Genomic DNA, 138,610 nt, shown 5'->3' with positions numbered 1-138,610 from the left:
GAAAATAACTAAATATATGAATGACTAAAATACCCTTATTCTTATATCAAAATATATCATGTTATGAATTCACCAAAAAAAAAAAATCATGTTATGAATTAAATTAAATATCATAATAGAAAAATCATATTAGTGTTAATATCATTAAATAATTTAAAATCAAATTATTTGATAAAAATTTATTACCATGTGATTATATTGTAAAAACCAAATAATTTAGTAAAAAAATTCTTTTTAAAGGTGAAAATTAAAAAAAAGGATAGTTTTTTTAAAATCAAACATAATAAAATGATATAAATAAATTACGTATTATTTAAGATTATTAATAAATAGTGAAAATTTAATATAAAAGTTGAAAGAGATGTATATATTAATTTGTGCGAATTTCTTGCATTGTTCTTTGAATGTGAAAGAATGTTCATGTGTAGCTTTTGATTTTGGCCACAATATAATGAGATAATTTTGTTGAATTATGAAGTAGTCATAAGTAAAATTAAAAAGAAAAACTTGCATTAAATTTGAGAATGACATATGGGAATATGAGTTTTCTTCTCATTTTCTCTCCATATGTGGAGAGAAAAGTTGGAGAGAAAATAAAGTGGATCCCACATCCCATTTTCTCTCTTACTTTTTCTTCTTCTCACTTTTCTCCTCTCATCTAAACAGAGGAAAACCAATTTCTTTTCCTATTTTCTTCCTTCATTTTCTTTCCTCCCCATTTTGTCTCCATCCAAATATGACGTAAGTCAACGGAACAGGACGTTTAGTTGAGAAAAGAAAGTAAGGTCAATATAGAATTTGGAACATAAAACGGGCCAGACACAGCAGTCATGCAGTAAATTTAGGAAATATGTCTTACATGACATATATGCACCATGTGCTTAACAGCAAGCGCATTGTCAGTTTCTTGGTCATGAACCTTCAACATTTCCTCTATATTGAGACGATTTTTTTTAAATTAAAAAAAATCAAAATATAACCTTAAGCTTAGATGAAAAAAAAGGTGCTGAGATGTGTATACTTGTTCATTTTTTGCCATTCAGGTGACACAGAATTGAATTCATTCCAGCTTTGTGTGTTTTGAGATAGAGTATCCACTCAACATTCATAGCAATTGCAGACGAAACACTCGAAGCGCTGCCACACTCACAAATACTACCTCTGCTCCTATTTATAAAACCTCGTTTATATTCTACAAACGAGGTTTTATTAATAGAACCGAAGATAGTAATTAAGTTTGCAAATTGCAGATATGTAGGCATTTCGTTACAGGTATATATGGTTATAGTCTTGTACGTACATAGATTCAAAAACATGGAGCTGCTTGGATCAATGAGATCCATCGAATCCATGTAATATCAACTGTAAAAACAAGATGGAGCAGATAGAATGGGAGGACGACAGATGCACATGCAATGAAATAAAGCGGCGGGGTTAACAATTTAAGAGGTTGGAAATGGTGAGAGGAGTGAAACACTGGAGCCAAGGACTGTTTATTTGAGGCCAGGACGGGTCCTGGCTCCACCCTGTGTTCATGGGTAATTTCAGCTCCGGCAGGCTCAGCTTAGGCACCGCCGCCAGCTCCACGGTTTCTTCCGTTTTCTCCGTCTTGGTGGCCATGGACGACGAGGAGGACTCGCACAGCGACGCCCTCTGCTCCAACACTTTCAAGGATGTTGCCTTTCGGTATATCTTGCACAAAACTACGGCGTCCTGGTGTATAAGGGATCAAAGTGTAAATTATGAGTCGTCACGATATATTGCTCATTTGAGTGGAATGAAAGTGAATAATGAAGAAGAAGCAGTACAAGCGGGTGCGTACCTTGTTGGGGAAGTTGAGAGTGTCAGGGAGGCGGTACTCATTCATGACCCAGTCGGTCTTGCAGCCGCGGGGAGCCCTTCCCTGGTAGAAGACGAGGGTCTTGCGGAGGCCGATGAGGCGCTTCGGATGGGAGTGGCTGAGGATCTTGCGGTCGGAGCCGGTGGCCTTCCAGAAGCCCTTCTGGGTGGTGCGGTTGGGGCGTCCGCCGCCTCCCTGCTTCTTGTCTCTGGGCACGAAGAAATACCACTCTCTCTCGCCGACCTTGGCCATGGCGGGGAGATCCCAGGGATCATGGAGGTAGATGTTGAGGAAGTGGATGATGTCGAGGCAGAGCTGGTTGCCGGTGATCATATTCTTGAGATAGAAATCGAGGAGTTCTTCTTCGGTGGGGTGAAACCGGAAGCCCGGCAACTGCATATTATCGCCCATATTAATATATATTCTGGTGCGTGTATGGAAGGCAGAGGTAAATAGTAAGAGAGGGAAGGAAGAGAGAATGGGTTGGATGGGAGATGGCATGCGCAAGAGTATTTATAAGGGCATAACGCGAAGGCGCTGAGTGGTGGGTCCTCTCTCCAGTCCCGTACTTGAAAAGCTTGACCTCGTCTCCCCTCTCCTGGCCACCCTTCTCCTTCGATCTGCATTTAAAAAACAGACAATTATACTCCATAATTTACCTCACCTGATGTGTCTGTGCATGCATGATTGGTTAAATTTTATGCTTGCAAGTTGCAATATATATACTTTTAATTCAATGCAATTTATTTTCCGTACACTCCTATTTAAGAGGCCACAAGTCACTCAAACACAACGGCGGAGTACATGTATGTATGTGCGCACAGAGCAGCACATTCCATAGTGATCTTAAAATGAGCATGTAGTGCTCATCTTAATACTCGGACCATCGACATTAATTTTGGATCGTTCAGATTCAACTCAATTTTTTTATGTTTCAAATAATTTTTAATTTTTATAGATATAAAATTTTAAAATAAACATGATCTTACTTCTTAAAAAAGTAAATTTCTTATTTGAAAAAATTACAGATTAAAAGCTCTTAAATCTAAAGTGTCAAATCAAATTTTGAATGATTCTTCTTATTTCATTATAGTAACGAGCACGCAATATTCATCGTTGCAATGGCTTTTGAATAAGGACATGTAGGTACGTAGGTAGCAATAAACAATGTATATTTAAATTTGCTTATTTCTTTATTATTATTATTATTTTTTAAAAAGGAAAACCTTCTAGGAAAGGGAAGGGAGCGAGGTGAGGGAAAAAACCTCAGAGAGGAGAGGAAAACCCTTCTGGGGGGTGGGATCCACACGGCATTGGCATATCGCTTTACGAATTACGACTTTTACTCGCCAATTAATTCCCTCTTCCTCGATTCTGTTCTTTTTACTGGACAAAGAGATCAAAATTCATTCGTCTAAATTACTTTTTCGTTGCTAACCTATATATATAATAGGATTTTATAATTAGATCCAGATGAGTAATAAAACCAGATTTGAGGAAGGAAGAAGTGTATCAAGAGGCGAAGAGCCGCACATGTACAGTATTTAATTTGTAAGTGACGGATGCGGAAAACGAAGCTAGTCTCGGCCTTTTTCATTCGACTTTGCTTCTCTTGCAATCCGGACCCTTCATTCACCCTACAAGTTTGAGCCAAATTTGTGTTTATTTGCCACAAATCTTCTTTTTCCTTTCCTCCACTATTACACGCTTTTTAATTGGTTTTTTTACTCCCAATATATATATATATATATATGTAAGCATATTTAACGAGGACGTACTAATGCAAAATCCACTACTACCTTGGCAGTATAATATCCAACCCTCTAGAATTTCCTTGTTAACATTATTGATCTAGAGTTCTTGACCTGGTCGCGTCCTTTTTCGCAGATTCTTTTCCAGGAGAAAAAGTGCCACAAGCAACAAACTTGGTATGCAAAAAGAGTCAAAGAAGAAGAAGGTTCAATTATTATACATGGGCAAAGCGTCAAGGTTTCACACAATTGTTGGTAGTTTTTCGGTTCATAGACTTCATTCCATTTTGTCGGAGATGTGTGTGAGACAAGGAAAAAGCGGTTATTACTTATTAATGGGAATGGAATATCAGCACAAATTCCCATCTGACACGTGTTCGATTAGTATTAGTAACCAATTACCGCGGTTCTTCAATTCCTCCAGCCAAAACAAAATACTATTGTGGTTCTTGAATTAATCTATCAATATCGACACACTAAATTCAGAGGAAGCCAGCCTAGTCATGAGTGATGTTTATATCTAGATATCTCTCTCTTTCTCCCCCCACATCTCATGAATTTTTTTTAAAATTCATTTTCATCATATTTTTCTCTCCTCAAATTTTCAATTCTTTAGTTTACTTTTTCTTAAGTCACATGTTGTTTCCCAGGCTGGGTAGGCATCCGACTTAATGACCAAAATAGATGAAACAGACATATATATATATATATAATTAAATGAAGGAGGAGATTACATATAGAAATAATAATCACTTGAACATGGAACGAAATGCAAAGGGCAGTCACATGGCATTGGTAATGAGGCGGGCAGTATGGTCAAAGCGGCCGTAAGGGCGTAGCGGTCAAGTGAGTGACCACTGACCAAGAGGAGCAAACAATAACACAATTTGCTTTGTCCATGAATAGGATGGTGAATTCAAAAGCAACCACGACGCGTTTTCCGCATTATTATCTTCATGTTCATTTGACGGCCAAAGTGTTGAAATGTGTATATATATATATAACAGGAAGAGAATAATAATATTCCTCCGGTCCTTGATATAAGACCTAATTGTTGAGTTAGTTTTGGTTTTAAATATAAGACCCATTTCTCATATTTATCAATTTTCTCTAAATTATTCCTATAGATACTCCCTCAACCACAATCAAATAGAAGAGGAAGATAAGGTATTAAAAAAGATGATTATGGTATTTTAGGAAAAACATGACACATTTCTTATAATTAACTAACTTACCTAACTTCCTTAATCTAATCAAATTAATTAAATGGGTCTTATATTAGGGATCGGAAGAGTAATAATAATAGAATTAGTGGGGCATGGTGGGGACAATGGAGCGTTTGACTTGGAAGTCGTCATGCAAAGACCTGCGAACAAGTTTCTCCTCAACCTTATCGAAGTCTTCCCATCTGCTACTTCCTCGAATGTCCTCTCCTCCTCTTCTTTTTCTTTTTCTTTTTCCAATTCATCAATCATCTAGATGTGCCCAAATATAATGTTATTTTCACCACACTCACGACATTAATCAAAGAGGTTGCCTCCAACCAATGTTTAGAAACAGAAATCACGTATGTGTGTCTCTATGCATAAATATATCTCATACGTATGCAAGAAAATGCGATGCTTATGATAATGCTGATTCATCATAATATGACTTAAATTGTCACTTAAACTATGCAGGATTTTATCATAAATTTTTAGATGACAATAATTCAATGAATTTTTAAAACACAAAAATCTTATTTGGTAATTTGTTTTTAGTTGATTGTTTTAAAAAAACAAAGCAGTAACATGTTTTTAAAAATAAAAAAACCAAAACAACTTTTAAATGTTTTCTTATTTTTGTTTTTGTGTTTATTTTTTGTTTTGAAAAGTTTTGAGAAATTTTTTTATCTTTTAACCTACTATCCACCACTTATTAGTAGTAACGACAACATATTATTTTTTATAGATTTTTTTAAAACATAATTTTTTTAAAAATTATTATCCAAACAAACTCTTTTGTTTTCTTATTTTCAAAGCTTGCTAAAAAACAATTTTATAAGATTATTTTAAGAACAAGAAAAAAAAAAAAATAAACAGGCCCAAAATCTCCCGAGGCAAGGCATGCCGTGCTTTTCTTTCCCTCCACTCGCGTGGGCCATCACAAATTGGCAATAGGTGGTTGTCTGAACCAACCCAACGCGACATTTTGTACTATTTAAGGAGCCGTACGAACCTTGAAAAAGTAATATCAAGACAAATTTTGAGTGGGAGAATTACAACGAAGTGCCTAAAAAATTACAAAATAAATTTTAAAAGTTGTCCTTTTTTATTTTAAAATTTTTATTCAAATTTATTATTACATATTATTTAGGTTGTTATTAAGATTTTTTAATAATTATTTTTCTTTCTTAGACCTAATTGTAATTCTCCCTTTTGAATTTGGAAAAACACTGCAGTCACAGAAGAAGTAGGAAAAAAATGAACAGCCTTGTTCCCTGGCATGACGTGGCATGTGTGCTTGACCACAACCCTATTATGCTTGAATGATTTTTCCATTGATGAGAATTTTGCCTTAAAAGATGAACAGAACAACAAATAGAGATACGCGCAGGTTCAAAACATTGCACGAATTTATTGAAATATTTATATTTTGCTCATTAACTAAACCCTAATTATATTCGAGCTGGCTTTATACGGCACCTAGTGCTTGGATGCGTGAGCTGCAAACCGAGAGGCCACGGTTTATGAATGCCGTTGTCGAAAGAATCTTGGGAACGATATGGGCGCCGAGAATTGTTTAGTGGGCCGGGCCAGCAAAAGGCTCCGATAATTAGTGGGCATTCCTCTCCGCCTTTTCGTTGGGTCCAAAAGTAATTCATAAGATTTGAATTGATGACTTTATTTAATGACCGTTACTTCCTCTCCACTTAACTACTGAATATTGGCGGCAAGATTATCATTTTTGACAATGGGCGAAGCAGATAGCCCCAGTCATGGTTACGGCGCCGTTTTCACTTACATTCTTCTTCTTTTTCCAACGTATTTCACTTAAATTCGCTATTCCCTTTTCTTTCTTTTTTTTTTAACTTATAGATTCACTATTCTTCGGACGAGTTTCAAATGCATTTATCTGATAGGAGCATAGACGGGCGTGATCTAAATCCAAGGCTGGAGTAATTTGAATACAGAAACAAGTGTACAGGGCACATGGTTTCATGGGTTTTAGGACGCACACAGTGCCTAAAACGAAAGCTAATTGGTTTTTGGGTTGAGGCCGTCTTTGCCCTTTTTGTTCTAATGGGCCCAACTGTGGTCTCAATCCGCATTCCGGACTACAACATGAACCCGCCTCCCTATTCTATACACTGCATTACTGCCTTTGACCTTTGCTTGCTTGTGACTAGTGAGGTGGTGAAACAAGAGATCAAACCCAATGTTTATACTACAATATGAACATCACAATATATTATTGTTATCAAGTAAAATTGGAAAAGAATAAGAATGTGGGTGAGAATGGCGAAGAAGAAGAAGAAGAAACGGGATCAGGACCAAGAGCCGTCGTCGCAGGGAGAACAGGCCTGTTTGGCGATGTCGGTGATCTGAACACCGGAGTCGTAGACGAGGCCAGCCTTCCAGTCCTGAGGCAGCACCTTGGGCGCCCATATCCATTTCCCGTCGTACCCTGACGTCACCACTATCCGCAGCTGCAATGCACCCGCCGGCACCCGATCCGTCGCCCATATGGCCCCATTCTTCCTGCTCATGAAGTTCCAGTTCGAAGACCCCACCTGTTTCAACATTCAACCCTTTTAGTTCACACATTTCTTTACTCATTTCAAGCCTTCTGCTCAGGCATTTCCACATTTCTTATTTACCTGAGCCACATCCACCCCCACTATCTCCGTCTGACCTCCCTGATACAGAAATTTAATTGCCAAGTAGTTCGGTTTCTTGCTCGATTCTTCCACCCGTACTCCCAGGTTCCGGTTTTTGTACACGCATGGTACTCTGCTCCACACACCATAAATTAGTTTGACTATAATGAAATTCCCATAAGTCACTGCTACAAGTACCCATTCAAACTTTGAAATCCCATTAGATAATCTGATATTATAAAACTAGTTTTTTATGGCTTCGCATCCGCTGCCTTAGATATGTCTGATATTATACGACTTCAGACCGTTACTGCTATTAATGTAGATGATCATCGTGCCATCCTGGTGGGCCCGGGGAAAAGGGGACTGAATTAAGAAAAGATGAACTCCATCTAGACTTAAATACCAAGTGAAGATGAATTGATGAAAAAGCTCACCTCTTGTATTCAACGTCGGCAATTCCGTGCTTCAAAATTTGTTGGCTCATACCCTTATTAGCCATGGCCACGAAGGCTCTGCTGCTGAGCACGAAATCAGTTTGATTGTTGTTGTTGAGATCGGTGACGACCACGGTAGTCCCTTCTTTGGTGCACAAACTCGGGTTCTTGCATCTTATCTGCAGAAATGTTATGAATTCAGGAGGACGGTATGCAGATGACTACAAAAGAAAATCGATAGAGGAACATAAGTTGAAGGACGCACCTGAAAGCAGGCACCACAAGCGGCGCCATCTTTGTAGACAGAAGGCACCGCCGCTGCCAGGCGTCCACCGCTCAATCCCACGGCCAAGGAGCCATACCCGCACGCCCCAGCTGCATACAAAGATTACCTCTCAGATATATGATAATTTCATTATGAAATCGGACAGGGAGAAGGGGTCCCATTAATTACAGGAAAGAGCAGAGGATTTAGAGAAGTAGGCGGCCTTGGATTGGACGACGCAGCGATCGCAAGCGGTGGCAGAGGAAACAAGAAGGGAGAGGAAGACAAGGAAGAAAGCCATATTGCGGTGAGTTCTGAGGTGTGACGAAGGGAAGGAGGAGGAGGCAATGAATAAATAGAGGGTAGAAAGGAGGAGTGTGGAGGAGGAGAACAGATAAGCATAGTTTCAAAGTGAAAGAGTAAAAAGGGCTTTTATAAAGTGAGATATTAATTAATAAAATAAAGAAGAAGACAAGTATGATTTCAACGCTGTGGCTACGTGGGAGTGCTCAGACAAGAAAGAATGAAAGGGACACGCTTTCTGGGGAACGCGGCTTCCTCGGCTCACCGGCCCTGCTTAGCAGCAGTATTACAGTGGGAAGAGTTTTTCGCATGCCTTTTTCTGATTCTGTGGTAGCATCGGTGGCAACAGGTGGCATTTGTCTTTTGCACTTTCGGAAATTTCCCCTTTCTTTACCCAGAGTAAAAGTACGGTGTTTTACTACAGGAGGATTAAGATATATTGAAAGTGAATGGCTGCTTTTATTCTAAAAAATTGAAGTGGATCGGCTTGGTGCTCTGTGATCATGTTATTTTGTTTTATAATTTTATGTTTTGTTGGGGTGGGGGGGGGGATTTGTTTTATACCAGGACCAATGACTGAGTTGCAGTTTGACAGGAGCTGGCATAAATAATGGTGATAAGGATAGGAAGCGGAAAAGAAGGGAAAGGGAGGGTGAGTTGGCTTGGGTGGCAAGCGGGGTGATTCGTTAACACTATTGGCTGCCCAAAGACAAAAAGGAAAGAAGCTTTTAAGATTGGTGGACAAGCAACGATGATTGCTTCTGAACTAGCAGTGATGAGGCTTGAGCCAAGTCTGTTTGCACTCATGTCCCACTCACGCTTCCCCATTAAGGAAATCAACCAAACCCCCCCACCTAATCCCATCTCTCCCCTGTTTCTGAGTTCCCAGTGCCTATATTTTCAACACTTTGATTGATTAGAAAGGCTTTTGGCAACGTTGTCCAAACTTTAAAAAGACAACTTGATAACTACCATCCTGTGCCTCGGCCCAGAGCGCCAAAGCCCGTTGCATCCAGCTGTCTAAAACTAAGCATGGCTGAATAATAGCGTCCCCCACAACGACTTTTATTCAGTGGGATTATTCTTACGAATTAAGCCAGTCCATGATTCTGTAATTGCGATATGCTGCCAGAAAAAAAGTACTTCAATCTTGATCCCTTTACATTAGGATACCTGCTTGGCTGTTTCTTGGATGCGGTATATATGCGCATAATAATATTTAAAAATAGCATTGTCCATTCTGCTGGCTAATGATCTTGTTTAACATATGAGGTCGGTTTTTAAACTCATTATTGCTTTGGACGGTATTGTAATGAGATCAAAATTCATATGAGTGAGGAATAAAATCACGTACGTAGCATTGTACACATGTATCAAATATTAAACGATGAATATATATGCCAGCGGAGTCTCCTCCACAGTCCACACCTTACCTCAGAACATAACATAAAAAGCATATAAATATGACGCTATTTTGGCGCTGCAAGTCTCAAGCATTGACTTTGATACAACTCATTACGTGACCAATGAAGAAGGAAAAGAAAGATTAAATGGAGAAAAGCGTAATTGAAGGTACACAGCATGTATTGGCTTGTCACTGCCAGCTGTTGTATTAGAAGAGAAAAAGGAGAGACGCGCTGCGGATTCAAACCTTTTAATTAAGCACAAATGACCAGTTGTATTATCTTCGTTTGTTCAGCCATATACTCTTTGCTTTCCTTCATCTTCAACACAAACACAACTCCTCTGTATTTTTGCAGGGTTATGTTCTGCATCCCCACAATTAGACATTCAAATCCCATATATAATGGGCTGCATTTCGAGTCTAATTAGTCCCACCAACAACAAGCAGACAATCGAGTCTAATTAGGAAATACTCTACTTCTTTTATTCATCAGACCCATATCACACGCTCGTGGGAATGCGACATTTGCCTGGTCATGACTTGGCCAATCTGTTTGATGTGTTGCATTATTGCATCTAATTTCCTGCTCGCTCAATCTATGTTCTCCTTGTCATTCCTCTAATAATGATTGGTACACTGAATCGTTCGTTAGATGTGAAATCAACTTACATATTAGTTAAGACTATTTACAAGCTGAGTTCTTTTGATTGTGCAACATGGGAAAAGCCAGGATCTCTTCTCATGCTGGCAACTGTAATCTATGTGTTGTTTGAATATTATGAACCGCATGACTTGCTTTATTCTCTCTGTATAAAATGGGTTACTATTCGTTATGGAAACCTTGTTCCTGAGATATTCACGGGTATTTCCTTCTTCAAGGAGCCACCAAAGTTCTTGTAATTCTTGTATATGCATTTAATAATGTAATTCTGCTGACTACTTATTACAAGCATAATATCACTTATTTCTTTACTCCTCCATTTCAATCCTTAAAGCATTATCTAGATATATATAAATATATATATATGAAATACATACTAGACATTTTATGAATTATTATCTGGAGTACACATATAACGTTGTTTTACTGAAATACTCCTAATAACCAACGATTGAAATTATATTAAGATGGTCGGTGGTAATTAATGAAGGATAAATTTAGGACAAAAACAATATTTTTAGGATATCAATACACATAAATAATTTTTGTGTGGGTCTGACCCAATTAAGAATATTTCTAAGAGGCTATAACACACGTGCATAACACTTTCCTTTTTTCCTCCTTGATTCCTCTTTTCTTGCGTCTTCCGACCTCTCCGCGTCTCCTCTCTCTCCACCTGCAACTTTAGCTTGTCAGACATTAAAAAAAGAAAAATGTCTTGGCTTCAAAATATGGGTTCATGATCATGATAATTTCCAAACATTTATAGATGGCACAATCATCTAGATCATGAGGCGAAGAAGGATGCCTGGACTTTGGTGGATGAATTGGCCCCTTATGAATTGTCACCACATAAATGGGCTAAAGTAGCTGAAGTTTTATCAGGAAGGGATGCTTTTTTATGAAGTTTGTTCTTTTAATTTTTGTGAGGTTTGCTTTAGTTATATGTATAAAATATTAGCAGCAAACACCTATAGCCCTATACACATAAGAATTTGGCAGAAGAACAGAGTTGAGGGGAGTTCATGTTGGACAAAAGGGGGTAGGGTTCATTGTCACTCACCCAAACAAGAAATTACAGTGATCAGATTTGGAGGAAGAAGGCGATGGAGATGAGAAGCATGAGGAGGATGAAATATAAGTAGATGGTCTGAGTTTAACAAGCTAAATAATAGAGAAGAAAGAGGAGGGTCAGGGGCGGGAGACGACGGAGGGATTAGGGATATTGATATCATGACAAGTAATCCTATATGGCGCATCTTCTGCTGAGGGCTATATCAGCAAGAAGTTAAAAGTCAAAATATGAAAAGTAAACCCCCCCCCCCCTCTTAATACAAGTACACAACGGAAGGATAAGAAGGTTTGTTTTAAACCTTTAAATACGAGAAGAATGATATGTACCTAACCTGAGGGGAGTTACGTATATTTTAGCTTTTTATGGTGATATTATATTTTAGCTTTTGCAATACAGTAAATTAGAGGGGTATTTTGATAAATATTACATTTCTTTTATATATATAATGAGAAATATTTTAATACAACCCGTTCGCATTATAAGAGATAGAAAAAATTAATTAAATTAATTATTTATAACAAATATATATTGACTTATCCAAATTATCATATTTAATCATGTGTATTATAATTATTTTTAGGCGGGAACCATTTACTATCAATATGGACATTTTGGATAAAAAATTATAAATTTTTGAGACTATGCAAATTAAAGTTTTGTATTTAAGACTAAATTCAACTCCCAAATAACTTTTATATTAAGAAGTAGATATGGTATATTTCAATGTACAAGAAATTTTTTCTCAAAATGTTTGTAGGAGTACATTAAAATTAATACTTACCTTACTTTCTTCACTAAGGCGGTACTTTCTTCATTAAGACGGCCCATTCCCTGCATTTCAAAAAGGGCAAACTTGGAAAAATTTAAAATTATAACAATCTAAATGCATGCATGTATGTTAGATAACATAGGTCTTAAAGGATCGGAGGAATATTTTTTTCCACATGGAAATATCTTAGTTTGTCCCGAAGTTGCGATGTGGCTGGCGACACGGCTCCACCCAACAATTGGGCAAGGGACGTGACTTTGGAAATTGAGGTTCAGCCCACCTTGGCGTGTCCGTTGATTTTGAGCTCTCTTCTCAGTCTCACCATCCGAACATGGATTTGGAAGCACCTCAAAGTCCACCTAAAGCCTGCCCCCTTCATCTGTGAGCCTACAACTCTAGATCAGGCAAGTCAGTCCATTTCCAAATGACGATAAACCAAACCTCGTTGGGAAGAATCAATCCAAAGGGCATGATTCTCATTTCTTTTTAAATTTTTTGTATCCATTATGAATAGCTCTGAAAGGCTTCTCTTTTGAGAAGTTCATTCATTTCAAAACCGTTCACTTCAGGTTTTAACCTTTTTTATAAACCTAATATTTTAGCATATTTGGCTTTCTTGTGTATCCTTCGACGCTGCCACATCACTTGTCTGTAAGCGTTTTTTGTCCTTTTGGAGACTGCATGGCTGTACACAACTAATTCAAACAAATAAGTTACTTTCAGGAGTACGGACGAGAGCACCTGTTAGAGTTGCTTGGGTAAACGGCCCAAAAAGTTAATGAATGGTTACCCGGATTAAAACATCTTAGCCTTGTGACGGATTAGTCCCAAGAAAAAAGCCGCCTTCTTGCAAGCTTGTCCTCAATCATACACGAACGTTGTCCACCAGAAAACCCAACATAGTGAAGTGAATAATTTAACAATTCACATGGCCGTGCCCCATATCAGCATTGCACAGAGTAAGCAAAAGCATATGAGTGTGTCTGCTTTTACGTACATATGCATATCCGTATATATACTGACACTTTTTTGTTATACGTATATATACCTGCGAGGGCAGGGTATTCAGACATTGCAACTTGCGGCTAGTGAAGCCATCCATTTCTTGAAAGTCCTCTGGATCCAGTTACCTCCAAAAACGATGATGAGCGTCAAGCAGAGGATCATTCAGATGGCAAGGAAGTGGCAGAAAAGGTCTGCCAGCGGGAGAATTTCTTATCCAAGTGGAAGGGACTCATCCGATCATGATGGGAATGGCTGGGCAGCAAATAAGGGGCACTTCGTAGTATACAGTACGGATCGGAAGCGATTTGTGGTTCCCATAGAATATCTGAGGAGGAAGGTGGTGAAGGAACTGCTGAGATTGTCGGAGGAAGAGTTTGGACTGGCAAGGAATGGACCCATTACGCTGCCAATCGATGGCACCATGTTGGAGTACGTCATGTCGTTAGTGGGAGAACGTGTGCCTGAAGACGTAGAGAAGGCTTTGATCTCTTTCTCTACCATGTCTACGTGCCACGCCCTCCCCTGCTCTCCTCATCATCCTCTTCTCCTCACACGACAACCTATCATCTACGGCTTTTGACGATCTGCTCTAATTTCTTTAAATCAAGTATTCAGAATCATCTTCAATATCGAGTTAACCGTTGTGTCATCTGCTTTTAGGACCCGTTTGGTACGAGAGAAATAGAGGGGAAAATATTTTAACAAGCTGGATTTAAAAAATTAAAAAAGTGAGGTTTAAATCCTTTAATTTATTTTTATTACTCTTTTATGTTACTTATTCTCTTTATTATTAAAATTTTAAATCCCTACTTCTTTAATTTTTTAAATAGGGTTTCTTAAAAAATTTTCTCCTTCTCTTTCTTCTATTTTTCTCATACCAAACAGTATCTTAGGGTACTGTAAATCACCAGAAACACAAGAATTAGGCCTTGCATGTTCCAATCCCATGTCAAACAAACGAGGATCTTATTTCTACACTACAGTTCTATATGTCTTTTGAAATCCTGTCTGAGGGCATGTAGCTTTTTATTCACGCGTGAATCCTGCATTGCCAAGAGATTCAGTGGTGCACTGTCTTCTGCTCCCTACTTTATTAAAGAAACAATCAATCCTTAGCTTGGCCCTCCTGAGTTGCAACGCCCCTTTTGATTTTGAGATGAGAAAGACGGGTGAAAAGGATTTGATGTTTCATTTAGCGCTACTGATCAATGGTCAATGATCATGGGGTGCACATTATTGTTGGCAACCACCACTCCACTAGAGTTCCCACCACGTACACCATTATATTTCAACCGCCATGAAATAAATCATTGAGGAGAGATAGGAAATTGGACGCCGTGCTTCAGAAGTTGTTTGTTATGAGTTGTGCAATACACGAGGATGTGAACAAATGTGAATCTAAAGTTTTGTTGCTGGCTCTCGTGTAGTAGTGGGAGGCAAAGCATTTCCAGTCACACTGATGAACTTATATCCATGTCACCTACCATCACTTTGGACAGTGTTATTGGTTGCTGACTCGATCAGGGACAACGTAATTTTATTTTAATTGAAGGGTCAGGTGCTAATGGCTTAAAATTACGATTACAAGCACAATCAAACGCCGAACTCCTCATTTATAGATTAATGGAGCTTTAATTTTATATAATTAAATCACAAGGCCATTGGCAAAAGTAATGCCTTTTACACATCCACCCCAAACACGACGGCACAGAACTGAAGTCCTTTCCCCCGGACCGAGCTTGAGTATTGCGTTAGGCACTTCATGGAACACATCCATGATGAAAACAAATAAAATAATATCCATTTTTACTAGAATATTGATCAATATGTTGATAGCATAAATTTATTGGTTCGTATCTTTCTTGATGGCGTGATGATCACATGCACAAGATCCAGATGGAATATTAAAATCAGACTTAAAAGCAAGCTGATTGCATTTAATTTGGACTTTTTTAATTTACTGACGTCATCAAGACCAGGTTGGTCAAATGTATGAAACTTCCTTTTGGAAAAGAAAATATTTTTAATGTTCAAAAGTACGGGATATTGTAGAAGGAGTGTGATTTTTTTCAAAAAGATCTCTCTCTCTCTCTCTCTCTCTCTCTCATTGAGATGATTTTTTTTTATGTATTGTGTTGTACGTGGATAATTTTTTTTTTTTTTGAATAGGTATGTGGCTAATTAATGGTGAGAGGAAAACATGCAACTGAAAAGAGAGCTAGTATATATGCAGCTGCTGGCGATGAAAGGCGGAGGGTCATGAGGGGGAGTGACCTGAATTATATTTAGTTGTTGGAATTTGGATATTTTAATGCCCGTATTGGAAATCGGTGCGCACCCAATTCCTAGCACACGTCACCTCCACTTCCCAGCATTTTCCCTCGTTCGTCTCCTGTCATCTCAATCATTACTTGAAATTTGAAAAGTAGTGTTCCCCTGCCTCCTCCTTTCCTTTCTTTCTTGATTTCTCTGATCAAATGGAACAGGCGTCATCAACTTAATTGGCTCCTTAGCTTATTAGAATTTTAATCTATATATATGTGGTCGTTCGTTTTACACACACACACATATTCACGCTCTTGAGCCAAATGAATTACATACCAGTTATTTCATTCATGAAGCTTGTGCCAGTAATTCTATTCTTCTCAACTCATAACGTACTCTATCTATGGATCTACATGTTAATTAATTAATCCAACAACTCATAGTGGAACCTTTGCGTAAGTTACGTTGTCGGTCGTGTCTGGTCTGGAAAAAGAGAGATCAGATATATCCCCATAAAGTGCACCACTTATAGAAATGAAAATGTCATTCACTACTTCTCTAAGAAAGGGACGGCTCTGATGTCCAATTTGGGGCTTTGAGGCAGTGGCCACAATGCAGCTTCCACTAATTCCACCCCCATGACTGTGAATCCCATTCTTTGTGTATTTGTTCCAATTTTATATAACATACGTTTAAAATTTTACGACTAGCTAGCTTTTATTATTTTCCAAGGGAGTACATCGAGAAGGAAGAAAAATCGCTTATGATGCAGTCGGGTGGGCTGTCAAACTTGGAGGGCTGTGACAGACTCGGAAATTAAAGTTCGGTAAATTACAGTGAAACAAAATGAGAAGGAAAAAAACAAGAATTTTTAGTATGGAAAATCACAACAAATTAAGCCAAGACCTCAGAAGTCATTCCAACAAACAGAGATCATAAATGCAAGCGACAAAAGACAAAAGAACGTTAAGTGATTCATTGATTATATTAGACTTTTTTGCCTGGGCGTTGCACAGCAGATCACATTATTTATAACAAGTTGTGTTGTTATTTTAATAAATTGCACATTTAAAATTGTTACATCACTGTATGTTTACACAATAAGAACGTACAACAACAATAAACAAGGTATGGACCGTGTGGCAGAAGTCTAAAGGAAAGGAGGGCGAAGAATTTTAATGTGGGGGGAAATTGTGAAGCAAGTTCCCAATTCTCACCACAAGTTCATATGCTCCCTGCCCACTCTAGAGTTGGTAATATAAATTGGACATGCAGGTTAAACCTGTCATCCCACAAAAAATAACAGGTTAGTATTGACTAAAAGTCAACCCGCTAATAAACAAAATTTTTCAACCCGTCTCGCCTAATCTACAACCCATTGTGGGTTGGCCCATCAATTCGTGGGCTAACCCCACATTTTTTTTTATATTTTTAAATTTTATTAATCATTATATATTATTATATTTTATATTCTATCTAACAAATTAAAAAAAATACTTATATTATTTATTTATTTGGTATTTTTAATTAAGTATTTGAAGGAAAGATAAAAATTTTATCATATTTTTTCATATTGTATAAGAAAAAACATTTAAAAAATAAAAGAAGAAATTAATAGTTGGCAGGCCAACCTAACATCCCACTATGATGGGTTAGGATTGACTAAATGCCAACCTGCTGTTACGCGGAACCTTACTTTAACTTGTCACGGGCCAACTCGCAATCTGTGAGTTGACTCTTATTACTACCCCTACCTACCCATGTCTTTAATTTCCTTTTTTCAGACTTTCCTCCTTTCTTTTATCCTCATGCGACACATGCTTCCTCCTGCTTTATATCAAAGAACACTCCTATCTTTTTCTTTTTAAAAACATGCTAACATACTTATTTTTTAAGAAAAGACGGCCTTTATCTATTTCTCAAGATTAAACCCGCATACATGGTCATTAAAAAAATGAGCGGCATTATTGTTTATAATTTATAAACAGTCTGTCTATTACAAATTTTATTCGGCAATATTAAAATATTGAGAGAGGAGAAAGTGGCATGAAGGAAATGAAATACAGTATGAAGTGGTGAGGTAACAAACAATAAAATAAATTATTGAAGGAGCTGGCCATAACAAACTGGGAAACCGGTTTCGGTGCTCATTTTTTATGAGTATCTTAAACTCATCAAATCTGAACTATTTATATTTGATTTGAACGGTTCACATTTAAAAATTTTAATTGATTAGTTTAAATAGAAAAAACTATTTTTTTTAAATGATAGTTAACAGATTATTTTTATTTTAAATTTCATCCATATTAAAATAATCATTTTGAAAAAATAAAAAAAAATCAAATTCTGACTATTCAAATGAGATATAAATAATTCAAATCTGATAAGTTTAAAGGATTCATTACATTAATGGGAATGAAATTGGTTTCCAACAAACTAGCTGTGGGTACGACTTATATATATTCGTCAGCAGGTGACATCAAACCAATGATGTCATGACTCGCGTAGATGGCTATCGGATGGGTATATAGGAATGGGGGGAAGGGCTTGACTCCCTGCACAACTCACTTGTTAAACTTTGGCCGTTAGCTAGTTCCGGGCACACATATCGTATATCCAATCTATAATCAACCCAAACTAAATGAACATGGAAAAAGAGGCTCAACAGCACCCATTGCCGGAAAATGCTGTGTTGCGTCACTCCGATGCTAGCTTCAAACCCCCTCTCTCCATCCCCATTGACGTCGGCATCTCCCCTGATGATGATCACCACCACCAAACTCTCATCAAAGATCCATGGCTCCCCCTTACCCAGTCAACACGCGGTAATTCCTTCTTTGCTGCTTTTCACATCCTCAATTCCAACCTTGCCTTCCAAGCCCTCGTGCTTCCCTTTGCCTTCGCCACTCTTGGCTGGTACGTTCCTCTCATTCTTCATGCACTACCGGAATCGCTAGCTTTTTCCTCAGTCATATATATATTTATGCATGCACATACAGCTTTGTGATATTTTTTTGTTAAGATGCATCTCATGGCGTAAAGGCCCCCAGAATTCTTGGTATATGCATATATATACTTTTGGCAACTAGCTTTATTAATAATGAACTGGATCTCGATAGCTACCGTCACGACCTTCCCAGTTCATGTACATTGTACAGACCCAAGGTTGACCCGACGGTCGACATATTTAAGTATAACGAGAGAGTTATGCAGGGCATGGGGTAGCGTATGCCTGTCGGTGGCATTTCTTTGGCAGCTGTACACCATATTCCTCCTTCTTCTGCTCCACGAATCCGTCCCCGGGGTTCGCCACAGCAGATTCCTTTTCCTCGCCATGGCCGCCTTTGGTAGTTCATTTTTTGGCCACGAAATTACTTACCTTATTGGTTGAAGGGGAGAAATATGGTTGTTGGAATAAATTTAAGGGGATATTCTTCTTTGACGTGCAGGTCAAAGGGTAGGCAAGGCGGTAGCATTATTCCCGGTGATGTATCTATCGGGAGGAAGCTGCGTGATGCTTATCATCACGGGAGGTAGAACCATGCAGCTACTTCTCAACACCACTTGTCCCAAAGACGAGTGCCACGCGCACCCGTTGAGCGGGGTCCTCTGGTTCTTGGCGTTCACAATCATAGCCATCGCCATCGCACAATTAACGCCCAGTCTGAACTCCGTTGCCGGCGTATCTCTCGTCGGGGCCATCAGCGCCGTCACCTACTGTACCTTGTTCTGGGTTCTCTCCCTCTCCAAAGGCAGGCCCACCTCCGTTTCATACGCTTCCTCCCTCTCCCGCCCTGGACATGATCACTCCGCTGTTTCTAACATCTCTGAGATTATCAACTCCATTGGCATCATTGTCCTGTCATTCAGAGGCCATAATGTTATGCTTGAGATTCAGGCGAGTGCTCTTTCTTTCTTTGTTTTTTTTTGGCTTCAGAGAGAATCCTCTCTTTAATTAAGGTTCGTTGATTGACGTATTTCTTACGTGTTTTGAATTGCAGGGGACGCTGCCTTCAAGTCCAGAGAAACCATCCAAGGAATTAATGCGCAAAGGAGTGATGGTGTCATATGCAGTGATAGCCATGTGTGTGTTTCCGCTGGCAATTGCAGGATGCTGGGCATATGGAAACCAGGCAAGCAAGCGAAACCTTGTTGAGTTCCACTATGTTAACTCAGTGGTATCCTCTGTAGGGTAAAATAAAGGAGAGGCTTTTAATTGAATTTGCAGATAAGGGAGGGAGGAATGGCGAGCGCGTTCGCAGAATTCCATGGGCATCAAGTGACGAAGTTCACGATGAGGTTCCTGTACGTGCTGATAACAATACATTGCTTGAGCAGCTTCCAAGTCTATGCCATGCCTGCATTCGACAACCTGGAGCAGAGATACATAAACGCAAAGAACAAGAGATGCCCAAGATTAGTAAGGAGCTGCTTGAGATTAATGTTGGGAGCATTGACTTTGTTCATAGCAGTGACGTTTCCGTTCTTGCCAAAGCTGGGTGCTCTGCTGGGAGGGATGACTCTAGTGCCCGTGACGTATGCGTACCCATGCCTCATGTGGGTGGCCATCAGGAAGCCTCCGAAAGGGGGTTATGTGTGGTGCTTTAATCTGCTTCTCGCTTGCTTGGGATTGCTTCTCTCTCTTCTTCTGGTGGCTTCGTCTATTTGGACTCTTGCCCGCTTCGGCTTACACGCTAATTTCCTCCACCCATGACCCATTCGTTCACAGCACGCTTGTTTATAAAATTCCATTAAACATGAGTACCGCCGGAAACTGGAAATCGATCCAAGCTAACCCCACTTTTTCACCGTGTCATGTTTAGCCCCCGCTCGGTAAATAAATTAAAACCTCGAGCGCAAAATCCATCTTTTCCAACTTCTATTTCCATTTGTAAAATGTACATTTTCATTTTATAAATGGACTCACATAAACAGGCTTATATATGGAAAGGAAAAAAAATAAATTCTGGTACGTTTGATCAATATCCCATGGATGTCGAGAGGGGTTTTCGTATTATCTCTAATCCTTTTGTAATTTGTCTTTACTAATTAATGGAGCATAAAGTTCTTGCTGAAGTACAAAACCCCATTTTGTAATTACATGGAAACAAGTGAATGCTCATGTAAGACTAGGATTCTCTTCACTGCCCTTTTCATCCTCTCTCCGTCTACTACTCTTTTTCCCCCTTCATAACTATTGGATCAAAATTTTAATGGTTCAGATTTAATATTTTATAAAAATGATGTTATTAAAAAAATAAATAAATAAATTTAAATTGTTAAACTTTGGTATAAACAGTTTATAACTGCAATAAAAAAATTGAAAAAAAATTCTCTATAATTACAGCATACAGTTATGAACTGATCAGATCAAATTTTAGCAGTTTAAATTTATATATCTATTTTTAATAATAATATTTATTTTTATAAAATGTTATAAAATATTAAATCTAAATCCGTGGAGTTTTGATCCGATAATTGTTAAGGAAAAAAGAGGATAGTGGTGGAGAAGAGGATGAGAAGGAAAGTAGAAAGAATCCAAGTTATTTAAGTAACCGGTAAAGTTGAAACTGCAACTTTTAAGCGGTGATGATTATAGCTTCGTCCTAAATTCTGTACAACAATCGAAGGCGCCGTTAATCAAGTAGGTGGGGGGGGGGGTTAACTGAATAGTTTGTTTTTGGCCCACACGTTGATTAGCCAGTAAGTAACGTCTACGTTAGCACTCTAGAAGTTATGGCGCAGATAGAATTTGCTTAAAGGTATAGATATATAATTGCGCTGCTTTAATGATTATTTTAAACATATTGAATATCCGAGTTACTTATTTCATAATATATATGCCCAGTAAAAACCCATCATGAATTGTGGTGAATAAGTTGTGTAGATATGAATCTGATAATTTAACGCAAATTTTTACTTTTTTTTTATAAGCTAAAAGTTTATATGAGTTGGGTTCCGGAGACTCACTAAGACTAAAATATGCTTCCAAGCTCACAAAGTCTTTATAGAGGTACTTACAGATCACTCACTAACAAAGTCCTCACATCAGTAGCGGAATTTAAACTCACGACCTTGCAGGTTATAAGTCCTCCTTACCAACTAGACTAACTCTTATTGGTTTTACGCAAATTTTTACTAGCCCATTGTCCATATGGTATGGAATAGAAATGTCTGTTTAATTGCAAATGAATAATTATTACACTAAACTTCCGTTTGGTATGAAGCATTGAAAATGTGGTATTAGAATTGAGATTGCAATTGAAAAAAATCATTAAAACAATATTTAGTATGAATAATTGCCTATTATACGGGATTAGGCAAATCCATAAAGGTGGGATTGGGAAATATCACTTCTCTCCATGGTATTCTCTAATCGCACGTACATGGGTTTAGTTAATCCCATATAACAAACAATCTCTTATACTAAATACTCTTTTAATAGATTTTCTCAATTGCAATCTCAATCCTAATCCCTCATTTTTAATACTTTCTATCAAGTGTAACCTAAAGGCATAAATAATTTTTTTTAATTCCTTGTGCAATGCAGGGGAATGTTGTTTTAGTAATCAGAGCAGAGAAATAAATAAGAAACTTCTTTTAAAAGTTATCACCACCAAACCAGGGAGAGCCAGAATACAGGAGGGCATGAGGCGGAGGCAATCTAAAAGGAACAAATGGGGAACTAATCGAAGGATTTATGCCGAGACTGGAAAGAGGAGACAATCTGACAATTTAATTTTGACCAGGTCGTCGTGCGCTCTGATTCTACTGAAGCGATGACATTGGTAAGTGACTTTCCAAATCATCGATGGAAGGAATAATATGATGGCTGATGATCATCTACCTAAGCGCCCTAGGACTGCAGATTATGGCGTCTGATCCTGGAGAGTGGAGGCTACTTGCCTGTTTCCTTTCCTGTTTGGTTTTCTTTTCTTTTCCCATGCATCCCCAAAAAGAAAAAAGAAAAGAAAATTGTCACCCAGTTATACTGAAATATGGGCAGCAATTTATTTTAGTTTATAAATTGTTGTACCCATGCCGATTGAAAATCAAGGCCATGTGTTTTGTTTTATTTCAAAATTTGCTGTTCTTAATATGGAAGGGAGGAATAAGGTAGGAGGCTGTGGGGGTGTGTGCAGGGAGCACGAGGGGAATTGGTTGGGAGGTCTTCTGAGGAAAGTAGGAAGATGCGGCGTGGAGGATGCTGAGATGGGGGGCTTGTTATTAGGTCTCGGGTATCTGCAGAAATTCAGAGGAAGGAAGCTGGAGGAAATTAGTGGGAACTGGGGAAGGCGGCAGCAGGCTCGTCGTGGGAAAGGGGAATAAGGCGCTGAGTGATGGTTGGGAGATGAGCGTCAAACACGTTTACCATTTTCAGGGAAGGAAATGCGGTGCCTCATCGTTTACCAATTACCTAAGATGAGTCCAAGTCAGTCCTATGGCTCATAGTACTTGGAAACTGGAAAGTCAGCCTGCTGATCTGGCCGTTTCGCCTCATGGGGATCGGCTGGGCGGGTCTCGGCCTCGTCCAATTTTTTCTTTTTTTTAATGAAACTGTATTCATCACAAAAGCAGTACAAATCAACAGTAGTAGGCCTAATTTTCATGGCCTCGTCCATTTAAGTTTTGATCAGCTTGCGCTTTGCCCCCCTTTTTTTTCTTCTTTAGCAAAAAAAAAAAAAAAAAGAAGAAGAAGAAAGAAAACAAAGAAAAAATAATAATAATATTAAAGCATTGTGTTTTAATTTCTTTCTTTTTTTTGCCAACTTTGAAATTTTTCATTCGAGCATATAACATAAATTGACACTTGTTATACTTTCATATTTGTGCATATTAAGAAGGAAAAATTAATTTGAAGGTCCTATAGTTTTCTCCAATTTTGAATCAGGTCTTTAGAATTTTTTTTTCTTTTTATTGGCTCCTTTAACTTTTTATACCTGTGTTCCTTAATCCTCACCTTTAGATTTGATTAACACCGTTAAAAATTTCCACTAGCCAAACATGTTTGACGAAGCTCTGCCCTTTCCTTCACCATCATCCTTACAATCCCCATCCAACCTCTCCACAAAAACCTTTCCTTCCTCGGTTGCAAAGTTAGGGACCCTCTCTGACTTTTTTTTTCTGGCTAAAATATAATGATAGATGGAGTTTAGAAGACTTTAGGGGATGTTAATTTTACTTGCTTTTGTTTTTCAATGCTGGTTAATTGCTTTTATTTTTCTCTCGTGTAAAAATCTTTTGATACTCTATCCTCTCTACAAAAAAGATTCATGCAAGCCTTCCCACTTATTAGATATAGCCAAAGAACTAGACCAAAGCTGTTTGCAATGATGATCACTCACTCTCTCTCTCTCTCTTCGAGTGTGTGTGTATAATCTTAGTAAGGTCAAGGGAACTGTACCCTATCAAATTCGTGGCTTGCTAATTAGAACTATTCACTTGCTAGTTACTCACTCATCACTCTTAGGCTAGAACTATTGGTGTTCTATTGAAGTTTTGAAGGCCTCTGTTTTTTGCGTTTGAAACAGAGCCAAATATAGTCTTTTACTCAACAAAAGTGCTAATCACTCCAAATACTCAAAGGACAATTATAATTATGCCCAAAGACTGGTCGTGGTCGGTTCAGCACCGTCTTCCACTTCTTCTACCCCATCCCTAATGACTTCTTTGCCTGCAAAGTCATTGAGGAGCGCCATCTCACCGATTCCCTCATCGCGACTGCCTCCAAAATGAACCCAAGCGCATGGCTCTCTTCCCCATACCCTCATATTCTTCAGATTTTTGACGTCTTCAACAAAGGAGATTTCCTCTATTGTTCTCTAGCTTTGCGAGCTCCTAGATCTCCTTGACCACATTATCGGTTGTCCCTTGCTAGAGATTGGGGTCGTGTCCACCATGAAGCAGCTCCTCGAAGCAACTGTGCATTATCATTTACAAGTCAGGAGTATGGTGTGGAACGAGATGATGTTGAGCATTGAGAGAGGGGGAGAGAAAAAGCATTCGGTCAGACTTAACGCTTAACGGGCTCATGAAAACGGTGTTACTCAGTATTTAACCACAAGGACTGACATACATGACGGAGGAAATAAAAGTGTGTTTAGGGACTTAATTCAAAAACAAGTTAAATTATGTGGACCTTTAAATTAATTTTCCCTATTAAGAATAACACTTGGCTGATGCGCTAGATCCGTAACATTCCGGCTTCCGCCAGACAGCGCTTCCCCCAAATCGCGAATCCATTTTGCTCCTTCGATACATAAGAACTACGACAAATTAAAATCCCATAAACCGTTTTTAAAATTGCCCATCGTATTTGCAATGTCCTATTTGATATTTATTCTTTTAATTAAAATAATTATATTTCGTGAATAATACTAGTAATTATATTTGACCAAAATATGCTCACATTATCTCTATTTCATTTTAATTACATTGGCGTACAAATTTATTTTTTATTGGAAATTTATTCACGTTTATTTAGTAATCTCATGTATCTCCAATCAGTATATTTTCTGATTGATTCAAATTGCTTTTAAATTTCAGATTCCTACAAAATCCAATTGTATCTATCAGTCTATAATCATCTATTTGAAAGTAAGCTACTTTTGTAAAGCGTATAATTGTTATCTTACTTCAGGACTGATTGTTAAGTCTATAAAATTATCAATCTAATGCATAAAAAATTATAAATATACTAATATTTTGATCCTTAATATAAGACTTATTTTGTAATATAATTTATATTATAAAATGAATCTTACATTTAGAATCAGAAAGATTATTTATATAATTCAATTCCCACAATATAGGTTTAGATTTAGACATGTTAAGTTACAGAACGTTCACATATCACAATGAATTTGTTGGATCTATTAGTTCTTGGCCTAAACAGGCAATTTAACTATCAATTTTTTTGCAGGTTATTATGTAATTCCCAGATTTAAATGTCGCACGGGATTGTATGATATTTGAAAAAGTCATTACTTATCTGGTGGCACATGTCGAACAAAAAGATTGATAATAACTAGATCCGTCACGTGTCATGGCGTTAAATAGCCAAATCATTACGAAAAAAGCGCATTTTTTCTTTCAAATGATGAGATGACTTTGGGAGTGTTTGGATAAGACAAAACCATAGTTTGAAGAATAGCTTCTGGAGAATAGATTTTGGAAAGAATAGATTTTGAAAGAATAGCTTTTCTGAAAAAGTGATTATGATAAAGTAAGAGTGTTTGGATAATTCTTGTCAGAAGTGATTTTTGATATGTAAAAATTATTAAAAAGGATATAAGTTTAAATAATAATTACATGTAAGATATATTTCATAATATATATTTATTTAAAGTAATAAATTTGTTAATAATATATATTTTGACAACATAATAAATAAGACATAAATAATATAAATAATAAAAAATTAATGTGTATATATATTAATAATATAATTAAATATGTTTTTAGGAAAATGATTTATTTTGCCAAAAAAAAATTATTATTTTTTAAAGATGAAATCCCATAATTTTTTTTCATAAAATTAAATAACCACAAAAAAAATTTCATATTAATTGTCTTAATAATAGAGGTTGCAACGAAATATATTTATCTAAATAGTTTTTTTTTTAACAACACATTATAAAAAGTAACACTATTTTTTATTTACATGATTGACTAATTCTCACGATTAAAAAAAACACCATGTATAATTAAGTAAAGAGTACGATTTTTTTATTGCAAACTTGAAAGACGTTTTAGGCCAAAGAATTGTGGTTCCATCCCTTCCAGCATCGCTGGAACCACCGTGAACCTCGTCAGAATCGCACCTACCACCCTCTTCATTTGCAAGTACGCCATCTCCTTCCCTAGACAAATCCTTGGTCCCGCCTGAAACACTGGATAGCTAAACGGATCTCTCGCCACGTACCTCCACTTGTCTGAATCTTCACCACTTCCCTCTCACTCTAACCATCTCTCCGGCTTATACTCAGCCCACTCGCTCCCCCACAGCTTCTCCATCCTTCCCATGAAGGACCGGCGAGCAAAGGATCGAAGAGCGAAGGACCGAAGCTCCGTTTTCTTCAGAGCGAAACTGAGAGTGAAGGAATAATACCTGATGCCTGCTCTTGTACCTGGGCCCACCTCCAGCTATCAATAATATGAAGGAAGAAGCTAGCTCCGGATAGCTTTTTTTCAAACCAAGGTTTTCGGGGCCAAAACCATGGTTTCCCCCAAAACCATGGTTTCAAATTAAAATGGGGTGTTTGGCTGATTTTTCTCCAAACCATGGTTTGGAGACCCAAACCATGGTTTGGAGAGAAAGCCAAACACCCCCTTTTATCTGTTTATCATGTGAATCGCATCAAATGACCATTTTTAAGAACACATAAGCATGAGTTATTTGGGCCGACGTCGAGCACCAGTTCTCAAATGCATCCACATGCACGACCAATCCAGACAAGCCCCGACTTTCTTAACGCTCCTCGCTTGCCAATAAATAATGGCCTGGGTCGGGCCCAAAAATCTCCCATCGGAATTTTGATTATTCAGGTAACTTTATGATTTTTCCGGCAGTATTGTACAATAATCATATCCCACCAAGTCTAACTAGTCAAGATCACAGAAAATTTTTCCCTCAAGTTTCTCATTTAAAACAGTTTTTCCTTTAAGAAATGCCATAAATTCGTGCGTAAGCATATCAAAAGAATAATATCCAAGGAGACATCAAGCAGTGACCCAAAGGTGTATTTACCATGTAATGAAACAACAAACTTACATGCTAAAATAGATTAGTGAAGCATGCAGTGGATGCGACGGTGGATAACAAAAACAAGGAGGAATTGAAATGCACACGGAAGTGTGTTGGAATGGGAAGATGAGAAGAGGAAAAGAGTAAAATATTGAGATCAGTTATAGAGACAAGAATGGGTCAAGTTAGAAGGTTTTCCAAGCTTGCTGCCATGAAGAGTGACAGAGCATCGGATTCTTCGATAGAATTTAGAGCGAACCAATGATCCCAGGATGTGAGCCCTTGATCTCACCACAAACGTGAGGTTCAGCGGCAACGCCACATTCTGCTTCTGCTGTCTGGCGTTCCCAAGAGCTGACACTCCTCCATACAGCGGCACTTGGTGCCCCGACACCACCACCACCATCTTCTTCTCCTTCTTCCTCTTCACATAGAACTTCTTCATCTGTTTTCACATACATCTCAACATTTTATACATCCACATGCTATCACAATTCAAACTGAAATAGATCGTTTTGGACACCATATCCTCATTCTTGCCCTGTATTGTGGACACGAGTACCGCTTAGTCGCGACTCCTGTCTCTGTCACCAATTACACCCTTGTAACCAATTATCTAGCCATAACAATTCTGCGTCTAAAGATCTACAACACTCAATCCCAAATCCCGACACATATAATGTGTGATTATTTTATATAAGCTTTGCATAATATCAAGTATGCAAAAACTAATAGTGTTAGGAACACTGACGGGGAAGATCCTGTCATGTGAGGATGGAATCGGGTTGACGGGAATTGAGTACCGCCGAAGTGTGGTCATAAATAATTTAATGCGTGAAAAGAATATATGAATAAAGAAGACACGGATGAATGGAAATGGGCATTGGCGGAATAAATGTAGTGGGGCACACTTGTCGAGGGGAACTGAGAAAATTGATGAAGGAGAGCAGAGATGGAAGCAAGACCAGCAGCTTTTATAACAAAAACACCCAATCAAATTCAACTGATTCTGTATCACTGTAGTCCCCGAGATTGGTATTGACCCCCACCCCATCGAGCCCCACTGGCCCGAGCACCCAGCGTGCCATACCACCACCCTTCCCGTCCCCTTTTCCCTTCTTTTTTTGGGTTCTCGGAAAGGTCAAAGACCTTTACCCGTTGTAATTTTCACTCTGCGCATAGCTATGATCATCAAAGGGAGGGAAGATTGGGATGGGATATGAGGGATTACTTACTGCTACGTGTTTCGTTGTCTCTAACATCAAAAGCTACTTATTATTATTATTTTTTTGGCATACAAAAAGCTGCTTAGTTTTACCTGCCGGAAGCTAGGCTGAGTTGATAGTAGTGAAGCTCAAGAGGAGTCGAAGTGACGTGGACGCCGAAGAATGTGGCTGGATTTCTGTACACGATCCTCACCGTTGAGTTCAACGACAGCATATCTGTTGGTACCCCGGTGTCATCATTCCCCGCTTGGATATTCAAGTTCTCGAACACTATGTTCTGCCCTCCCCCGCATTCCGTTCCATTTGACAAATAAAATAAGGACAATAACTACGTCAGGACCCGGTATCAAACAATCCAATCAAGACATGTTCAAAACCTAACCCCCCGGACCAACTGCAGAATCAACACAATGGAATTAAGAATTTGATCTGACCTTAACTAAAACTTTAGGGCCATAACTCTTGCTGGCTCCCCAGAGTATGAGAGAGAAGACCGTGAAAAGCAGCACGAAGAGCAAGAAGAAGCATAGGTACAAGCGGATGTTGTGGCCGGAGCCTTGATCGGCGTCGCCGACGTCATCGTCGTGGTCGTCGTCCTCGTGGTGCTGGGACTGGTGAAGTTTCTTCCAGGAGGAGAGGTTTCTGGGGTTTTTGAGGGAGACGGAGAAGCGAGAGGTGGAGGACTCGCGAGAGTGATGAATGGGGGAGGAATGGTAATAATGGTGGGGGGAACCCAGAGGACTGGAGCCGTAAGACATTTTCTCCACATCGTGGTTCGACGGACTCTGAACGTAGTAGAGCGGTCTCCGAGGGGATCGAGCCGGCCACGACTGGTCCACGCTGGTCACCTCCGAGTCTGACTTGGTATGCATTCCGGCTTCTCCTGCCATGGAAGACGGTGTCAATATTCGGGAAACAAATTCAGTTTACCGTTTTTGTTTTTTGAAAACAAAAAGGGCAAGAAAGAGAAAGGCGCTTTGATGACATTAAGGTTTACTGTGGAGGAAGATATGAAAAGGGGAGAAAAATTTTGGGAAGGAAGAGAGGCAGGAATAATACCCAGAGTCGAGAGAGATGAAGTGGCAGGGAGAGGTATGCTGTCTCTGCCCTCTACTGTAACCCACACGCAGACTTTGTACACGGGAATATCTGTTTTTCAAAAGCCTACACGCCTCGGCCTTTTTGGTCGTTTTCATTTCCAATATTTTATTACAATAAATAAACCGGCCTAGCCTCTCTATAACATAATATATTTATTGCATGGTTTATACTTATAGGTAACTGACCTAGCTTAAAAGCTTCATACGAACATAAAATTTATGACAAATTATTATTACTTGTCAAATTTGTGTAATGCACAAAGCTCGTCTAACTTCATATAATTATAATTGTCATGCAATTTTGTTTTGTTCGGCAAAAAAGAAATGTGATTTTGTTTGAAGAAGGTAAAATTTACGTGTATCTATTATTTATATGAAAACCAGTTTTTCAGCCTTGTAAAAAGGAATAGCATAATTAATTAGGGAAGAGGGAGTGAGAAAAATTGGAAAACGCGTGTGGGAGGGGCACAACTGAAATGCCAGTTAGGAAATGACTGGGATTGAATGGTGAGCTTTCGCTCCGTGCGGGCATCCAATGGGGGAGGCGCCGTTGGGATTACTTTATAATAACACAACAACGCCCACTGGTCAAAGCCCTCCAATGCACTTTTACACCTATTTAGCTTTTTTTGAAAAAAAAAAAACAGAAATTTGTTTGGGGCTCCGCAGTGGCTGCCTTTCTACAATAACCAATCAATTAACTGAAATGAATGAATGGGCGTTAGCAGCACAAAACAATTCAACGTTTTTGTGACACGGGAGAACGTTGCTTGGCTCACAAAGCTCAAGGGGCGGGCAAAAATGTTCAAATGAGTTTGGTTTGAACACAAACTTATGTGGGCCCAATTCTGAGAGCAGTCTGCAGTCTGCACCACGTCGTTGCTTTTACTTTTTCAACAACACTCCAATCTCTGATCTAATCTCATATTGAATGTACATACATGATTGAATTCAATCGCATACGCTTTTCTAATGCCGTCCTCTCCTCGTCCTTTGCCTTCTCTCTCAATTTCCTCCCCCCACACAAACAAGGAAAACATCCTGCCCCTGCCCCTGCCCCTGCCCCCATCCCATTCCCAACTACAACTCAACCCGCCTAATCTCCGCCCCCAACCACCTTTCCCCGTAATTCCATTGCCATTAATTAAATCAGACTACTCTCATCTCAATTGTGAGGCCCAAGTGTCAGGGCGGGCTGGTGTTTTGGGCCTCCTCAAATTCCCGTACGAGCTGAGGATCCACATTCTCTTGGGGCTCCCACGTGGGCTGCTCCATGTCCGCCCATTTCACCAGAAACTCTGCCTTCCCCTCCTCCCCCTCTCTTCTCCCCATCACTCTCTCCGCCACCGCATACTCCAGTCCCGCTTCGTAGTCTCCAGCCACATCCTCTGCTACATACTTCGCCTTCACCCACTCGTTCTCCCCTCCGTCTTTCCATTTCACCAAATACTCCGTGTTCTCCCCCTTCCCTCTCTTCTCCGCTATCCCCTCCACCTCCGCGTACTCGTATATTGCCCCCTCCAGATATCTTATCACGCTCTCCAGCCCTATCCTCCTCCCGAACTGCATCGGGTTCCCTTCGGTGTTGCGTTCAGAACTTCCTTCGCCAGCTCCAGCGGCGTCCGTCCCCTGTCGTCCTCCGCCTCAACGTCCGCCCCCAGATCCACCAGAAGCTTCACCACGCCCGGCCTCACGTATCCGGCCGCCATGTGGAGCGCCGTCAGTCCCCCCGAATTATCTCGATGGTCCAGATTTGCCCCCGCTTCGGCCAGGGCCCTCACGCACGGCTCCGACCCCAGACCCGACACGAACAGGAGCGCGGTTCGCCCGTCACTGTCGACCGCGTCGACGTCCCTGCCGTCGTCGGCGTCAATGAGCTGCTTGAGAGCTGCTTCGTCGGCTTTCCTGGCCGCAGTCCACCACCGGGTCTCGTACTCGGCCACCACGTCTTTGGCGATAAAATCGGAGGGGACCCAGGAGGGCTCATGACCATCTTTCCATTCGATCAGATACTCCATGCCAGTACCGCCTTCAAGGGCTCTGCTTCCGATAATACCTTTAACTTCTCCGTAGGATTCATCCTCCTTGTCGACGGGAGCGGGCGTGTCCTGGAAAATTTGCTTTTCTTGATTTTGAATGGCGCGGAAGGTGAATAAGGCGGCTTCAGTCGGTTGAAGGCGAAGAGATCGTGCGGGAAAAGTGAAAAGAGGTGAAGAATGTTTGTGTTTGGAAGTAAATCTGAAGTGGGAAACAGGTTTACTCAGAAGCAGAGCTTCCATTTGTGAGTTTGGTGGTTTTGGTTGAGGATGGCCGATTAAATGACGGGGACGGAAGGGTGATGGTGTTTGTTTGGAGATAAGGAATCACATCCACTTCGTGGTTGGAAGACGGACTGGATTTGGATAAAAGGACAAAAGACAAGAAATTTTATCATTGTTAGGGCTATATTTGAATTAGCGATTAAAAGAAATAATTTATTTTTAATCTGATTTTTTTAAAAAAATTAAATTAAGTAAAATTTGGATTAGGTAATGTGATATGTGTTTAAATTGATTTTTATAAAAGTTGGTTTGTAAAATAAAAAAATTGTTTAGATTATGATTAAATAAGTAAATTTAGTTTATATAATAATCAAAATAAGTATAAATTTTATTAAATAATAAAAAATTATTAAAAATATAAATAGACAAAATATAAGAAAAAAGTTATGTTTAATGAATAAAATATATTTAGATTAGAAATTATGGTAATCTGAAAAATCAAATGGTATTACATAATAGATGATATATTCTACATAATTTATGTAAAGATAAAATATTATAAAAAATATTTAAAATTATTTTTACTTAAAATAATATTAAAAATAAATAACTAAAAACTGGTTAAAAACACAAAGAATATATAGAAAAAAATATAACAACAACATAAACATAAAGATAAAAATATCTTTTAATTTTAAAACTATTTTTATATAAGTTCTAAGTAAGTTTTAGGTGTTTTTATAGTCGTACTTAAAAAAACAGTTTTATCTATAAGTTAAATTAGTCAAAAACTATGACAATTTTCAAATTTACAAACCAACTTATTGTACTTATAAATTACTTTTTTCCCCACAAAACGTCTTACCAAACAGGCTGACTAATGACGGCTAGCGCTAGCCACAGGTCCACAACTATTGGGCTACGAATCTCAATGGCCGTGCCAAATGTTCACTCCAAACATTTGTGGTGGTTATGAATTTTCCTCGCAACTGGTTTCTTGCATAGCCTCCCATGTTGCAATCACTAAATTTTGCTAAAATATGCGAAGCCTTTTAAAGCATACAATTAATCTTCTCTTGCATTTGCCATCAAGTGTGATGGAGAAAGCATGCGATGAATGTGCATGCCTCACTCTTTTGTTTTGTTTTTTTTTTTTTGGGGGGGGGGGTCTGGTTAACATGACAATTAGGCCATTTACGATTATTCTTTTAAGGACAAGAGGCCTACTCCTTGTGCAGGAATCCATCATGATGATTGCTGTAAAGAGGCCCAAAACAATTGGAGTTGAAAAGGGGAGGCTGGCATTTAAGCCCAGAGGAGGAAGGGGGAATCAAGACGCGTGGTGATTAGGATTTAGGAAGGGGGCAGGGGGATCAATTTGGGTTCCGCGTTGGAAGGAATTCGGTGCCATTATATTATTCCTCAGCCGCTGTATGTTTTGACCTTTCTTTTCTTGTAATTGAATAATGAAATCCAGTGGTGTTCCGAGCATGTTGGCCACCTGTCTTAATTGATTTATGTTCTAAAACAGAACAGGTGGGGCCATTATCATTCACATGGAACGGAACAGGGAACAGGTCCGACTTCTCCTCACTCCTCACCGCTATTCAACACACAGCTCATCCATGACTTTAATAGTCAACTCCGCTCATTTTTAATTCCGTGGTGTCTGCAGTTAACTCAGGGCATCTCCCCACACTAATGACGATGACCATGACTATGAGCAGCATTACTTCATAACTCAATTCAATGGTTTAAATGCAGATTTCTGGATCTTTCATATATGGCGTTATCATGACGCTGAACAGCTCCAAAATAAAAATGTTAATTAAAACATGACATAAAAAATCGAAAACTCAATCACAAAAATTACTTCCATGTGAAAAAGGCCCAACCTGTCATTTTATCCCAACACAATGTGGCCACAGCCGAAGCACCAAAAACAAAAAAAAACAAAACAAAAACAAAAACCAAGAAGAAGAATGTCTCGGAACTGAGTATAAAACGAACCAATGTGGTTGAAGTTTGCGCGTATAGGAAGCCAAGCTTTTGCGGATGATGAAATGGAATTAGGTGAGGCGTAATAAAGTAATGGAAAAAGGCCGGCAGCACATCACATGAGCATATCGTGTGCTGCGGCGTCTTCCACACGAAAAATTGGTATATTGTCGCCTGCTCAGTTCCAGCCCATACATATGTTGCATCTCATCTCAAATCAGTGTGAAACCCTGTCTCACGCGCTTCTCTCACCCTATATTCTCCTCCTCAATCATCAAGCCTCATCATTATCAACTCTAAAAACAAACATGAATACTCTATTTTAATTCTCAATTATGCCTTAGCTCTCCAAACGCATCCTCCCATCCAATCCCATTTCCCTTCTACACCCAACGCGTTCTCGCTCCCTTAACCTCTTTCACTTGTATCCTATTCCCACCACCTCCCCCTTATATACTCCCAGCTCCTCTGCCTCTGCCTGCCTTCATCATTCACTCCTCTCTCTCCCTCTCTCCCTCTCTTTGCCTTCCTCTTCATTCTATCGCCATGCTCCGTTTTTGCTTCCTCTTGCTGCTGCTGCCGCTGGTTACTGCCGAGGACCCTTACCGATTCTTCACCTGGAACATCACTTACGGCGACATCTATCCCCTTGGTTTTAAACAACAGGTTCTTCTTCTTCTTCCTCCTCCTCCTTACCATTCTATGTCTCCCTCATTTTGACTTACTCCTCAGCTCACGTCCATCTCATTCGTTCCGCATGCAGGGCATCCTCATCAATGGTCAATTTCCTGGACCCGAAATCTACTCTGTCACCAATGACAATCTCATCATTAATGTCTTCAATAACTTGCCCGAACCCTTCCTCCTATCCTGGTCATTTCTCTCTCTTTCTCTTTTAATCTTCTTACCCTGGGGGAAAAAACATGATTACAATGTGCTGCCATGCTGCTTCATATAGGTTGACTTCCCTTCCATTGACTGTGTCAATTGAGCTATGTAAATGGACTTTCTTTTTTTTTTTTTAACCGAATGGCGTGATAATTGGGGTATACATACAATAATAAAGCAACCTGGCTTTAACACCCATTTTTGCATCTCCTTTCTTATAAAACTAGTCTTTCTTGATTGTCAATCCATTCCACCATGAGTGTGATCTAACAAATGCCTCGTTCCGAATTCGCGTAAAAAATACGAGTGTCAAACTGATCTCAGGGTGGGTGATCAATGAGACATTTCCATTCTTTTGATAAATTATAAGCCATACTCTAGAGACACGCCTTTATAATGCTAGCCTGCATTTTTGTTTCTTGTTTTAAAAAAATTTCGGCCGAATCTGCCTTGGAGTGAGGATTGCCAGCTTTCTTTTCCTTCTTGTTGGCATGCCAGTCCGACGTTATTGAATTCGATCACAACAGAAAGGATGGGTTTAACTTTTGTGGCTGAAACAGAAAAAGGGACAAAACATGAATGGATTTAATAAAAGTCGCTTTCACACCGTCACCAGCGAAATAAGGCTACCCAACAAAACCGAACCACCTCACATGCTAACCTCATCATCAATTACTATATCATTTGCTCATGACTTTAATGTTGAACAGGAATGGTATTCAGCAAAGGAGAAACTCTTATCAAGATGGCGTCTATGGAACCACATGCTCCATCCCTCCTGGAAAGAATTTCACCTACACGCTGCAAGTCAAAGATCAGATTGGAAGCTTCTTCTATTTCCCTTCTCTTGACGTCCATAAAGCTGCCGGTGGCTTTGGTGCTATCAAAGTCCTTAGCAGACCAAGGATTCCCGTCCCATTCCCAGACCCAGCCGGTGATTTCTCTCTTCTCGTTGGAGATTGGTACGCCATCCCTCATCAGGTATCTTTCTTTTCTTTCTTCCATTTCTTCCGCCCTCTGGCACCTGTTCATTCTTTGGACTACGTACTAATATCCTGCGACATATGATTTCAGAGATTGAAGGCCGTTTTAGATGGTGGCCACAGGCTTCCTTTCCCTCAAGCTTTACTAATTAACGGGCGTGCAAACGGCTCTAGTTTCACTGTGGAGCCAGGTAGGCCTTTTATTTCCATCTCCCCTGGCCTTCCATTCTCGGGGTACAAACAGACATTTGACAAGTGAACGGCATTATATCTATAATAAACAGGGAAAACATACAGGCTCAGAATATCAAATGTGGGACTTCAAAACACTATCAACTTCAGGATTCAAGGCCACGACTTGAAATTGGTGGAAGTTGAAGGAACTCACACTGTACAGACCACCTATTCTTCATTGGATGTTCATGTGGGTCAATCCTATTCTGTGCTCATCACAGCTGATCAGGCACCAAAAGACTACTACATTGTAGTGTCCACTCGTTTCACCAGCAGGGAACTCACTAGCACTGCCATTCTTCATTATAGCAACTCTCAGCAACCAGTCTCCGGCCCTATTCCTGCTGGACCAACCACCCAGATCGATTGGTCTCTTCAACAAGCTCGTTCAATAAGGTAAGCGCCACTCTCCTTTACATCTCACTGATCAATTTTGCTCTGCCAATGGCATTGATTAACCCATTTCTTCGTATTATTATTGCAGGACTAACCTTAGCGCGAGTGGGCCGAGGCCAAATCCTCAGGGTTCTTACCACTATGGTCTGGTAAATGTAAGCAGAACAATCATACTGGAGAGCTCAGCAGCTCAAGTTCAGGGCAAGCAGAGATATGCAGTGAATAGTGTATCGTTCATTCCAGCTGACACCCCCTTGAAGCTAGCTGATCACTTCAAGATTGATGGCGTTTTCAAGGTTGGAAGCATCCCAGATGGCCCTTCGGGTAAACCAATGTATCTTGATACTTCGGTCATGGGAGCCGATTTTCGAGCCTTCGTGGAGATCGTATTCCAGAATCATGAGAACATTGTCCAAAGTTGGCACATTGACGGATACTCATTCTGGGTCGTAGGGTAAGAAGTTCCCGCATCATATCAAAGTGAGCTTGTCTCAAATCTCATGTTCACAATGAATGTTCTAACAATACATTCTAATGCAGTATGGATGGTGGTGTGTGGACTCCTGCTAGTCGTAACGAGTACAACCTCAGAGATGCAGTTTCGAGGTGCACCACACAGGTAGGTTTTGTTGCTTTGCTGTGTGGCAGAGAGTTGCAGATCCCATTTGCTCGTTAGCAGAAATTCAAGTTGTTTTTGTTGAATTCTGTGTGACAGGTATATCCCAAGTCATGGACTGCAATTTACATGGCACTGGATAACGTGGGAATGTGGAATGTGAGAAGTGAATTTTGGGCAAGACAGTACCTTGGCCAACAATTCTATATGCGAGTGTATTCACCAGTGGAATCGTCCAGGGATGAATATCCTATTCCAAAGAATGCTCTTCTCTGTGGCAGGGCTGCCGGCAGAACTACAGGATGATGATGAAATTGCTCAAGAACACACACACAGTCAATTGATCCATTCTTTGAAAAGCACAATAATGGTTTATTTCAAGACAGGAATACCATTACACCATGATAATAAATTATTCATAATTATTCATTTTTTTATTATATCATGTATTATTGCCCTTCATTGATACAAATTATTCACACTGTTTCAATCTCTGTCTGTAATCGTGATCTATTTTACTCATTGCCAAAAGTTGGGTTTGAGGCTTGTGATTGTAAGCTTGTTTTAGACTCAGTCATGACGTTTGCTTGGAACAACAGTTCAAGAACAAGAATCAATTTTTGAGAAGTGAACTGGTGTTTGAATACAAATTTAATGGACCAAATCCAATGCCAAACATAAACCTTTATACATCAAACTGTTTGTCAAGAGATTATAGCTTCTCATTGGCATTACAAGTGTTTTCCCCAAAGTACAATTCAACACCACATTATATATATGTGCGTGTATAAAAGAAAATCATCCTTTACTTCAAATTTTGTCATACATTTTTAAGGAAAATTACATTCAACATAGGAAAGTTTGAAATTTATATGAATTTTTTTAAAATGATAATTATTTCTGAAAAATAAACTTAGTACAATCTTTATTAGATCTATTGGAATAAAACCCTTGTCAATTGTGATAACTGATAAATAACCTTACATTTTGAGATGGAGGCCTAAGCTTTGCATTGCATTGTCCTGGACTTCCGGTCGAATTTCCGGTTCATGCTCCGGGAACCAAATAAAAAATAAAAAAATAAACAGAGGAAAAAAATGAAGGAAAGAAAGAGAATATACCGAAAGAAAACGAGAGAACAGAAAAAGGAGGAGGACGAGGGCGAGGACACTGACCTCCGGGAATATTATGCCCCAAATTTGCATAGAGAGGAAAGCATGGCAGACTGGTCTCACCTTCCCAGGGAACTCCTCCAATTGATAGCTGAACGCCTTCGGTTTACGTTCTACCTTCTCCGTTTTCGCTCCGTTTGCTCCTCCTGGCGATCCTCCGTTTCCCTCCTGCCTCACCCTTTACCCGCTAAATTCCCTGTTTTCTCCAATGTTGGCACTTCCGGTCATGGCACTTTCTGCCTTTCCAAGCGTACTCTTTTCCTCGTTTATCCACCTCCCTCCCTCTCCTTGTCCAATTCCGATCCTCATCCTTGGTTGATCAAAATCGAAGATGTTCGTGGTCAATTGGGTCTTCACGACCCTCTCTCCAGGTATCCTATCAAACCCCTTCCTAGGGATTTTCCCAGGGTGATGGATGTGCATGACCTTCCAGTCGTCGAATTGGGTCAAGAATATGTTCTCAACGATTTCAGCCCTCTTAATTCATTAGAAGATGCTGGTAGCTTGTATTTAGAAAAGGTCGTATTTATGTGGTTGAATTCCAAAAGCCAAGAATTTGCTTTACTTACCATTCATGTTTCGGGTAAGCTGGCTTTGTTTAAATCTGGTGATAAGGAGTGGACTATAATCCCCGACATGCCCACACCCTACGATGATGTGTGTGTCTTTCAAGGCCAGCTTTATGCTGTTGATGGTGCCGGAAGGACGGTAGTGGTTGGATTGGATTCAAGTGTTCGCTTGGTTGCTGAACCTGTGTTTGGCGGTGACAAGAAATTCTTGGTCGAATCCGATGGTCAACTATTGTTGGTTGATAAATACTTATCCTTCGACTATCAAAGCCTGGAAGCCTATGATGGATTTGACGATGATGTTTGTTTTGGGTGCGAGCAAGCAGTTAAATTCAAGGTTTTTAGGCTGAATGAAGAAGGCAAGGAATGGGTTGAGTTGAAAAGTTTGGGGGATCGAGTTGTGTTTCTCGGTGATGATTGCGCCTTTTCTTCATCGGCATCAGATTTATTCATCAGCGAAGGGAACCGCATAATTTTCAGAGATGATTATTTCAACGATACTGCCAAGGAAAATGGTCTGGGCGTTTTTGAATTAGATGACGATCGAATTTCTCCTATATCTGATTACCCAGGATATTGCAAGTTGTTCTGGCCGGCTCCAGATTGGCTCAGATTGCGGAGACTTAGAGTGAGTGTTAAATTTTTTTCCCTGATGTTTTCCTGCAAAATTATGCAATAAATTTTCTAACCTGGATGCTTTATTTGGTCTCTGCCATTCTGCAGATCTCAAAATCCTTAAGTACTTGTCATATATTACAGCTGCTTAGTTTGAGCATCTCTGACCTTTGGTTCATGTAGCTTCCACAAAACATTTAATAGTATGCATACTTATGGATAACATGTTGATCGGTTCCGTGATTGAATTATGGGAAGTAAATTGATTGCTTCCCCCCATTGTTGACGTTACACAATGAGGTATCTTGGAGTAGTTCATTGATTAGAAAAGCCGCAGGACCAAAATTTGAAATATGATGGGCTTGGTTAGCTTGGCATAATCACATCGGAAAAGGACAATGACGTAGTAAAAGATTGTGTAATTGATTGGAAGCACATTGCTTTCTTTCAAGTGATAGAGAGTTTATTATTAAGATTCAAGAAATTACTTTGTTTTGCCTACCACATATGTTAGCAGATATTTCAGTTGATTTTATGGTACTTTGGTCCCACAATAGCTGAACTTGTTGGTTGGTTATTCTTGGTCAACTTGAATGCCATGAAGGTCCTTGAGAAGCGTTTGAATATGGATTTGGGTTTTGCATCTTGTTCATATTCGGATCATAGAGAGAGTGGAATCGTAAATGTCCCTTAAATTGAAAATTAAGCACGCCTTCTTTTAGCAACTGTGGATAGCAGTTAGCTTCTTGTAGTCCATACGCAAATCATGATTTCTTCCATTATGCGATAATAGTGACGCTGGAAATACTGGTTAAATATTGCAAATGGTGGCCCCTATATGCCTCGCGCACAGTGTCAATTTTTTGTAGTTTACTTCTATTACAATATAAAAATGTTGTCCAATAATTCCTTTGCTAGTAGCCTGGTATGTAGTTGTAGTGAAAATAGGCGTATGCTATAGATTGCTGAGTGATCCGCTGGGTAGATAATCGTGGTTGCCAGTCTCAGATTATAATGCTGTTATAGCATGTGCAACAAATGCAGGATCAGTTGGAAGAACTGGCCCTGTAAAGATCCTGCTCCTGGAAATCTAAGCGCAGGCATGGATGCTCAGTGGAAGCTGAATGAAGAGCTAACATGCTAGGTGGAGGTCAAAAGAGAGCCAGCATACTTCAACATCTCTTTTCATCGACTAAGACAGAAGAAAACTTCGATTGTGTCACTACCTGAGAAAGTTTTAGAAAAGGAGTAGTATGATCGGGTCCAGAATGCCGTCTTCACTGATCCAGATGATCAGAGTTGCTGGTTTTATTATCTCTGGCTTACTTATCAGTTATCAAATGTGTATTGGTCAAAAAGACTATTTTCCCCCTACTTTGCTGTTTTGTTGATTCATCACTGAATGTGCTGAATGTAATTTCAAGAAACTGAAACTCCAATGTACATAGAGAAGCTTCTTTAGCCAAGACTGTTATCTTGGCGTATCGCTCATGATTGTTTGTCATTTTCAAGCTCTTTCTTGACAATTTCGCTGTTGGATGAACACTAAATAGTGTTACATGGTAGTAATATTATAAATTATAAGGCTAAATAGACGCATATAAATCGATAATGATTACAGTTAAATTTCATGTTTTTCAATTTACTCCATGCATATGTTTAAGCTGGCGTCAAGTTAATTTAGTTTAGCAAAAGCAATATTCTACTTGTATCGGGAAAACAAAGGTCTAATAAACAAATTTTTATTCTGCAAAACAAGAACAAGTATTTGAAAGAACCAAAATAGCTTTGAAGGTTTTTACGCTTAGTATGAAGAACAAAAAGGTGATTTTTAGTACTTAGGGTATAATTAGGATATATTAAATATTTCAGATTTTACTTTTGATGCTATAATGACGATTTTATTGGCTAACACAATTTACCACTTGATCATAACTAATAAATCTATCTTTATATGTGATATAGCAATTTAAATTTTTGCCTCGTAAAAATAATTTTAATAAATTTCATTGTTTTGGTGCTGGAAAAAAAAAGTATGCGTAGTTTTAGGGGTTGGGTCTTCCAGTTTGGAAACGCCGACGTACAGTTACATACATCGTTACCATGTCGTATCGTGTCTTGCCCCTTCAATTTTTAGACTTATAAAATGTGATTGACAAGAAAAGCAAGTACTGCAAATGAAGATGGGTTTGCCATATAATTTATGGAAAAAAAAGGTTTAATTTTGTCTGAAAACTATTCGCTTAAGAGTTATAAGTATCTAAAAAAATTTTTAGGGGTAATATTATCTTAAAAGTATTAAAAATATAACAATGTGGCTCTTATAGTTTAAAACGTTAATTTTCACTGTTAACACATTTCCATTCCATACATATCACCTCACCATCAAATCACATTCTCTCTCTTCCTTGCCTTGCTACAGGAGGTCTCTTTTTCTGCTATTCTGCTTGTCATTGCCCGTTCCCTTACTCCTTCCTTTCTTTCTCTCGGAACTTTCTAATCATAAAACTCCACACTTTAAAAACTCACCAATCTTGACTATATAAAAGGGGTAGGTTATGTTTTGGCCATTTCCACAGGTCTGGGGCTTGCAAGCTTGGGGGTTCGGATTCACATAAAGAGAGTGGTTTTAAACTATTGATTAGAACAGAGAAAATGAGGATGAAGAAGGGGGTGGCTGGGTTCATTTAAGAAGATTTGGAAATATTCAGAGAGCATGAAGGAGGAGGACGGTGATGGTGGAATTGTTATGAGAAAAAAAATTATTGACTCAGTTGATGAGATGATGTGTACGAAGACTATGTGTAGACATAAATCAAATTTAACAGTCAAAATTAACATTTTAAATGATAGGGACCATATTATTTTGTTTTTAACACTTCCGAAACAACATTCTTCTTAAAAAAAATTTCAGATCCCCATAATTCCTAAGCCAGAGGACAAAATTGAATATTATCCCTTTATAAATTGTTCTGTTTGATACTTATTATTTTCTTTTCCAATTATTGTCTACGGCTGTATGCATGTGGAAATCAAAAGGATGCTACATTAAATGGATCATTTACTAATAAAAGTTATTTCTTAAATGTGAATTTTTAGTCACGTAACCTTGTTTTTTCCTCAAGGTGAAAACGCTAGAAACCATAGAAAAAAAACCGGACCGGACCGGCCGGTTCAACCGGTGAACCGGCCTGATGTCCGGTCTGGGTTAAGGCAATGTCCGGTCTGGGTTAAGGCAAGAACCGGCCAGGGTTTGAACCGGTGGTAAACCAGTGGTAAACCGGTTGAGCCAGTAAGAACCGATGTTAAACCGGGTAAACCGCCGGTTTAGGGGGTTTATCCGGTTCACTGATTTGCCCCCTCCAGAGCCCAAAAACGACGACGTTTTATTAAAAAAAAATTACAAACCAAACCAAAACTGGCTCGCCCTCGCAGCCTCGCTCGACCCCGCACCCCTGTCTCCTTCTTCCTCATTCGATCTCCAATCTCCATCTCGTCCTCGGTCGCCCTCGCAGCCACCGTGTGCTCACTGAATCTCCCAGCTCGCTGAAGCTTGCACTCTTGACTGCCCTCACTCTTGGTGTGGTTGTCAACCATTGTCCACTGCCTCGCCTGAAGCTACTTGGTGCCTTGTCGTCGCCTCGCCTGAAGCTCCTCGCCTTGCCCGCACCTCACCTGAACCTCCCTGCCCTGTCGTCACCAATCTAAGTTGTTAGTGAGTGGCTGAGTGCTCGCCGATCTCAGTTCTCCCAAGTCCAGACTCCCAATTTTCGTTTGAACTCTCAGTCTCTGCTCTTGGCCACTCTCAGCAAACTCGCCTTTTTTCGTTTGAACTTGGAAGTGACGGTGATAATCTCTACCATCTATTATTTTTCTCGTTTGATTTTGCCATTTTGGAATCTAAATTCTGCTTCTACTTGAGGATATTTTGTGAAAATTAATTGTATTTTGAAATCCCAATGGATTCCATGGATTTGTATCTACTTGAGGATATTCTATGTTTGGTTTGCACGAAGGAATAATTTCATTAATTTGGTACTCTGGAATAATTTGATACTCTAATTTAGAATTACTTGTTTGGTTTCAAAATTGTGAACTGCGTTTGGTTTAAAATTGTGGTCATTGTATATAGTTATATACTGAAGTAGTGAAGTTTGAATATGTTTTCGGTTTTAAAACTATGGACGGTTCCCCACTTTGTTCAATATGAAATCTGAAACTGAATAACTTGATTGTTTAATCATTAATGTTGTGTTAATCTTTTGATTTGTTTTTTTAGTAGCAGTGATAGATATTTCAAATAACCAAAGTTCTGGAAATGACAACATGACTCCTAATACTGGATCTTCAAATCCCCCTACCGAAACCTCCACACCCACATCCTCATTACGTGCCAAAACTGATCCAGCATGGGCACATATTGCGTACAAAAAAGAAGGAACACAAAATATATATATATACGTGTCTTTTTTGTACTATTGGTTATAGAGGAGGTGAGATAAATATGATGAAGCAACATCTTACGGGCACTGTTAGTTAAATAGCTGCTTGTAAAAAAAGTTCTACATGATGTACATTATAGAATGGCAGAGTCTTTAAAAGAAGGGTCAAAGAAGAAAACTATTGAAAGCATAGAAAAGGAAGTCGAAGAAACTTATGTTGAATCACCAAATGTCACAAGTAGTGTGAGAAAGAGGAAAGCTTCTGGGAGCATAGACAATTTTTTTGCTCCTAGAACAACTCCTGATTCCCAACCTGGCATTGAGAGTGCATTAACAACTAAAGAAGCAAAGCATAATGTGAAAATGTTGATTGCTGAATGGGCTATTGTAAACTGCATTCTGTTTAAGGCGTTTGATTGTCTTTTATTTCAAAAAGATGTGGATGACATTGCTTCAATAGGGCCTGGGTTTAAAGCTCCTAGTGCTTATGATTTTAAAACCAACTTGTTGAGTGACTAGAGAAAAGAATGTCAGTTACTCATTGATAGCCATCGAGCTAAATGGAAAAACAATGGTTGCACACTCATAACTGATGGATGGACTGATGTTAGACAGTGTACTTTGATAAACTTCTTAGTGTATTCTATACATGGTATGGTATTTGTGAAGTCTGTTGATGCATCAGATCTAGTTAAAGATGCCAAAACTCTATTCACACTATTCTGTGAAGTCATTGAGTGGATTGGTCCTAAAAATATTATTCATGTGGTGATTGACAATGCAGCTAACTATGTAGCATGTGGTAGATTGATTAAAGAGAAGTATAAAAGTATTTATTAGTCACCTTGTGCTGCACATTGTTTGAATCTTGTATTGAAAGACTTTTCAAGCATGCCCATGTGTCAGACCTTACATCAAAGGCATCAAAGATAACTGTATTTGCATATAATCATATGGTTTTCTTATCATGGCTGAGGAAAAGACCGACTTGGAAAGAAATTGTGCGTCCTGCTGCCACAAGGTTTGCTACCACATTTATTACATTGCATAGCATATATATGCACAAGAATGACTTGCAGGCTTTAATTGTTGATAAACACTTTGTGGACCACAAATTATCAAGGACTGAAGACTGAAGCAGGAAAAAATTTCAGTGCAATCATATTGGACAATCGGTTTTGGAATGATTGTTATCAAGTTGTGAAAATTGTATCTCCTCTTATAAAATTGTTGAGAATTATTGATTCAGATGAGAAGCCTTCATTGCCTTATGTTTATGAAGGCATGCGAAGGGCAAAAATGACAATTAAGGAGATGTTTAAGAAGAACAAGGACCTGTATAAGCCGTACACAACGATCATTCAAACTCGATAGGATAAGCATTTAAAGACCAATCTTCATGCAACATCATATTTGCTGAATCCTGCAATCACATATGCTCTAGACTGCCCGATCAAGTCAAAGTTAATGATGGCTTTAATTGATGTGGTGGAGTCTTACTCAGATGAAGAGGTTGATGGCTTCGTGGTAATGAAACAAGCAACTACTTATTGTGAAGCTAAAGAATCTTTCAGTAGACCATCATGTCAAAAAGCAGCACAGAACACTTGACCCTTGTAAGTGTTTGTATTTAATAGTTAATAGTATATTGATGGTCATTCACTAATTTTATATTTCATATTTTCATGATTTAGATGAATGGTGGACATATTATGAATGTTTAGTGCCAGAGTTGCAACGTGTTGTGATGCGCATTCTTAGTCAAACTTCTTCTTCTTCTGGCTGTGAAAGGAATTGGAGTTTATTTAAATGCATTCATACAAAAAGAAGAAATAGATTGGAGCACAAGAGGCTAAATGATTTAGTTTTCACAAACTATAACTTGCGATTGAAGCATAGGTAATTTTATAAGTTATGGCTGCTTTTATTTTGATATGGATTTACATCTAATTGAAATTTTATTTGTCAGGAGTACATTGAAGAAGCAGAAGGCAAGCTATGATCCTATTGACTATGAAAACATTGATTTGGTGGACTTTTGGGTGACTGAAGAAGATCCTGTTCCAGAGTTTGATGATAGAGATGTGGCAACATTTGAAAGTGTTTTCAACAATAAAGACATTTCAAATTTGACAACTCCTAGGAGGGATAATGAAGGTATTATTATCTTAGTTTCTTAGAAGTTATAAATATTTTTATTTTAATATTGATTTACACTTAATTGACATTTTATTATTGTCTTATTTAGGTGGTGATGATGATATGAATATTGTTGAATCTCCACCTCTGCAAGATGATGTTGCCTTCTACTTTTCCTCTTCCAACTATTAATGTCTCCATTCCTGGCCCTGCCAATGAATTTAATGATGATTTTGATTTTCTGTAGTGATGAAGATATATATTTGTTAATGGTAGTTTGGTACAATTAAATATTTAAACTTTAAACCACGTTGGTTGTTTTTTGTATTTTGTTAAATGATTATTATTAATTAATGTTATTTTTATTGTCATTGCTAATTAAATTATATTATTTTAATATGATCGGTTTGACCCCGGTCTGACTCATTAACTCTTGACCCACTATCTAGACCAGTTCAGTGTCCGGTCTAGTTTTTTGTTCATTGCTAGAAACACACATTTACTTAGAAGGCACGAATGGGACAAATTTCTCGTTTTTGAGAAACCGAGACATGAAACCACGCATACAAATGACTCCAGGGGAAAATGTGCTCACCCAACTCAAAAACACATTTTACTATTTTAGAGGCTTTTACGTAATCCAAAATGAGGTTTTTTAATGCCCAGATCTTGTGTTTAGGCTCTTGAGTGCGTGGGGGCTATTGATTTCCTAAGTAATCTAGGTCAATTATTACGATGGAATAAACAAAATAGTGACCACTTCCTTACCTTTAGTATTTAATTGAAAACTAGTTGATTAATTTAATAAATTAAAAAAAAAGTAAAATTAATTATTTGTAATAAATAGGTGTTGTTTTTTTAAATATCTTTGCTAATAAAAAAAATATTGACTATAACTACTATTATTACAAAAATTATCTTAAAAATAAATAAATATGAGAAATAAATGGATCGAGGGTTTATATTTAAAACTAAAATAAAAGTTAAATAAATTCTTATACTACCTCATGTCCTCAATATAAGATATAGTTAACTAATTTGAAGAGATTAAAGAAATTAGTTGAGTTAGTTAGTTGTTATAAATAGGTATTATCTTTCTTTGAATGTTCTTGCTAATCATGTATATTAGCTAAAATTATCATTTGATAAAACTTTTAACATGTACAACTACTACAAAGATTACTTTAAAATAAATAAATATAAACAATAAAATAAATTGGTGACTTATATTTAGGATCAAAATTAAAAACCAAATAAACTCTTATAATAAAGAACGAAAGTAGTATTTGGGAGAGGACATAGTATTACCTATTTAATTATGTATTTCGGGTTTCATTATTTCCTAAGCTCATGCAGATATAATAATTACTCTTCCGGTCTTTAATACAAGATCTAATTATTGAATTAATTTTAGTCCTAAATATAAACTTATTTCTCATATTTATTCATTTTTTCTAAATTAACCCTATGATCTCTTTCAACCATAATCAAGCAGAAGATGGAATAAAGATATTACGGAAGATGATTATAGTGTTTTAGAAAAAACATATTATATTTTTTATTATTAACTAACTTACCTAACTTTCTTAATTTAATTAGTTAAATAAGCCTTATTTCTGGTAAAAAAAAAGTTAAATAAGCTTTATATTAAAAACTAAAAGAGTATAGTTATTATCCTGTGGAGCTTCTGTCTGCCGCTGAGTAGAAAAAGAGACTTGCTGTCTTATTCCGGTTCATCCGATCTGCACCGGGTCGAGACGGGTTCGTTATCTCATCACCTCGTGGAGACGGACGGAAATGGCGAAAGGGGAGGGCAGCGAAATGAGTCTGGATCAGCTTCCTTCTGCTCTTCTCGCCACCATCTTCACGAAGCTCGACATCTCTTCTATCTGTTCTGTCGCCTCCACCTGCTCCGCCTTCAAGTCCTGCGCTTCTCACATCCTCTCCTTCCTTCCCAATTTCCACCTCCTTGTATGTAATCTCTTCTTCGGATCTACGATGATTTTCGATATTTGTTAAAACCCTTTGTCGCTGCGTGAGTCCTTTTAAATTTCTCATCTTGTTTTCCTTTCTTGGACTTATTGCGTGTTGTGAACTCAAAGAACGAGATCGGAAATGGGGCTTGGGTTTATTGTTTCTCGTGAAATGTTGCTGTAAACCGTTAGTGGATTTGGTTCTTTTATGAAATCCCAAATTCGGGTGTTTCTTCTCTGATTAACAATTCCGAGAAAGCTAATCTTTCTAGTACTGGAATACGTATATTTACAGGACATTGCGCCAACTGTGGATTTGCTGACGCCGTTGCTGCCACCGAATCCCTATCTTAGGAGCCTCAAAGTTGATTGTGGTCGGCTTGATGATTCAGCTATACACCTTCTGGTTAAACCATCTTTGCAGGAGCTTTCTCTGCATAACTGTTCTGATTTTAGTGGGAAACTGCTTTCTGAGATTGGGAACCGATGCAAGGACCTAAGGTTTGCTGTCGATTTCATTTGAAGCTAGATAACCTTGCAGATTGCTTGTTTGATCATGATGATATTTGGTCTTCGATTATGGCGCTGCAAAGTTTGTAAATTTAATGCGATTTATGGTTCTGCTGTTATCATTTCTTCTTCTTTGCTTGCATCAGGTCTCTCTACTTGAGTTCAGTGGCAGAAAAAAGAGGGAGATCAATTCATATTTCTGATCTGGAGGAGTTGCTTAGCGGCTGCTCTCAGTTGGAAGTAAGGCATAATTTCAAAAGTAGTTTGGGATGTTAAAAGCTATATATTATTAAGATTCTTAAAGAACTTTGAAGTTACCTTTGTGTGAAATGGTTATTAAGACAACATCTTCTATCATCACATACCACTCCATTCTTGCTTGTCATGTGAAAAGCCCACTAATTCCCCGAGCTTTACTAACCACGCGTCCCGTTGATGAGACACTCAAGAGAACCCCAATTTTCATAAATAGTTTCCTCTATGTAATTTTTAATTATGACAACATCATCTGCCAATAGTTAGCTTTGATTTGTATGAATTCGTTAGTTAGCTTTGATATGTATGAATTCATTGTTTTCCCACATTTTTGTAATTTAATAAGTAGTTTAACTATGCTAAAATATTTTGATTAGCCCCTACTTTCTGAGGTCTGAAATCTGAATCCAGTATATCATTTCTTTTTTTAATCTCCAGTGAAACGTACTGACATGTGCATCTATCACTTGTATTTTTTCTCTATGCTCATATAAGTGGAATAATAAGATTACGAAATCTTGACTTTATGAACATTATAAGTTTGGTTCCATTGAACTGAACCTTTCTTTGACGACCATGACTTATCCCAATGTTGTTCGTCAGTATTATCGAAGTTCAGAAGAATTATTCCTCAACGTAAATATTATCTTGTGATTGGGTGTAATCATTTTGGTAAACAAGGCTTGGATGTGACAAATTTTTTAGGATATATTCTGTTAGGCATTTGTGGTATATGTAGTTGTAATGTTTGGGTTTGATGTTCAGTTAAGTAATACTGTTGTATATGATCACTAATGCATGTCCTGGGAATGTTTTAGATAATTTGTGTGTATTTATCTTTGTTGACTCTATGGATTCTTCATTGTGTTCGCTCGGGTTATTTCTCCATAGATCTATTCTATTCAAAATTATTACTTGAATCTTCATATTTACCTGGAACAAGGGGACATTCCAAGACGCAGGGAAAATTTATTAAATATCAAATGGTGGATTTCATCATAATAGTTTATTCATAAAATTGCTCATTGCTAAAATTTTCCGTATGTTTGTTACTGAAGATAAGCTCTTACCCCTCGTGTACAATATTGAAATCATTCTGTTATCGTTTGTTCAATTATATCTAATGTGCACTGTGATTTTTTTGGTAGGCACTGATTCTGATGTTTGATGTCTCTCTATTCCTGCGTCATAATTTTGCCCGAGTTTGGGCCATGGCCTCAGAGAAAATCACATCTCTTGAGATCGGCTACATATCCTCAGTAACAGTGACTGAACTGCTTAGCCCAAATTTAGGATCCCATCAGTCCCTAAATCCTGTCCAATCATACGTATTGCCTAGTATTCAGAAGCTATGCCTTTCAGTTGACTATATAACTGATGCGATGGTTGGTACAATATCCAAAGGACTAGTCTTTTTGACCCATTTGGACCTTCGAGATGCACCCCTCATTGAACCAAGAATCACCTTTGACCTAACCAATGCTGGCCTCCAACAAATTAATCAACATGGAAGGTTGAAACATCTGTCACTTGTCCGGAGCCAGGAGTTCCTAATTACTTACTTTCGAAGAGTAAATGATTTGGGCTTACTTTTAATGGCCGACAAGTGCACAAATATGGAAAGCATATGCCTGGGTGGCTTTTGCCGTGTTACAGACACAGGTTTCAAAACTATCCTGCATTCATGCTGTCGCTTATACAAGCTTAAGGTGTCTCATGGGACTCAGTTAACTGATCTAGTTTTTCATGATATTTCTGCAACGTCCCTTTCCTTAACTCACGTGAGCCTAAGATGGTGCAATCTATTAACCAATCACGCTGTCTTGAATTTGGCATCAAACAAGGATCTTAAAATTCTGGACCTGAGAGACTGTAGGAGCCTTGGGGATGAAGGCCTCCGAGCCATCGGTGTTCTTGCCAGACTAAAAATCCTACTACTGGATGGCTCTGATATAACAGACACGGGGCTTTCATACTTAAGACCACGGGTTATACGTTCACTTAATGCTTTGTCTCTAAGAGGGTGCAAAAGACTTACAGATAAATGCATCTCGACTCTCTTTGATTGCTCTGGTCCGCTTGAATTGAGAGAACTGGACCTATCCAATCTTCCTAACCTGTCTGATAATGGAGTTCTGATGCTGGCAAGGAGTCAAATTCCAGTATCTGAACTCCGGATGCGACAGTGCCCTCAAATTGGGGACACCTCAGTGATGGCATTGGCATCGATGCTGGTTGACGAGGCCAAATGGCATGGAAGCAGCTTGCGGTTGCTGGATCTGTACAACTGCGGGGGCATTACACAGCTGTCATTTAGATGGCTAAAGAAACCATACTTCCCCAGGTTGAGATGGTTGGGAGTGACGGGAAGTGTTAACAAGGATATGGTGGATGCCCTGGCCAGAAGCAGGCCTCTGCTGCACGTGGCATGCCATGGAGAGGAACTTGGGCCCGAGCCCTACGATAGCTCTGATAGTTTATACACGCATGACTACGGGGAGGTTGATGAATTTGAGCAGTGGCTCCACGAAGGCGACATTGATAGTGACGACGAGGAGATGGGCGACCCCGAAAACAATGTACTGGTTGTTTAGTTTGATAATCGATGTATTTAGATGTTTGTGGTGTGTACTACGCTGTAACTTGTCTTAGCTATTAGCATCTAGAGACGCCTGTGTGTTATGTTGCAAAGGAAACGCTGTGCATAACAATTTCGTGATGTTTGGAAGTTGGAACTAGCTCAAATCATATCAGCTTATCAAACACTCTCCTACCCTCCTTTTCAAACTATTTTTTTTCCCCAGAAAAATGATGCCACTTCGTTCCTGGACATAAAATCTACTTCTCTAGTTCTATTTATAGAGCAAAAAGAAGATTTTTTTAGATCTTATTTAAGTCATTTTATTAAATTTTTAATGTGAATATACTGTTTTGTCCTTTATTTATTATAGTGTAAGTAATTATTTTTTTTAAAAGACGTATATATTAAATATGGGTAAAGTTGAAAAATTGTTATATTTTAAGGGAGAGTTAATACATTTTAAGATTTTTTTTTGTTTATGTGAAATATACTGGAAATGTCTTATAAATAGGACTAGTGAGTAGTTTATAATAAAAATTGTATTACAAACTAAATATCTGGAGGTATTATTTTTCGTAGATCGGGGGGTTTGGAAGAATTATGATTTTAAAAGTAATTTTACGTCGTATAAAGTGAGTAATTTTGTTTCAACTTGTATAAAAACATTTTTTAAAAGTGTTTTTATTTTTATTTTTTGTAATTACTAAACACTTTTTAGTTAAATTGAGCGAGTTGTAGGCGGGTCATAAGTCGGTGTTTAGTGTTACGTTATGGCATATTGAAAATAATATCAGAAAGATTAATATCCTCTAGAGGACGTTGATTTGCTCTCTGACTGATATGAAAAGATGAGAAGCTAGTGCTAAAATAGTTTAAGAAAAAGGGAATGCAGAATTCAGAATGGAATGGGTGGCGTGACAATGTCAGTCAACTCTTTTCAAACTTGTTTGGAATGATTTATAAATAATTTTTATAAATAGTTTTTTAATCATAATTTACGAAATATGAAATATGAGAGAAAAATTCTGTGTTGATTTATATGAAACATATTTATAAGTCTAATCAAGCTATTCATGTGGCAAGTAAAGAGCATTGTCCATGTTGGATGCTATGGAATGAACGCAATAATTTTATCTTCAACAAAGAAAGAGTCCACGGCCACAAGCTAGTCAATGAGACTATTTCCTTTATTGATCATATCAGGAAGGCAGAGGATTTTTGTAGTCAGCTTTAGTAACTTGCTTTTTGCTTGTTGCATGATTTTGCATTTAATAAAAATTACTTGCACTAACAGTTGACTTTAGCACTTTTTATACTGGAAGTGCTTTGTGCAAACTTCCTTGAGCCTGTTTGGCAGGATTTTTATGGGCTGAAAATTAGCTTATTTTTGCTACAAGTCTGATTGGAGAATTGCTTGGTAAACGTACATTGCAGGAGAAGCTACTGGATCTGGCTTATTGGATCAGTGATTGGAGCTTATATACTGTTGTGATGTGTCATGCTTTATTTTTCTCTGAGTTTAGTCATCCCTAATTTAAGGTCACTGGTGTTGGAGAGATCGGAGCTAAACAAAACAAAACGCATGAAGGGCTTGGGTGTTAAGCCAAAACGCCAGGATGCATTTTTATTAGCATTCTTTTTTAATAAAAAAATGTGCAGTTGCAAAAACACACACCACGTGAGAATGAAATATCATAATAAAAATGACTGATAATTTATGATAAAAGTAATAGAATGTGATTGCCTAATTTATTCACGTAAAATTTTCATTTACTTTTTGAATAAAATTAGCGCTTTATCCAAAAAAAATATATAAAAAAATAAAAAATAATAAAAAAATAAATTAAATTACTCATTTGTAATAAATATGTCTTGCTTTCTCTCAAGTTATATATAGCTAATAGAGATATTTTAAAAAATTATAAATTAAGAGAAAATGGATTAAGGTATTATATTTAGAATCAAAATAAATTTTTTATTATAAATATTTCTTATGATTTCTTTAAAGTTTTGAAATTTAATTCACTCATTAAATTTGATATCTTCATATTAAATTATTTTACTTTCATTATATTATGTGAAATTATTATTTTTAATCATGTTTCATTATTTATTAAAACTCATACCCATTTTGGTTATTTTACAACTAAATTTACTTTTACTCTACCATAATCCAAATAACTTTTTACCAATCTCGCTTTTTCAAACTAATTTTTAATCATGTTTCATTATTTATTAAAACTCATACCTATTTTAGTCATTTTACAACTAAATTTACTTTTATTCAACCATAATCCAAATAACTTTTTACCAATCTCGCTTTTTCAAACTAATTTTTTAAACTTCAATCCAAACACAATTCAGCTTATCCAATTTGGTTTTTACCTAATTTTATTTTTTCATAAGTCAAATTAACAATAAGTTACTTTTTTAATTGTTTGGATTCGGACCTTTTATCAATGAAACCTCCTTCTATTAAAAACAAAAAAGAAAAAAGCACTGTCCATTTCATCATTGTTAAATTCATCCTCATGGATCTTGCACTGTGAGGCTGAAGCCACTCCTTCCCCGTCGGCAATGAGGCCGCTTTCCTCAGGCTTTCCACACTTCAAATCCCCAAAAAGAAGCCCAACCCCCAAATTTTCTAGCAGCATCAGCCTGATTTTTATTTTTTTTTTCAAATTTAAACGCTCCACTCATTCATTCTGATTTCTTATGTTTAAAAAACCATTGCTGCCTCAACTCTTCCTTATAAAAAACTAATAAGTATTAGAATCAATCAATCATAATCATGCAGCTCTTTAGAATTCACCAATGCAACACACCATTCAACAGAATTGTGGTTTACTCTTCAATCTATATTATTCTTCCAATCCTTAATATAAGATTTATTTAACTAATTTGATTAGATTAAAAATTTAAGTAAATTAGTTAATTATAAGAAATATGATATGTTTTTCCTAAAACACTATAATAATCTTTCTTAATATTCTTCACCCTTTACTTACTTGATTATGGTTGAAGGAATATCTATAGGGGTAATTTAGGAAAAAAATAAATATGAGAAATAGGTCTTATATTTAGGACTACGATTAACTTAGTAATTAGGTCCTATATTAAGAACCGGAGGAGTATTGCACAATACAACATTCAACAGAATTTCATATTTAATGGTTAATTAAAACCTAAACATAAATAATATATACGCTTCATATGACCCTTATCGAATGGATTAATGTGTTTTGTATGTTATGGACGATACTGAAGCATCAGAGCCACGAGTCTAGAACACAGCAGAGTGAAAAAAGGGAAGACGAAGATTGTGAAAAGGAGCCGGCAAAGAGAAAAAAGAAAAGGAAGCAACAAAATGAAAGAAAACATTGAGGGCGCAATACCTAGTTTTTTTTTTTTTAACCATGCTGGGGGATTTTAATTAACCAAATTTTTTACAACAGATTTCTTATTAGTTTGACTTGTTGTGTGTGAATATTTTTTTCGGGAAAAAAAATTTAGCATGAGCATGTGTAATCTGCTAGTTCCCGGTAATAAAGATACACATGGCATGGGGCACAGGGTCAACTCAACTCAAGGGATTGTCCATTGGATTTGGATGGATGAAATCGGTAAGGGACGATTGGTGGAACATAAATAAATATTTCTTAGTTTTGGCCTGTCACATGTGAATATTATTTTTTTAAAATTTTTTGACCAATAAATCTTTCTTAATCAGCTTGAACTAACCGCGTACAGCTCATAACCAAGATATATAGATCATCTGATTTTTTTTTAATCAACAATATAGATCATCTATCTGATTAGAATTACACAAAACCTCGCATTATTAAACATATTATATAGGCAAACTAAAACACATGCATCATTCTTCTTCTTCTTCTTTTTGGTGTACAGAGACAAGACACATGCACCATTCTTTTAATACTACCTCCGGTCCTAATTATAAGAGCTGGTTGACTAATTTGAGAAAATTAAGAAAATAAATTAAATTAGTTATTTTGTTATGAATATGTATTGTCTTTCCTAAAATATCATTGCTAATCAAGTGTATTGGCAATAATTATTATTATTAGAATAACTTTTTTTTTAAAAAAAACATAAATATGAGAGACAAAGTGGATTGGGGTCTTATATTTAGAATCAAAATAAAAGTCAAACAAGGTCTTATATTAAGAACCAGAGGTAGTATTACATATTATCGATCGATGCCAGATTCATGCAGCCTAGATCATCTATATGAGTACATATAGAACACAACTGTTTTGATCGCAAAATAAAGCAAGAAACTACCGTTGAACCTTCTATTAAACCTATGTCTGTCTAGTTAATACTCTTCCGATTCTTAATATAGAACCTAATTGTTGAGTTGATTTTAATATTAAATATAAGACCTATTTCTCATATTTATCATTTTTTTCTAAATTATCCATATCGATACTTCTTCAACCATAATCAAATAAAAGAGGAAGGGAGGATATTAAAGAAGATGACTATGGTGTTTTAGGAAAAACATATCATATTTCTTATAATTAATTAACTTACCTAACTTCTTTAATCTAATCAAATTAGTTAAATAGGTTCTATATTAAGGATATAAGGAGTATATCTGTTTGTGTAGTTAACATATTCGAATGATACTTATTGATAAATAAATCTTGGTCAACATAACAAGTACTGTCCTAATTATAAGATCTTGTTTATAGTCTACAAATGATGTCTTATAATTAGGACCGGAGGTAGTGTAATATAATGTAAATTTATTGATACCCAAACGTAGTGTGTGTGTCTGTGTATATATATTTGAATTTTATTTTATTTTCTAATAAAACAATGCCTTGAAGTAGGATATAATTATAAGCATTGAACATAATACAACATCCGATCTTTAATATAAAATCTAGTTTGTAGTACAAATTATATTTTATATTAAAGATTTGAAAGATAATATTATAGGAAAAAAAGAGAATATACTTGTTTTGCAAGTTGAAGTATCATTGCTTCGTGAAATTTGCTTCCTAATTAGTAATTCGCAATTGCACGGCTAAACCAGATGGAGGGACGACGTGATTATGTCGAGAATCTTATCAGGAAGATATATATATATATATATATATATATATATTGGACAATTTAATTAATGTCAATAATGTCTCTTTTGCCATATATTCATGAAAGCGATTTCACATCGATCGGGTCAACCTCCCCTTTTGCCACGTTTATCATTCTTTTGTATATTTTCTTCTAAATAAAGATACTAGTCTCCTTTTTGGAAGAGAAATAGCAGTGTCGGATCAAACAACAATTCTTCGCTATGCATGCATTGATAACATTTAGGAAGTGTTTGGATGCAAACTAAACTATAATTTCAGAAGTGCTTTTACGGTTTACGAAGTAAATATATAGAGGAGTTTGTCACGTTTTGCGAAAAAATGTTTCTGAGAAGCACTTTTGAGGGTTACCAAACACCCCCTTAAAATGATGACTTCATGTGGGGTGTTTTTTTTTGTTGAAAAAAATAGAATAATATTTTAATTTTGGAATAGTATATTCACCCAAAAGTTCAAACGTAGCAGCATAAATATAATCCATGCATCATATCTATGGCAAAAAAAAAAAAGCATCATATATATCACTACGCCTTTCTATTATATTGTTCATATATATAAATATATATATATACACGTGTGTGTGTATATTCTCATATCCTAACTACAAGTAGTGTATAAAAATACCCACACGCACATTGATGATGAGTATTAAAAACATGAATGCATGGAGTTATGGGATTTGTTGATTTTAATTTCTGACGCATATCCTAAGTTATAATTGGCATATTCCCTTCCTTCAGTATTGCTTCATCCTGCTTTGCTATAAGAATTAAGAAAGTCAGAAACGACCTCAACCCCGCTTGCTTCTGCCATCTAATCTCATACCGTAATATATGTTACTTTCAGTTCTTAATATAAGAACTAGTTAACTAATTTGAGTAGATTAAAAAATTAGTTAAATTAATTATTTATAATAAATAGGTATTACCTCCGGTCCTTAATATAAAACCCCGTTTGACTTTTATGTTGGTCCTAAATATGAGACTCCAATCCATTTTGTCTCTCATATTTACTCAATTTTTTCTAAGATAGTCCTTCTAATAATTATAGTTTTAACCAACATACTTTATTAGTAAGGATATTTTCGGAAAGACAACACCTATTTATTACAAATAACTAATTTAACTCCTTTCCTTAATCTCCTCAAATTAATCAACTGGATCTTATAATTAGGACCGGAGGTAGTATTATTTTTTCTAAAATATCATTGCTAATTATGTGTATTTGGTTAGAATTATCATTATTATAATGATTATTTTCAGAAAAAATATATAAATATGATAAATAAAATGGATTGAGGTTTTATATTTAAAACTAAAATAAAAGTTAAATAAGCTTTTATATAAAACACAAGAAGTAGTATACTATATATACATATGTAAATGTGTGTAAGTAACACATATATCCAACATCCCATTACCCACACTCAGCTCCCTTATCCAGCGTGTTTACGATTAATTGTTACAATCTGAGAAGAAAAAAAGGTCATCACTTGGCTATTCATAATGAAGGTGTAGAAAATTTTTGAAACTTTGATTTTCAAAAATACTCCTGCCATTTACTAGTTAAAATTTCACACGCAAAAATAAAAATACCATAATAAATAAGAATATTATAAGAAAAATATGAAGCAAAGAATTTTAGAAGGGAAAACTTTTAAAATCAGTAAAAAAAAAAGGAAAAATGACAATAAAATACCACTTGAATTCTAAAAAGACAGATAAGGGACCTGAATAAGCAAAATGACAAATAAGGCACTGGGTACCAATCTGGAATTCATATTTTCGGCCAAAAGACCAAAATGCCCTGATGAATGCGGGAAGACCGAAAACTGAAAGTGAGAGAAAGGAGAGAGGAAGACCGACGCTGATGAAATGCGGGAAGAAGGAAAGAAGAATGTTGGAAATGCTATTATCTTACTCCTTCGCATCACCATTCTGTAGAGATTGTTGATTTTGGTTGTGGGAAAGAGGATTTGTAGTGAGAGAGGGAGTGAACCGAAGCGGAAATCAGCAAGCAATTACGTAACGTAACTGCTGTCATATGCCTGCTGGTTTTTGGTAAATCCCATTACGTGAATGGTAAATTTCACTATACATGTAGTTAATTATGAATTTTACAAAATACATATTGTGATTTACAACTTTTGTAGTGAAAGTGACTACTTTGTTAATGGGTTTTGCAATCTGTTTTCAGGAGATAAACAACTTGTTTGTAAAAACTAATAAAATTTCACGCTAAATTTGACAAAACGTATAGTGGGATTTACAACTTCCGTAGTAAAAATGACCACTTATTCAATGGGTTTTGTAACTTGTTTTCAGGGGATGGGCAGCTTGTTTCTAAAAACTAATAAAATTTCCTACTAAATTTGACAAAACACATAGTGAGATTTACAACTTTCGTAGTGAAAATTACCACTTCTTAAATGAGTTTTGCAACCTCTTTTCAAGGAATTGGCAACTTGTTTCTAAAAACCAATAAAATTCCATGCTGAATTTTACAAAACAGAGAGTGATATTTACAACTTTTGTAGTGAAAATTACCACTTCTTAAATGAGTTTTGCAACCTCTTTTCAGGGGATGAGTAACTTGTTTCTAAAAACCAACAAAATTCCATGTTGAATTTTACAAAACACACAGTGATATTTACAACTTTTATAGTGAAAATTACCACTTCTTAAATGAGTTTTGCAACCTCTTTTCAGGGGATGAGCAACTTGTTTCTAAAAACCAATAAAATTCCATGCTGAATTTTACAAAACACACAGTGATATTTACAACTTTTGTAGTGAAAATTACCACTTCTTAAATGAGTTTTGCAACCTCTTTTCAGGGGATGAGCAACTTGTTTCTAAAAATCAATAAAATTTGACGCTGAATTTTACAAAACACACAGTGATATTTACAACTTTTGTAGTGAAAATTACCACTTCTTAAATGAGTTTTGCAACCTCTTTTCAGGGGATGAGCAACTTGTTTCTAAAAATCAATAAAATTTGACGCTGAATTTTACAAAACACACAGTGATATTTACAACTTTTATAGTGAAAATGACCATTTCTTAAATGAGTTTTGCAACCTCTTTTCAGGGGATGAGCAACTTGTTTCTAAAAATCAATAAAATTTGACGCTGAATTTTACAAAACACACAGTGATATTTACAACTTTTGTAGTGAAAATGACCACTTCTTAAATGGCTTTTGCAACCAGTTAATTCAACGTGACTACAAAAGTTGTCACTTTTATTAGTTTTTACAAACAAGTTGTTTATCTCCTGAAAACAGGTTGCAAAACCCATTAACAAAGTAGTCACTTTCACTACAAAAGTTGTAAATCACAATATGTATTTTGTAAAATTCATAATTAACTACATGTATAGTGAAATTTACCATTCACGTAATGGGATTTACCAAAAACCAGCAGGCATATGACAGCAGTTACGTTACGTAATTGCTTGCCAGTTTTCTGATTTCCGCTTCGGTTCACTCCTTCTCTCACTACAAATCCTCTTTCCCACAACCAAAACCCACCAAATCAACAATCTCTACAGAATGGTGGTGCGAAGGATTTAGTTTCGTCAACTGGAGGGGGTTCGGTTTCGTGGAGTGGAGGGATTGGTTTCATCGAGTAGAGGGATTCGGTTTCACTGAGGGGAGGGATTAGTTTCACCGAGTAGATGGATTGGTTTCGCCAAGTGGGGGCAGTTTCTCTTTCGCCGAGTGGGGGGAATTGCTTTCGCTGGGAGGAGGCGAACACAATAAGGGCAATTCAGTCTTTAGGCCAAAAATCAAAATTCCAGATTGGTACCTGATGCCTTCTTTGTCATTTTACTTATTCAGGTTCCTTATGTGTCTTTTTGGAATTCAAGCGGTATTTTAGTGTCATTTTTCAAAAAAAAAAAATGCTATTGTTGAGGGGTTTTCCTTCTAATACTTTTTTATTTTTATTTTTCTTGCTATCCAAACTAAAAGTTATTGTTTGGCATAAGATAGTTCTAATAATGAAGATTGTTTGGTGGGAAAAATATGATTATATGGACGAGAAAATGAAAATCAGTTTAGGCCTCAACAAGTTTCCTCGCCTGCGCCTCCGCCTTCCAAACAATTGAACTTAGAAGAGAATTATACGATATAATTAAGAAAATCAAATCACGTTTGAATGAAGTTTAGAGTTTCCCATAACTTAGAGCCTATTTGGTTAAACGGTAGGATCTCAAATAAGTCTGTTTAAATTCAAATAAGTGTTTATGAAGTATGTTTAGAGTGTTTGGATAATTTTTATAAAATCCCGATGAATCGTGATTTTAACTTTCTACTACACTTTTAGGATAAGCAACAAGAAGTAGTCTATGCGTTTGAAAAATCCCGATGAATCTTCAGTAACTAAATTTTCTCCAATCTATCCCTAATTCTAATGGTAATTATTTTAATTTTTTTTTAAATACAATATGAAACTGTTTTTCTAACACAAGTTCAAATAGCCATTGTAACCATGGCTATCCACAATTTTATTAGAAGGCATACAAGAGAATTATACAATATAATTAAGAAGATCAAATCACGTTTGAATGAAGTTTAGAGTTTCCCATAACTTAGAGCCTGTTTGGTTAAGCGGTAGGATCTCAAATAAGTCCGTTTAAATTCAAATAAGTGCTTATGAAGCATGTTTAGGGTGTTTGGATAATTTTTATAAAATCCCGATGAATCGTGATTTTAACTTTATACCACACTTTTAGGATAAGCAACAAGAAGTAGTCTATGCGTTTGAAAAATCCTGATGAATATTTAGTAACTAAATTTTCTCCAATCTATCCCTCATTCTAATGGTAATTATTTTAATTTTTTTAAATACAATATGAAACTGTTTTTCTAACACAAGTTCAAATAGTCATTGCAATCATGGCTATCCACAATTTTATTAGAAGGCATACTGAGACTGATTTTAAATTTAGTCAGTATGAAAATGAAAATATTCTCAAAGGTAATTATGATGATCATGTTATTTCATATCCATCGCCAAGTGGCAACATAGTTTCCTCATTAGAAATGGATCGTCTTCGAGACTCAATTCGAGATCAAATTCTGCAATGTAGGAAAAATAATTAGCTATCATTTTTATTAATTAGTTTTGTTGTTTAAATTTTATTTCTTAGTTATAATTTTGACTGAACATTCAATTTCCTTATTGATGTTACTAAAATTGCTAATCAAATTTTTTTTTTTATATTTTCATTCATCTCTTATTTATATGGGGTCTTTTATTTAATATTTGTACTACACATAAATTTTGTAAGTGATTTTAAATAATAATAATTTTAAAATAAAAATAATATTTAAATATTCATGTCATTTATTAAACTATATTTAATAAAATTTATTATTAAATATAATAATTATGAAAATGTAAACACCTTTATTAACTTCATGTCTTTTTTAGTAATTATACACCCATAAGTGATTTTAATAAATAAAAACCAAACATAATCACAATTCTTAAAATCACTTATAAAAAAAATATCCAAACAGAAATCACGATAAACTAGTGTCACTTATAGCCAGTATCACTTATAAAATTCACGATTATCTAAAATTACAATTGTTCACTACTAATCCAAACGAGCACTTACTGTCCAAGCGTGAATGAATAAAGCAGCGGATCACATATTTTCAATTACTGATGATAAAATATGATGAAAATGACTGAGAAACCTTAGTAAGTATAATCCCCCCGAAAATGTTGCGCTGTTGAATGAATTGTGTTAATTTTTGACTTGAATAAACCAAAAAGGGGTTAATCGAGGGGCGGGCGTCCCTTGATGAGGGCGAAGGGTCAGGTGTGCACGTCACGGACTTGCGTGTTTCCACGTCAGCCTCCACTGACGCCCCGGGCGTCGGATTATTCCGCCCGCACAGGTTGCCGCCCCCGATTCTCCTCTTCTCACCTCGGACCTGGCTTCCTCGGTTTTACTCATCCCATTATTCTTGTATTATATTCAACTGGATTGGTTAAATTAATGCTGACTCATTGGATTTTGGCAGGCAACAACATGATCCTGATCCCCTGTGACGGCCTCTTTTCGCCCCCACACGCTTCTAATTAACTAACTAACTCCATTCTTTAACAACTTGCGGTCAATTTCGCCTCTTCTTCCTGTTTGACCGTGCCCTCCTCCTTCACCGTCTTCCCGGGCAAAGGAAAATCGTCAACTTGATATGTCCACATGTATGTAATAGGACAACCAGAATATGCCTCTTTATTCTTTAATCTGATCAATCTCTATATGATCATCGTCAACTGTATTTTTAATTGCCCTTCAGCATCAACGTGTTATAGCTACACTCCCGGGAATTGGTCTCGCCCCCTCGCAGCTGCGATCCCAGGTATGGTAGGACCGCACCAATACCATCTGTAGTCTTCTAGTATTAGTCTATGGGATAAGATTAAGATTTCATTATTTACTATTTTTTTAATTCATGAGATGAGAAAGGGGGGCGTCCATTGTGGATGTAGATCTGCTCCTTCTTTTCCGTTTTCCTGAGTCAGCACCACGCCGTCCATTCATCTGCCAATAAGCCTCTTCCCGTGTTTCACATTTTTCGCTAAAACTTCATTCATTCACGAATGCTTATTACCGTTTTAACTACTGAACTTTGATGAATGTAATATTCTGATTATTATTGTTATTATTACTATCATGTGAGGGCCCCGGCCATACGGCACGGCGTAGAAAGTAGGCACCAAAATGGTTAAATATTTAACTGATAATAATAATCTTGCTATTTTAACTTTCAACTGACAAGGATGGGTGAAAGGCTGAAAGCATGTAAAGCTGTTCTGTTGAGATTATGCGTCCCCCCATCAACGCAGCCCCCGTGAAGAGCAAGGTTTTTTCCTTATATATGCACTCTCATATCCATATCCTCCGTCTTTCACGATCGAGCCATTTTCACTGCTGCATGTACAAGCGTCCATAGATCTCCGCACCAATCTCCGTTGCTGCTCTTTTCTTTCGTTTGAATTCACACCTGTATTTCCTTGCCATCCATTCCATGCTCATGGATCAGGCTGACGCCGGCAGAGTTCCTGCTGTGTCTTCAACGCCTCAAAGTCGGCAACAGAGTCACAAGTTCAGAGTGTACCGCGAGGTTCTTCGTCGCCTCAAGAACTCCAACAACGACGAGGCTATGCAGCCTGACTTCGACCATCAACTTTGGGGTCACTTCAACCGCCTCCCAACACGGTCTCTACAGTTACCCCACCCACCTCCCTCTTGCTGATTTTTTTCCCCGTGTGCGCTCGTAATTGTTGCCTGTAGCTGATGTTTTCGCATTTATCAAACTTACTTCACCCCGTTCCTTAATCTCATCTATTTCGTATTTAATTTTCCTGTCATTGTCAAGCATGTTTTCCGCCCTTTTCCTTTTCTTTTCCTTTCGTTTCTTTTCATATAGTTCTCCGTCTGAAGATGTTGGAAGTAGATTGGTTTCACTTCAAGTGTAAACATGCTTTCATTTAAAGAAAAAATGTCATTCAACGACCAGTTGCCTTTCCCCCATCTAATCGTTTTCACTTTACTTTCTTCAACGAGATTCTGCAGTTGAATTTGTGTCTTGTTGTTTTTGGCTCTCTCAATTCATATCCTGATTGTTGTGATTCATGTTCATTGCTGTGACATCATTGATTATGGCTGTGTTTTGTCTTCTTCTTGGTCACGCATTGCAGATATGCATTGGATGTTAATGTGGAAAGGGCAGCAGATGTCCTCACGCATAAGAGACTACTGCATTTGGCTCATGACCCTGCCAATAGGCCTGCAATTGAAGTTCGCCTAGTCCAGGTGGGTGGGTTGGTTTGGGTGATTCTGGTTGACCCAGCTATGCATGCAGATCCTTGCGCTTATTAGTTGATAAGTCTTATATTGAATTACAAATCCTCAGATTTGTTTCTATTTCATCTGGGTGGAGTGAGCCATTTTTTGCCAGATATTTTCTGTGTAACTGTGGAAGCAATTTACTCTACAGAATTCACAATCTTGTTGAGCTTCCATCATTTCTCACTGGCTGAGACATAGTCCAACATCTACTTGTGAAAGGCTTTCTTGTACTTGAAGCCGCAACTAGTTGGAATTTAAACTTCTTAGCTGTAGCTGGTAGACTTAATAGCAATATACAATCACTTAGTTGTGACTGTGGTATTAGCATGGCCATGATATTTCACTATACCAATGGCTGAAGAAATTAAATAGCTTGTTTGAATGTTATACTGTCTTCATACAGCATTGAGTACTGTGCATAGGATCCATTTATTTAGACTTGCACTGAGATAAGTACAAACTTCTCTCATTTGCACGAGTCATGTTTATGTCTTGTCCGCAGGGAACAAAAATTAATCTGCATTCGTTTAGTTGAATTGCTGCTTAATTGTCTCTTCTGTTATATCATCAAAATTCTAAATTAGAAAAGAAGTTTTCTTTTCCTGTAAAGAAGTTAGTCTTAGGTTTCTATTAGAAAGTTATTCTTAGATTCAATTTCGATACTGTGCACTTCTATATTTTTTTCACACTTCATAAGGGCAATACCATTTTTGGATTGGACTGATTGTACAGATTTATCCCATATCTGATGGAAATTCAGCTGACTCCATGCATTCAGATGTACCTAGGGAAGAAGCTTGTGAAACCTCTCCAAAGTACTCAAGGAGATTGAGGTATTAGTTTCTTCTTCTCTTTCTTCCTCAGTTTCCTGAAACTCTTGTGAAATTTTTCAAGTACAATTTTCCTAAACCTCAGTTTCTTCATGATTTTTGGCATTTATGTATAATTGATTATTGACTATTGATTTTCAGTATTCACCCTCCTCCTGCTTTTGGTTCTTCTCCTAATCTTGAAGCACTGGCACTTGAAGCTAATAAATCTGAATATGAGGAACACTCTGTGCATGGGAGTGCTAATCATTCTCAGTAAGCTTCTTGTCTCTAGCCCTTTTTATGGAAAAACTTAGCTGGACCCCACCCTATATAATGCTCTGATTTTCACATGGTTGTGTTTCTGGAGATGTAACCCATTAGCTATGTCGCAACTTTCACACACAAACACACACATACACTGTCAAACACGTGCACACGTACACACACACTGTTTTGAGTTCTATGATAAGCTTTGATGTACTTGAGGTGCTGAAGATTATCAATCATCCTCTGGTCCAGTGATGGAATTTACACGTTTTCAAGAATATTACAAATTTTAAAACATTCAAAGTATGCCTGATTAAAATTCGCATTAATGTTTGAGCTGCTTTAGTAGCATTTCTTTTCTAGATTTTTGATAATATTGAATTATATTTTGGATTTGATTAAAATATAAAAATCTGCCAATGACAATGTTGTAGGCCCATGCATGAAATCACCTTTTCTACAGATGACAAGCCAAAGCTTCTCAGTCAGGTATGATAAGTTTTCTAATGAAAATAACATCTGTATGAGAGCATATGCAACTCGTGATTGATGGTTGCCTACTGCATGAGTTCACTGGAACAGACACTTAAAGAAGCTTCTATTGTTATACTCGCAGCCTTCTTATTTAAACTTCCATGAGGCTAATTTTTAAATCTAAGTAATCAATGAGGGCACATGTTTGGTATTGAAATTTTACAGTTTTCATTCCATCCTGCAGTTAACCTCTTTGCTGGCTGAAATTGGTTTAAACATCAGAGAGGCACACGCCTTTTCCACTACTGATGGCTACTCACTAGATGTGTTTGTTGTTGACGGATGGCCCTACGAGGTATGTTGGTAGTCATTTCACAATCAACGGGTTGAATCAGGTGATATAGATGCATAACGCTAATCAAAATGACCAGTTTTGTCGAAAGCTTATGTACCATATATTTTAAACGGATATGATGATTGCTGAAAAGGATTACTGTATATTCCAGATTTAGCTAATTCTATACTACGTCATAAAAAATCATCTTTGGGTTTACAAGAACCAGCTTGGCAAGCTTGGTCCTGGAATGGAATATACTGTTTATGTTACTGTTTCCATCACTTTCACTCTTTCTTATTACGATTTAACGTCACCAAAGGTTTGATTTATGGGGCACTAATTGACAGACTTGATGTTGAAACAGGAAACACAGCAGCTTAAAGCAGCTTTGGAGAAAGAAGTATTGTTGATTGAGGTAGGTCAGGTGCTTTATTGTGTTCACAGATAATCGCTTGACTAATATCTAGCTTGTCAAATCTTTGGTAGTAGTTTCTGTCACATGACATGCGGTTGTCCCTCCTGGATTTCAGTTTTATTTGTTTTCAATGATGTATGCCTGAGTTGTTTCGGACTTGGGTTTGTATTCAGAGGCAAGCATTTCCTACTCAGCAATCAGGGTTTTATGTCGGTAAGACTGATCAAGGGGAGATGAAATGTGAAGAAGGTCATTTGGTGATACCAAATGATGGGTCAGATGTTTGGGAGATAGAGCCTAAACATTTGAAATATGGAAATAAAATTGCATCTGGGTCATTTGGTGAACTGTGAGTAATCCAGAAATATTTGTCTTCCTTTATGACAGTTTAATAGATATTTTTATGTTATTGCCAGATATTGTTCATTCGTCAAGAAACCAACTCTTCCGTTTAAAACAGGTTTAGAGGTACATATTGTAGTCAGGACGTGGCCATCAAGGTTCTCAAGGCAGAGAATGTAAGTTCAGATTGGAAGAAAGAGTTTGCCCAGGAAGTCTATATCATGAGGTTAGTTGTCTTAGGTTTTTTACTTGATCATTTAGATCTTTCTATCGGTGTACAGAGCTCCTTCAAATTTTGCAATTGATTGAGAAAACTATTGCCTGTTGCTTTGTCATCATCTTCCCATAACATTTGGCAAAAATATCAGTGTGCTTCCTTTTCTCTTTTTCTTCTGTGTCAAAAACAATATAGAGTGCGCTTCAGACTACATAATTTCAGAAGCATGAGGGTGGGAATTCTTTATAAACAAAGAATAGATTCTATATTCGTTCCTTGATAGCATAAAAAAGTTATAGTAGTTGTCTAATTTTTTGCCGTCATGACGTACTGATATAGTAGTTACGTCTCCAAAAACAAAGAATGTGAGTCAAATTATAGATTTGTCTGTCTCTTGAATGCATGCTTAAGTTGGAGCGGTTAGTTATATATTGTTCACGAGGTGCACAATTTTCAAATCTTACTACGACAGATTAATCCAGTTTAATCTAATTAGTAATATATATTTGGACTTCTTTTTTTGCTTCTTTCCCGTAGGTTTCTTTCTCAATTTGAAATAGTGTATTAAGGAAGTAATTCAACTAACCCCACTAAGAATATTTGGCATGCTAAGAGCTGCATGCAGAATCCAGTAGATCAATATTCTATTACTGGGACATTGAGGAATGTACAGTACAGAAACTGATTGTTGTTTTCTTTTTTCTTGTTTTACACTTGTTAAGACTCAGTGATTGAAATTGCAGAAAGGTTAGGCACAGGAATGTTGTGCAATTTATTGGAGCATGTACCAAGCCACCGCACTTTTGCATAATAACAGGTGAAATTTAGTGACGTACAAGATTTAGAATAAGATAACTCAACAGAACTGTGTGACTTTTAGTGATTCTTTTTCTTATTTTTGATGTCAGAGTTTATGAGTGGTGGAAGTGTGTATGACTATTTGCATAAGCAGAAGGGTGTTTTTAAATTTCCGTCCCTGCTCAGAGTAGCAATTGATGTTTCAAAGGGAATGAACTACTTGCACCAAAATAATATTATCCATAGAGATTTGAAGGCTGCTAATCTTTTGATGGATGAAAATCATGTACGAGGTTTATTTGACTTGTCATTTTCTTTTCTCTGATAACCTTTTATGTTTGGCCAACTCTAATTGATAACATAGTACATGAAGAAGCCTAAAGTTCCGCATGTCTTACCTTACAGGTTGTCAAGGTTGCTGATTTTGGTGTTGCTAGAGTGAAAGATCAATCCGGAGTCATGACAGCAGAAACTGGTACTTACCGGTGGATGGCACCTGAGGTATAATATATTCTCATTTTTCTTTGTAACCACTCTTGAAGTTTAATCCCCCCCCCCCCCCCCCAAAAAAAATTTACGAAATCACCAAATTGTCAGTTGTTGTGGTGCGAACAATTGTTATTGTCAGTAAAAGATAAGAGGCGTAGAAACTATTTATCTCTGAGCTATGAGTGTTCAATTGGATTCCAATAACAACTTCACAGAATTACCACGAAGGTCCTTTTGAATTTCCTGAGGGGAAAAAGTTTTCCATCTACATAATGCAAGCATAAAACTCTCACATATTGGTGGGCATTCTTTTCTCCACTAGAAAATATTTACGTTTTATGTTTTTCTTTATGGAAACTTACTAATTAGGCCATACATACAATGTTGAGGTAAGTGGTGGAGTAATGCCTGGAACAAAGCACTCTATAACCAACTTGATAATTACACTTTTCATGGAGAAAAAAATTTGGGCAACTTAGTGGTTCTTCTTTTTCCGTTATTATTTTTCTCAAATTCACCAACCCAATGCCTCCACGATGCTGGATGATTAATTTTTCCAATTTTGGTTAAAGAAAATTCAAAGCTCAAGAAATGATCATTTAGTTTGAGTCTTTGGTGGCAAATACAAAAGAGTAGGAGGATTCCTGCAGCATTGTATATTTTAGAATAAGCATGATGGTTCCCATATTACTTTTCTGGTGACAAAATACTCTTTCAGATGGAAGGTTGCTAATCGTGATATCCTTTCTTACCCTGATTCATTTGCTTTGAAGGTTATAGAACACAAACCATATGATCAAAAGGCTGATGTGTTTAGTTTTGGAGTTGTTTTGTGGGAATTGCTCACTGGAAAGGTATTTCTTACTATGAGATTTTCAAAATGTTTTTTCCTCTCTTTTATTTGTTGATTTGTTAACCATTAATTTTGTCTTTGCTTTTTCGTGGCAGCTTCCATATGAATATCTGACCCCACTACAGGCTGCAATAGGAGTGGTTCAAAAGGTAATTCTCTTAGTTGATAGAATTAACTACTACATGATGTTTTCTTACTTTTGCTACAATTACTTTTCTGGAAACGTTCAGTAAATTGGTGCGCACAATTGACTGGGATATATAATTTTGGACGGTGACTATTTGTTACCTCCACTTGACATGTAATTCAGGGCCTCCGACCCACGATCCCCAAGAACACACATCCAAAATTTGTTGAGCTTCTTGAGAGGTGTTGGCGGCAAGATCCAACATTAAGACCTGATTTCTGTGCAATTATTGAGATCCTGCAGCAATTAGCTAACGAGGTATAAGATGGCTACTTTCTTTAGCATGACTTGATGATAAAAATGATACTAATATATTATCCTTGTTTAGTTTTTTTTGTTCCACTTATTCTTTTTTCTCGGCAAGGATTAAGACTGCATTTTTTTATGTGATATTATAGTATAACACTTTGAAAATCTGTAAATATTGGAGCAGATCGGAAATGATGGAGAGGATAGGCGGAGGGAGAAATCTGGAGGATTTTTTTCTGCCCTCAGAAGAGGTCATCACTGAAAAATAGGAGAATTGATGATGTCTGTAGCGGAAATCTTTTCACTGTTTAGATTGAGCTGTACAGTCTCCTCAAACCACCTAATTGCCTTCTTGCACTGGTTTTCCTCACCTTTTAGCATTTTCAAAAAAGAAACACCAATTTCTGCTAATATTAACATTCAACGAATGTTGCCACAAAAAAAATGCAATGAATATATCTCTGTAAATTTCAATTCCTTAATTCAAGAAGAAATTGGCCGATATACGTCTTGTATATATATAGCCATGCATGACTCAATGGTGGCACTCGCGTTGTTTCTGGGATAAACTGCGACGGCCTTGTCTGTACAAAGAGATGGTGGTATAAATAAGCATCGTGCCTTTAGCTACTCGCCTGTGGCATTACAGAGGGAGAAGCCGTTTCGTTTAAACTATCATGTCTCTTCACAGATATCTATCCTAGATGAGCTGTTCCTTTTATTTATATGTGCACGCGCGCTCGCATATTTGCTGGATTAATAGCAAAGGATTTTCATACACAGGGCTTTGGAAGAAGACTGTGACATTTTATGGTTTGGTAAGTTGGTTTGAGTAAATTGTGTAAGATCTCGTATCCGTGCCAGCATGCCTCTGAAACTTGACGATTTTAAATTTGTTGTCCCATCGTTGGTCATTGCTTCTGAACGCTTCGGTTGATTTCGAACAATTAAAGATTGTTTTGTAAAATTACATGGATAATAGTGTTTAATTTTTTTTTTTTTTTCAAAAACAGAAGGTGAAAAGTAAAATGCGGACAGATCCCAAAATGGAACCTGCATGAGGGAGTGCATCTTTAGAACCCTTTTCTAAATTGACCGAACAGAACATACGGAGGAGTTCGCAGGACTTGTTTATCCTATTTCAATTCTTTGTTCAGGATCATCGTACATTGACATGAGTCAACTCATTTACATATAATAATTGTTGTCATATATTATTAGTATTTTACATCGTTCTCTACATAATTCGAAATTGTTGAACAATAAGTTCACTGACCCTCAATATCCACACGTATTCCACTCTTGCATGTGTGACTTGTCCACGTAATTGGATAGCAGATAGTTGAGATTTGAAATAATTAGGATAGATTGGGTATTTAAATTTCTAGAGGAATTAACGGTGATGAATTTATAAAATTTTATGTATCCAAATAAATAATGGAATTTGTCCGAATCCAAACGTCACTGCTCCAAACATTACACAAGTTCTTTTCAAAAATTCTGAGAAGTTAGCTCATAGCTATATATGTGCTATTACTTTTCTGTTCAGAATACTTCCATATTTCATTCGAAATTTCCATCTCCATTTCAAAAATTGAATATCATTCCTATATGTAAAAAATAACCTAATATGCATGGCTCCGCCAAGAAAAACACACAGGGACAATGAAGCTTAGCATTGAGCAGAGTTTCATATATATATATATATATATATATCATCATGCATCAATAAATAATATTGTTCAGTATATACGTAGATGTGTTTAAGATGGATTGTATACATTATATGATTTGGCAATTAGAAAACAACCCTAAGGTTCACGTCCAATGTCTTGCCTCTACAACTTTTCAGAAGGAAACAAATTAAAGCGCAAGGGATAGAGACGGACCACACGTGATTTGGGCATTTATATCATTCACACTTGGTTAGCTGCAGATAAGGATAATTATCAATCCCTGTATGTGTTAGATATACTTCATCCGGTTTTTGATATAAGATCCCAATCTATTTTGTCTCTCATATTTATCTTTTTTTTTATGATAATCCTTGTAATAATGATAGTTCTAACTAATACACGTGATTAGTAAGAATATTTTAAAAAATACTATACCTATTTATTATAAATAACTAACTTAACTACTTTTCTTAATCTATTCAAATTAATCAACTAGTTTTTATATTAAGAACGGAAAGTAGTATTTCAAGCATTTGTTTCTCTCAACTAGACACACGCACGGCACGCGCATATTGTTGAGGCTATTATGGGTCAATAACATACAATAATAAGACTACCACGAATAATTCATAAAGTGCTTAATGATATATAGTGATGAATTCCTCCGCCTTTTCTTGGAGGCGACATGCATGACTCTTCAGCAGGTACCAAATCTGCCATTCTCTTTTTCCCTTGTCCCTCTTGCCCACTGGACAGATGGGGTTTGACAGTTGGGGTCGTTGCCTTTTGTCTCTTTCAGCTTTTCTCTATTGGCCCTTCTGCCTTCCACAGTTTACTAAGCATCACAATAGTAAAGAGGGGATTCAATTGGTCTTTTGATGTCTCCTGCCAGGCATTGAACATATTTATCCATTCAAGTATGACTTCTCATATATGGAATAATGAATAATTAAGATTTTAGATTTTTTCTTAATTTTAATTTAATTGTTATTTTTTTATCGTTAATAGTTATTAGCATTTAATTTTTGGGATTATTTTAACACTTATAAATACCGCCTCAACACATTTATTTTGTAATTTTTCTTCTGTTTTTTTTTCCTTTAGACTCTCTATCTCTCCCCCCTATGTGTCAACAATATTTTTATGAATCAAAAAAATATTCAGTGGTATTTTAAGTGCTAAGAAGAAATTTAAATATTGAAAACGGGCTAAAGAGTAAAGACTGCGACTGCATGGGTGAACAGTACTCGGCTTGCTGCGCGATCTGCGAAGAGAAACCACGCGACCTTACTAGAACAGCATCTGTTCTAAGAGAAACCACCAACTCCATCCACGCCAATAAGGCCCCTCTTTCTCTGCGCAATTCAGCTCTCACCCTCCAAATACTCCAATCATCTGCATATGTTTTATTTACTTGTAATCACCAGACGCGCATTAATGATTGGTTATTCTATTTATCAATATATCAATCATCGGTTTTAATATTAATTATTCATTACCTAGCTAGCGTGATATTTTTCAAATCTTTTTTTTTTTAAATATATTATTGATATTGATAACTCTTTTTGACGCCTGCATCTCAATGCAGATGAATTCCGCAAATTTCGACAGAACACAATCTCCCAGCCTTTCCGACCTATTCCTCTTCAGTAATATCTTTTTTTTTTTTTAATAATTTTTAACCGCAATGGCTAACCGACATTGATGCCCTCCTTTTTTCTATTATTAACCTGACTCTCTCCCTCTATAAATTCCGTGGCCTTTCCACTTTACGACCTTTTTGGTTCCCATCCCAGCTCTCTGTCTCTCACGAGTGGCACTCATGTAATTATCCAACTATCCCAGCCCTACTTTTGTATATTCGTTGTGAATAGCACCCTAATTCTTTCTTTTCTTGGCCAGCAATCCATATATCCTCCGTCCACCTTTCCATAATTAGTTTCCTGTTTTTTGTGCAGGTTGCGCTGGCTTGTTCATGTTTCCCTCCGCCGCACTGCACCATATTGAAACCAATTCATGTCGGAATCTGAGTCCACCTCGCAACGTATTTTTCCCCTACCTCTCTCTCTCACAACGTTACATCTCCTAATTAAACCATAATTATCAGTTACTTGTACCTCTGTGCAACAGCCAACAAAAACTAACTTCGTCCTTCCCCACAACATGCAAATTTTCTCAATCACGTAACTTTATTCACGTCGGATGACATAATATCCGTGATTTAAGATTCTTTTTTATGGATTTCGCTCTCAGGAAATCTTTCAAGTCCTATGGTTCCTACAAGCGTTCCCCGAGGCTTTCCGCAGGGGACAGCGCTGACGCTGGCCGCGAAGAAATTCCCATTCTATTCCAACAAGATTCATCTCCCGAACATAATCTTCTTAATCAGGCCCACGCTACTTCTTCCTCCGCCATGACCTCCACCGACAGCCCCACCTACAGCGGAGAGGTGATTGTCAAGATCGACGACAGCGACCCCAAATCCTCCAAAGCGGCCTTCTCCCAGGGTGAAAGCAAGATTCGCCGGGATCCCAGCTGCGACCTGTGGAAAGAAGGTGACGTTATCGCCACCAGACATGAACAGAGTTTCGATTTCCAGCAACCTGGCCCGAAAGCCGACGACCCTCCCTCCAAGCTCATTGGTAAATTCTTGCACAGACAGCAGCTCTCCGGGGACATGTCCCTCGATATGGATTTAGAGATGGACGAGCTCCAACATGATCCTTACAAGACGTATTTGCCTCCGCTGGACGAGACTGCGTCGCTGAGTTTCTCCAGGGAGCTCAAAGTCTCCTTCGAAGAACCGCCTCCTAATTCGGCGGACGAACCAGGCGACTCCTTTCGACGAAGGTACAATAATACGCCGGTCATGGATGAATTTCCGAAACCACCGCAGCCCGACCGTCGAGGCTCAGCACAGAATATTAATGCGGCAAACGGAGACGGCGAGGTTGTGAGGTGCACCTCAAACGCGTCTTTCGAGAGGAACCTTTCGTTGCAGAGGAAGTCGGGTTTGCTCCGGGCAAAAACCAAATCACGACTGATTGACCCGCCAGATGAACCCGAACGAAAATCGGGCCGGGTTCAGAAATCGGGGCAGATGCTGTCGGGCTTGCAGGCGGGGAATAATAAGAAAGGGGAGGAGGAGGAGGAGGACCCGTTTTTAGAAGAGGATCTTCCGGACGATTTCAAGAAGACCAAATTCAGCATTTGGGTTCTATTAGAATGGTTGAGTTTGATTTCAATTGTAGCGGCACTGATAACCACTCTCTGCATCCCATTCTTGAGAGGAAAGAATCTGTGGAAGCTGAAGTTATGGAAATGGGAGGTGATGGTTTTGGTTCTCATTTGTGGCAGGTTAGTTTCGGACTGGGTGATTCGAATTGCAGTGTTCTTCATCGAAAGGAATTTCCTGCTGCGTAAGAGGGTGCTGTACTTTGTGTATGGGGTGAAGAAGGCAGTTCAGAATTGCCTCTGGTTGGGCCTCGTCTTAATTGCATGGCACTCTCTGTTCGATCAAAAAGTCGAAAGGGAGACAAAAAACGACTTCCTAGAATATGTGACCAAGGTGTTGATCTGCTTCTTAGTGGGTACTCTGGTGTGGCTGGTGAAAACTCTGATGGTGAAGGTTCTGGCTTCTTCATTCCACGTGAGCACCTATTTCGACAGGATACAGGAATCGTTGTTCAATCAGTTTGTGATCGAAACACTTTCGGGGCCGCCATTGGTGGAGATTCGGAGGCAGGAGGAGGAGGAGGAGAAGCTTGCGGAAGAGGTGATGAAGCTACAGAATGCAGGAATCACCATACCTCCTGATTTGAGGGCATCGGCCTTCTCTTCTCTCAATAAGAGCCCAAAGGTGAACAGGAGCGGGATGCTTCTCAAGAGTCCTCATCTGAAAAGTGGCAAGTTTTCTCGACCACTGTCCAAGAAATCAGATGATGGCATAACCATTGATTACTTACATAAGTTGAATCCCAGGAATGTGTCTGCGTGGAATATGAAAAGGTTGATGAACATTGTGCGACACGGTGCTCTTTCCACGCTTGACGAGCAGATACAAGGTTCAACCCATGAAGAAGACGAACATATCACGCAGATACGCAGTGAGAATGAGGCCAAAGCAGCAGCCAAAAAGATATTTCAGAATGTCACCAGGCGGGGATCCAGGTTTTTCTCTTATCCTTTCATTCCAATTGAGCCGAACATATATATCACATCACAAGAAAATTTGTTTTAATAATTTTAAATAATTATTAAGATTACCGCTAGTATTTATTTTATGCCGAACCGCTTAGTGTGTGTGTACATATATTATATAAATTTGATAACAACTTTTTAAATCATGAGATTCAAGGACGTAAATTTTAAAGAATCTTTTCATCTAATTCTTAAAAAATATATATGAATCTTTTTTTTTCTGGTGACAAAAATATTTGAATCCTTTGAATATAATAGAATATAGACACAGACACGTACTTATATTTGTAACAAATAAACTTTTCCTCTATGTGTTCTTATTTGTGCTTCTCGAAGCATTTGTTATTTAAATTCTTTGAGAATGATGCAATCAAGTTTTTTTCCTTTTTCCCCGGTAAAGCGTATCCCCATTAATCAAGATCTGCTTGTCATGTTTGGTGTGTTAATTAATTACAATATTGCTTCGGCTTTTTGAAGGTTTATATACCTAGAGGACTTGTTGCGCTTTATGAGAGAAGATGAAGCTGTCAAAACCTTTAGTCTATTCGAAGGAGCGCCTGACACGGGGAAAATAAACAAATCAGCCTTGAAGAACTGGGTGGTAAGAATTGACACCCTCCACATTTATACATACTTGTTGATATTTGTTAACTTGCACGTATAAGAAGTGTGAGATTTTGACAAGTAGCACTATATATCTTCATGGCATTTTAAAACTGTAGGTGAACGCGTTCAGAGAAAGGAGAGCGCTTGCTTTGACGTTGAATGACACGAAAACGGCAGTAAACAAACTTCATCGAATGCTCAATTTTTTAGTGGCCATTATCATTCTCATTATTTGGCTCTTACTACTGGAAATCGCCACCAGCAAATTTCTTGTCGTCGTGAGCTCCCAGCTCGTTCTGGCCGCATTCATATTTGGAAATACCTGCAAGACCGTATTTGAAGCCATCATCTTCTTATTTGTCATGCACCCTTTTGATGTGGGAGACAGATGCGAAATTGATGGCATCCAGGTAATTAACCTAACCTTACCTCTCTTGAGATGGATTCTACTGAGATATCTACTGATCTTGTTGTGAAGTGATGCCATGTATATATTCAAAGGGGATTAATAATTATATCCGTGCTATCAAATTTCAGATGATTGTGGAAGAAATGAACATATTGACGACCATATTTCTGAGATACGACAATTTGAAGGTAATGATCCCTAACAGCGTTCTTGCTACCAAGCCAATATATAATTTCTACCGGAGTCCCGATATGGGGGAAGCTGCGGAGTTCTTAGTACATTTTTCTACCCCACCCGAAAAGATCACACTCATCATAAACAAAATACATAGGTATGTGCATGTGGCGCAGCAGGCACGAGGATGCTTGCATGTATGCTTTTTACCTTAATTGATGCCTATCTCTGATTCAATAATGACTATAATATTACAGTTACATCGAAAGCAAGAAAGAGTTCTGGTATCCCTCACCTATGATAGTGTACAAGGACGTTGACCAACTGAACATGATAAGAATAGCAGTGTGGCCAAGTCACAGAATGAACCACCAAGACATGGGGGAAAGGTTTGTCAGAAGATCCCTTCTGATTGAAGAGATGATCAAGATCTTCCGCGAGATCGACGTCCATTTCCGGCTCCTTCCCCTCGATATCAGCGTTCGGAGCATGCCCACCACCTCCGACCGCCTTCCTCCCAGTTGGGTCACCGCCACCACTCAGACTTGAACCACATTTCATCGCCTAATTCAACTAAATCTAATTTGTGACCACCCCACTAACCCTGCGGCTCTAGCTGCTGCAAAGTGTGTTATTAGTTCCCACTTTCAGCATGGTAGGATTCTGTATAGAGCGTATGTCTGCATCATAATATACACTGTAGATGAGTTTTATCCCGTCTTGGCTTAGTTTGGTGCTGATAAAGTCGACAAGGCTTTATCTCTTGCTTCCCTGTCCCAACTGCTTGCACGAAAACGGTCTCAGTTCATCCATACGTATTCCCATAGTTCTCATACATATTTGCCAAACGTTGTTATTAATTACCTACAAATTCATATTATTTTAACATTGTAAGCACACGAAAGATGACAATGTTTCACCTGCAAAATAACGTTGGAATACATTCATGATAATTATACTTTTAGTATTTAGCCACCAATAATTGCTATTTTTACCTTTCGATCGGTATACAACTAAACACGTACCGTAAGTTATATATTTTGCATTGTGAAAAAGATTGAGAACAAGCAGTCTAAACATGGGATGTGCGCGAATTCGATAGGCAGAACATTGCCTTGGGATGCAGATATTGAACCATTTTATTTGTGTCATATATTGACATTGCATTAGGTACAGATGCCTTTCTTTGAGTTTGAATCCATTTCCATTGTTCAGAAATATAACATTGTTTGCTTTGTCCCTTCATTTTTTTTCAATGCCAGATTCTAGGAGTAAGCCTTCAAGGCGTTAGCTACTTCATTCTCTATAATAAGCACGAAAAACTTTTAAGTCGGTCTGGTCATCCGCAAGATGAAACTATAAATCAATAAAAAATAATTATGTAAGCACGTTAAGGATGCGTTTCAATCAAATACTTTCAAATGATTCTTGTCTGGAATATTGTATATCGTGGGTCATGACGTCATTGAACTGTTTGGATTATTTCAAATATTTAAGGTTTTGTTAAGTATTGCTAACGTATAAAAAGCCTAAAGAACATTAGCAAAGAAATTCCGCGGACATGAACAGTCCCTTTTGGGATTACCTACTTTGGCAACAAAACAATAAATTTTTAGCGGCCTTGTCATGTTCACCACTATCTCCTTTACAGATCAACACCCAACATTGCCATGCTTTCCTGACCCGCGCACCGACAACAACGTACTTCTGCAGGAATAACTTGAGTCTTTCAGCCTCCGTTGCATCTATCTCGCCAACCAAAAGCAAAGTATTAAATAGGATGAACCATAATGCAGTCCATGTAGATCCAGAATTACACAGTTCACCCAATAATATAGTACTCCTCCGGTCCTTATTATAAGACCCAATTTGACTTTTATTTGGTCCTAATTATAAGACCCAATCCATTTTCTTTTATTTATGCATTTTTTCCAAGATAATCCTTCTAATAATGATAGTTTTAGCCCATATACTTAATTAGGATATTTTAGGAATAACAACACTTATTTATTATAAATAACCAACTTAACTTACTTCCTTAATCTCCTCAAATAAGTCAATTGGGTCTTATAATTAGGACCGGAGGAGTATATATACAAAACACGGATAGCATTTTATGAAGTGGGCAAAAAGATAGACCTATAACAAATTAGACTTTTAGCACTCAAATGGTTCTAAACTCTTGTGTGCATATATCTCGTTTTGCGTTAATCAAATTGGGAAACCTGTGCTGAATTGGGATTTAGATGGTCATCATGGTGCATCAAATTAAGCCAGTCTCTCATTTGTAGGTTTCTATATCTCACTTTCTCCTCTGTTTGTCCTTGCGGCCTTGATTCGCCCTCCGTTTCCTAACCCATCTAAGTTGCCTTGAAGTCAGGTGACGTTGAAATTGTCTTATCTGGTCCTTTTGTCTTACAAATGAACATGGAAGTAAAAAGAAAAAAAAACAGGTCACAACAATTAAATAAGCATATAGTATCTGTACATTTATTAATTATAGCATCAAAATTATAATTGTTAGCAGCAAGAATTATGCTGTTGGATTTGATTACTCAAATCTATCAAATTCTTCCTGTTGTGATCACATGCACAATCCATATGCTACTGTTAGTCCTTAATATAAGAGTTAGTTGAGAATTGTATTTGATTCTAAATATAAAACCTTAATCCATATTCTCTCCCAAATATATAATTCATTCTTTAAAGTATCTCAATTGAGTACATATACTACTAAGAGTGTTTTCATTTAAAGGTAATCATAATTAAAAGGATAGTTGGGTACTAGTCTCTTCTGTTAGATCCAATCTCGTTATTGTAACTAACTACTTTTTTTTTTTGTGGTTGCCCACCCAGTTCACCGAAACTTTGCTTTTACTACATCTGGATCCAACCCGTGTCACGCACCTGGTTGTAGTGGGCGAGTCTCCAAACGGGAATTTCTGTGTCGCGTACCTGATTGTAGTGGGTGAGTCTCCCAACGGAAATTTCTGTATACGCTGAGATTCGAACTCGATACCTTGCTTAAGTGGTACCAAGCCACTTATCACTTGGACCAACCTCCGTTGGTTGTAACTAACTTCTTTTGAATTTAGGAAAGATCGTTGTTATCAACATGTGGACACATTCCTTCATTGGGTTTGTATAATCAACTCTATGTTCAATTTTTTTTTTGGAGTTCAAGAGACAATAAAGAGGTGGTTTATAAAAACACAATTGAGCCCAACTGTTTTTGCCTCCCGGCCCATTGGCAATGGGGTTCGTTAGATTTGTAGAAGGCATCATACATGTTGGCATTAGTTTATTTTGCAGGGCGCCACGTCTCCTTGGATGATTTCGTGCGTTCTCTGCACTGAACCAGGGCATTCTCCCGTGATCGCAGCAGAAGGAAATAGTAGTGAGCAATGATGGTCCCTGACATAAAGGACGAACCTTAGTTCTTTCTTACTTCAGACACACAGAGAGATAAACCGTCCCATAAACACAAAGTCGCTGCTGCCTTTTTGTTGCCTGTGTCTGCAATTCAACTCTGCTTCCAAATTGATCCATCTTGGGGAGATCTGGCGGTAATTCGGTTTCAGCGCCTCAATATCTCTCCCCAGTACCTTCCACCTGATTGACCTGTTTTGCTATCCGCGGTCTTGTCTCATCTTTACCTTCTCAATTTACCCGTGGATTTTTTGTTTTGGGTTATAATTTGATCAATACGTAATCGTTTACTGCATTATTAACAATCTCTCCTTGACAAACTTGTCTTCTTGCGCAGACGATGAACAAGAGGCCAAGAACGAGCATCGACAACGCAGTAGTCGACGTCTGGCAGCGAGAGGTCGGCCAGCTCTCTGGCAGGAATTTCGCCCATCGCCTCGGCGGTTCTGAGGTCTGATTATCCAGAACTCTCTACTATTGTTGCCCTTTGATAATTTAGCTAGCATTTTTTTCCTTGTCAGTCACTTTACTTGTTGAAGCAGATGTTTTAGTGGAAATATGAACTCCATTGGTGGAAAATGCGACGGTTTAGACTTAGATGTCGTGTCTATGTGTTTGGTTGAAGCCATACATCGTTTCTTCTTTTTCACCTGGTGCTATTATTGACTGTTGATTTTTCTTTTTTTGATTGGAAACTTCTGGTTGGTAATCGAGGAACATTTAAAGTTAACTTTCAAATGGATAGCTAAGAAGATGGTTCGGAATTGAAATCGTAACCTTGTTCCTGAGAAGATTGTTGGATGCCTATTAATGAGGCGGTTTATGAATATAATTAGGTTTATTTCTGCATGAACTTTAGTTTTTTCCAGACAGATTCAAATACGGGCCATCTCTTAAAAGTGAAGCAAATGGAACACAAGGATGTATATGTATATCTTAATGCGTGTAATTTGCACTAGCTTTGATACTGATCACAGAACTATGCTGCTGGCTGTTTCCAGGCACTGATTTTGCAAATTCTGATGAAAAGTGGACCAGATTTATCGCTGGTTTTTACAAGTTTCATTGAGTAATATCCCAGCAGCATTAATGGGGATAAGATTGTATCTTGTCTGGTGTACTGCCATCTAGAAGAGATCAAAAGTAGTTTTAAAACCATGTTAACTAGTTGCATCTGTTAGATATCAGTATTATAGGTTCATTTCTTTTCTTTCTTATCAATAAAATATCTCATCAACAGATAAAATATTTATCTTTTGGGGATATTATAGACAGCTGCTCTCATCTCATAGGGTGGTGACCTTGGATTAGAAATTGAGATTCCTGGAATAATTTATTTGGAAATTGCATCACAATAGACATGTCAATTTCAATGACAGATTTTTCTTCCTTTTTTCAATCTTTTCAGTCTGATAGTAAACTCTTTCAATGTTGTTACCATCTGAAATTTCAATTTTGAATTCTAATGACAGATCTTTCCTTTTTTTTTGACTCATTTGAAACTCTTTTGATGTTAATACCATTTGAAATTTAAGAAAATAGAATTTATCATAAAGTTCTTTCTGCTTTTATGCTGGTGCTGAGATTTGCCTTCCTAAGCTGCGTTTCAAATAAGAGTTCTTGTTTCTTTTCCTGCTCCCCCCCCCCCACCCCCAAAAAAAAAAGGAGCAATAAATAAAAAAGAAGTAGAAAAAGAATATGCTTATGATAGCAGAAACTCAGAGCTTTAAACTAATCGATGTCATATTTTTTAGGATCTTGTCCTTCGACTTGATTTACACAGGAAGCTGGAAAAGCACAGAGGTTGTGTAAACACTGTAGGCTTCAATGGAGAGGGTGACATTTTGGTGTCAGGATCTGATGACCGGAGGGTTATCCTCTGGGACTGGGAGACTGGGCATACAAAGTTTTCCTTTCATTCTGGTCATGTTAACAATGTTTTCCAAGCAAAATTTATGCCCCACTCAGATGATCGAAGCATTGTGACTTGTGCTGCTGATGGACAGGTATTCCCTCTCATACCTGTCACATTGTGAAAAGATTATCATCTATTTTCATTGGGTCAACCTTTCCGTTCTATCCTCTCTGTCACATTGTGGTAAGGGCCGCTCTGTTACCATTTGAATTGTCTATCGCAGGAACTCATGTTATTGAATGATTAGCAATTATCCCTACCTTGTGTGTGCACTTTTTCTATCTTTATCCTCAAGAAAAACATAATATGGTTGCAGCCTTATGGGAATGGCATTTGTTACCCAATTTTTTTATCTACTTTAATATCATGATAAATATAATGGTCTTTGTCTATTAATATATATGAACCTTTATGTGTTATTCACTTGGAAAGGTTGATTCCTTATGAGTGTATACTCTCAATTTTAGGTGAGACATGCACAAATTCTGGAACGTGGAGGAGTGAAAACTAAGATGCTAGCCAAGCATCAAGGACGCGCTCACAAGTTGGCCATTGAGCCTGGTAGCCCTCATATATTCTATACTTGCGGTGAAGATGGATTGGTACAGCATGTGAGCGATTGATCACCTTTGCTGTTTTTTATTTTTTATCCTTTAATCTACTTTCACAATGGGTTACAATTGGTTGAGCCCAAGCACAGATAACTTTTCTCTTTTAGGGACAGGGCCCACTTGAGATAAAACACCAATCTGATGGGCTGTAAACAGGGTGATGGCTTCCATATATTAAGCTATGCTTTTAGTTGTTTTGGCTTAAAATTCAAACTTCTAAATCAAATGACTAGTTGACTCTTATCTGTGAGCTGCATAGAATGTTTTAAATGAAAGTTCACTGTTGATGCTCTATATCATTCTCTGGTTAGCCCTTTGTAAATTTTAATCTTACGATTGAATTTATATTGTCAAGTAACATTGAGCATCATTACAGTTTGATCTGAGAACTGGAGCTGCAACAGAACTTTTTACTTGCCAGCCAATTAATGATAGGAGTTACAGGCAAGTCATCCATCTAAATGCAATTGCAATTGATCCAAGGAACCCCAATCTCTTTGCGGTTGCTGGATCAGATGAGTACACTCGACTTTATGATATTCGCAAGTACAAATGGGATGGATCCACTGATTTTGGTCAACCTTCTAACTTCTTTTGCCCTCCTCACTTGATTGGTGACGAACAAGTTGGAATAACAGGCTTGGCCTTTTCTGAACAGAGTGAATTGCTAGTGTCCTACAATGACGAGTTCATTTATCTTTTTACACACGATATGGGCTTGGGACCCAACCCAGTTCCTGGGTCCCCAGTTTCTATGAACAGTGATGCAAGTGAAATGGGAGGTGATCATTGCTCTGCAGCATCTGTATCGAACATGGATATGGATGAGAAAATGACTTCTCAAGTTTTTAAGGGGCATAGAAATTGCGAGACAGTGAAGGGTGTTAATTTTTTTGGGCCTAAATGCGAGTATGTGGTGAGCGGGTCAGACTGTGGCCGGATTTTCATCTGGAGAAAGAAGGATGGAAAGCTTATTCGTGTAATGGAAGCAGATAAGCATGTAGTGAATTGCATTGAATCTCATCCTCATACAATGGTTCTTGCAAGCAGTGGAATTGATAATGACATCAAGATATGGACTCCCAAGGCCTTAGACAAAGCTACTTTACCCAAAAACATCGAGCAGGTATGAAATATATTCTTCAGCTAATTCTTTATTTCTTTCTTTTTCTCTTTCTTTTGGCTTGTTGCCTGGAGCTAATTATTTCAAGTTAAGAACACCAAGATATTATTTTATGTCGCATGATGCCTGTTATGTGTATAAAACACTACCTTTTTAAAAAACTGTCTATGTAAATACTTAATATATTGTGGGAACCAATTCGAGAGATCCACTTTTTGGACATAAAATCCAAATTTTTTATAATGGAAACTAGAGTTCCCTCTTAGAAATTGCAGTAAATATAATAACAGCACAGTAGGAAATAGAATAGAAAACAAGAAAAACTCCAGCTCTGTGGGGCTACGCCTCCTGTAGCCACCCTCCCATGATTACTTCTGGTTTTAAAACAAATTCTACCTGCTCTAAACTCTCTTTAGATTTTTTCCCATTTCCTATCAACTTTCCCTAGAAGCTTTCCTACAACGCTTCTGCATGTTCCTCACCTCCATGATATTCCCCCAAGTAATTTTTCCAGCTATGGCGGATTGTCCTTTTAATAGCTCTATCATCCTTTTTGGATGTCTGATGCCTTTTAATTTCAGGAAATGCATCAACTTGTTCTGGACACGGTATGAAGCTCTAAGATTTAATTGTGCGACTTTGGTCCATGATTCTGGGTGTAGAAATAATGCCTAAAGTAAATAATATGTTTTCTCTGAAATAATGCCTAAAGCAAATAATGTTTTTCTCTGAGTTCTCCTTGTTGAGAAATTATTTGGAGATTCATCTTGCAGATCAAAACACAACATTTCATTTTTATTTTGATAATATGAAAATGAAAAAACTCTTCAACATAGAAAATTTTTGGAGAAAAACGTGAACTTAACAAACCAATGTTATGACGTTATTGTGAATACAAGAAGGATAGGTTATTATGTTCTATGAACTGCTTGGGCAGCAGAGGACTGATTTCTCTGCTGTTACTCCTCTGAAGAAGGTTCCCATATTTGATCAAATTCATTGGTTTACAATTGGTGATGGATGATGATGATACGACGATGATGATGACGATGACGACGACGACAACGATATTGATGAATATGATGATTTCTATGATGATGATGATGATTGGCGATGATGATGATGGCGACGACGATAATGGGTGTGACTCTGGTGAGGAGAGGACAATATTGTGGATGATGATATTGATTATGATGATGGCAATGGTGATGGTGATGATGAAATCAACAATGGTGGTGATAATAACAATGATGATGCTGGTGGTGTTATTTGTGACAATGGCGACAATGATAATTTTGCTGGTGATTCTAATGTTGCTATTGATGATAATTTTGTGTGTCCAACAGAAACCAAAGGCAAGGGGCTGGATGCACCGGATGGGGCCTCCTCAAGATCTGATGTTGCAGCTACTTTCACTTCCAACGCGGAGGACTAGCACAGAGCACGACGGAGAAAACTCAGCCGCAGGTCAGCAGCTTCTACAGTTGATACTGACATTTGATGCTAACAGTGATGGTTCTGATGACGAGGATGGTGGGGACACTGCCAGCCATGAAGACTTGTTCAGTTGAGTCACAGCTCGCAGGATCAAAACTATGCCCTCTCAAAATAATGGATGCATTTGTAGTTTGTACATAACATATGATTAAGATGAACTGTTTGGGGTGGAATCTTGCTGTGTCAAAGCATAATATAGCATACAAGTGTTCTTAACATGTGTTCTAGGTCATTTTTATTTTGTTTGTGATGGCTGATATTTGTGCATACATGTTCATTTATTCGTTCTCCGGCCCGAGTAAGGAGCTTTTCGTAAATTAGAAATTGAGATGATTTACTGAAAATATATGCAACGCCTACTTGAATTGAGGATTAAGAATAACATTTCACCTTTGCGCGTCTACTTTCCAAATGCATTGTTTCGCATTCCTAGAAGTCTTGGCCAAGCAGCAGTCAAAATTTTAAATTACCAGCGTGTCATTTATTTTGCCAACGTATAATACTACAAATGAAGTGAAATGACGAGTGAGTTTGTGAATGGTGTTTTGTAAATTATACTCTTTCCGTCTTTTATTATAAGATCTAGTTTTTTAAATAGACTGTATCTTTTTGTAAGATCTTTTTTGAGTTTGTCTAAATATTTAATAGATTTTTACCTATTTTATTCCTAATTTAATGCATTTAATATATTCTCTTTATTTATCTCACTATTACTTTCTCACATCTATCGGTTTATATATAGGGGTGTATTTCAAAAAAAAATTACATTTATTACATATTAATTGTTTTTAATTAATTTTAACTGTTTTTTAGACCGCATAATTTAGTTAAAAAAATCTTATAATAAGGGATGGAATAGTACAATGTGATTGTTTCATTTGTTTGCGTTTTAATTATTCGAGTCAGTGGGTGATTTGAATTAGTCAACGGGACTTTAATAATAACAAATTCAAATATGTAGTTATTGATAAAACATAGGGTAATAGTATTGGACAGTTCAAGCAAGGATTTATTAGTGTTGAATATAAACTTCAGTTGGATAGATGAGCTAATACTATAACTAAATGTGTGCTGCGCAAGGCACGGATCTGTGTTCCTAGTTTTTCACTTTTTCTCCCACTCTAAATGCGCCGGTAACGGTAAGCCCCTCGCTTATCTTTCCGGTTCACCGCAAAACATGCTATTTTAAAAAAATTTGACTATTACTATTTTGTTTTTGGGGAACTGAAAACAAGTTAACTTTATTGAAACCGGATTGGACTCTCTTGTTGCCTTGGAACCCAATCTGTTGGAAATAAACGGGTGCCGGGTGCGTACAAGAGCCGGGGGATAACTAGACTACTCAGCATCCGTTTAAACATCAACCGTGAACGCTATGGCTATAAATAAAGAGCATTAGAGCAACATGTAATGGTACTGCCTCCATCACTTTTTATAAGTAACCTGACTAAATCATGCAAATCAAAAGCTTAGTTAAAATTGGTGACAATGAATGAGGAAAAATTGAAATTTTTTTTTCTAAAATACTTTTATTTATGGAAGAAAGAGCATAAGAAAAAAAGAAAATTATTACAATAAAGAAAATTATTGGAGAAAGAGAATGTGCAATGAAGAGAGATTATATTAAAATATAATTTTAAGAACATTTATTATCTAGGAAATGATGTTTTGATAAACAACAAATAAATATATTAACTACTAAAATAAATATTTAATAGAGGCAGAATAAAAAAAATTTGCTACAAAAATTTAAGACAATTTGTCAATGTTGCTCATATTAATTAGGGATAAGAGAGAAATAGTGGTTGTTGCTTATTTTAAAAAAAAAGATGAAGAGAGTATTATATAACGTTTTTCCTGGGCCAAGAATTGAAGTCCTCGCTCTTCTTTCTTGGGCATCAGTAAGTTCTCTCTTGCTAACTACTGAACTGGGCTAGAAATCGGACAATATTTCAGTAATAGGATGTTTTTCGCTCGACAACATTGGACCAAGTAAAAAGAATTGGGCCGAAACACGAATAAAGCAATGCCGGCTCCTGTATGTCATGAGAACGCGGTTTATGATATTTTTCCGCGAGGCAAGCAAAGCATACGGTATTACCACAGAAACATCGACCCACCGTTTATGGAAACCATGGCGAGCTCTTCCTCTGCAACTATTGCGTCGTCCTCTTCTCCTTTCTCCCTTTTGCCTCCAAGAAGATGCCTTACACCCAGGACCCTCCAGTGTCGTGCTTCCTCCAAGCGTACTCATCTCCTTACTTTTCTATATTTTCATTAATTACTAATGAACATACATATTACCTTACCATGTTCTGATCATGGTTTCAGGTGATGATAATGATTCGAGCTCCCAATTTGATTCGAAGAAGATCGAAAATCTTCCGGTTCTCAGCGATCGTCGGCTCTCCCTTTCCCCTCTTTCCAAGGTATGTGATTCTTTCTCAAAATTTCAACTTAATCGCAGTTCCTTCTGAAATTTCTAATAATTTGTTCTTTGGGAGAACACCCGTATTGTTTATCATAAACCAAAGAAAAAAAATGTTGACTTGTGATAAAATTTGTGGTTTAGGACGCTGCGATGGGATTGGTGCTGAGTGCTGCGGCGGGAAGAGGTTGGACTACAGATTCAGGTATGGAAGGACCTTCTGTTCCGGCCGGTGGGAAGGATAATAAATCTGACAATGGAAACATATCCACTTTCCCTTGGTCTCTTTTCACGAAATCGCCTCGCCGAAGGATGCTTGTAGCTTTTACTTGTACCATCTGCGGGCAGAGAACTACGCGCGCTATCAATCCTCATGCTTATACTGACGGCACTGTTTTTGTTCAGGTAAGGTTTTAGCTTGTCCAGTATTTTTCCTATGGAATTGGGCAAGTATTGTGAAATAATGGATCAATATTGTTGTTCGAGTGAGTCTTGAAACTGCTTCTATCTAGGATTAATTCCTCGTTGGAAAAAGTTGATTGGACAATGAAAGAATATATGGGTGTTACTTGTTGATATTGATCTCAGGTCTGGCAAACTTCGCCACCAGCTGATAAGCAGTTAGTAGATTATTCTGTTAGCTATCTAGATTTTGTGACCTTTTTATCTGCGATTAATAATGCTGAACGTGAAAACATAACTGGCACAGTTGCATCTATATGAAAGTTCTGATGTCAATTGAAAGAAAATTAACCCCTTTGTTTCCTTCATTTTTGGCAGTGTTGCGAATGCAATGCGTATCATAAGCTTGTGGACAACTTGAACTTGTTTCAGGAGACTAATTGCTATCTGAATTCTAGTTTTAAATATAAAGAACACGGAGGGGGTGATATGAAATTTAGGTATCTGGACATGGATAACAATGATGATGACATATTTCCAATTCAATGAGGTGGATTGTCTGCTCTTGAAGCATATATTTTCATCCTGATATTATAGGATTCAGTTTACATGCCTTGTATATTGTTTAGGTTTTATAGCTGATGATGTCTCAACTTTCTTCTGCCAGGGGGGCTGAGACTTATTTGTAATAATAATATGTTTAGTGGCTGATAGATTAAATCATGTGATCGTCAATTGTATGATGTACAATAAAATAGTTAAATATTCTCTCTGCTTTACTACGTGCTGAGAGTACATTAATCTTTGTCTGACGGTCCAACTATTTTTGCTTCTCCCAACCCTCCTCCTCTTCGTAGTTCTTTTCCCTTACAACCCCTTGTTTATTAACTTCTATGGCTTCAGTGACGACGTCCGCTAGATATTATTCTTTGTGCTGCAGAACGGGTACTCCGGGCGTATGTGAAGGTATTTGATCTTGATTGTGTTCTTAGTAGTGGAACAATCTAAGATGATTACTATTCATGCTATGAAAGTTTACCCGCTAGTTATTTACCCTATGTTTGGTGTGAGGGAATAGGAGGGGAGGAAAAATTTTCATTTGTAGAAAATTGAAAAAGTGGGTATAAAATTTTAATAAAGAAAAAATGTAAAACAAAAGGAGAATAAAAATTAATTAAAAGTTTTTAATATCATTTTATTAATTTTTTAAATTAAGCCCATCAGAATTTTTTCTCCCTTTTCCTCCTTTCCATTTTTCTCATACTAAACAGATCCTTAATGTTTGACATAATGTGGCTTCCACGTTCCCGCAATCCCTGATTTCTTTGTGCATGCATAATCTTTTGCTTGCAGCAGTCTGTACTTGCCTGAAAATTGTTTTGTTCGAGGTTTAAAAAATAGAGCCAATGGAGTTGATTTATTGTCCAAATTTGTAGTCGGAAAAAATGGAGTTTAAGAAAACATGACAATGAAATTCTCAATGTTTAATGTTGTGTAATCATCCTGTACCATCGGATTTGTTAGTTGTGGTTTCCAGTTCAAATTATAATCCTAGTCATACATCTCTGTATTCTGTAGAGGGACCGAAAGAAATTGTAAGAATAGGAAGTATAAAATGCTAAGTATATGATATATAAGCAGCCTCGGAAAAGAATTGCAACACCATCAGATATTGAATGTACAATAACTTGTATTAAGAATGACAGAAAGCCTATGCTTTGCCAGTTAGCTTGCCACATCAATATTCTTCAGCAAAATTTCCATATGTAACTTATTCTCCAGTTTTTGTTAGTATGATTTCTGATTTATTTACAAAACAAAAGAATCTACAAAAAACATATTAAAAAAGTTGCATGCCCATTACATTACATTGCTACAAAATATCAAAACACATAGTGCAGTGCATATTGAATATTTCGAATTATAAAACTCTTTACAAGCTAAATTAGTCACGTACGATGCCTACAGAAATTATTTTATGGTTGGTAGATTATCCTTGTATCCAAGACTCATTCTCCTCTCAGACTAAGGGATTCCTGCAACCTTGGCCACCAACATCAGACCGGACAACCCTGATCATTATACTCTGTATGAAAGCAATCATCTGCAGTCCCATATGTAGTTTTGTTATGTTAGTTACAAGACCAAGAAAATCCGATGAACTATTGGTTTCATGATGAGAAACTTAAGCAGACGAGCCCTGAGAAAGATAGGTCGATGATCATTAGACTCGATTCTCGTTATTCCACACAAATATAATGCTAATATTGTACACCTCCGGTTTCAGAAAAGTCCTGATCCTTGGATATGTGTGTTGGGTTCTAGTTTCATTTTAAATGACCGTAGGAGATACCGAGATGGTTCTCATCAGAATTGGGGAATCTTAAGGAGGCTTGATGGTCTTACCATTGCCAGAGCCGCACACATTATACTAAAACCAGGAAAATAAAACGGTGCTTTTTCCGACAGGAACAAGGCTGCATACATACGCAAAGTTATCAGTTTCTACTACCTGTTTCAAGAACCAAGTATGTCCTAGATTGAGCGCCTCATACCTGTCAGTGGACTGAAAATTAATGGCGAAATGATGTTGGCGCAGGAGCTAATTCCTGAAAGAGATCCCTGAGCCATTCCCTGTATCAGTGTGGCCGGTGGCTGATCATTTTTAGATTCCCAAGCAATTTACATCTGAACAAAATGTCAATAAGACGGGTGAGAAGCCGTACCTGTTCCCTGGGCCCAGCTAGTTTGGATGCAATGCTACATATCTGTCCAGTGCGAGATACCACTGATCAGAATGCTAACTCGCAGGAGTAAACCGCACATATTAACAAAATTTTATAAGGGGTGTGGCCAAATTCGAGTTAAGAAACTTACGCTTGGGTGAACAAAAACTCCAAAAGCAGAGCACAGTGCTATGGCATAAGGAACCTGCAAAACTTGCAACTTTTTTGAAAGATTCTTTTGAGTGGATATTGGCAAATATTGAAGTGTTTGGGGGAAAAAAATTACCCATCGAGACCACGATATGCTGTAACCCAAGATCTGCATGTAGTACCATATGTCGTGAACACCCAGTAGACTATTCTTTTTGGTTATGCTATTGATCATAAGATATACTAACACTAACTAGCGCTGCTTTAGATGAAATTTGCGACAAGAGAGGCCGGAGCATACGTTTAAGCAGCCAACAAACAGCCCTGCCGACAGCAGTTTCTCCTCTTCTAGGGCAGGCATTATTATGGGGATGAGAAGCAGCTGAAGCATTCAAATCGTTACCAAACAGAGCAATTGAAATTGGCCACTAAAATATATTCCCTTATAATATTATGAAGTATAAACCGTGGAACAAGAGGATGTGGGAGTACTTGTGTAAGAGTTGCTCCAATGCCGCCAATTAGCATCAAATCAGCAAATTGGGTCTTATCGAACTGGAAACGAGCCTTTAAATAGTACTGCAGTTGCAGTGGAAAATGTTACATAAAGTAAAACATCCGGCAATATGATCTTTGTTTAGTCTCCTTTCCCCTGCATATGATCTCAGAATTTGTCAGTTTGAACTATATATCTTCTGCATTAAGTTAAACCCAATCTCTTAAATTGACTGTGTATATCTTCGACAAAGTATTACCAGAATCGAAGTGTGCCATCCCCCATCTGCAAGGCTACTGAAGAACGTAACAAAAGCTGCTTGCGAAAATGTGGGGCTGCAAAACATGGCTTTCTTTATTAACAACACAACTAATGTCCTCACTTCCCCAGTGAATGTGTGTTCACACCAAACTGCCCCGCGTAACATACCTACGCCTGAGCAAGCAAATCGCATCCCTCACTGAGGGAAGTCTCTTGAATATTCCGCTTGTTCTTTGTGCCGAATCATTTATCTCGCGCTCTTCCTTCACATGTGGCTCCTCGCTGTCGTCCAACATTGGCTGTCTCAGGTCACTAGCACTTACAGGTACACTTTCCTGGAGAAAAATTCTCATGTACAACACTGCAATCATCGATAGGAACGCAGAAACCTGAATAGTTAAGCCGATCAAACATAGGAACAGCAGCCAGAACAATGTGGAATTCATAAATCTATTGAGACTAGAAAACCTGAAATGTTAAAGCAGTGGAAAGGAAACGTGCAGCTAAGGTTCCACAGACGAATGCTACTGAGCCTACACCACCGATAATTCCGAATGCGGATGCCCTTTTGCCCTCTTCAACCTTGTCTGCCTAATTAATTAATAATAAAATCATAGGTTAAAACACAATCTAAACATCTCCGAAAAGCACAAGTACAGTCCTGAGTGTTCCGCGTCTTTGGGTTGTGTTTATTGGTTTCATTTGATGGGGCAAAAGACTAGCTTCCTTCATAATCATATTTGGTTGCATGTCATTATAGGATTTAGGACGCACGTACCACGTAAGCAAGAGTGAGGCAGTGGACGCTCCCTTCGCCAACCATGGCAGCCACAGTTCTGACAGCATAGTATGCGTAGAAGAACTTGGTGGCCCTGCTACATGCCAATATCACTGCCAAATACAGATGACGTTACTTTTACTATATGTCTAATTGTCTATATCCCATTAGTTCATCAGCCTCCAACTACATTTTTAACTTTACATATTTTCTTGAACTACCACCAGTCTTTAATACTACCTCAGGTTCTAATTATACGAGCTAGTTGATTAATCTGAAGAGATTAAGAAAATTAGTTAAGTTAGTTATTTGTAATACATAGGTGTTATTTTTCCTAAAATATCTTTATTAATCAAGTTTATTGGCTAGAACTACCATTATTAGAGGGACTACCTTGGGAAAAAAAGTATAAATATGAGAGACAAAGTGGATTAGGATCTTATAATTAGAACCAAAATAAAAAGTCAAACGAGGTCTTATATTAAGGATTGGAGGTAGTATAAGAGTTAGTTGACTAATTTGAGTAGATTAAAAAAATTAGTTAATTTAGTTATTTGTAATAAATATGTGTTTTCTTCCTTAAAATACTTTTACTAATCACATGTATTGATTAGAATTATTATTTAATAAAACCTTTAATATACATACCTACAACAAGAACTCTCTTGAAAAAATATATATATATAAAAAACGAAAGTAAATTAGAGTTTTATATTTAGAACTAACTTGAATGTTAAACTAGCTTTTATATTACATCATGGTCCAAAAGAAGTTGCTATAAATTAGCACATAAAATAAAAATTATAATAAGTCATGTTATTCAAGAATCAGAATAGAGTTGGGGAGCCTGCAAAGGTCGGGTCCGACTGGTCGCAAACGGGAATGCAAGGCGCCTTCCCTACCACGTCATGGGCTCGATACCTGCGCGAGGCACCCTGGGATTAGTCTGGCTGATAAGTTGGGATACCCTGAGTTAGCGATACCATCCTACTCAAAAGAATAGAGTTGGGGACAAAAATTCCTTTCCATTTTTTAGCATGCGTCTTTCATACCATTTTTTTAAAACAATAATCGCAGCCAACCAAGTGAACTTGGAAACTTTCTGGTTCTTATAAATACTTGGATCAAAGAGAGTGGTCCTATGTACAATTGGATTTGGATGTGGAGGGATTTCAATAATTTTTTTTTGAGAAATATTGATATAGATTACGAGTTTTTGAATGCCACCACTGAGCATGTTTAATATGGATTGAGACATACTATTCATGAAATTTATTTATCATACATGATAGAGTATAATTTATTATTACGCGGTACAAAAGGGGGGAAATATATTGCAAAGAAAGAATCACCTCGAGGAATGATTAACGCCGTTAGTGGAAGTGTGAGCAAGGCTTTCCTCCCATACTGGTCCGATAAATTTCCTATTAACGGAGTCATCACCACTGCTCCAACTCCCGTACGTCACCTGCGCCCACGTTTACTATGTTCACTAATATTCGATTTTTTTGGGCCAAAATATATAAACACATATATTACATGGATCAAAGACGTCAATTATAAGCTCTACAAAATGCATGGTGATGACAAAATCTATACAGAATAAGTTTTTTTTTTAAGGTATAATATACTATTTTTCACATGTATTCTAGCCAGCTAGTTCAAAATAACCTTATTTGCTCATAGTTATGTCATACACAAAAGAGACAATATTAATTACTAAAATGAAATGAGGACATATCACAAAATTTAAAAAAGATAAATCTGATATTATAATTGTTAGTGAATGAGTGAAACCTTACATAAAAGACGTAAAAAGGGAAAAAGAAAGGTAGTATGCATATTTTTCATGATGATGATGCTTTCATTAACATCCAAACGTCACATAATATTAATAAATGAGGTTGCTGGCCGGAAAATTTGTGGTCAATGGAAACAGTAAATGAATCAAAGCCTAATGAACTGTATGGTCCGCCGGTTTGCAGTAAAAAGTGGGGTTAAGAGGCATGCGCATGCAGTATTGAATTTCTTGTAAAACTGATGAGATAGAGAGGACCAAGACGATGGAAATTAACGTGCGTGTAGATGTATATGGTTGAGGAAGAATATCTGTTAGGTTTTAAAGTTTCTTCGCCATCGGATCGGACATCATTTCCAAACTGAACAGTTAACCACGCACGTCTATCTTCATCATCTTCCCTCAAAAAATCCGCTTCTTCGTTACTGCAGCTTTCGTTCTTAATAAATAATCGCTCAACGAAATATATGCTGTATTATGTTTATAATTCTCCAACATTAGCATTAATTAGTCATTAAGTGTCTTGTATTAAGATGGATTACTGATGCAGAGGCCAGAGAGAATAGTAATGAAAGACAGGTTTTAATTAGGGACAGAGAGGAGGTTAATTAATGTGCACATACAGAGGAGAGACTTACGGCTTGCTGGAAGGCGGAGAGGAAAATGGCGAGAGAGCAGTGAGGTCGAGAAGGGCAGACGGCGGCCATGGTGACGTCGGTGATTGACGGAGTGACTATGAAACCGGAAAGCCCAGTGAGGAACACCGTCACTAACAGATGCCTCAGCTCCTTTAAGCTCTCCATCCCCATTATTGCTGCTAGGTCTTAGCTTGCTCTTCTATAAATATAAATATATATATATATATATATATATATATATGGTACTCCTCTCTATACTTAATACAGGACATAATTTGAGAGTTTATATTTACCCTATATATGAGACTAGTTCATATGTTTATTAATTTATTAATATTCCCTCAACAATAATCAAATAGGAGAGAGAATGAGAAATTAAAGAAGATTATATTAGCTAATTTAACTAACATCTTTAATCTAATTCAAATTAGTTAATTAAGTATTACATTAAAGACTGGAAGAGTATTACTCAGATAATGTGTGTACTACCTCTGGTCCTAAATATAAGAGCTTGTTTGACTTTTATTTTGGTTTTAAATATAAGACCCCAATCTACTTTGTTTTTTATATTTATTTATTTTTTTCAAGATAATCCTTATAATAATGATAGTTCTGGCCAATATATTTAATCAGCTAAGATACTTTAGGAAAAACAATACCTATTTATTACAAATAACTAACTTAACTAATTTTTTTAATATCAAATTAATCAACTAGCTTTTATATTAAGGATTCGGAGATAGTATTTATCAAGTATTGCATGCCTAGCTGGCCCCTTCCTTTTGCTTTTTTAATTTGACATTATTAGTCCATTATTTTTGCGTAAGAGCGAATGAGACACAGAAGAAATAAGACTCAATTCCATGCGTCTTTTTCCAGCATATATATTATAAAACGCTTCAAACTAAACTATACATGCAGACGGACCAACAACACCTTGCTTCTAAGTTGCCAGATCTTTCGTTTTAATGGTTTTGTAGCATAGTAACATGAAAACTCTTAAAGGACACGGTTTTGATCTTCTTTGTAATATGAGACTAGTATTTGCTCTTCTAATTTTATAAAGAAAGTTGCTTTTCCTTTCGATGACATCTTGGCCTCCAAAAATCCTATTCAAACTCTTCAATTCACTAAACTAATTTTGTCACAAAGCTTTTAACAATAATTTATTATTTTCAAAACTAAAAATCACTACTTTAATGTAAAAAAAAAAATCAGTATACCAATTTTAAAGATTATTACATATAATTTTGAAAAACTTGCAATCGAATTCCATAAAAATTAATTTTCAAAACATGATTATAAAAATAATTACAATTAATGTCTAATATTTTTAAACTAATTTTTATCACAATTAAATCTGTGAATATAATTCCTCGTAAAATAAAAATGGGGACTCTGGCGTGAACTAGAAGCATATTATGGACGGCGATTGGTTGGTTTGAACTTTTGATCTTAGCAACCTCTTAGAATTTTGATGCTCGTCCTCAAATTTGTTCATTTATGCACCATGGTCCACTTAATTAGCCTAGATGCTCGAGACCGGCTTTTGTTTTTTAATTAGATTTCTAATGATTTCTTATTTAGATGAAATCAAATATAAAATATTTTTTTTGCCAAATATAAAATAATATTAGTCTTGCAACTTCATTTATGCAATAAATAATATTAACTCTGAGAACTAAAATTTTTTTAAAATTATATTGGATTATTTGTACTGTACATCATCATTTGGATATATAGTTCAGAAAAAAACGTACACATGTTAATGAAGATTTGACACACATCCGATAAAGTTATGGAATTGCGAAGCTTGTTTTGAACTTTCGATCTTAATTACCTCTTTAGAAATTTAGTTTACCTAAGTTTTTTTTTAATTTAAAAAAAAATCCCTATCCTAAGTATAAAATGTTTCATACTTTTGGCCAAAATACTTTAGACTCTGTGTGTGTGTGTGTAAAACAGATACTTCAGACATAAATTGTACGCATACCAATTTGGGATGCTCATCTCTCATACATTACCCCAGCAGCATTTTCAGGGTCAACATGTTAATCGCTTGTTAGTTCGTATTTCATGAATTCTTTCGTAATATCTCTATTTAATGATGCCCTTCGTCATATAAGCTTGGATTCATTACATGTAAAAAGCAGTTACAATTTGTTTGTCACATAGGACACATAAAAAATAGTTAAATTAATTATTTATAATAAATGAGTGTTATTTTTTTTAAAATATTATTATTGATCATGTGTATTAGAATAAAAACTATTTAACATATACAAACATAAACCATGGATTAATTACTAAAAAAACTATAAAAGACAAAATAGATTATGATATATAATATTTATGAATAAATTAAATTTTTAACTAACTCTTGTATTTAAAAATGAAAGTAATACTTCTTTTATTGTCACAAAAAAGCAAAAGGTGTGAAAAATAATAATATGCACTAAAACGAATAACTGTAAAATATTCCCCCTTCAATTTGAAAGGGGAGGAAAGTGATAAATTATGTTGAGTGATGGGATAGCTGCAGTTTCCAGATGAACAAGAAAAAAGGAGAGCGTAACGGAGAATGTAAAGACGAAAGAGGCTTCCTGAGGTTTTGTCTTGTGCCGATTTTCATGAGGTTGCTTTTGTTGAGAGATGGCGGTTGTAATAGTGACGCGTGGAATCGATATGTCGTATGTACAAAACAAAAATACTTTATTATTAATTCTTTAATTAAAATAGAAAAACAAGCGAGGCACATCGCGTGCAGCATAATACTACAAGGGTATATATTAAAAAATGGGAGAATTGTAATTAGGTCCCACTTAAAGGAATTAAATGCAAAAAGATCTCTTAAAATCATGAAATTATTCTAAAGTCCCAAGGGATCTTTTTGCAATAAATTTTATTTGTTTAATTACCAAATTACCCTTCTTCTTTTTAAAACTTTGTATTGATAACTGAAAGAGCAGTGGTTGACAACTCAGAGTGCAAGAATTGACAACTATCGCGGCTGGTTTGACAACACATTTTCTCAGCATATCACACTATAAGTTGTCAAAGCAACCGCGATAGTTGTCAATCCTTGCACTTTCAGTTATTAATCACTGCTCTTTCAGTTGTCAATACAAACTTTTAAAAAAAAAAAAAGGGTAATTTGGTAAGTAAACAAATAAAATTTAATACAAAAATTTTTTTGGGACTTTAAAATAATTTTATGATTTCAAGAGACTTTTTTATATTTAATTCCTTTGAATGGGATCTAATTGCCATTTTCCCTTAAAAAATTCTAAAGGTGTTGCACGCAGGAATGAAAAAAGACTCTACGATATATCTTTATTTATTCTCACCATGTATATAAAATTAAATGAAAGCTACTATCTCCGTTCTTTAATATGATACCCTATTTGATTTTTATTTTGATCCTAAATATAAGATCCCAATCTACTTTGTCTCTCATATTTATACTTTTTTTTTTTTTCTAAAGTAGCTCCTCTAATAATGATAGTTCTAATCAATACACTTAATTAATAAGGATATTTTAGGAAAAACAATACATATTTAAGACAAATAACTAACTCAACTTACTTCTTTAATCTCCTCAAATTAGTCAACTGGCTCTTATAACTAGAATCGGAGGTAGTATTTCAATTTGCAGCACCACCGAAGGCTAAAACAAATGGAGGTTAGATTGAATGAAATCAATTGGGTACCTCTTAAACAAGGCTATAAATTGGAGTGTGGCAGATTGGGTACCTCTTAAACAAGGCTATAAATTGGAGTGTGGCAGACGAATTATTTATTCTCATTGGATGTCCAAGATGACTTGATTTGCATTTATTATATTTTTTTCAAGGGACTTTTTTATATTTAATTCCTTTGATGGGACTGAATTGCCATTTTCCCTTAAAAAATTCTAAAGGTGTTGCACGCAGGAATGAAAAAAGACTCTACGATATATCTTTATTTATTCTCACCATGTATATAAAATTAAATGAAAGCTACTACCTCCGTTCTTTAATATGAAACCCTATTTGATTTTTATTTTGATCCTAAATATAAGATCTCAATCTACTTTGTCTCTTATATTTATTACATTTTTTTTCTAAAGTAGCCTCTAATAATGATAGTTTAATCAATACACTTAATTAATAAGGATATTTTAGGAAAAACAATACATATTTAAGACAAATAACTAACTCAACTTACTTTTTTAATCTCCTCAAATTAGTTAACTGGCTCTTATAACTAGAACCGGAGGTAGTATTTCAATTTGCAGCACCACCGAAGGCTAAAACAAATGGAGGTTAGATTGAATGAAATCAATTGGGTACCTCTTAAACAAGGCTATAAATTGGAGTGTGGCAGACGAATTATTTATTCTCATTGGATGTCCAAGATGACTTGATTTGCATTTATTATATTTCTCTGCATAAACTTGTCGCATGTAGCTTGTGGATGAAACATTATGTACCAAAAAAGTTACTTTACATTTACTATTTTTCTCTATTTGCATGCCATCAGTGTTTTTTTTTTTTTTTTAAGTTTTATGCATGTGCCCTTGCAATCCTGCCTGGACTTGCACAGCAAAGTTATGCACACATGGGCATGCGCACATATTTAAATATATATATGTGCCTCTCAAAGTGATGAAAAATATTATCACTTCATCTGATCCTAAATAACAAGTAATTTTTTATATTAAATATTTTTTAATTGATTTTTTTAATCCCAATTATAATCCTTACCTCTTATTCTCGATACTTTATTTCAAACGGGACTTTTATAAATTGCAATGATCCTTATGCCTCGTTTTTCCGGAGACGAATGTTCTTTTTATCTAGCCATCAATTTACAATACAAGATCGAGCTCTCTTTCTGTACTCGTACTTCTCATTGCCGCTGCTATAAAGATTCTTCATTATTAATATTCAAATGTGTTGTACCACTTTGATATTGCTGATGATGTCTCAACTTTCTTCTGCCGGAGGCCTGAGGCTAATTTGTCTCATATGTTTAGTGGCTGATAGATTAAACCATGTGATCATGAACTGTATGATGTACAATAAAAACGGTGAAATATTTCCTCTGCTTTACTGAGTACGAGAAAGTGTCTGACGGTTCAACTGTTTTCGCTTCTTCCCACCCTGCTTTTCTTTGCAGTTCTCTTCCTTTACAACCCCTTTTCTATTAACTTCTATGGCTTCAGTGACAACGTCCATGTTATTCTTTGTGCTCCAGAGCCGCAACTCGAGCTGAGTGTCAGCTGTTCCCCCTTAAGTTTGGAACTCTTCTCAAATGTTTTTATTTTTTTAGCTTCTTTTCATCATGAGGTTCTATATAAAATAAGTGGCGTTTTGACATCTTATTTGCAAAAATTGGTCTAGTTTTCAATTTTTTAATGATCTTTTTTAAAGACTTTTTACTCTAAATGGTTCAATTTCTTTTTAACTTAGAGTATTAAATTTTTGAAAAAATCATAAAAATTTGAAAACTAAATCATTTTTTATAGATAAGATATCAAAATGTCAATCATTTTATTTAGATTTTAATGATAAAAAAGAAGGTTAAAAAAATCTGAAAAGAGCCTCAAAAGTAAAGGGCAGCTAGGGGATCGTAGACGTTTCTTTTTTTTTTTTAATTTTATTTTGTCGCACTCTTTCTCTTGGGTTAATTGATGGCAGTTTTCATTAGAAAGAAAAAACAAAAGAACTTGCTACCAAACATAAATTGCATGCCCATTGCATTGTTACAAAATATCAAAACACACTGTGATACAAATTACATATTTCAAATTATAATGTTATATACAGGACCAAAAAAAAAAAAGATCTCATAGTTGGTAGATTATCCTTGAACAAGCATTTTGGTGTAGCGCAACATGAAGCACGGAAGGCCTCTACCTTGCATCCAAAACTCATCCCCTTCTCAGACTAAGGGATCCGCGCAGCCTTTACCGCCGACATCAGATGGGTCAACTCGGATCATTATACTCTGTATGAAAGCAATTATCTGCAATCCCACGTGTAGTTTTATTATGTTAGTTACAAAACCAAGAAAATCCGATGAACTATTGGTTTTATTAGACTCGACTCTTATTAGTCCTCACAAAATCTAATGCTACTTCTGTAGACCTATGGTTTCATTTGGTAATAAGTATTAAAAATTAGGAATTGAGATTGGGATTAAGAAAATCTATTAAAAAAATATTTAGCATATGAAATTGTTTGTTATATAGGATTAGTCAAACCCATGTATGTGGAATTGGCGAATACCATGGGGAAAAGGAGTATTCTCCAATCCCACCTCTATGAGTTCGCCTAATCTCATGTAATAAGGAACTACTCATACTAAATACTACCTCCGGTGCTAATTATAAAAGCCAGTTGACTAATTTGAGGAGATTAATGAAGTAAGTTGAATTAGTTATTTGTCCTAAATAGATATTGTCTTTCCTAAAATATCCTTACTAATCAAGTGTATTGATTAGAACTATCATTATTAGAAGGGTTACTTTGGAAAAAATGTATAAATACGAGAGACAAAGTGGATTGGGGTTTTATATTTAGAACCAAAATAAAAGTCAAACAGGGTCTTATATTAAGGACCGGAGGTAGTACTATTTTAATGATTTTTCTCAATTACAATTTCAATCTCTATCCCTCATTTTCAATACTTTATACCAAACGGTACCTATAGTTTAAAAAAAAATCCTGATCATTAGATATATGTCTTGGATCCTAGTTTCATTTTAAATGACCGTAGGAGATAGTTCTCATCAGGATTGGGGAATCTTCGGATGGTTTGATGGTCTTACCATTGCCAGAGCAGCGCACATTATACTAAAGCCAGGAAAATCAAATGGTGCTTTTTCCGACAGGAACAAGGCTGCATACATACGCAAAGTTATCAGTTTCTGACTTTCTGCTACCTGTTTCAAGAACCAGGTATGTCCTACATTGAGCACCTCGTACCTGTCAGTGGACTGAAAATTAATGGAGAAATGATGTTGGCGAAGGAACTAATTCCTGAAAGAGATCCTTGAACCATTCCCTGTATCAATGTGGCCGGTGGCTGGTCATTTTCTGATTCCAAAGATATTCATATCTGAACAAAACCTAAATAAGACGTGTGAAAAGCCGTACCTGTTCCCTGGGCCCAACTTGTTTGGATGCAATGCTACATATCTGTTCAGTGCGAGATACCACTGATCAGTGCTAACTCGTAGGACTAAACCGTATGTATTAAAACAAACCATTTTCCATGGGGTGAGGCCAAATTCAAGTTGAGATACTTACACTTGGGCGAACAACAACTCCAAAAGCAGAGCACATTGCTATGGCATAAGGAACCTGCAAAGTTTATAACTTTCTTGAAAGATTCTTTCGAGTGGATATTGGCAAATACTGAAGTGTTTGAAGAAATATTACCCATGGTGACCACGATACGCTGTAAACCAAGATCTGCATAGTACCATATGTCGTGAACACTCAGTAAACTATTCTTTTTGTTTATGTGACAGATCATAAGATATACTACCTCCGGTCCTTAATATAAAACCCTGTTTGACTTTTATTTTGATCCTAAATATAAGACCCCAATCCACTTTGTCTCTCATATTTATACATTTTTTTTCAAAGTAACCCTTTTAATAATAGTAGTCTTAGTCAATACACTTGATTAGTAAGGATATTTTAGAAAAGACAACACCTATCTAGGACAAATAACTAACTCAACTTACTTCCTTAATCTCATCAAATTAGTCAACTGGCTCTTATAATTAGGACCGGAAGTAGTATTAACTAGCATTGCTTTAAATGAAATTTCGGAGAAAAGAGAGGTCGGAGCATACGTTTATGCAGCCGACCAACAGCCCTGCTGTAAGCAGTTTCTCCTCTCCTAGAGCAGGCACTATTATGGGCATGAGAAGCAGCTGAAGCAATATGCAAACCGTTACCAAACAGAGCAATTGAAAATGGTCACTAGAATATATTCCCTCATGATATTATTAGGTATAAACCGTGGAACAAGACAATGTGGGAGGGGTTGGGAGTACTTGTGTAAGAGTTGCTCCAATGCCACCAATTAGCATCAAATCAGCAAATTGGGTCTTATTGAACTGGAAGCGAGCCTTTAAGTAGTACTGCAGTTGCAGTGGAAAACGTTACATGAAGTACAACATGCTGCATTTGGTCTTTGTTTAGTCTATTTTCCCCTACTTATGATCTCATATAACATTCATAGACTTCATCAGTTTGAACTATCTTCTGCATTAAGTCAAATCCAAACTCTTAAATTGACTATATATGAATATGTAGATCTTCGGCAAAGTAAGAAACGCATTTAACAGTTTACCAGAATCGCCGTCTGCAGCCCTCCATCTGCAAGGCTATTGAAGAACATAACTAGAGCCGCTTGGGAAAATGTGGGACTGCAAAACAGAGTTGTTTGTATTAACAAAACACAGAAAAATGATGTCCTTATCACTTCCCCAGTGAATGTGTGTTCTCACCAAACCGCCTCACGTAACGTACCTACGCTTGAGCAAGCAAATCGCATTCCTTACTGAGGGAAGTCTCTTGAATATTCCGCTTGTTCTTTGTGCCGAATCAGTGATCTCGCGCTCTTCCTTCACATGTGCCTCCTCGCTTTCGTCCAACATTGGCTGTCTCAGACCACTAGCACGAACAGGTACACTTTCCGGCAGGAAAATTCTCATGTACACCACTGCAATCATCGATAGGACCGCAGAAACCTGAACCATTAAAACCGATCAAAGACAGGAATAGCAGCCAGAACAATGTGGCATTCAAAAATCTATTGAGACTATAAAACCTGAAACGTTAGAGCAGTGGAAAGAAAACGTGCAGCTAAGGTTCCACAGACGAAGGCTGCCGAGGCTACACCACCAATAATTCCGAATGCAGATGTCCTTTTGTGCTCTTCAATCTTGTCTGCCTAATCAATTAATAATAACATCAGAGATTAAAACACAATCTGACCATCTCCGAAAAGCACCAAGTGCCGCAGTTCTGAGTGTTCCGCGTCTTTGGGTTCTGTTAATTCGTTTCATTTGATGGGGTTAATTAGAAGACCACCTCTGTTCCTTCATTCATAATCATATTCGGTCGCATGGCATTATAAGATTTAGGAAATACGAACCACATAAGCAAGAGTGAGGCAGTTGACGCTGCCTTCGCCAACCATGGCAGCTACAGTTTTGACCGCATAGTATGCGTAGAAGTAGCTGGTGGCCCTGCTGCACGCCAATATCACTGCCAAATATATGTGACACTATTACTCTTAGTATATCCCATTCATTAAACCTCCAATTACATTTTAAAATAGTGCAAGTTGCTATAAATTAGTATTCAGACTGAATTAAAATTGGAGCGCAGCTTCTTTTTTATTTAAAAAAAAAAACTTAATTTTGGTAAAATTAAATTGGGATGAATAATCAATCAATAATTGGATTCTTTTGTCATCTGTTTTTCTTTGGCTTGACCGGCAAGACAAGGGAATGGGAAAGTCTTGCCGTGTAAGTATAAAAGAGACATCCAAATGACTTCACTGTGGGTAGCAGCAAGCAATAAGGCAGAAGGGAAAAGTATAGGCAGCAACAACAAATGCTGAAATTGAAATTCGTTCGGCCCTTTCATTCGGTTATCAATTTATTGGAAACGACGCAATTGGATTAGTCTTCCAAGGCTTTCATAAATGTGGGCCCACTCTTTCTGTATTTGAGGGCATGATGCACTGCGCCATGTATAAACCTCCGTAACAGCGGAACTACAATATTTTAATGACATGTAGAACTGAAAATTATAAAATGAGATCTTTCGAAATATTTTAACTTTTAAGAGGGATTTTAATAATTTCTATAGGAAAATAATGATATAAATTACGAGTCTGTGAATGCCATAATCACTATTGAGCATATTTAATAGGAATATGAAACATAAGATTTAGTTGAATCACCTAGAGGAATGATTGACACCGTTAGAGGAAGTGTAAGCAAGGCTTTCCTCCCATACTGGTCCGATAAATTTCCCACTAACGGAGTCATCACCACTGCTCCTACTCCCGTCGCCTGCGCCCACATTTAATTTATCATAGACGTCAGTTAAGCGCTACAAGCCACAAAATGCACGGTGGCAAAATCTATAGAGAATATTTTTTATTTTTCATCGTGTTCTTTCTCAAAGTCCAAAATAATCTTAGCTACGTTCTCCTCGTTTTATATATTAAAAAGAGGCAATACATTAATTATTAAAATGAAACGAGGACATATCAGGAACTTAAAAAACAAAAAAAGAAAGTAAAAGCTGGTCAAAAAACAAAAAAAGTAAAAATATCTGCTATGCATGTTAGTTATATTTCTTAGTCAAGGAGTGAAACCTGAAAAGACATAAAAAAAAAAAAACAAGGAAAATAAGGCAACGCACTTTCATCAACATCAAAATGTCACATACTAATAAATGAGGTGGCTAGCCCGTAATTTATGCTCAATGTGGAAGCAGGACTAATGTCATCTAACTAAAGCAATGAAAAGGGCATGTCGTAAACAGTGGTAATTGAGTGAAGAGGCTTGCGCAGTTGATTGAATTTCTTGTAAAAAGGAGTGAGAGGATCACTGAGAGGAACAAGACGATGGCAACGTACAGGAAAGTGGGAAACACGCGCGTGGTTGAGGAAGAAAATCTGTTAGGTTTTGACGTTTAGGTTTGGTATATCCATTTCCAGACTGAACAGTCAACCACGCCATGCTATGTCTTCACCTTCCCTCAAAAAATCAGCTTCATTCTTGATATATAATCCTTCAACGATATATATGCTGTATTATATAATTATAACTCTCCAACATGCATGAATTGATTACCATCAGGAAGTGTGTTGTATTAAGCTGGACTGATAATGCAGAGAGAAGAGCCATGGAAGATATAGGTTTTAACTGGCTACAGAGCGGAGAAAGAGAAGAGGAAGGAGTCATGATGAGAGCTGGTTGATTGATGTACACAGAAGAGAGAGAGAGAGAGAGAGAGAGAGAGAGACTTACGGCTTGCTGGAAGCCGGAGAGGAAAATGGCGAGAGAGCACTGAGGTTGGGAAGGGCAGAGGGCGGCGATGGTGACGTCGGTGATTGCCGGAACGACTATGAAACTGGCAAGGCCGGTGAGGAACACCGTCACAAGCAGATGCCTCAACTCCTTGATGATGCTCTCCATCGCCATTCACTTTAATTTCCACTAAAATCTAACCCGATGACTTATTATATGGTAGGGCGCCTCGGTCTTATATATTACTCAAATAATGGACGCATTTATCAGTTATTGCATGCGTCTCTCTTCTTTGTGCTTTTTTTAACATTTGAGTCCTTTTGTCCTGAGAGTGACAGAATAAGCTAAGATTCCATTGCATTTGTCTTTTTTCAGGATGTTATCCCCAAAAGCTTCCAACTGCAAAGCAAATGAACCAACCAATATATATACTTTGCTTCTAAGTTGCTCTTCCTTTCAATGACGCCTTCTTCTCTTTTTTTTTTCTTTTTTTTGGCCAATCTTTCAATGACGCCTTCAGGTTCTATCAAACTCTTCAATTTACTAAACTAATAATTTTGCCACAAAAAGCTAATCATTAATTATTTTAAAAAATAATTATGATTACTCAGAGTTTAATTGAAAAAACTTACCATCAAACTTAATGAAAATTATAGCCTAGAGTAAGTTTTAAAACATGATTCTAAAATGATTACAATGCCTAAAATTTTTTTAATTAACTTTAATCATATTTTAATCTGAAAATATAATTCCTCATATAAAGTATGGATGCATGAGGCCTGTGGAGTGAACGAGAAGCATAGTTTGGACAGCAATTGGTTGCCAAGTCAAAGGAGGATGCTTCCTTCACGCTGGAATCGGATAATTCTGGTGCTGAACTGCTCATCCTCAAATTTGTTCACATCCTCACACGTGTCTACTATGGTGCACTTATATAATAAATAATATTTAACTTAGAAAACAAAAGCACCTTAAAAATTACCACATCTCATCCTAAATATAAGAGCTAATAGACTAATTTAAGTAGATTAAAAAAATAATTTAAGTTAGTTATTTGTTATAAATAGATATTGCATTTTCTAAAATATCTTTGCTAATCAAGTGTATTGGTTAAAATTATCATTATTAGAAGGATTACTTTAAGAGCAAATGATTACATATGAGAAATAAAATAATTAGAGTTTTATATTTAGGACCAAAATAAAAATAAATGAGATCTTATATTAAAGACCGAAGGTAGTATATTGGATGTTATCATAACATATATATTTTTATATCATTTGGATAGTTAAGGTGCCAAAATTTGACACATATACCATAAAAGTATGAAATGTGCCTTTTGAATTGGGACACTTTTGTTTTCATTTTAAAGACATCTTGAAATTTAGTTTACCTGATTTTTAATTTTTTTGAAAAAAAGAATTCCTTATTTATATCCTAATTATAACATCTTCCAACTACATGATGCATGTTATGGACCAAAAATACACTTGAGACGAGCTTTATAATTAGTAGCCATACCAGTTAGTACCTAGTGCCCTTCGTCGCATAGAACCTTGGATTAACTATATGCAGCAGCTACAATTTGTTTGCGCCCTACATCATATCAATTTTCCTTAACTTTAAATCTGATATCCGTTCATGATTTCTTGAGGAGCACAAAAATTAAAATGGTGGGAAATAGTTTTGAATATGAAAATAATAGAGCACTTTTTTCACTTAAAAATACAAATATTAATATGTAAGAAGAATAATTGTAAAATCTTCCCCCTTCAATTGGAAATGGGTGTAAAATGATTAATTATTTGGTGACTGAGGTGATAGTTGCAGTTTCCAGACGGACAAGGAAAAGGAAGGCAATGGAAACGTACAGACGAAAGAAGCTTCCTGAGGTTTTGTGCTGTGCACAATTTTATGACCTTAGTTTTGTTGGGAGGTGGCGGAGCCATGGAGGTAAGGACGCAAGGAAAAATATTATTTAAAACAAAATAGGGAAGGAAAAAAGGGGGGGGGGGTGCAGCGTAACACTCGAAGGGCATATTAAAAAATTCCAAAGGTGTTGCTCCCAAAAAGGGCATTGGGGACCACGCAATATACTTCTTCTAATTCTTATTATAAAAAGCCACCAACTAATATGTACTCTTCTTGCCGCTAACCAATATATCATCCAGTTTGAGAATTGATATTAATCTTATATATAAAATTTATTTTGTATATTTATCAATTTTTTTTTAAATTAATTCTATTAATATTTCTTCAATAATATCAAGTAGGAGGAAACTAAGAAAGATGATAAATACATTTTAAAAAAAAAATCATATTAGCTAATTCAATTAACATCCCTAATCTCTCAACTTAATTAATTAAGTCTTATATTAAGGACCAGAAGAGCATGTGCTAATAAAATTACTTCTCTGGTCCTATTTATAGGGCAAAGAAGGAAATTTTTTAATGAATGTACAATTTTACCATTCATTTATTATTGTGTTGACTTTATTTTTGTGAGGTATAATATATATTAAATAGAGATAAAGTTAAAAAGTTCTTAAATTTTAAATGAGAGTTAATAAAATTTAATATTTGGTTTAGTCTGTGTGAAACATGTTGGAAGTTACTTATAAATAAAACTGAGGAGTAATTCAAAATATTAAGTTTAGCATAAAATTTAAGTGACTTCCAATATTATTTTCATTAATTATACTAAACTCTAAATATATTATTTATATTATATTATTATATTCTCACTACTCTCATTAAATATCTACGTATATATAAGCCTTTCATACTCATTTGAAACTATCAAAGGTTCTTATAAGAAAGATCAAAATTTTATTCTAGAAGGGCTCCTATAATTTGAGCCAGAGGGAGTATTTATTTATTCTCACTCTATATAAAATTAAATGAAAGCTATTTCACAACAAAGGCCAAACAAATTGAAAGCTAGATTGAGTGAAATGAATTTGATATCCCTTAATTCGCTCGGGGTAGAGATGAATTGATTATTCTCATTGGATGTCCAAAATGACTTGATTTGCATTTAGCTTGGGGACGAAATAATTATAGACCAAAAGACGTACTTTAGATTTATTATTTTTCTCTACTTGCATGCAGTTACTTTTTTCCCTTTTAAATTTTATATATCCTTGCAATCCTGCTGAGGCATAGCCAAGTTTCATATATATATATATATATATATATATATATATTACTTCCCTGTTCAGTATAAGAGCCAATTAAATATTTAATTTAATTTTAAATATAATACTTAAATTTATTTTGTCTCATATATTTATTTATTTAGTTTGAAGCAGTTCCTGTGATAATAATGTGTTAAAGGTTCTATGAACAAATAGTTCTAAATATATTTATTTATTATAAATAATTAATTTAACCAATTTTTTAATTTTTTTGTCAACGATAATTTGTTTAATATTTATAAATTAGTTATATAAATTTTATATTACCTCCAATATTTATTATAAGAGCTAATTCAATTTTTAATTTGATCTTAAATATAAAATTTCAATCTATTTTCTCTATCATATTTATCTATTTTTTTAAAGTAGTCCTTCTCATAGTTGTACATGTTAAATGTTAAATCAAATGGATGTTTTAGCTAATACATGATTAGCAAGGGTATTTTAAAAAAAGATAATACATAATTATTATAAATAATTAACTCAACAAATTTTTTTAGTCTATTTAAATTATTCAATTAGTAGAAAATGGAAGTGACATTAAACATGAGACATAGTATATTAGACCAGTTGGTCAGATCCAAAAACAACAAACCAATCACTGGTGTAGTTCAGATAAAAGGCTGAATTGACCTTTGAAAGAAACAGTTAAAAATTGCTGAAACCCGTCAAAATTGGAAATATCCAAATTTAATTCACCTAGTTCGAGGACTTCTTTGGTCTTCCCCTTCTTTTCATGTGGCCTGCGTTTGGATTTTTTTTTTTTAGGTAACAAAAGGTTTAGGTGGGTTCAACACCGGTTATCCCACCAAAGCCAAGGCACGGCCCCAGGACTCAAAAAGCACTTATAAAAGACTAACTAGATCGCCTACCAAGTACGGCACAGGGAGTCAAACTTGCGTTCTTGTAGGATACAAGTCCGCTCCACTGATCATCTGTGCCAATCCTTTGGGATTTTCTTGAAAACAACATAAAAGGGCCTGCAAAATTTTGGAATTGTTATGCTTCTGGACAATTACCTAATGCATTGGCCCAAACAAGAAGAGGCAATTACCAAATCCAAGTGGGAAGATCACCAATCTGTTTTGGGCCTGCTTAGCGAGATGATCAGCAGCATCGCATGAGGCGACGCAAATGTTGACCACAGCCCTGTACGTAGTCCCCTGCTAAGATCAGAATCGATGTACCTTCAGAAGCAATGCCACATTTACCCAAAAAAAAAAAAATGCAATGCCACGTTCTGGGTCGAGACTTGAGACGGACATCTCCCGTTTCCACATGCAAGCGGTCAACAACGACATCACAAGATCCCCGTTCTTGAATCGGCTTTTACACACACACACACAACTAGTTCGCTTTTTAATATAAAAGCTAAATAATTAATTTAAAAAGATTAATAAAATTTATTAGTTATTTATAATAAATATGTGTTGATTTTTTTAAATTATGTTTATTTAATCATGTATATTGAAATTATATTTGGGTGAAAATACTTTATAATCAATAGGGATATTTTTAAGAATATATTATAAATTTGAGAGATACAATAAATTGAAGTCTTATATTTAACAACTTTAATTACTCCTCCAGTCCTTAATGTAAGACCTATTTAACTAATTTGATTAGATTAAAGAAGTTAAATAAGTTAGTTAATTATAAAAAATATGATACGTTTTTCCTAAAATACCATAATCATCTTTCTTAATACCTTTTCTTCCTCTTCTACTTGATTATGGTTGAGGGAGTATCCATAGGGGATAATTTAGAGAAAATTGACAAATATGAGAAATGGATCTTATATTTAGGACTAAAACCAACTCAATAATTGGATCCTATATTAAGGATCGGAGGAGTAGTTTTTATATTTAAAATAAGAGGAGGAGGAAGTATATATTAGGGTTTATACTCTCGCTTCGTGAGTTTACATATACCATAAAATTTTTCTTTAACATTTCGTAATCATTTTCACTATACTTTGCATTCTTAGATTTATTTTCATGCAACTCGAGCCAATCTTCCCAAATTGATTTGAAAAAATAAAACAAAATAATGGACTTGATCGTAGTCACTCGTCACCTGTTCGAAGAACAAAACAGAACAGAAAAGTCTGTGGTGTCACTCACACCTGTTGCTTTGAAAAGTTTGGCAAAATGGACTCTCAATATTAGTGTGAAGAGGAAAGAGGATGACGCGTGTTGGCTTACTCAGACCATCACTTGTTGACATTTTGACACCTCATCATTTAGAACCGTTTCTCCCTCTCCATTTCTTCCGTTATGACCTTTTATAACCTGCACCTCTCTTCTGCTAAACTTGTGTTGCTAGACGAAATGGAAATCAATATCCTGAATATTTCATTAATGAGAATCTGTTTATATACATGAGTAGAGCACCTATCTGCGTAACAGAATGCTAACTGAATACAATTGGTTATAACTTAATTACAAGTATTAACCTAACAATAGTTATTATCCTATCACCCCCGCAAGCTGGAGCATGGATATTTTTCATGCCCAGCTTGGAAATAAGATCATGAAACCTTGTAGGATGAAGTGGTTTTGTAAACACATCTGCTAATTGGTCTGAAGAGCTCACAGGAAGAAGATGAATGATCTTAGCTTGTAACTTTTCTCTGACTAAGTGGCAATCCAGTTCTATGTGTTTTGTTCTTTCATGGAAAATTGGATTTGTTGCAATCTGAATGGCAGATTGATTATCACAGTACAGTAGAGCTGGATCAATGTGAGATAGATCAAAGTCATTGAGAAGATATATGAGTCATTGCAATTCACAAGTAGTAGCAGCTAGAGCTCTATATTCAGCTTCAGAAGAGGACCGAGACACTGTTGATTGTTTCTTTGCTTTCCAAGATATCAAAGAGGAACCAATAAACACAGCAAAACCAGTAACAGAACGCCTTGTGTCTACACAACTCGCCCAATCAGAGTCACTAAAGCTTCTTAACTTCAAATCAGATGTTGAAGAAAAGAAAAGACCAGCACCAGGAGGAGAGGATTTGAGATATCTCAAGACACGATGGCTGCCTGTAAGTGAATGTCACGTGGATCGGACATAAATTGACTTAGTTGTTGAGTTGCAAAACTAAGATCAGGCCAAGTGGTAGTGAGGTATTGGAGTCTCCCAATGAGTTTCCTATAAAGCTGTGGATCCGGAAGTGGTTGACCCTTATCTTTAGAAAGCTTGAGATGAGGATCCATTGGAGTGGATGCTGGTTTACAAGCCAAATAACTAGTGTCTTCAAGTAGTTCTAGGGCAAACTTTCGTTGGGATAAAAAAATACCTTGTTTAGTTCTAGCAAGCTCTAACCCAAGAAAATACCGAAGGTCACCAAGGTCTTTAATTGTGAAAGCCGTATCTAGTTGTTGTTTAACAAGGTTGATCTCAGTCATGTCATTGCCAGTAAGCACCACATCATCAACATATATCAAAAGGGCAGTAAAAGAAGAAGAATTGGCTTTGAAAAATAAAGAATGATCAGAGGCAGATTGTTTGTAGCCATAAGAAAGCAAAGCAAGAGACAATTTAGAATACCATTGTCGGCTTGCTTGTTTTAATCCATAGAGAGACTTCTGTAATTTGCAGACCAGATTAGGGGAAGGAGGTGTAAAACCTTTGGGAAGTTCCATATACACTTCTTCATTCAAATCACCATGGAGGAAGGCATTGTTGACATCTAACTGGTATAAAAACCAATTTTTAGCAGCTGCAATGGATAATAATAACCGTAGTGTAGTTTTTTGCTACTGGGGAAAAAGTCTCAAAATAATCGATGCCCTCTGTTTGTGTGTAGCCTTTAGCTACAAGTCTGGCCTTATGCCTCTCAATCTCACCATTTGCCCTGAATTTAGTTTTATAGACCCATTTGCAACCAATGGGTTTCTTGCCAAGTGGTAAAGGAGTTAGAACCCAAGTACTGTTCTGCTCAAGTGCTGTGATTTCTGCTTTCATAGCATCTCTCCAAATTGAATGTTTAACAACTTGAGTATCAGTCTTTGGATCAGGAATAGTAGAGACAGTGAAAATAAAATTTTTGTAGGCAGAAGAAAGAGAAGAATATGATAAAATAGAACAAAGGGGATACCTAGGATTACCTTTACTTGATGATTGGTTAGTATGAATAAGAGCACAATGATAATCCTGCAGATATGATGGGGGATTATGGATTCGAGTGGAACGTCTAAGTGACTGAGAAGGTGGGATAACAGGGGAAAGAGAGGAATCAGTAGAAGGGGATGCTTGATGAAGTGAGGAGTCATTAGTAGAGGGAGATGAAGTATCAATGGGAAGAATAGAATCAGATGATGAGGCAGTAGTAGAGAAAGATGGCGTGTCAATGGATGGTGAATCAGTAGAAGTAGATAATGATGATTGTGAGGGAGAGAAAGGAGGACAGATAGGGTCATCTAAAAATTGAGGAAAATTTTGAATAGTAGGTGCAGAGGGTTGAACACTGTTATCTTTAAAAGGAAAAATCATTTCATGGAAAAGGACATCTCTGGATAGAAAAATCTGATTTGTAGCTAAGTCTAATAAGATGTAAGCTTTTGAACCAAAAGGAAAACCTAGAAAAATACATTTTCGAGATCTTGGATCAAATTTGGATCTATGATTAGTTAAGGTGGATGCAAAGCATAAAGAACCAAAGACTTTAAAATCAGTAAAAGATGGCTCAGCATTATAGAGTTTTTCAAAAGGTGTGAAATTATGAATAACAAGAGAAGGGAGCCTATTTATTATATATGTGGCATGCAGAACAACAAAAGACCAGTAAACAATAGGTATATTATATTGGAAAAATAAAGCTCGTGCAACATTTAATATACGTTGGTGCTTTCGTTCTACAATACCATTCTGTTGGGGTGTTTCAACACAAGATGTTTGATGTAAAATTCCTTTAGAAGCATAAAATGCAGGCATTGAAAATTCAGGCCCATTGTCAGAACGAAGAACTTTAACAGAAGTGGAAAACTGAGTTTCAACAAGAGTAAAGAAATTTTTTAGTTGTGTTCTAGCATCTGATTTTAGTTTAAGCAGAAAGATCCAAGTGTATCGTGAATGATCATCAACAATTGTCAGAAAATATTTATGACCTTGAATGGAAGGAATTGAAAAGGGACCCCAAATATCAACATGCATCAAATCAAAAATTTTATTACTGGAACTCAAACTTACAGGAAAGGAAATGCGTTTTTGTTTAGCAAAATGACAGGTATCACAAACTATGGACTGAGGGGTACAAGAAATATTGGGAAATTGCTTGTGCAAAACAAAAAGAGTTGAATTTGAAAGGTGACCCAATCGAAGATGCCAAAGGGTGAAGTCAGAGACAGATTTAGTGGCAGCATGAATTTGGGAATTACTAAAGGAAGGAAGCATATCTGCAGTCAAGAAATAAAACCCTTCGAAAGATTTAGCTGTACCAATCATCAGTGAAGGTTGGAGCAAGTGTATCTGACAAGAATGAGAATAGAAAGTTAAAAAACAATTAAGGGAATTGGTCAAATGAGATACAGAGATGATATTGAAAGTAAAAGTTGGAAGATAAAGAACATCATGTAAGATTAATTTGGATGAAAGAATTACTGTCCCTGAGTAAGAGGCGACAGAACAAGAACCTGTAGGAAGACTTACAGAAATAGGAGATATAGATCTATAAGAAGAAAAGAAACTCAAGGAAGAGCAGACATGATCAGTCGCTCCAGAATCAATGATCCATGTTGGATGATTTGAGGAAAAAATGGAATAACATTTACCTGTGACAGAAGTTGATAAGTGGTTAACGGAAGCAGTGGAAGAGGACTGAGAAGGACTCAAAAGAGTAAGAAGACGCTGATATTGATCCGCAGACAATTGAGGCAGAATTGATGCTGTTGATGCAGGTTGATTTGAAGAGAGAGGCTTAGCAGTGTTGATATCTTGAGCAGAAACAGAATCTTGTGTTAAAACACTATTCACAGTGGCAGAGGAACCCGAGCGAAACTTGAAGCCTGGTGGAAATCCATGCTTTCTGTAGCATGTTTCTTCAGTATGGCGCGGCTTCCCACAATAGGTGCAATGTTTACCATTATTTGATTTCGAACCAGAGGAGTTATAACCAGGAGGACGCGAACCTTTGGTCAGCAATATCTTGGATTCAGAAGAAACAAGAAACTCACGCTCTTATTGAAGAACCAAGGAGAAAGCACGATTGAGGGACGGAAGAGGATCCATAAGCATTAGCTGAGACTTAACCGAGGAAAATTGCTCATTCAATCCTTTAAGAAACCGAATAACATAATCCTCCTGCCGATGTTTTGCTTCAATACCAAGGGATCCGCAATCACAGGGTTTGATGGGACGGATATTAGAGAGTTCGTCCCAGAGAATTTTGAGCTTGGTGTAATATTCACTAACGCTCAAATTACCTTGTTTTAAACTGTAGATCTCCTCCTGTAACTCAGCAATTCGAAAGATATCTGACTGAGAATATCGAGAACGAAGATCGGACCAAATCTCAGAAGCTCTATCGAACCACAGAATACTCCTTGCTATCGTTGGAGACAAAGATTTGATGATCCATCCTTGGACCAAGTTATTACAACGCTCCCATGCCGGAAACATTGGATCATTAACCGACGGTGGAGGAATCGTGCCATCAGCAAACTTAATCTTGTTCTTGGAGAGCAATGCCATACGCATTGCTCGTGACCAACTGTGATAATTGGAACCGTCCAACGGTGGTGCAACTAGAATCAGGGCAGGGTTCTCGCTTGGATGAATGTAGTAAGGGCTACTTTGGTCAATGGTGGGTTCGGCGGCCATGGGTGCTCAAATGAAGGAGAAAGAGGGGAAAAAAAAGACGACAAGAAGGAAGAAAGAGTAAAGAGGAAAAGGACAAGAAGAGAAGGAGAGAGAAAAAAATGATCAGGAAAGGCTAGGCTCTGATACCATGTTGCTAGACGAAATGGAAATCAATATCCTGAATATTTCATTAATGAGAATCTGTTTATATACATGAGTAGAGCACCTATCTGCGTAACAGAATGCTAACTGAATACAATTGGTTATAACTTAATTACAAGTATTAACCTAACAATAGTTATTATCCTATCAACTTGGGCAGTAAGAATAAACCCTTAAACGAGTTGCAATGTTTGTCGTGCTTTGTTTTTCCTGAGACGACTAGCCTTGAGTTTTGAGCTTGGGGTTCCGTTCTTCTTATCTAGCCATCATTTTACAATACAAGATCGAGCTCTTTCTGCTACGGGGAATAGGTTGGCACATAATTTGTACTTCTCATTGCCATTGCTACGAGGATTCTCCATTATTAGTATACAAACGTGCTATACCATGACATTACATTGCAGAAATTGAGATAAGAACCACGCAAAAGTTAGCTGAGATGGAGTCCAATGTTGCAGAATACGAAGTTTTGAGGGGAGGTTCCACTCCGGAGCTAGAGAAGTCTCAGAAACTTGCCATCATACCTCTGATTTTCTTCATCTTTTACGAGGTGTCGGGAGGGCCCTTTGGAATAGAGGACAGCGTGAGGGCCGCTGGTCCGCTTCTGGCTCTTCTTGGCTTCTTAATATTCCCATTCGTATGGAGCATCCCAGGGGCACTGATTACTGCGGAAATGGGTACCATGTTCCCCGAGAATGGAGGCTATGTGGTTTGGGTTTCCTCTGCATTGGGTCCTTATTGGGGTTTCCAAGATGGCTGGATGAAATGGCTAAGTGGGGTCATCGATAACGCCTTATACCCAGTCTTATTCTTAGACTACCTCAAGTCATCTATCCCAGCTTTATCAGGTGGATTTCCAAGATCAATAGCAATTCTTGCTCTAACTCTAGTTCTCACTTACATGAACTACAGGGGTTTAACCATAGTGGGTTGGGCAGCTATACTGCTAGGAATCTTCTCCCTACTTCCTTTCCTCGTCATGGGCTTCATTGCAATTCCCAGACTCAAACCATCTAGATGGGCAATGGTGGACATGGACCGTTTGGACTGCGGTTTATACTTGAACACTCTTTTCTGGAATCTAAACTACAGGGACTCAATTAGTACCCTTTCGGGAGAAGTAATGATCCGGGCAAAGCCCTCCCAAGAGCACTTTTCTATGCCCTGATCCTAGTTGTGCTTGGGTATTTCTTCCCTCTCCTGACAGGTACAGGAGCGATTCCAGTTGATCGTAAGCTCTGGTCTGATGGGTACTTCTCACAAGTGACTGGATCCTCGGAGGTGTGTGGTTAAGATCATTGGTTCACACAGCATCAGCTTTATCAAATATGGGAATGTTCGTGGCTGAGATGAGCAGCGACTCCTTCCAACTTCTGGGGATGGCGGAGAGAGGCATGCTTCCTGACCTGTTTGCAAAGAGGTCTCGTTATGTGACACCCGTTATGGGCATTTTGTTCTCTGCTTCTGGCGTGCTCTTGCTTTCGTGGTTGAGCTTCCAAGAGATAGTTGCCGCTGAAAACTTATTGTACTGCTTTGGCATGATCATGGAGTTCATGGCATTTGTGAAATTAAGGATGAAATATCCACATCTACCACGGCCTTTCAAGGTTCCTGTTGGGAAAGCTGGCGCAATTTTGATGTGTATTCCTCCAACACTACTCCTTTTTGTAGTTTTATGCCTCGCGTCTTTCAAAGTGTTGGTGATCAGCATCTCGGCCGTTATAGCAGGCCTCATCTTTCAGCCTTGTCTGAACTACATGGAGCAGAAGAGTTGGCTCAGATTCACTGTCAATTCTGATCTTCCAGATATACGTACCTCATAGTTATACATACAATACAAGGTTCATTATGACGTCATCATGAGTTGTCCGTTAACGTTATTGTGTTTTCTAATGAGTGAGTTTAAAGTGGTGTCCTAGCTTTTCACGGAAACTTGTAAGCATTCATTGTGGAATAGGGAGACGCCATACTTATCTTAGATATTCCGCAAAGAAGCCCTCTGATCTTACATGGAAATAGCGCCTAATCATTCGGATAAGCGGCCATTTTATCTGAGGACGATGACTCCATCATTCATAAATCTCGTCAGTATCAATTACATTCTGTTATTTTCGACGAATGGTGTATGCTTTCGAACATGCGCATTATGCGCATTTTAGTTCCTGCCAAGATATTGGCCGTCTCTGAAAATGTCCAAACATTGGAAAGTTTAATATACCAGTTCAAAAGTATCAAATTAACTCCGACTCATTCCATTTGATTTGGCACGCTCAAATTCTCTTTTTTTGAAACAGTACGAGGAACCTGCTGTCTCATCCATTGTTCGTTTTCTACTTGAAAAATTGAGGCGACTTATGATATTTTGTTCCTGCTCGGATCACACAGAACGAATCCAAACAAATTCAAGTATCCACCCCCCACGGATATCCTCAAGAAGAGGATACGTTTGGGATGATTTGAAACTTATAGAAAGCTTAATTAGGTGAGACTCCTATGGAAATCTTTCATGAGAGGGATAATCTTCTGTCGTAATTATCATATTTCCACATTTCTTTTGAAGGTTCACATGCAATTATTTCACCCTGCCTTCAATGCTCAAACACAACAAAATTATATTCTCTTGGTTTATATTTTTCTTAGGAACACACTCATGCTGACACCCAAGAGTATATTTCTATAAAATTACATCAGGGTTCTAGAGGACAGGGGGGAAAATTATTTCATGAATGAACATCTTACCCATTTATGATATCATTTTTATAGGCAGTTCTATTTATATAAACAGTAAACACATGATCATCTCAAGAAATGAAAATCACAAATTTAAGAGTTAGACTCAATTTTTGCTAGTTCCAACTCAATGCAATAATTTGGCTGTGGATAGGAATGCGGAATGAGAAAGGATAAGAAACCATTATAGATTAAGCGAGGATGAATACCACGTGGCAAATACGCAGCGGAAGAATACCCTGCCAAATCTATACGCTGTCGGACACTTCGAGGCCTTCTTTTGCATGCACCACAGCTGCGTTGCTCAGACAAGCCGAACAAGGCACACAAGTTGGAAAAAGATATATAACCAGAAAGGCACAAATTAAAGTCTCCCATAAACTTCACCTAAATCTGCAGGAGAAGGCAGAGAAGAAGGAGAAAACATGGGCAGCAACGGAACATTAACCTCCCTTCATCAGAACCTATTCGAGCAAGACAACGTTGTCTTCCCCAACAATGGCATCCTCATGCCTTCTCCCACTTCAGGAAATGAAGAAATCCTCTCTCTCATCTCCTCCTGCAACTTTGTATTCACCTTTACTGACCCTTCGGAATCCCCGTCACGGCAAGACCTCAAACGCCTTCATCTCACGCGCCTCCTAACCCTCGTCAGGTCCTCCAAGAAGGCCCTCCCTGAGAAACTTCTTTCCCCTCTGCTTTCCGTGGTGTCTCTGAATCTCTTCCGTCCACTGCCTAATTCTTGCGCGTCAGACTTACCTGAAGAAGATGACCCCCTTTCTGCTTTTTCACCCGCATGGTCGCACCTCCAAATTGTATACGATATCCTTCTAAGACTCGTCATTACCACCGAAACCGACGTGCTAAGAAATCATATAGATCACTCTTTTCTTCTTAAGCTATTGACACTATTCCAATCTGAAGACAGAAGAGAACGCGAAAGCTTGAAAAATGTGTACCACAAATTATATACGAAATTCGCCAGTGAACGTTCCTTTATGAGCAAATCGATGAATGATGTGTTGTTGAACTATGTGTTTGAGACGCAGAAGAATTGTGAGATTGCAGAGTTGCTTGAGATATGGGGAACTATAATTAATGCGTTTACGGTGCCACTGAAAGAAGAACACAAGTTGTTTCTGATGAGAGTGCTAATCCCTCTGCACAAGCCCAAGGGTGTGCACATGCACCACAGGCAATTGGCTTACTGTATGGTGCGGTTTGTGCCGAAGGAGCCGATGCTTGGAGGGGTTATGGTTGGCGGACTCTTGAAATTATGGCCTGTCACGAATTGCCAGGAAGAGCTTCTGTTGATCGGAGAATTGAAAGATCTGGTGGAGAATTTGGAGGTTGATCAGCATAGAAAGTTGGCTTTGCCCTTGTGTACACAGGTCATTAAATGCATTAACAGTTGGAATTCCCAGGTAAAATCTTCACTTTTTCTTTTAGCGGGGAGCAACTTGATCCTCAAAATATATCAACTTCTATTCAATCAAAACTTTAATAGATCAGAGAGAATTACCTGCTATGTTTTGGTATATCCAGTTCTAATCTCCTTGCAAGAAGTTTTCCTGAAAATGATATGATCGACCTTCTAATCTCCTTGCAAGAAGTTCTCCTGAAAATGATATGATCGACCTCCAACCTACGTACGAGGCTGAAAGCCCACAGATTGCTTTCCCTTCAAGTTGTTTCTGATATCAGTAATATATGATAAACAAAGTGTCTGGGATATTTATTAAACAAATATATGTTTGCATTTTAGGTAGCAGAACGTGCGTTGTATGCATGGAACAACGAGCAGTTCGTAAAAATGGTGTCAACGGCAATGGCGGAAGTGTTTCCGGTGATAGTGGAAGGGATGGAGAGGAACCTGAAGTGGCATTGGAGCAGAAACGTTCGACAATTAACAGAAAGTGTAAAGGTAATGCTTGACGATATGGATCCCGTTCTTTATTCCAGGAGTCTCCAAGACCTGAAAGCCAGAGAACTGGCTGCCCGTCAAGAAGATATCAAGAGATGGGAAAAAATTGAACTGCTAGCAACCCAGAATCAATTTATCAGCTCCAGACCTTGTATCTGTGTCTCCAATTGAACCCTTTTTTTCAATCAATTACTAATTATATTCCAGCTATTAAAAAATTTATCTTTATGGATATACATGTGCTAATGGTACATGCGTCATGTAAATCCATAATTGGGCAAGAATGTTTTTTTTTTTTGAAAACAAAAGAAACCTTAACTAAAGCCTATTGTCTACTACCGTCGTAGCATCTTGTCTCATGATGGTAGCCAATTCGTCGAGAGTATAATCAACCACGTTGAATCCATGCATCCCTCCGAGACCCGTTTTTGCTAGGTAATCTGCAGCCGCATTTCCACGTCGATGAACATACAGGAGTTCAACCTCCCAATCCCGATTACATAGCTGGTGTGCCTCACTGATAATCCTATACTCATGTTGGCTCTCATCGGGTTGATTTGACTTGGGGTGATTCTCTTTTTTCTGGAAGATTGATGAGATCATGTTTTTGGCGCCAAATGCAATTGAAGCAGTTAACGGTAATTTGATTTACACAAATTTTCCGCAGATTTGACATAGGCAATTGTGAATAACTTATCCAATAATTTGGGGTGTTTAAAATCAAATTATGATTTTAAAAGTGATTTTACAATATATAAAATAAATATTTAAGAGGAATTTTATCTTGATTTATATAAAAACACTTTTAAAAGTGCTTTTTGTTAATTCCAAATATCCCAAAATGAACTCACATGGGTTTGTTTGGAATGATTTATGAGTAACTTTTCAATCATGATTTATAGAATACGAAATAAGTATGTGACAAAAATTTTGTCTCGACTTACGTAAAACATGTTTATAAGCATTTTTCAAAATGATTCTAAACATGCTCATAGTGATCAGTATTGACACAGTTTACGTTGCTAGTAGCAATAGTAATTGCAAAATGCTACTTCCGATCTTTAATATAAAAACTAATTGACTTATTTGAATTGATTAAAAAAATTTGTTAAATTAGTTATTTATAATAAATAGATACTGTTTTTCCTAAAATATCCTTACTAGTCAAGAATATTAGCTTTAACATTTAACAAGCATTTAACATGTATAATCAATATAAAGACTATTCTGAAAATCAAACTAGTTTTTATATTCAGAACTGAAAGTAGTATATATTCCCAAGCTCTTTTGTCCTTTCTTTCTTTTTTTTTTTTTTTTTTAATATCATGCATTGGCAATCTCATTCCTTATGAGGCCTCACTATTGCACAAGCGCATACGGTTTCGAAGCTACAAGAGGACCACTCAAGAAAGTAGACAAAAATGTGTGAATATTGCCTCAACTGCTGTTTCAAATATATATTTCAAGTTCCTCGTATCTCAAAAAAAAAAAAAAATCTCCCTTAGGAATAATAATGAATGAATGAATATTAAGAGATCACAACCATTATATGAATGATGAAACATCAATCTGGAAATCCCCTTACAAAATCCGCGGAACCTGTCAACTTAAATGGCTAGAATATTGGAAAATTGATGAACAAGGGGCTCGAATAAAAATCTAAGCCTCAAATGTAAGGACAACAGAAGAATGAAGGACCCGCAACTCGTAAAATGCCTTTCCCCTGTGCAATAATTCATATTACAAGCCAATCCTAAACAGAAGACTTTCTCATGGGAAAGACCATCGCCTGAGATCTTCGAGTCTTGAGGAACTGCCATGTAACCATCAAGACCAAATGAATAGGATGAGTGGTGATGACGATTCTCAACGAAGACCTGGAACGCCTTCCTGGAATAAGCCACGACTCCAATTTGCTTGAAAATGCACAGAATGACCGAACAAGGCCGATCCAGATGAGGCTCACAAACTGTGCAAACTCGCGTTATTCTGCGGCACTACATACAATACAGTTGTCTTATACTTGATATTTTGAAAGCGCTCCTTTTACTGTGGGTTCCAAAGCAGACATGCACTGGTCCCAAGCTCCATTGCCTAGCATCTATCACACAAGATGGATATAGAGCTTCTAGTTAGTTCCCATCATAAAGATAATCGGGAATCAGAAAGAATATGCATTATTAACAGCAATTTTACACTTGAAAGTGGTACTTTATTTCCTCAATTTACAATAAAAATTCGCAGCTATCAGCTAAATGTTATAATTTCTCAAGTTAGATGTGTCAGAGAAGCAATACTTACCTGCTTGTATCCTTGCAAGATCTGGCCGACTTCGATGTGCAAATCTTCACTTCGTATTTCCTGTAGATAAAAGCAAATAAACTAATAAAGAAACCTCAGACTCTCAGAGCACTGTAATTTTAAGACGAGGGTCAAGGCGCAAACATACATGCCAACTTGCAATAGCTTTGCACATATAAGGAAACGAACTTAGAGCCCCAGACGGATTGGTTCTGACCTGAAAACAAATGAAATGAAACAATTACATAAGCAGCCTAAATATAACATTTGAAAAGGTAAAAGGGTGCACACCATAGCACATAGGCCTCTAAAAGCATCCTCTTTCTCTATATCATCACGTATCCTGCCACAAATAATTTATAAGAGAAATCAATACTTGGCAAGGCAATTGAAAACATAAAAGGCCATCCTTAATAAAGTGAAGACATGTCAAAAGAAAGATTCTCCTCATCAATATTATCCTGCACGTGAGTTTCGAATATACAGAGCTAGCCCTCTGGTCTGTGGTTGATGGTGCAGAACCACAACTGTAGCATTCCAAGTTTCGGTTAGTATGCTGTAGGGGATAGCTCTATATGTGCCAAATACTACAAAGCACCAAATAGCACACCCCAGAGCACGTTATATAAAAGGAAGCCCATTTTAAACTGTTAAGAGTTAGTGCCCTTCTATCTCCTTGGCTTCTTTGAGCTTCACCTTTCCCAGCCCCTGGGGTTCCCTCATCCAGCTCTTCTTTCATAAAGTTCATTCTTAGTCCATTATCTCCCTCTCTGATTGCTGGCTCTTGAAGTTGGCTAGCTTAAACACATGTATCACTCGAGGGTTTAATTCCTATTCTTGAATGAAAAATACAAGCCCGGAAATATGATGATATGAGATAACTAAAGATCCATGACAATAATACACTCGCAGACTCTTAGAAGATGATGGTGGTGGTGAATTCCTAAACCTTCAGGATGATAGGTGCTCAAGAACTATTCAGGAAAAATAAAGGAAAGGAAAGTTTAACAAAGAAAAGAGAGAAAGAAATAATTGATATATTATTCACTCAATGACTATCTTTAGGAAGGCTAGCCTATTTATAACAAGAGATTACATTAAAATAAAATAATAAAATCTAGAGATGATCCTAATATCTCTAACAAAATATTTAAATATTTGATCCAAGATAAACTAAATAAACCAAGATAACCTAACTTCAATATTTAAGATAAAGTAGATCCTATTAACAACCTAAATAATATTATTAAACATAAGATATCTAAAATAACTTAAAATAATGTTTATTCCTTAAATTTCTCTAACTTCCCATATCTTCCATTACCCCACAATAAGTGGTACTCTATCACAGAAGTTCCATGTTTCTCAAAACAAAGACAGGAAAAGAGCCACAGAGTCACAGACTTCAACAATAATTAGCATGAATTACAGTTGAATGTGTAATAATCATTAACCTACATTGACAAAGCTTTGCACCAAGATTGCATGAAATGCTCCATATGCGGTGATAGCAGCTCTGGGCAGACCCAAGAAAGCCTTCCCAGCGTTATTGCACTGTTTTCTACAAGTGATTTGTGTAATCCCTGATGAAACAGTTTGACAATTAGAAACGAGACATGACAAATTTATAATTAAGAAAGTGATAAGACAGTAACCTCTGCATGCTGAAGAATTGGGAGCAAGCATGAAATAACAGTCATAACAAAGGGAGATATTTCTTGGCGAACCTGAAATTCATAATAACATATTATTCCTACTGCATGGCTAAATCCTGCAGCCAATTGCACTTGATATTGATTTATCAGAAAGAAGAATAACAAATAAATTAAATAAGAAAGGGGAAATGACACTTCGAAACCTATATAAATACAAAAGCAATGAACCATGGCCCCATGCTTAAGCTGCCAGCAGGAGTCAAGGCTTAACTGGTCATTTCAAATTCTACGCTGCAAGCCCGTGTTAAGCAAATGAACTCTGAAGTTAGGATGCAGAGCCAAATTCAATATGCAAGGACATCCACAAGACTTGAATCAGGGAGATGATATCAAATGACATGCCCTTTATATATGATGCTCAAGTATCACGCAGAAACACTCTTAAACGAATGAAATCCCAATATTCTCTTATTGGGAAAAAAATAAAATATATAACCAATAGATCTATAAGTCTGTAAAAGATGAAAAATGCATCTATACCATTTATTGAAAAATTGCTCAAAAAAAATTTCACAATCTAAATAGGAAAATTCAAGAAATAAACGACCTAGTCCTCAGAATCAAAAATTACATGACTTGGTATCGAAAGGAGAATAATAAAGCAACAAAACTGGAAGAGGAAGGCAAAGGCAACAGCTAAGTTAGGCAATATTCATAAAAAGCGGGTCAGAGAAACCTATATTCAAGATGACCAGGTTTAAATCCGCTGCAACCCATTTGTTAAGAGATAATAATAAAAGTCACTCCTAGGCCTTCGCCAATCAGATTAAGCTTTTGGGACAAAATGGTCCTTAGCATACTATCAACACCTCTGCCCAACTGGTGAGGACTTGGATCCTTGTCACCTCAATGTTCTACCTTTTGCCTTTAATTTCGGTACAATGAGAAGTGTGCTTTTCCAATACTTCAATCCCCCAGGGTTTCCATGGGATGGTGTGTATTCATAGTATTAAAGCAATTTGGCCCTTTACCTAACAAAGCGAGGTTTTTACAGTTTTAGGCATACAAAGGTCTGAGATGCAAACTCTCAGTCTTCATTGTTGGTTAGCAATGCAATGCTTCTGAAACTACTATCCATCTAGGTCTTCATGATCACAATTTAGCATCTTTACCATCTTCACTCATTTATCTACTCCATTACTGGCTCTTTACAAAAGAACACCACAGCAACGATAACAATTTAGCATCTTTATCATCTTCACTCATTAAAAGTTTTTTATTTCACTGTTTTTGTTTTCCTTTTTTAATTCATAAAAGACATAAAAAAGAGGTTAAAACAATTGGATAATTAGCGATAGATTTGCACGTGACACAATGTAAAGCATATTTGAACCCAGAGTCCAGCAATGCCAAGCAGATTCCACTTGCCATAGAGTTCTATCTAGTTGCATCAGAATGCAGCATCTCGCATTAACTCACCTTAACTGCTATTTCTCCAATAGCCCAGCATGCGTTATTTGCTACTGAAATAGCTTCCTTTATCTTAGAAGTTTCCTACACAGCATGCACCTTGTGTCAACAAAATGGTTACATAACAAAACGCTAAGCCTAAAATTTCTACCTGGGACACATACCAGTTGCTTCGTTGCAGCCTCAATGAACTGAGGCAGATGAGGGCGCAAATAAATTGAGCACACCTAATCACATTAAAAAAGAGGAAGTTAGAATACAGCGAGGTTGTGCAGCCCAGACTCAGGCATCATGATTGCACTATTGATACTTCTGCAGACAATTTAAATGCTTAATTTTATGAATGCATATCCCCGCTTGTGATGGCCAAAAAAATAAAAAGGGAAGTTAGGATACATACAAATATATTATAGAATTCCCAAAACCCCCACCCCTCCCGACCAGGGGGAAAAAAAAGTAGTTTCATTGCAGTTTATTGATTGGGCCATCTGTCATAGAATACACGACTAAAAGTCCATGAATTGAGATCTTGTTTGTCACTGTATAAGAGAGAATCCCTCAGGTATGTAATCAGTGCATATGCATTCAGCTTACTCTTGCAAGGTCTCCAAGTAAGGCAAAGGCACTTTGTCGAATATCAGGTGCATCATCCACACAACAATGCAGGAGAAGGTCCTTCAAAGAACTTTGCGAGACCTGTGGAATAAATATACAGGAAGCGTAAAGCACGTATGCAAGTGCTGGTTTAATTATTCACATGAGGTTTCATTTTTATGATGGAAATGAAAATAGCATATGAGAGGAAAAAGATGTTTAATAATATAAATGCATAATCTCATATCTTGAAAATAAAATTTTGGAGTACCAAACTCTCTATTCCAATGCCAAGACCCTCTGCTAGTCCAGAAAGCAGATCAAGAGAGCATACAATAAATTCCTTGTCATACTGAACGGCAGCTTTAACTGGATCAACCTGAAATGAATCGGATATGTGCACACATGCACCAGTTCGTTTATTGAAATGCAAAATAAAACCTTAAGTTCAATTCCAACTGCTAGCAACATAGGTCAGAAATTTCATAAAGAAGCCTGCAACTGAGAAGGGGAAAAATTATACATTTTTTTAAGGAAAGAGGAAATGAAATTTTGGCTTCACATACGAATATTTCAAAATAGGGATATAAAAAATAACAAAAACAAAGGCAAACACAGACATAAACAATAAACTTCTTAATAATGCAAAAATTATTGAGGATTCACAAATTTCAGGTTCAGATGCAGTCCTGACAGTTTTTTTTTTTTTTTTTGCCAACGCATTCCTGACAGATTAAGTAAACCATAAACAAATATTTGTGATCACTGGATTACCATTTGGTAAACAATAAACATGCTAGAAAACAACAGTAAACTGTACTTTGAAGTTAGGCATGCCTAATATATCATTTCAGGCATTTTCAACATCAGTATTCAGATTGTGCTACGTTGCCCTTTCCCGATCATGTCTTATGTGGAACATCATAAGAAAGCATCACTCTTCCGGGAAGGTACCGGAGTGAGTAAATTACTTTGGTTACCAAAAAATGTGATATTTGAACTTGGCAGAAAAACTTTAGAAAACATGCAGCAGCAGCAGCAGCAGCAGTAGCAGTGAATTAAATAGAATTACAAGCAACTGGATGTAGAAATAACCAAAATATAAAAATGAAGTCTGACAAGAAGTCATAAAATGAAAAATTCATTGTAGATATCAAATCAGTCAAAATTGCCAGAACCTTTGCAACTTGTTGGGTTTGGATTATGTTTAGGCACCTCCTAAATACAGGTTCAGCAAATGGAGAGAATCCAGTACCCAATGCCTGAAACAGATAAAATATAAGAATTGAATACCAGGTCAAAGATAACGTTGGTGACTATTCAAGCAATTAAAGACTCGGATGTGCTACAGAAAATTGACATGAAGTCAGTTTTCCAGGATGTTGGGCAAGAGTATTCTGCACAGCCCCAGTACTAGGAAGAGGGAAAGCAGGGTTGTGCTGCGATAATGTTCCAGTTCAATAATCCAATTTCCCACCCGCTATGATCAAATTATCAACACTTAGAAGAAATGGGAAGCTACTGATTGCAGAGAATCTCTGGAAATTACAAGTTTAACAGGGAATTGAGACAAGTACTGGTAGTGGTACAATAGCTGCTTTAAGTGAGTGAAGCCATCTTCAAGGTCACATGAAAAAGAAGAGTTTTCAGAAAAAGGTGGGACGCATACATGTGCTATAGATGTGAAGCATTCGAACAATGGAAAGAGATCTTTGTCTGCATCAGAAAGCTGCTGCCACTTCTCAATTAACGGTGGCATCAGAATATCAAGATAAACCGGCTGCAGAATAAGAAGAGATCCATTTGTTACAGAGTCATCTTCACAACGAATGGGAAGATTGATAATAATTTCCAACAACTAACTTGGGAGGAAAAAAAATCAGTTTCAGTAGGGGAAGGGGCTTGATCTAGATCAGATCGTTGCCAGCAACAAAAATACCTTATTCATCTTCCGTTCAACAGCTTCAGCTAGAGTTCCAATAGCATCATACAAAATTCTGAGATTTCGTCTCTAATGTTTGGAAGAAGAAACTACAATCAGAGATGTCTGAACATACGTGTGATTGATTTGGGAAACAAGACACGGTATAATAACAAATTTAACAATTAAGAATTAACACTCATCCAACTATGGCACATTTAACAACAAATTCTGTCTTGTAATTAAATGCTAGAGGTCATAAATGACCTGATATTTCCCAAAAGCGGTCATTAGATGCTTCAATATAATTTCCAAGTGCGGAGCCAATTCTTCTGCAGCCTCCTGTTGTCCATAAACTTTTATTTGAAATCTGTATATACTAATATTTAATTTAAAAAAGAAAATTAAAGCAAAAACCTCTTCCAGTGTTGCGAAAGCTGAGCAAGCTGCCTCTTGCACCCGCTTATTATTGTCCAAAATTCTTCGTAAAAGGCCCGTAAGAACGTCATCAAATTGCTTATAGCCTTTTTGATCCCCAATACTCTACCATAGACACAAAATAAATAAATAAAATAATTAATAACAATTCAATTGACAATGAGATCATTAACAGCCACATTTGATGGGGGAAAACTTCACTGTTGCCTCTCATTTTTCTACAGTCAAAACAGAGACACTACTATAGTGTTTGATCGCATCAACTGACATGTTTGTAAATACAACTTTTATAATTTCATATAAAAATATCTAATATATCGGTATATAGAACTCAGCCAAGCCATTAGCTTTACTGTACCTTACCAAGGTGCATAAGCCATAAAAGCTTCGATGGACCAGTATCAATATCAAGAGATAACAAGAAAAGAATAAGCCCCCATAAAGTGAATGAGGCATTTATATTTTTAAAATGAAAAAAAAAGTAGTAGTTAAAAAAGGACAAAAAATTAAGAAAATTGCAAAACTCACTGACACATGATAAAGAAACAGGAAAATGAGTCAAGTTTTATAATATATATTGATGATTGCTGAGTAATCAAAGGTGATGGAACAAAATTACAGACCTGAACAATAAATTTGCTGAAACGAGAAATTGTCCAGCATGAAATGCTTCGTATTAGAGGAAACTTATCATCAAGAAGAGGGATGAGAAAAGCCACAATCTACAAATCCGGAAGAAGAACTATTCAATATTCACAAAATTAGAGAAAGAGAAATAAAGGAAGCTTAGAGACTTTTTCCCCAGGGAAAAAGAAAACGCTGACAAGCTTATAAGACATATAATGAATCATAAAACCAGCCTCCTTATACTGTGAGAATAAAATAAGGAAACTATCAAGAGAACTAACATAAGGATATAGCAGCATTTCCTTTAGGACATCAGTGAAATGGCAGTTTACACAGAAAAATAGAAAACTAACGTAAGGATATAAGGTACACGTGTGAATTTTACTATTTGGAAAAGAAAGTTTAGTCTATGACTGCTTTTGCTATGAATAATAGAATGCATGCATGAGTAACTTAGCATGAAAGAAATTAGTTACAATGGCATAAAGCATTTTACAATGGGATAGTGATAGTGATAGTATTATTTGGAGCTAGAACAACAACACTTAAAGGGATAATTCTAACCATGATAAGATCAGCAAGAAACTGTTCCATAAAGAAGCATATGAGAAATGGCATTGGTAGTATAACAGAGCATTATCACAAAATGTAAACCAACTACAGCATAACTTGGTTAGGGCCAAAAAATAAAAAATAAATAAATAAAGTTCAGCCTTTTCAACAGACTAGATTTTTTCCCAGCAATGCAAGAGATAGATAGTACATAAGAATGTGACCTATTGGAAAGCAAAAATCAAAAATTGAAATCTTTTTAAAGATAAACATGATTAAAAAAGAGTAATTACGGTGTTTTTGCAAAAGCAAGAAAGAGAATTGTTTTTTTTTTTAAAAAAAATGTTAAATGAGAATGGAGCCCAAGGGAAGCCAAATTAGGAGTACTCATAAGCATTGGACTTTCAATAGACTTATCAGATATAAAAGTAAGTTATCATAATGAGGTAACACGAACAAGAAAGTAGATAATACCTCAGGCAAATAAGGATAAAGTCCATTAATGCAACCCTCGCCTATGGCACCAAGAGCTAAGACGGCAGCTTCCCTTTCTTTCCAAGCATTATCACCACTGGTTGACAGCCTGGTCTGTAGAAAATATAAATAAAATTATATAATTAGAAAGGTGATGATAGCTGGAGGGAGAAAATTAATATCATATGGGAAGCATAGGGTTATACAGTCATTGCACTCTTGGGTCATCCTACAAAATAACAGATATGATTATTGATGTCTTCCATGCAAAAACACACTTTCATTTACCATCACTACCCAGACAGTCTGCTTTATGAATTTACAGAGCACCTCCCCAGAAACTGATTCTTTAGACGTTATGATGGCTTAGACACTAGATAACAAGTATCAATAATATTTTCTAGAACCATTTCACCCCTAAGCAGAGGGTAACGGAAGGCTCAAAACTGGGAATGTCAGGATAACATATCCTCTTACACTAAAGCCCTTCGAGCTTGAAGTTCAGACAAACTGATAAAGCACAAATCTTCTGTCCAGTGTCCACTTCACCTCATGCCAAGATTTAATTTAGAGTAAAATATTCTGATCTCCCTTGTATGTTGTCTTAAATACAAGGAACTCCCCTCTATTTTTTTTAAAAAAAAGATATATATATACATACTTTTGTCCGTTCCCTTAATGCCATTAAGAATATTCTTAAAAGATTCTAAACTTAATTAAGGATTATATTAAAATAATTCCTACAGACCAATTTATCCCACATGATGTCAAATCCCTGATTCTACTCCCAATTCCACCATTTTCCTTATGCCCACACTAACATCCATGGGTATCCCATGACTCACTCAAACATTATCATTCCATGGCAATGACTGGGGCAATACAAGATTGTTCTTACAAAAGCAATTGACGAGAGTGGTTGTGAATGATTCTGCTTCTATCATGACCCATCAAATGTGGGTTTATAAATTATCTAATTATCTTAACCGTAGACGTTATATGTGTTGGATGTCTATTCTTTTTGCAAATGCGCAATCTCTAAAACCTCACCAGCCCATATGTTAGAGCTGGTTAAGGACATGAAAGTGAGGAGGCAAAGAAGTGTGAATTTAAATGGGGTTTGATGTGTTGAGTGGATTGTTGACCCTGATGTTCGTGTGTGTGTGTGTGTGTGTTTTTTTTTTTTTTTTTTGGGGGGGGGGTTATGCATGCATGCTTGCTTTGGCTACAGTGTTCTCAAACATATTAAGAACAACTAATAGAAAAGCTTCAAAACATGCTTCATTGCTCTCAATCTTACTACAGTTTTGGCATAAGATATTTATGCACATATATAGTACTTATTCTTCCTCAAAATGTTCGGAATTGATTTAGTTCGCTGGCACTGCAAAGGTTAAGGGGTACATCCTGCAAAGTAATACACATGTGCTTGGGGTACTTTGATCCAAAAATTTTAAATTTTTTGATTTTACAGCTTACAAATAGTTGCAGACAGACATGAAATCTTGAAATTGTTTGTAACTTCACTCTTTTTTTTTTGGGGGGAGGGGGGGTTGGTTTTGTGTAATGTAACTACAGGTTTTTAAAATAGAAAGGAGCTATCTATAATTGAAGCAAAAAAGAGGGCAGGTCAATGTGTTCTACTCTTTGATTTATGCATTAATACCATTTTTTAGTCCCTGAAATTCGATATCATTTGATTTTGGTCACTGGAATTTCAAACCACTAGTTTTGATCCCTGAAATTGGGCCTCGTTTTGGTCCGCCTAAAAATTTTTAGTCCCTGGAACAGTATTTTTGCTCTTTGAAACAAGGTTTCAAGAACTAAAACTACTGGTTCCAAATTTAAAGATCAAAACCAAAATAAGGTCAAATTTCAAAAACTAAAGATGGCATTAACTCTTAACTTAATTATGAAGTATAGGACCATGGCCAGATCAAATTCTTGACTAGTCGGTTGAAAAGGCATCCATACCATGTCAAGAACCAAAAGTTTAAGCTATTAGGAGAAAGCCCAATATTGGTTTTAATATCATTAACACACCTGAACAATAGGCATCAAAGTTGGAAGAATCTCATCTCCATAGACATTTGAGAGAGTATCTAAAGCAGCAGCACTACATTTTCGTAGGTTCCATGTGTTGACAACATCATCATCCTGTAATTGTTGGGGAAAAAGAGTGAGGAATAATGACGAAAACGATAATTTATGACAGGAAAGCTTTTTCTCCCATATAACCTTATCTTTCAAAAGCCATGGATTTTGGCCAAAAACAAAAAGCTATGAAAAGTTTAATCACAAAAACAGTCAAGTTAATCAAAAAATATGAAAAGGCAAAGACATGCAATTACAAAATGACATACATCATCTTCAATGTCCTCTGAGCCATGAAATCTTGATACATGGAATCGAGGCTTAAGATCCTGTAAGGCAGAAGATAAAAATTAAACAAGGGAGGGGGGGGAAGAAGAAGAAAAGAAGTTCTCAAGCCCAGCATTTCCAACAACTCAATGAGTAATTCAAACCTGATCTCGATCAGGCAGGGAACCATCTTCCTGAAAGAAATAACACAAAACAAATGAAGCTGCATAAACTAAAATAACCAGAGTTAATTGAAAATTAAAAAAAAAAATACAGAATAATCAAGAAGATGACCTCGGCCTCAACAAGTGATTCATCATCATCTGCATAAACCATATTCGATAACAACACCTACAGAGATCCAATAGATAAGCTTGAAATTACAAATACCCTAAGGCATAACAATTATAAAAGAAAATAAGTTTAACTAGATTAACTGGAATTAGACGAGGCAAGAATTCTCTCAAGTTTTCAGGTGGCAGTTGAGCATCAAAATAAGCAGACCTGCAATCATAATTACTTTATATAAAAATGAAGAAAAAAGGCATAAAATGCAAGAGCTCATAGAGTTTAAAGAGGGGAAAGGAGAAGATGCAAAAGTCTCAGTGGTGTCCAAGATCTTATAAATACACTCAACAGTAAATTTGTCACCCAGAGTTCCGTGCAATGGGAAAATCAAACTCTTAGTCGTATGAACCTTACGATTCAGAAACAAAAAAATCATCATTGATAGATGAACCCAATTTTCTGAAGGGAGATCAACCTCAGACAGAATTGTCAAGGGAAGTATGCCTAGGTGGACTATCATATCTCTTAGATTGTTATTGGAGCATCTTGCAATGGACAGGCTTAAGAAATCCATCGGGATAGCTGCTACAGCAGATTAGCAATGGAAACCATTTGAAATTGGTACTTGATCACATGTTAAAGACCAACAATGAAATTGATAAAAGTAGTCCATTAAAGGCTAAAAACACGAGTTACCACCTTCCAAGCAATTTACACTACTCTCTGCTAGCAATAACTGCAATTTATGCGACAGATTTCAGCTATGACATCAAGCCAATCACATCTCACCCAAAAAAAAAAATCTTACCAAAATTCACAGGCTTCAAGAGCCACTTCATCATCAGTGTCCTTGTTGACTTGTAACATGTATTCTATCACATTTCTTAGATGAGGCTGCAGCACAGATTACAATTAAAAATTGCTTTAGACAAGAGGGGTTCCAGAGAGGAAAGGTTACCCTTAAAGAAGAACATGTTGACACAAAACAGACGAAGATTAAAACGATTAGAGGATTGAAGAGACTTGACTGATTGTATAGAAAGTAAAACCAAAAAGAAAATAGAGTAGAATCATTTAATACACATAAACTGTAAAGCTATGTGAACTTGAACAAGATGCGCACCTCTAAAAAAGATGGATGGACTTCAATTAGTTGAACAAATGCTGCGCACACCTGATTATGAGCGGAAACAACATTATGACAATTCTTCACAAAATTTACATAATATCATCCCATAATCTACCATAATATATCCATTAGGGTTAAAGGTTAGTGAGAGACTACAGCCCTCAAACAAAAATGCAGTGTCTCAAGAAAGGAAGCAATAATTCAATGGAACAAATAACACCAAATCAAAGCCATAATTATAATAAGCTCTTCACGAGCATACTCAACAATCAAGATGTCATATCAACAGAGAGCCTAATACTTTCCTTGTTCATGAAATAAAACACATATAAGAATGAAGTATCCCAGAAACAATAACGAGGCCAAACTTCAATGTCCAGAAATTGACATCACACAGAGAGAACGCAATTGTTTTTTTTTTTTTTTGGGGGGGGGGGTGTCATCCTAGAATTGCATCGGATGCTTGTCCAAAAACAACAAGGCAATAGGAACTCACCAGTTTCCGCACTTCTGAAGCAGGGTCATTTGCAAGAATAAATAAACCCTGAAGAAATTGGTCCATGGATACATACAAGGCCTACCAAATAAAAACATAGACAGTTAAGATTCTACTGCCAATGCCAAACATCAGCATTATATCATTAGAATGGAGCTGATAAGTTAATCTAAATGAACTTACGGAGGGCATCAACATAATGTACTGATTCACAGAACCCACTGAAAGCTTTCTTAATGAAGCATGAGGAGACTGGAAAAACTGTAAGACAAATTAAAAAGAAAAAAAGGTTCTGAAACTAATTAAAAGAACACATCAAGAAAGAATTGTTTGAGACAGTCAGACAAGGAGACGCCGCATGGTAGATGTAAAAATAAAACGCTTAGTTACCCTAAACAATCTGGGTAGAAATATGTTGATCGGGCGTTCTGCTAACCCAGGTATGTCTGAATCAAGTACTTGAGGAATATCCTCACATATCTGTATTGCCCAGAAATACTAAAATTGTTAAAAAGTGCCCATACACACAGACATACACATAAACACAATATAACATAAATAAGTCTCAGTTAGCTAATTGGATTTGGAATATATTCAACCAGTTACTAAAACAGTTGGATAGACAAAGCATTATGTAGCTACCAAGTTTCCAACAAATTTTATAAATCAACACTACTCAAAGAGGGGAGGGAATGGAAGATGACGATCAGGGAAAAAAAATAAAGGATAAGAAAATACATGTCATTTTTTATTTCTCACAAAGTCAATACCCTAGACGATGGTACCTTCATAGGTCCCACCTAAACCAAAATAGAATTGGAAGAAGACCTAAATCACAGAGACATAAACGTACCAAACATAAGAGTGTCCGAATCACTAGTAGATGAAAAACAAAGTGCTCCATTAGATACAAATTTTGGCACAGATTTTTTTATTGATAAAATAAGTGACTTTGGTTTTAAATTATATCAAGCCGTACTTCTCAGCAAATAGAAAAAGCATCCATGGTATGTTTTTACAAATTTACATGCTGCTGAAAGTCTGCAAACTTTATTTATTTATTAGCAATTATTCAGTATGCCTGAGAACATAATGCCAGAATATTTATTTCCTGGGAGATACGATTTGAGTTCAGAATCATTATTTGGTCTCTGCAGTGAACCATTTACCTTGGATAAAGCATCCATAGCACCTTCCATGTGATTTAAATCATTACTGTCCAAGCAATTTAATAGGGCTTGCAATAGTTCAGGCCAACCCAAAACTCCCTCAAGTTGAACAACAACACTGATAACGGTTCCTACTGTGGACCTGATGTTCCTGTCTGCTGCTCCAAGACAAGGCAGCAACTCTGATTTCACATATTGCTGATAAACAGGAAGCATGGATTTATATGTGGTTCTAAGGTTATTCTTCAGATATAGACCAGCAGCCTGTCGAACCTCCACCTGCTTTCCCTGTTCAAAGGCCAAAATTTCACGGAAGAATAATTATTAACATACAAGGATTTCCATTAACCAATAGGTGCTATGCACCACGCACCATGCAAATGTGCAATAGCTCTCTCTCTCTTGGGAACCAAATGATGCTCCAAATTTCCACAGACAAAAGGCATCACAAGCAATAACAAACAGTTAAACTATATTGTTTCCTTTTCCAGCTCCATTTGAACGGTTTTACAACATTTGATCTTCACATGTCTATTTTCATATGAACGGTTTTACAACATTTGATCTTCACGTCTATTTTCATATGATCCCATCCGCCCAACAAATTATGACGTAGCCCAACCTCATGGCTTATCTCCAGTAGTGAACTGATGTAGATACCAATTAAAATTAAGTCCTTAAAGGCAAGGAACACATTAAGACAATTGTAAATTTTAAATAAAACTAGGAATTAATAAAACGATAAACCCCCTTTTTCACATGATGGAAGCACGTATCCTCAGAAAGTCGAAACTGCCCAGACAGTCCTTGCTATTAAAATATCGTAACTTCATTCAAAAGCTCTCCAAGAACAAGAACTCTTGCACTAAGGCGGTTAAACGGAAATTGTACTGTACCTCAGCCCGTGCAAGAATGAAAACAAGATAATTGTTAAAGTCGGGGAGCTGAGAGTAGTGCTGAAGTTGCTGCCAAATATGAGACTTGTCAATAGAAGAGTGAGAAATCTGCTTCTCCAGTAAGCCACAGATCTCCTTAAAGCCTTCTTCTTGGGGATTCCACGGAGCACTGGCCGCCATATTTAACAGATTTTGACAGCAGGCGTATTTAGCTTCCGCTAAACTCAAGAGAGTACCGCAAGTTCTGAAGATTCTTAACAGAGAAATAAATTTAGAACCAGTTACAGACTCCAGAGGCTTTGTAGGCAGAGTAGAGGTGACGAGGACAAGCCCTTTTCAATAATACGACCAATTTTTGCGTGCAAAAGGAAGGGCCACTGACATAATTGGGTTTTCACTTAGCTGGGTTGTCGCACTCAACTTTGAAGGGTAACGCTGATGGAACATCGCTTGGACTTCAAATTCATCGGGAATTTTTAGAAGTTCGAGGGGGAGGACGGAAGGAAGCCCATGTCCATTAACTCCGACAAGTGGCACCATGGATCGGTTAAATTCTTGACTGGAAAAGGATGAGCTAAATTAAAATGGATCATCACATTAAGCATGTTTTTATTTAATTAATGTTTGTGTTCAATTTCACATTAAATAAATTTAAAATATTAAAAATAAAAACCAGTATTTCCTACGCAAAAAAGAGTGAAGAGAACTAGCACGATAATTTTTTTAACAAAAAAAAGATTGTATTAAAAAAAAAGACTCCGTCATTTACATTTGATGATGAAAAAAGCTTTTTACCAAAAAAAATGAAGCTTATATGTTATCAGAATATAAAAATAGGCTGAGAATCAAATTCAATTATTACCGTTTGGTAGTTTGGGTTGTGTGCCTTTCCCAATCACCACCCCTTATGTCCTTTTTATGTTATACGATAATTTTTTTAGATTACTCTTAATTGTATTTATAAGAAACAACACAAATTTGGTCAAAAAAATATTTATAAAAAACAACATCTTATCTGAAATATGTATTAAAATTTTCTTCTATACCCCTACTAAAAGTGAATATTTATTAATGAAATCAATTTATAAAAGCCACCAACCGATTATTAAGTGAGTATATTTTTAATATTTATTAATTCAACAAACTTTAAAGTACACTTTATATTTTTTTTTTATCTCGAGAAGTATATTTTTGTATCCTTAAAAATTAATTGTTTGTCTCTAATGTATTGGGATGCAGAGCATTTTTTTTTATATATATAAAAGTTTAGGTAAATT

The 138,610-nt window shown here is 36.8% G+C and overlaps 18 protein-coding genes, 1 long non-coding RNA gene and 1 pseudogene across 26 annotated transcripts; 12 read left to right on the top strand and 8 right to left on the bottom strand.

Annotated features, from left to right (window-relative positions):
• Positions 1–987: 987 nt before the first annotated feature.
• On the bottom strand, positions 988–2,266 carry LOC114725700 (NAC domain-containing protein 22-like). The gene is made up of 2 exons (XM_028912239.1): positions 1,823–2,266; positions 988–1,713 (listed from the first exon to the last, which is right to left on the bottom strand). The coding sequence occupies exons 1-2, from the start codon at positions 2,249–2,251 to the stop codon at positions 1,435–1,437; spliced, it is 708 nt and encodes a 235-aa protein (XP_028768072.1). The 5' UTR covers positions 2,252–2,266; the 3' UTR covers positions 988–1,434.
• On the top strand, positions 2,198–8,171 carry LOC114725701 (uncharacterized). The gene is made up of 4 exons (XR_003738435.1): positions 2,198–2,267; positions 7,204–7,210; positions 7,515–7,516; positions 8,160–8,171. It is a non-coding gene; the product is annotated as an uncharacterized LOC114725701 (long non-coding RNA).
• LOC114725699 (expansin-like A2) lies at positions 6,724–8,585 on the bottom strand. Its single transcript, XM_028912237.1, has 5 exons — positions 8,342–8,585; positions 8,153–8,262; positions 7,888–8,066; positions 7,451–7,583; positions 6,724–7,363 (listed from the first exon to the last, which is right to left on the bottom strand). The coding sequence occupies exons 1-5, from the start codon at positions 8,451–8,453 to the stop codon at positions 7,118–7,120; spliced, it is 780 nt and encodes a 259-aa protein (XP_028768070.1). The 5' UTR covers positions 8,454–8,585; the 3' UTR covers positions 6,724–7,117.
• A 4,921-nt stretch (positions 8,586–13,506) lies between these two features.
• On the top strand, positions 13,507–13,950 carry LOC114725727 (auxin-responsive protein SAUR61-like). Its single transcript, XM_028912279.1, has one exon. It carries the CDS (start codon positions 13,507–13,509, stop codon positions 13,948–13,950), a length of 444 nt encoding a protein of 147 aa, XP_028768112.1.
• Positions 13,951–18,252: 4,302 nt separating this feature from the next.
• LOC114725726 (lysine histidine transporter-like 8) lies at positions 18,253–20,635 on the top strand. The gene is made up of 5 exons (XM_028912278.1): positions 18,253–18,551; positions 18,849–18,982; positions 19,085–19,533; positions 19,637–19,768; positions 19,864–20,635. The coding sequence occupies exons 1-5, from the start codon at positions 18,277–18,279 to the stop codon at positions 20,347–20,349; spliced, it is 1,476 nt and encodes a 491-aa protein (XP_028768111.1). The 5' UTR covers positions 18,253–18,276; the 3' UTR covers positions 20,350–20,635.
• A 6,881-nt stretch (positions 20,636–27,516) lies between these two features.
• On the bottom strand, positions 27,517–29,757 carry LOC114725725 (uncharacterized). Its single transcript, XM_028912277.1, has 5 exons — positions 29,667–29,757; positions 29,042–29,490; positions 28,700–28,884; positions 28,371–28,530; positions 27,517–27,826 (listed from the first exon to the last, which is right to left on the bottom strand). The coding sequence occupies exons 2-5, from the start codon at positions 29,477–29,479 to the stop codon at positions 27,539–27,541; spliced, it is 1,071 nt and encodes a 356-aa protein (XP_028768110.1). The 5' UTR covers positions 29,480–29,490; positions 29,667–29,757; the 3' UTR covers positions 27,517–27,538.
• Positions 29,758–30,501: 744 nt separating this feature from the next.
• Positions 30,502–32,086, bottom strand: LOC114725718 (signal recognition particle 43 kDa protein, chloroplastic-like). The gene is given in 2 exon segments (XM_028912268.1): positions 30,502–31,287; positions 31,290–32,086. Coding segments are annotated over 2 exon segments (1,092 nt in total). The 5' UTR covers positions 31,987–32,086; the 3' UTR covers positions 30,502–30,892.
• Positions 32,087–34,310: 2,224 nt separating this feature from the next.
• On the top strand, positions 34,311–37,578 carry LOC114725717 (L-ascorbate oxidase homolog). Its single transcript, XM_028912267.1, has 8 exons — positions 34,311–34,632; positions 34,730–34,839; positions 35,565–35,835; positions 35,929–36,028; positions 36,122–36,467; positions 36,556–36,921; positions 37,008–37,086; positions 37,183–37,578. The coding sequence occupies exons 1-8, from the start codon at positions 34,513–34,515 to the stop codon at positions 37,387–37,389; spliced, it is 1,599 nt and encodes a 532-aa protein (XP_028768100.1). The 5' UTR covers positions 34,311–34,512; the 3' UTR covers positions 37,390–37,578.
• A 661-nt stretch (positions 37,579–38,239) lies between these two features.
• Positions 38,240–40,583, top strand: LOC114725724 (F-box protein SKIP23-like). The gene is made up of 3 exons (XM_028912276.1): positions 38,240–39,452; positions 39,548–39,612; positions 40,484–40,583. Exons 1-3 carry the CDS (start codon positions 38,301–38,303, stop codon positions 40,581–40,583), a joined length of 1,317 nt encoding a protein of 438 aa, XP_028768109.1. The 5' UTR covers positions 38,240–38,300.
• Positions 40,584–47,745: 7,162 nt separating this feature from the next.
• Positions 47,746–51,523, top strand: LOC114725736 (F-box/LRR-repeat protein 10). The gene is made up of 4 exons (XM_028912294.1): positions 47,746–47,991; positions 48,289–48,494; positions 48,650–48,743; positions 49,907–51,523. The coding sequence occupies exons 1-4, from the start codon at positions 47,818–47,820 to the stop codon at positions 51,350–51,352; spliced, it is 1,920 nt and encodes a 639-aa protein (XP_028768127.1). The 5' UTR covers positions 47,746–47,817; the 3' UTR covers positions 51,353–51,523.
• An 11,795-nt stretch (positions 51,524–63,318) lies between these two features.
• On the top strand, positions 63,319–70,367 carry LOC114725714 (serine/threonine-protein kinase STY46-like). Of its 2 annotated transcripts, none has more exons than XM_028912257.1 (16): positions 63,319–63,714; positions 64,188–64,302; positions 65,071–65,171; positions 65,310–65,423; positions 65,852–65,906; positions 66,136–66,246; positions 66,593–66,643; positions 66,817–66,992; positions 67,104–67,211; positions 67,946–68,019; positions 68,111–68,286; positions 68,406–68,501; positions 69,263–69,343; positions 69,438–69,491; positions 69,653–69,787; positions 69,963–70,367. In XM_028912257.1, the coding sequence occupies exons 1-16, from the start codon at positions 63,515–63,517 to the stop codon at positions 70,038–70,040; spliced, it is 1,725 nt and encodes a 574-aa protein (XP_028768090.1). In that variant the 5' UTR covers positions 63,319–63,514; the 3' UTR covers positions 70,041–70,367. The 2 variants fall into 2 exon arrangements, with proteins under 2 accessions (XP_028768090.1, XP_028768091.1); XM_028912258.1 differs by having other exon boundaries at positions 63,320–63,705.
• Positions 70,368–73,471: 3,104 nt separating this feature from the next.
• Positions 73,472–77,670, top strand: LOC114725713 (mechanosensitive ion channel protein 6-like). The gene is made up of 5 exons (XM_028912255.1): positions 73,472–75,624; positions 76,132–76,255; positions 76,377–76,670; positions 76,798–77,000; positions 77,101–77,670. The coding sequence occupies exons 1-5, from the start codon at positions 73,691–73,693 to the stop codon at positions 77,390–77,392; spliced, it is 2,847 nt and encodes a 948-aa protein (XP_028768088.1). The 5' UTR covers positions 73,472–73,690; the 3' UTR covers positions 77,393–77,670.
• Positions 77,671–80,160: 2,490 nt separating this feature from the next.
• Positions 80,161–85,764, top strand: LOC114725715 (DDB1- and CUL4-associated factor 8). 5 transcript variants are annotated; one of them, XR_003738436.1, is made up of 7 exons: positions 80,161–80,481; positions 80,610–80,723; positions 82,027–82,278; positions 82,655–82,798; positions 83,175–83,924; positions 84,895–85,183; positions 85,268–85,352. XR_003738436.1 is itself a non-coding variant. In XM_028912261.1 (6 exons), exons 2-6 carry the CDS (start codon positions 80,613–80,615, stop codon positions 84,943–84,945), a joined length of 1,305 nt encoding a protein of 434 aa, XP_028768094.1. In that variant the 5' UTR covers positions 80,161–80,481; positions 80,610–80,612; the 3' UTR covers positions 84,946–85,404. The 5 variants fall into 5 exon arrangements, 3 of the variants coding, with proteins under 3 accessions (XP_028768094.1, XP_028768093.1, XP_028768092.1); XR_003738437.1 differs by having other exon boundaries at positions 84,895–85,180; positions 85,268–85,339; XM_028912261.1 differs by having other exon boundaries at positions 84,898–85,404.
• A 1,736-nt stretch (positions 85,765–87,500) lies between these two features.
• On the top strand, positions 87,501–89,053 carry LOC114725735 (uncharacterized). Its single transcript, XM_028912293.1, has 4 exons — positions 87,501–87,664; positions 87,750–87,847; positions 87,991–88,251; positions 88,627–89,053. The coding sequence occupies exons 1-4, from the start codon at positions 87,544–87,546 to the stop codon at positions 88,795–88,797; spliced, it is 651 nt and encodes a 216-aa protein (XP_028768126.1). The 5' UTR covers positions 87,501–87,543; the 3' UTR covers positions 88,798–89,053.
• A 1,215-nt stretch (positions 89,054–90,268) lies between these two features.
• Positions 90,269–95,264, bottom strand: LOC114725723 (hippocampus abundant transcript-like protein 1). Its single transcript, XM_028912275.1, has 14 exons — positions 95,094–95,264; positions 94,012–94,121; positions 92,660–92,772; positions 92,350–92,472; positions 92,050–92,270; positions 91,880–91,955; positions 91,617–91,703; positions 91,426–91,506; positions 91,261–91,293; positions 91,126–91,179; positions 90,975–91,016; positions 90,804–90,903; positions 90,655–90,725; positions 90,269–90,352 (listed from the first exon to the last, which is right to left on the bottom strand). The coding sequence occupies exons 1-14, from the start codon at positions 95,258–95,260 to the stop codon at positions 90,269–90,271; spliced, it is 1,362 nt and encodes a 453-aa protein (XP_028768108.1). The 5' UTR covers positions 95,261–95,264.
• A 5,518-nt stretch (positions 95,265–100,782) lies between these two features.
• Positions 100,783–106,350, bottom strand: LOC114725710 (hippocampus abundant transcript 1 protein). 3 transcript variants are annotated; one of them, XM_028912248.1, is made up of 14 exons: positions 106,149–106,350; positions 105,071–105,182; positions 104,255–104,367; positions 103,928–104,050; positions 103,627–103,847; positions 103,448–103,523; positions 103,149–103,235; positions 102,945–103,025; positions 102,523–102,555; positions 102,391–102,444; positions 102,238–102,279; positions 102,067–102,145; positions 101,910–101,980; positions 100,783–101,104 (listed from the first exon to the last, which is right to left on the bottom strand). In XM_028912248.1, the coding sequence occupies exons 1-14, from the start codon at positions 106,320–106,322 to the stop codon at positions 101,021–101,023; spliced, it is 1,350 nt and encodes a 449-aa protein (XP_028768081.1). In that variant the 5' UTR covers positions 106,323–106,350; the 3' UTR covers positions 100,783–101,020. The 3 variants fall into 3 exon arrangements, with proteins under 3 accessions (XP_028768081.1, XP_028768082.1, XP_028768083.1); XM_028912249.1 differs by lacking the exon at positions 102,523–102,555; XM_028912250.1 differs by lacking the exon at positions 103,149–103,235.
• Positions 106,351–114,792: 8,442 nt separating this feature from the next.
• On the bottom strand, positions 114,793–116,167 carry LOC114725722 (uncharacterized). Its single transcript, XM_028912274.1, has 4 exons — positions 115,552–116,167; positions 115,120–115,476; positions 114,950–114,992; positions 114,793–114,817 (listed from the first exon to the last, which is right to left on the bottom strand). The coding sequence occupies exons 1-4, from the start codon at positions 116,165–116,167 to the stop codon at positions 114,793–114,795; spliced, it is 1,041 nt and encodes a 346-aa protein (XP_028768107.1).
• Positions 116,168–116,747: 580 nt separating this feature from the next.
• On the top strand, positions 116,748–118,170 carry LOC114725698 (probable polyamine transporter At1g31830; annotated as a pseudogene).
• A 1,293-nt stretch (positions 118,171–119,463) lies between these two features.
• LOC114725721 (serine/threonine protein phosphatase 2A 57 kDa regulatory subunit B' beta isoform) lies at positions 119,464–121,133 on the top strand. Its single transcript, XM_028912272.1, has 2 exons — positions 119,464–120,462; positions 120,804–121,133. Exons 1-2 carry the CDS (start codon positions 119,464–119,466, stop codon positions 121,131–121,133), a joined length of 1,329 nt encoding a protein of 442 aa, XP_028768105.1.
• Positions 121,134–122,463: 1,330 nt separating this feature from the next.
• Positions 122,464–137,853, bottom strand: LOC114725711 (transportin-1). Its single transcript, XM_028912251.1, has 29 exons — positions 137,334–137,853; positions 136,438–136,725; positions 135,659–135,748; positions 135,452–135,529; positions 135,269–135,349; positions 134,767–134,817; positions 134,452–134,537; positions 133,793–133,859; positions 133,650–133,706; positions 133,520–133,549; positions 133,358–133,417; positions 133,038–133,151; positions 130,995–131,108; positions 129,965–130,063; positions 129,321–129,446; positions 129,171–129,245; positions 128,922–128,993; positions 128,652–128,762; positions 128,161–128,244; positions 127,254–127,361; positions 126,983–127,084; positions 126,553–126,615; positions 126,398–126,472; positions 124,919–124,990; positions 124,722–124,846; positions 123,555–123,606; positions 123,412–123,480; positions 123,264–123,323; positions 122,464–123,063 (listed from the first exon to the last, which is right to left on the bottom strand). The coding sequence occupies exons 1-29, from the start codon at positions 137,511–137,513 to the stop codon at positions 122,980–122,982; spliced, it is 2,673 nt and encodes an 890-aa protein (XP_028768084.1). The 5' UTR covers positions 137,514–137,853; the 3' UTR covers positions 122,464–122,979.
• Positions 137,854–138,610: the final 757 nt, after the last annotated feature.

Source organism: Neltuma alba, unplaced genomic scaffold (assembly GCF_004799145.2).
Source record: "Neltuma alba isolate B1F8T4 unplaced genomic scaffold, ASM479914v2 tig00012263_pilon, whole genome shotgun sequence".
NCBI lineage: Eukaryota > Viridiplantae > Streptophyta > Magnoliopsida > Fabales > Fabaceae > Neltuma > Neltuma alba.
This window is presented reverse-complemented; position numbering and strand designations above follow the sequence as displayed.

What these genes read in the sequence shown, in the direction of transcription:
- LOC114725725 (XM_028912277.1), bottom strand. Translation starts at nt 29,479, where the DNA reads ATGCATACCAAGTCAGACTCGGAGGTGACCAGCGTGGACCAGTCGTGG. An exon ending in GCCCTAAAGTTTTAGTTAAG is followed by an intron (nt 28,885 to 29,041) that starts GTCAGATCAAAT and finishes GGGGGAGGGCAG; the next exon opens with AACATAGTGTTCGAGAACTT. An exon ending in CTCAGCCTAGCTTCCGGCAG is followed by an intron (nt 28,531 to 28,699) that starts GTAAAACTAAGC and finishes CAACGGGTAAAG; the next exon opens with GTCTTTGACCTTTCCGAGAA.
- LOC114725726 (XM_028912278.1), top strand. Translation starts at nt 18,277, where the DNA reads ATGAACATGGAAAAAGAGGCTCAACAGCACCCATTGCCGGAAAATGCT. An exon ending in GCCTTCGCCACTCTTGGCTG is followed by an intron (nt 18,552 to 18,848) that starts GTACGTTCCTCT and finishes AGAGTTATGCAG; the next exon opens with GGCATGGGGTAGCGTATGCC. An exon ending in CCTCGCCATGGCCGCCTTTG is followed by an intron (nt 18,983 to 19,084) that starts GTAGTTCATTTT and finishes TTTGACGTGCAG; the next exon opens with GTCAAAGGGTAGGCAAGGCG.
- LOC114725735 (XM_028912293.1), top strand. Translation starts at nt 87,544, where the DNA reads ATGGAAACCATGGCGAGCTCTTCCTCTGCAACTATTGCGTCGTCCTCT. An exon ending in CCCTTTCCCCTCTTTCCAAG is followed by an intron (nt 87,848 to 87,990) that starts GTATGTGATTCT and finishes TTTGTGGTTTAG; the next exon opens with GACGCTGCGATGGGATTGGT. An exon ending in ACGGCACTGTTTTTGTTCAG is followed by an intron (nt 88,252 to 88,626) that starts GTAAGGTTTTAG and finishes CATTTTTGGCAG; the next exon opens with TGTTGCGAATGCAATGCGTA.
- LOC114725715 (XM_028912259.1), top strand. Translation starts at nt 80,613, where the DNA reads ATGAACAAGAGGCCAAGAACGAGCATCGACAACGCAGTAGTCGACGTC. An exon ending in AAGATGGATTGGTACAGCAT is followed by an intron (nt 82,799 to 83,174) that starts GTGAGCGATTGA and finishes GCATCATTACAG; the next exon opens with TTTGATCTGAGAACTGGAGC. An exon ending in TACCCAAAAACATCGAGCAG is followed by an intron (nt 83,925 to 85,267) that starts GTATGAAATATA and finishes TGTGTCCAACAG; the next exon opens with AAACCAAAGGCAAGGGGCTG.
- LOC114725710 (XM_028912248.1), bottom strand. Translation starts at nt 106,322, where the DNA reads ATGGCGATGGAGAGCATCATCAAGGAGTTGAGGCATCTGCTTGTGACG. An exon ending in GGTGTCAATCATTCCTCTAG is followed by an intron (nt 104,368 to 105,070) that starts GTGATTCAACTA and finishes TATATTTGGCAG; the next exon opens with TGATATTGGCGTGCAGCAGG. An exon ending in GCGTATCGTGGTCACCATGG is followed by an intron (nt 102,445 to 102,522) that starts GTAATATTTCTT and finishes TAAACTTTGCAG; the next exon opens with GTTCCTTATGCCATAGCAAT.
- LOC114725721 (XM_028912272.1), top strand. Translation starts at nt 119,464, where the DNA reads ATGGGCAGCAACGGAACATTAACCTCCCTTCATCAGAACCTATTCGAG. An exon ending in TTAACAGTTGGAATTCCCAG is followed by an intron (nt 120,463 to 120,803) that starts GTAAAATCTTCA and finishes TTTGCATTTTAG; the next exon opens with GTAGCAGAACGTGCGTTGTA.
- LOC114725724 (XM_028912276.1), top strand. Translation starts at nt 38,301, where the DNA reads ATGGCAGACTGGTCTCACCTTCCCAGGGAACTCCTCCAATTGATAGCT. An exon ending in TCAGATTGCGGAGACTTAGA is followed by an intron (nt 39,453 to 39,547) that starts GTGAGTGTTAAA and finishes GCCATTCTGCAG; the next exon opens with ATCTCAAAATCCTTAAGTAC. An exon ending in TTGAGCATCTCTGACCTTTG is followed by an intron (nt 39,613 to 40,483) that starts GTTCATGTAGCT and finishes CAACAAATGCAG; the next exon opens with GATCAGTTGGAAGAACTGGC.
- LOC114725714 (XM_028912257.1), top strand. Translation starts at nt 63,515, where the DNA reads ATGCTCATGGATCAGGCTGACGCCGGCAGAGTTCCTGCTGTGTCTTCA. An exon ending in AAGTACTCAAGGAGATTGAG is followed by an intron (nt 65,172 to 65,309) that starts GTATTAGTTTCT and finishes ATTGATTTTCAG; the next exon opens with TATTCACCCTCCTCCTGCTT. An exon ending in TCTGGGTCATTTGGTGAACT is followed by an intron (nt 66,993 to 67,103) that starts GTGAGTAATCCA and finishes CGTTTAAAACAG; the next exon opens with GTTTAGAGGTACATATTGTA.
- LOC114725727 (XM_028912279.1), top strand. Translation starts at nt 13,507, where the DNA reads ATGATGAGCGTCAAGCAGAGGATCATTCAGATGGCAAGGAAGTGGCAG.
- LOC114725722 (XM_028912274.1), bottom strand. Translation starts at nt 116,167, where the DNA reads ATGGCCGCCGAACCCACCATTGACCAAAGTAGCCCTTACTACATTCAT. An exon ending in TCCTCTTCCGTCCCTCAATC is followed by an intron (nt 115,477 to 115,551) that starts GTGCTTTCTCCT and finishes TGCTGACCAAAG; the next exon opens with GTTCGCGTCCTCCTGGTTAT. An exon ending in CTTATCAACTTCTGTCACAG is followed by an intron (nt 114,993 to 115,119) that starts GTAAATGTTATT and finishes TATTTCTGTAAG; the next exon opens with TCTTCCTACAGGTTCTTGTT.
- LOC114725700 (XM_028912239.1), bottom strand. Translation starts at nt 2,251, where the DNA reads ATGGGCGATAATATGCAGTTGCCGGGCTTCCGGTTTCACCCCACCGAA. An exon ending in CTCTCAACTTCCCCAACAAG is followed by an intron (nt 1,714 to 1,822) that starts GTACGCACCCGC and finishes CTTATACACCAG; the next exon opens with GACGCCGTAGTTTTGTGCAA.
- LOC114725699 (XM_028912237.1), bottom strand. Translation starts at nt 8,453, where the DNA reads ATGGCTTTCTTCCTTGTCTTCCTCTCCCTTCTTGTTTCCTCTGCCACC. An exon ending in CTTGTGGTGCCTGCTTTCAG is followed by an intron (nt 8,067 to 8,152) that starts GTGCGTCCTTCA and finishes ACATTTCTGCAG; the next exon opens with ATAAGATGCAAGAACCCGAG. An exon ending in GCCGACGTTGAATACAAGAG is followed by an intron (nt 7,584 to 7,887) that starts GTGAGCTTTTTC and finishes TGTGTGGAGCAG; the next exon opens with AGTACCATGCGTGTACAAAA.
- LOC114725711 (XM_028912251.1), bottom strand. Translation starts at nt 137,513, where the DNA reads ATGGCGGCCAGTGCTCCGTGGAATCCCCAAGAAGAAGGCTTTAAGGAG. An exon ending in AATCACTTGTTGAGGCCGAG is followed by an intron (nt 133,550 to 133,649) that starts GTCATCTTCTTG and finishes TATTTCTTTCAG; the next exon opens with GAAGATGGTTCCCTGCCTGA. An exon ending in CAATTCTTCAGCATGCAGAG is followed by an intron (nt 124,847 to 124,918) that starts GTTACTGTCTTA and finishes CTGTTTCATCAG; the next exon opens with GGATTACACAAATCACTTGT.
- LOC114725713 (XM_028912255.1), top strand. Translation starts at nt 73,691, where the DNA reads ATGGATTTCGCTCTCAGGAAATCTTTCAAGTCCTATGGTTCCTACAAG. An exon ending in GTCACCAGGCGGGGATCCAG is followed by an intron (nt 75,625 to 76,131) that starts GTTTTTCTCTTA and finishes GGCTTTTTGAAG; the next exon opens with GTTTATATACCTAGAGGACT. An exon ending in CAGCCTTGAAGAACTGGGTG is followed by an intron (nt 76,256 to 76,376) that starts GTAAGAATTGAC and finishes TTAAAACTGTAG; the next exon opens with GTGAACGCGTTCAGAGAAAG.
- LOC114725736 (XM_028912294.1), top strand. Translation starts at nt 47,818, where the DNA reads ATGGCGAAAGGGGAGGGCAGCGAAATGAGTCTGGATCAGCTTCCTTCT. An exon ending in AACCGATGCAAGGACCTAAG is followed by an intron (nt 48,495 to 48,649) that starts GTTTGCTGTCGA and finishes TGCTTGCATCAG; the next exon opens with GTCTCTCTACTTGAGTTCAG. An exon ending in GCGGCTGCTCTCAGTTGGAA is followed by an intron (nt 48,744 to 49,906) that starts GTAAGGCATAAT and finishes TTTTTTTGGTAG; the next exon opens with GCACTGATTCTGATGTTTGA.
- LOC114725717 (XM_028912267.1), top strand. Translation starts at nt 34,513, where the DNA reads ATGCTCCGTTTTTGCTTCCTCTTGCTGCTGCTGCCGCTGGTTACTGCC. An exon ending in CCCTTGGTTTTAAACAACAG is followed by an intron (nt 34,633 to 34,729) that starts GTTCTTCTTCTT and finishes TTCCGCATGCAG; the next exon opens with GGCATCCTCATCAATGGTCA. An exon ending in TTTCGAGGTGCACCACACAG is followed by an intron (nt 37,087 to 37,182) that starts GTAGGTTTTGTT and finishes TCTGTGTGACAG; the next exon opens with GTATATCCCAAGTCATGGAC.
- LOC114725723 (XM_028912275.1), bottom strand. Translation starts at nt 95,260, where the DNA reads ATGGAGAGCTTAAAGGAGCTGAGGCATCTGTTAGTGACGGTGTTCCTC. An exon ending in CCACTGCTTTAACATTTCAG is followed by an intron (nt 92,271 to 92,349) that starts GTTTTCTAGTCT and finishes TTAACTATTCAG; the next exon opens with GTTTCTGCGTTCCTATCGAT. An exon ending in AATTTTCAGTCCACTGACAG is followed by an intron (nt 90,726 to 90,803) that starts GTATGAGGCGCT and finishes GTATGTATGCAG; the next exon opens with CCTTGTTCCTGTCGGAAAAA.